At 36.1% G+C, this 108762-nt stretch overlaps 8 protein-coding genes, 1 long non-coding RNA gene and 1 pseudogene across 22 annotated transcripts; 5 read left to right on the forward strand and 5 right to left on the reverse strand.

The window, feature by feature from the left end:
- Positions 1-4133: 4133 nt before the first annotated feature.
- Positions 4134-5501, reverse strand: LOC103497011 (uncharacterized). Its single transcript, XR_539316.3, has 2 exons — positions 4732-5501; positions 4134-4633 (listed from the first exon to the last, which is right to left on the reverse strand). It is a non-coding gene; the product is annotated as an uncharacterized LOC103497011 (long non-coding RNA).
- Positions 5502-7898: 2397 nt separating this feature from the next.
- LOC103497012 (protein NETWORKED 4A) lies at positions 7899-13189 on the forward strand. The gene is made up of 4 exons (XM_008459064.3): positions 7899-8060; positions 8815-8926; positions 9074-9185; positions 11067-13189. The coding sequence occupies exons 2-4, from the start codon at positions 8912-8914 to the stop codon at positions 12800-12802; spliced, it is 1863 nt and encodes a 620-aa protein (XP_008457286.2). The 5' UTR covers positions 7899-8060; positions 8815-8911; the 3' UTR covers positions 12803-13189.
- Positions 13190-20946: 7757 nt separating this feature from the next.
- On the forward strand, positions 20947-22864 carry LOC103497013 (trans-cinnamate 4-monooxygenase-like). 2 transcript variants are annotated; one of them, XM_008459065.3, is made up of 3 exons: positions 20947-21836; positions 21928-22067; positions 22162-22864. In XM_008459065.3, the coding sequence occupies exons 1-3, from the start codon at positions 21052-21054 to the stop codon at positions 22758-22760; spliced, it is 1524 nt and encodes a 507-aa protein (XP_008457287.2). In that variant the 5' UTR covers positions 20947-21051; the 3' UTR covers positions 22761-22864. The 2 variants fall into 2 exon arrangements, with proteins under 2 accessions (XP_008457287.2, XP_050936306.1); XM_051080349.1 differs by having other exon boundaries at positions 20992-21836; positions 21931-22067.
- Positions 22865-27964: 5100 nt separating this feature from the next.
- LOC103497016 (B3 domain-containing transcription repressor VAL1-like) lies at positions 27965-67174 on the forward strand. 7 transcript variants are annotated; one of them, XM_051080350.1, is made up of 16 exons: positions 28001-28602; positions 29846-29927; positions 30071-30172; positions 44842-44946; positions 50262-50941; positions 51065-51161; positions 51285-51459; positions 62225-62301; positions 62394-62478; positions 62724-62983; positions 63156-63205; positions 63495-63608; positions 63711-63778; positions 64350-66466; positions 66574-66677; positions 66753-67174. In XM_051080350.1, the coding sequence occupies exons 1-14, from the start codon at positions 28490-28492 to the stop codon at positions 65051-65053; spliced, it is 2712 nt and encodes a 903-aa protein (XP_050936307.1). In that variant the 5' UTR covers positions 28001-28489; the 3' UTR covers positions 65054-66466; positions 66574-66677; positions 66753-67174. The 7 variants fall into 7 exon arrangements, with proteins under 7 accessions (XP_008457294.2, XP_050936307.1, XP_008457289.2 ...); XM_008459068.3 differs by having other exon boundaries at positions 28008-28602; positions 44842-44907; XM_008459071.2 differs by having other exon boundaries at positions 28585-28602; positions 29846-29943.
- On the reverse strand, positions 42135-42939 carry LOC127144239 (60S ribosomal protein L36-3-like; annotated as a pseudogene).
- Positions 67175-70916: 3742 nt separating the features above from the next.
- On the forward strand, positions 70917-82214 carry LOC103497019 (UDP-xylose transporter 3). 2 transcript variants are annotated; one of them, XM_008459074.3, is made up of 8 exons: positions 70917-71114; positions 71423-71584; positions 72877-73061; positions 73308-73375; positions 80645-80777; positions 81159-81320; positions 81416-81691; positions 81778-82214. In XM_008459074.3, the coding sequence occupies exons 2-8, from the start codon at positions 71464-71466 to the stop codon at positions 81892-81894; spliced, it is 1062 nt and encodes a 353-aa protein (XP_008457296.2). In that variant the 5' UTR covers positions 70917-71114; positions 71423-71463; the 3' UTR covers positions 81895-82214. The 2 variants fall into 2 exon arrangements, with proteins under 2 accessions (XP_008457296.2, XP_016902116.2); XM_017046627.2 differs by lacking the exon at positions 70917-71114 and adding an exon at positions 71139-71321.
- Positions 82215-82784: 570 nt separating this feature from the next.
- LOC103497020 (superoxide dismutase [Mn], mitochondrial-like) lies at positions 82785-86213 on the forward strand. 6 transcript variants are annotated; one of them, XM_051080355.1, is made up of 7 exons: positions 83079-83480; positions 83669-83715; positions 83790-83915; positions 84013-84069; positions 85581-85658; positions 85742-85797; positions 85916-86000. In XM_051080355.1, exons 1-6 carry the CDS (start codon positions 83189-83191, stop codon positions 85760-85762), a joined length of 621 nt encoding a protein of 206 aa, XP_050936312.1. In that variant the 5' UTR covers positions 83079-83188; the 3' UTR covers positions 85763-85797; positions 85916-86000. The 6 variants fall into 6 exon arrangements, with proteins under 6 accessions (XP_008457297.1, XP_050936311.1, XP_050936313.1 ...); XM_008459075.3 differs by lacking the exon at positions 85742-85797 and having other exon boundaries at positions 82785-83480; positions 85916-86213; XM_051080354.1 differs by lacking the exons at positions 83669-83715; positions 85742-85797 and having other exon boundaries at positions 82791-83480; positions 83758-83915; positions 85916-86213.
- A 3925-nt stretch (positions 86214-90138) lies between these two features.
- LOC103497021 (cation/H(+) antiporter 15-like) lies at positions 90139-93103 on the reverse strand. Its single transcript, XM_008459077.3, has 3 exons — positions 91880-93103; positions 91372-91776; positions 90139-91239 (listed from the first exon to the last, which is right to left on the reverse strand). Exons 1-3 carry the CDS (start codon positions 93089-93091, stop codon positions 90409-90411), a joined length of 2448 nt encoding a protein of 815 aa, XP_008457299.3. The 5' UTR covers positions 93092-93103; the 3' UTR covers positions 90139-90408.
- Positions 93104-99435: 6332 nt separating this feature from the next.
- On the reverse strand, positions 99436-102632 carry LOC103497023 (WRKY transcription factor WRKY24). Its single transcript, XM_008459078.2, has 5 exons — positions 102020-102632; positions 101748-101930; positions 101024-101658; positions 100777-100941; positions 99436-100189 (listed from the first exon to the last, which is right to left on the reverse strand). Exons 1-5 carry the CDS (start codon positions 102317-102319, stop codon positions 99739-99741), a joined length of 1734 nt encoding a protein of 577 aa, XP_008457300.2. The 5' UTR covers positions 102320-102632; the 3' UTR covers positions 99436-99738.
- A 1952-nt stretch (positions 102633-104584) lies between these two features.
- Positions 104585-108040, reverse strand: LOC103497024 (U2 small nuclear ribonucleoprotein B'' 2-like). Its single transcript, XM_008459079.3, has 5 exons — positions 107811-108040; positions 106941-107113; positions 106003-106096; positions 105774-105853; positions 104585-105450 (listed from the first exon to the last, which is right to left on the reverse strand). The coding sequence occupies exons 1-5, from the start codon at positions 107881-107883 to the stop codon at positions 105175-105177; spliced, it is 696 nt and encodes a 231-aa protein (XP_008457301.1). The 5' UTR covers positions 107884-108040; the 3' UTR covers positions 104585-105174.
- Positions 108041-108762: the final 722 nt, after the last annotated feature.

The raw sequence follows: 108762 nt of genomic DNA on the forward strand, positions 1-108762 counted from the left end.
ACATTTATGTTTGTATCACATAAATCTTTCGCATGAACATATAAACATATAATCACACAATAAACTCCAAACAATTTTTAGAAAACACATATATCGACAATTTACTACTCGAGACATTGTTGTTCAAAAACTTTTCTCATCAAACTTTCTGGGACTAGTTTAAGACCATTAAGAAATTTGACTATACCAAGTTCCATTGAGGAATATCATCTTTACGTAGACTTGATGTATTAGAAAACCACATACAACTACAAAAGCTTTTAAGGCTCTATAGTGGCTAATTTAGTCGTACGAGAACAAGAATCAAAACATTCTAAATTCCACGTTTGATTCAAAATATTTTTCATAAGTCTAAAGTTGCACCTATGTACTTATGATCAGTTTCCTTATCTAATGTGGGACTTTGGTCGCATTCCCAACGATCCTCCCCTCAAACAAAGTTCCAACTAAACCTCCCCAAAATAGACATCCATCCATTTAACTTTTATCTAGGCTAACTTCTCTCTAGAGCATACTGCATATTCAATAAAGCTCAACCATAGATAATACTGTGATTACTTTTAAGGTTCCATTACACCTTTGTTCGACATAGGATTATATCAACAAGGCTAAACCAAGAACAACATGACTATGATACCATTTAGTTTAGAGACACCTTAGGGTATAAGTCTCCATGCCTTATAAGATATCACATATTCAATAGTTTTGTAATGACTCAACTCCTTATACTAAGTCGAAGTCATTACTAAATGTAAACAACATAATTAAAGTTATAAAGTTTGCCTAAAACGAACAAAACCTCAAAATTTTATTTATTCAAAAACCAAATCAGGGTAATGTGCGAAATGTAAACAAATATTAAAATCCTACTCGGGCCCTATCTACTTTTAAAGAAACGAAATAGTAAATAAAGAATAATAAAACTCAAGTACTAAAAGTTAAAACGGGGTGTAGAGTGGAAGCAGAAATCCCTATGGCTCGCCACGGTCACTTCTGGTCGCCCGCCAGCTTGCCTTGCCCTTACCCCTGCCTCTACCTGAAAAATGTGACATGGAAAGAGTGAGTATAAAATACTCAATAAGGAACCCACTGCTAGTCTCACTGAGTGCCTGCTAACTTCCTATTAGAGTCCTGAAAAAAGTACCCAATAACTGGCACGTTCCCGAACACGTGCAACATGCGCTCCCGTAGGAACATAATCTGGTCTTCGGTGTCCCGAGGGAGCACCTAGGACATACTGGTCTGTAGCGAACACGGAGGAAACACTAAGACAATTGGGCTGCGAGGACCCCGTCGAATCACTCCAATCATATCTATATCCATGCCAGACTGGTGGTCCCGTCGGACTATGCAGTCCTAAATAGGTGGTGATCCCAAAGGACATCCATGCAGGTACGACTCTAATAGGCTAAGCTAACAGGTACCCTAACCATAGCATACATATAACATAGCATCATCTCGTAATCATATCAGTCTAATCATCATGTCACATCTCATCACAATATCCAAACATAAAATCATAACAAGCCACGTCATCATATCAAGTCACATCATCAGTCACATCATGCCCTCATTAATTAACATATCGTTATACAGTCTAGTCTTCAATGTGCATAACTAGGAATGCATGCGGTCTCATGATTCTAGTCGTAGAGCTAGTAGTAGAAATCTCTTACCTGGAGATTTGCTCAACGAGTTCTAACAGCAAGAAAATGCGTTTTCCAAGCAGCGAGGTCCTAAATGTTTAATAACGCCAATTTTCATAATTAGTTCACCAAACGACCCAAGACCCAAAAATGTAGTCGAGATGACTTACCCTAGGTCGAGGTTGCAATGCTTGAGCCCTTACTGAAGAAATCCAACGCTCCAAAGTCAATTGGTCCAAGATGTTCCTTAAGAGAAATAATTTAATTTAATCCAAATTAAATTATTTAGGTTAAAAATTCAAGTCTTGGCTGGGTATGCTAAAAACCCCATTTGACTTACCAAAATAGGTGTAAAGGACCGGAAAAAGGCTAGGTGGATCAAAAGGGTTTGGTGGCTCGGCTGGAAAAGCAGGGATCGGCTCAGCTTGAAGGCAGGCGTCGGCTTGGCTTGGAATCAGCTCATGAAGAAAGGCGCTGGCGCGGGTGCACGCGGGCGCGACTTGGGGGTGTACGCGGCGCGGCTCACACGCAGACGCAGCTTACACGCGGGTGCGGAGCGGCTGGACGCTCGGGTCGGGTGGCGGCGCGGAGCGGATCGGTCTTCACGCGGCTGTTTGGGTCGGTTACGGTCGCGGATGGCATTCGACTCGCTCGGGACGATCGGCTGGATAGGCGACGGCGACAGCGGCGACCGACGAACTTCACGGTGGTGGCATTTGGCTGGGGCACGACGGACGACGTAAGGAATCGGCTGGGGAGATGCGGGTCGGCTTCCGATCTGCGAGAGTGGCGGTTCGGATGGGTGTCAATCGGCTCGACTACCAGCTCGGGTTGATTTGCGACAGACGCCCAACAGCGACGACTGGTGGAGAAGGGAGAGGCGGTGGCGGCAGCGGTTTAGGGCTAGGGTTTTTTTCTCCTTCTTGGTGAAGATGATGATGGTGCATTAATTGCACATCCCAATGCCCAATTTAAATAAAATAAATCCTTTTATTTTATTTTATTTTATTTTGCTTTATTTTATTACTTTACTCCCTTTCCCCAAAATCTTCACACTCTCTCTTTAATTTCAACCAATCACATCGATCCCTTCTCTTCCTTTTTCTTTTTCCAAATAATATATCACCACTACCTTTAACAAAAATCAATTCTCTCTCTCCTCAACCCAAATATTTTTATTTACCACAATAATTCTACCAATATTTTATCCTCCAAATAAAATGAATATAATCCTCAAAACTTAGTAAATCACAAAATCAAAACATAATTAATCAAGTCACCTCAAGTAAATTCAAATTTTCAATAACCACACTTAAGATAATAAAATGAAAAAAATCTAAATTGTTGGGGCGTTACAAGTTTAGACAATATCTAAGCTTTCATAATATCCTACGAGATTCATAAAGAATGAATTTGCATATTTTCATACTACTAGAAACTTTAGTTGTATGCAAATAATGTTGTACGACCAAACTTGACAATTCAATGCAAGTCATGCAAAAACTTTGTCAAATATAACATACATGAAGTATTATTTCTACCCGTGCTAACATGCTAATTGATATGCTCAAGTTGTAGATCACAATAGCGCATCTCAATAATCAATAGACAAGATATGCTACCTTAGTAATTAGACACCCCATAGTTCTAAATATTTAGGTGCATAACATATCTAAAGTTCTAACAGTACCATTTTGTTGACTACTCAAATTCATTATGATAGCATTCCATTTATGGTATTAACAACAATACAATAATTATGAACCAATATGCTTGTCAGTGAAATATTCAATATATACTTATCAAACGTATATTGAATATATCATGCTCAAATATAGCAATGAAATAAAATTGTCAAATTCTCATGTCATATTAAAATTTGAAATATTGTTGCACCGTAAGCTATAGGAAAACTCAACCCATAGTAAAAATCAATCTAAGAAAGCTCAATAAATTACAAACCAAAATATTTTCACTACATTTGAAAATTAGAAAAAAAAAAGGATTGAGATTTCAAACTAATCAAGAACATCGTCATTATCCAAATTTACATTAACTTGACTCTCTATCAAATGTATCATAAGATAATTTGCTACCCATGAAATATCCAAACATATATTCATCAAGTATATATATCAAATATCAAATATTAAAACCACAACAATTCAAAGGTGAAATATCATCAATAGGCTTGAAATCTAAACTCTGATCTCTATCATATGAACAAATCATCAAAATATCATCACTTAGAAAAAAAATTGCATCTTTGATGATCAACAATCACAAAAACCATTACTCATGCACATTTGACCATCAAAGTATAAAATCTCAAATCAAAGTTCTAACTCAATATGTTAATTTATCTTTCGTCAAGTCGGGCCAATGCGCCATTTTGAAATAAGTGCATAAAATTTGGTTTTCTTAATTTTTTTTTAATTTACAACAAAAAAATTCATCCAAATTATACCTCTTATCATAATCTAAAAATTAGAGATTCAATAATTTCCTTTCAAACTTCTTTCCCACAGCATATTCCACCATCACAAATAGGATGGGCTAACAAGTCTAGAATTGGTTTTAATTTAGTAAATCAACTCGTTCCAATTTTATTAAACTTTACTCCTCAATTTGAAAAAAGAATGACACCTCTATTCGGAGATAGGACTTATCCGGGTATATGACTTCAGCTTAGCTCCTTAGCAAATGTCCTTGTGATGAATTCACTCTTCTCCCTTCTACCGCGTAGTGGGGTCACCGGCGGATGAGAATTGGTCTTCTTACCCCTCATATCATGATCCCTCTTATGCCGGTGCTCATAAAAGCAAGCAAAGGAAGGAAAGCGAGACCAGCAAGACGGACGACTGGCTCTGTTTTGCATATCCGAAAGCGGGGAAGAGAAAAAGGGGGAAAAGTCGTTTTTGGCAAGACGACGATATTGAATCATCTGTAGAATCGTCTTCTTCTTCTCTGACTTGTACGCCTGACTCCTTGTTTTAGATTGAATCATAATAAAATACATATCAAAATCTTTTTCTGATCAGCACAGATATTGAAGCTACTATGATATTAAAATTGAAATTAATACCTTGCAGTCTCAAAGAAATCCGCTTCTTGTTCTCGAACTTGCACAGCAACCAAGCTGCCTCATGAACCGAAACCTTCACCAACATTAAAATCCACCAAACTAGCTCTTTCCTCAACTTGCTAATAGATCATCGGCGTAATCGGTTTCAATTTTCCCATGAGCCATTGCATCCACCACAAAAATCGTTTCTGCGTCCTTGGAAGACGAACATATGGTTTAATTTCAATTAATAAACCTTTCTCAGTTTTCAAATAAACAACTTTCAATCTCCCAGACTTTGCAATTCGGCAATCGAAAATCACCAAAACAGCTTGATGCAAGATATAAGGTCTATAATCCCCAGAATTTCTGTTGTTCCTCCGCAAATAATTGGAGTGGTCATCGGAACTCAACAGCTGATAATTCCTTTTTTTTTTCCTTTTTTTTCAATTTCCGGTCGATCGTTTGTATTTGTTCTTTTTCTTTCCATCGCTCGCCACCGCTGTGAAAATTCCCACGTCAGCACCAATTTCCTTTCCTTTCTCTCAAATTGCATCGACATGAGGCCTTCATCCTACCTGAGCATGGTTTCGAAGGATCATTCCGCGGTCGCTCCATCTTTTGACCCAATTTTTTTCTCATATTCCCCAAATTTTTATGATTGTCAAATTTGAAATTTTTTTAAGATTTGATCAACATTTGAAAATAATTTTACTTTCAAATTGTTGAAAAAATAAATGTTGATCATCGTTGTACAGTGTCGGCCCATTGCATTAAAATTCGACAATGCTCATTTATAGTGCTGCTTCTCAAGGTTAACATAACTTTCCTTAGTCAAAGTGTTGAGAGATTGAGTTTTTTTTCCCAGAGGAAGGACATCTCCTACAAAAATCTTTTCTTTAAAAAAATAATGATTTTTGAATAATAAAATGTATTAAATAATAAAAATTATTATTTTTAATTTAAACTTTAATTATAAAAGAGTACAACGATAGTCATTCCCAACAAATGGCAATAACACATTTTCCTTTATATTGAAGCCCAAAAGTTGAGTAATAAGCTCTTGTTAAAACTTGGTTTACTATCGAATGACCATAAATGAATTTTTTGAAGCGAATGCTACGTCGGAGTTGTGATTCTAGATTTCAAGATAATGATGAGGCTATGAGATGGTGTTCATTCTCGCTCACTATCCACGTGTCTTACAAATTGCTTATATTAAGCCTTCCAAATATCCTTCCTTTCTTTTTTTTTCGTAATTGTCTGTATGTTTGTGACATCTAATTCCCATTTTGGGAAATGATAAGAAATAACACATTTTTAGTTTTATATTTCACAAAATGTATCGTTTTAAAAAAACTTTGTAATTTTGTTTTTTCGAAGTCAATCTCGAACGAAATTGACTTGAGATTGTTCCTAAATTTTAAAAAAATCTTTGAAAGAAATTTCTCGGTCTCTCTCGACCAAGTGTGTCATTGAGATAATACGCTTTTTTTTTAATTTGAAAATAAAGACAAATAAATCAAACAAGGTAACGAGACTTTTGATAATTTTTACTTACAAACTTTTGAAATTAGTTGGAGTGTAGAGGTTGACAAAATCTTATTTATTAAATGTGGATAGAGGGAAATATGGAACGATATAATTAATGAGAAGCATGGGTGTAATTAATGAGTTAAGGAAAACAAGTCACCCACCTAGTAGTAATAATCGAGAAGCTTGTTCAAGAAATTCCACAATATTGTTCCAATAAAACTAAAAATTGAATTTTAAATTAATCTACATTATATTTGTGTTAGCTTTAATGGAGTTGTTATGGTGTGTCTATCATATAAGTCAACCAACAACCTTTGTGATCCAATAGACCAATGTTCAACACACAAAAAAATCTTTCAGACGTTTGTAATCCAATTAAATTCAACTTGCTTAAGAAAAAATTTAATAATTTTCTTCTATATATTAACTAAGAAATGACTAACCACCAAAAAGTGATGGAGGAACTTCCACGTTACTAAAAAGTGTCTGTGTCTTAGTTTTTAGATTGCATTTTAACTTATGTTTTTAACTCGGGGGCTTCTCAGGGCAACTTAGTGATCATATTACATAATGAGCTCTTTAGCTCAGGGCTATCTCGAGGTAACCTTAATCTGGGATCATATTACATAATACTTATGTTCTTTAGTTCAGGGTCATCTCAGGGCCAACTTTAGTTTGGGATCATATTAGGGCCATTTCGAGACAACATTAGCTCGATATCATATTACATAATGCTTATGTTCTTTAGCTTGGGGCATCTTGGGACAACATTAGCCCAAGATCATATTGCATAATGCTTATGTTCTTTAAGTCGGGGTCATCTCGAGGCAACCTTAGCCCAAGATCATATTACATAATACTTGTGTTCCTTAGCTTGGAGACATCCCGAGACAACCTTAGTCCAACATCATATTATATGATGCTTATGTTCTTTAACTCGGGCCATCTCGAGACAATATTGTGAAATTTTTTGAACAAGGGCTTTCCTTCGCGGAACAAAAGTTTGTAAGTAAAAACTAATATATCCAAAGTCTTTTACTATGTTGTTTGACTTATTTGTTTTTACTTTTAATTTTTTTCAAATAAAAACTGCACTATCTAGAAAAAGACAAGAGATCATAAATTTCTTTCCAAGAATTTTTAAATATTGGGAAGAATCTCGATTCACATCTTGCTTATTTTAAGTATAGATGGAATGTATAGTTCCTCGGATTAGGATTAGGATGGAGATGGGTAGGAAGAGATTGCTGAAGGGTTCATTAGTTTACTTCACCATTTGCATCTTTTAAAATAGCATAGTCTCGCGGATGTAACCCAAGTAGAAAGCCTAAGTAAATGTCTACTTTTGATTCTTTTTTTCTTGGGTTGCGTAATTTAAAAAGATGGGATGCCATTTCGTTACCAAAATAGAGTTATGCGTAAACTGTCACAACTCCCATTTGATTAACACGATTTGTTAAATTGACTTGAGCCCTACAAGTATATTCCTAACTTTTTTGTTAGACATACTTATTTAAATAAACACTCGTAATCACGATCTGTGTTTTATTTAAAATATATTAGTTTTGATTTGGACTGGTAGCGTGGAGTCCTGGTTTCGTGGGTATTTAAAGTCAACGAGGAAGGTTAATATGGTCATTTGAGCACTTAATAGGAAGAACGGTTGGAAAAATGGGGAAAAGCAGAGCAGACACTGTCTGTTGATTGTTCGTCAATCTGACATCCACCATTTCCACTCGGTTTTGTGCCTCTTCAATATCACCATTTCCACTCTGATTTGGACTGACATCCACCATTTCCACCATTGAATTACAGTAAGTTTGTCCACTCCTGATCTCTCATTTGTTATCTGTATTTCCGTTTCACTTCACGACTCGGCTTTTAATTTCGACCCACGAAGCTCTAGCGATCCGATTCCCCTTCTACTTCACTAGAGACGGTTGGGATTTCTTGATCTTTGGTCGAATTTTCCTTACATTTAGGATTACCTCGAGACTTCTTTGGTACCGGGGTAAATAGAAATGACCTCATCAATTAGGTTAATTTTTGGAGGTAACTTAAATTGTGTTGGGAAAATTGGGATGTAATTGTGCGTACATATATTTATTAACGGTGAGAAAATTATTAGCGTGTGATTTTGCATATGTATTATATTATTTGTATTAAAGAGGGAGGTGAGGTGGGAGTGTATTAAATTAAAAGCGAACGCGTGGACAACATAGTCTGAACTGGAGGTGTGTTGCGGACAGTTGTTAATTTAATAACCCCCCGAGCGCCTACACTTCTTCTAAATGCTAATGAGATTTATTAATTTGAAACCCTGCGTTTTCCGCGCCTCGTTGATCTCTCGCTCTTTAATAATGAACCATATTTTGTCTTTACTGGGCCTTAAAAAAAGCCCATTTCTGTTCCAATTGTTTGTATTTATCGTTCTACTTGTTCTACCTACCTACCGACCTCCAGTTCAGCCATAGCTGATTTGATTTGATTTGAATTAGTTGAGAAAGTAAATTGGGTTTCTGTTTTCTCTTTCTTCGGATCGCATGTATCTTAACTTTTCATTTACAGTTTCACGTTGCTGAAGCTGCCGGAGGAATCAGGGACGAGGGAGGCCCTCTCTCTCTCTGAGTCAACGTCCAACTTCAGGCTTTCTTTCTACGGCTGAATGGCTAACTCATTGGTATTACTTTCTAATCATGACTTCAAAATCCTTTATGTTCTTTCTCCTTTATTGCACATCTCGGATTACCTGCTTATTTGGTTACACTTACACTTGCAAAAATTAACGAAGATGATGTTGGTTATCTCCTTCCTGCTCCTGTCTCAGGCTCGGAGCGATAGAAAATTCAAGAGGTTGGAATCTCGGAAGTCCCATTCATGGTGGTGGGACAGTCACGTCAGCCCCAAAAATTCTAGATGGCTCACGGAGAATCTCGAGGGTTAGTTATTACTTTTCTTTTACCACTTATTCCTGTTGGGTTTGGGTCGTAGGAGTTTGAGTTATTGCTAGGGGCATCAATGCTTACCTTCCAAATCATATCAATCCACTGCCTTGAGGAATTGCCTAATAAGTTTACGACACTTGTGTCTGTTTTCCATGTGATATCGTAGTAATTTTGTTTAGTATATTTAAATAAATATGTTATTTAAATTTTTATGGTATAAAACCATTAGTGAACTAGATTTTTTTAGTAGCTTTTTGACTTCAAATTCACGTTTCAAACACTTAAAAAAATAACTGGATTTTTAAATGGCTTTTTAGTCTTGTGACTGAAGAAGTTATTTAGAGAATACGTAAATACAGACCTGAAACAAGTGCTTCTTTCATGAAAGTGAATTTCAACAAATATTGAGTAATTTTGAACTCATTTCAGCCTTTTATTTTTAAACCATGCATAGCTCTTACAACACTCTTTTTAAAGTCGCTGGTTAGAAAAAATTTAACCACAAAACTCAACTTGATATGTTTACAATTTCTTGGTAGCTAGCAAAATTTTTATGGAACTGTTAAAAAGATAGAACAACATTTGATTGGTTATATCCTGTATTTTGAGTTAGGAAAGTTGTCCTTCCATTCCGTTCCATTTTTGTCAGGATAAATAATTATGAGAAGGAAAAAAACCTTTGAACAACATATAAATTAAGGACTAAATTATTATATTCTGATGAAATAAAATAAAGGCAAATTGTAAAAAACACACATAGTTAGTAATTATACCTTTAAACTTTCATAATTAAAAATTAAGCCCTCGAACTTATCTAAATTATAAAATTGGACCCTCAAACTTACATAATTATATAAATTGTATTCATTATATAAGTTTGAGGATTCACCTTTTATCATTCGTGGGTCTAATTCTTATAGTTATTGTAATCTTGAGGGTCCAATTTTAACATTTTTAAAAGTTTAGAGTTCCAATTGTTGTTGAAAGTTTGAAGGTGTAAATGTGTAATTACAACTACCATCCTGGTTTTTGCAATTTGCCCTAAAATGAAATAGGTACTTTATTTCGATTTTTTTTTATTAATATTTTTAGTAATTTTAAATATATCAGTATCCTAATTTTCATTTAGGAAAGTTGTCCCCACATTCCGTTTCATTTTTGTAAGGAGTAATAATTAAGAAGGGAAAAAAACCTTTGAACAGCATAATTTTTTCTATCTATATGATCATTATGATTGATGCTGAGTAATAGCTTTAATTCTCAAATTGCTTTGGGATGGTATTGCACAGATAGCAACGACTTCTTTTTAATGTTTGTTTTCAATTTTAGAATATCAGTTCGCTCTTTTGTTTTTGTTTTCGCTGGGACTACTTTAGAAAAATGTAGTTTATTAGGTATATTGGGAATGCTCCAATATATAGCCAATATATAGATAATTTTGTTATATCATACCACCTTTCTTTTACTATATTTGTCTTTGCACATTTTTTTTAACATTTACCGACTCAAATGCCCCCAGCTTGCCAAATAACAACTAGGGAAATTGTTCTCCTCCAATTCTGAATTGACATGACATCTGTTTCCATCATGCTAGAAATTTTCCTTTTATGTAATAGTTCTCCCCATTTTCAATTTATATTCTAAAAGGGGTGGGTTTAAATTTGGGAATATGGGTAGCAGTTGCAAAATTTTAGCTTCTTCCTCCTTTCTGCATGAATCTTATGGTGCATGTGTTTCAACTACCTAAACATTGGCATGGAATTAGTTTTGTCAGCTCCATGTTTTATTTCTGCAATTCGACAATAGGTGAAAGTCAATGTTAATTCTTCATCACAATGCTAAACAAAAAATTGACAAAACGATCCTTGATGTCAGAGATGGACCGCAGCATCAAGCGTATGTTGAAGCTAATTGAAGAAGATGCAGATTCATTTGCAAAGAAGGCTGAAATGTATTATCAGAAGAGGCCAGTGTTGATCTCTCATGTTGAGGAATTCTACCGTATGTATCGTTCCCTTGCTGAGCGTTATGATCATGTGACAGGTGAGCTTCGAAAAAATATTCCTTCAGATCTACAATCTCAGGGCTCTGGTATTTCTGACCTGGGCTCTGAGCTGCCCTCTACATGGCCCTCTCCCGATCAAAGGCTTGGACGTCGAAAATCTGGACCACGAGCTGCTGGCTTTGATTTCTTCCTTGGATCTGGTGGAAGCAACTCTGATACTTGCCAAAAGGAAGGAGATGAGTCATCTTCCTTGACTGAATCTGAACCTGAATCTGACGATTCATCGGTAAACAATTATTCAGGTGGTGATCAAGGTCTGAACAGGAAGATGATTGAATTGGAGATTGAGCTTCGTGAGGCTAAAGAAAAGCTCCGCATGAAAGAGGATAATGCAGAAGGTTCACTTCCATTCAAAGGGGCAGCGGATGAAAATTCTGATTATGTTTTTGCTAGAATTGCTGGGTACGAGGAAGAATTAAGGAATGCAAACGAGAAGCTGCGAATTTCAGACATACAGATCATGAGGTTGAAAAGTGAGCTCCAAAAGTACAGGGAATCAGAAATGACCAAGGGTTTGCAGGCTGAGTCTTTGTCTGCTACAATGGAAGATACCCTGAGGCATGAAGATGGGGTTCCTTTGGTCATTAATCACGAATCAGAGGTTGACGAACATCATAGAGGTTCAGGAGCTGACCATGTCATTACCGTTAAGGAACTGGTGGAAGAGCAAAAAATTACTAAGGAAAGACTTGAGACTTCACAGAAAGAACTTTCTAAATTAAAGCTTGAACTTGAGAACAATAGATCACCTGAGAAAATCTGCCATTTGCAGAATGAGCTTGAAGCAGCCCGAAAAGATACCACTACATGGAAGGCCAAGCTGAGTGCGGAGAGAAGAGAGGTCTCCAAGCTCCAAGAAAGAATTTCAAGGTTGAAAGCTAGTTTATCAGATCGAGATCATGAGATAAGGGATTTAAAACTAGCAGTATCTGATGCTGAGCAGAAAATCTTTCCCGAGAAAGCACAAGTTAAGGCTGACATGTCTAAGCTACTTGAGGAGCAAGCTGTGTTGATGGAACAAGTCAGAGAATGGGAACATCGAGCTCGTCTTTTGGAGGATGAAATCAGAAAAATAAAAGGGGAAAAGGTGGATTTGGAAGAGAGACTTAATGGTGAGATCAAGCGGCTGGAGACGACAATTGTTGAGAAAGTAGAATGCATGGAGTATTTTAAAAATGGGCTCAATGATTTGGAGTCTGAAAGGGATCAACTACAGGCTGAAGTTGTAGCTTTGAAAGAGAAACTGAGGTCCAAAGACAAGCAGGTGGATGATATAAGGAAGCATGTGGGAAAATTGGAAAGGGAACGTGTGGAGCTAGTATCAAGTATTGATAAAGCTGACAAGGTGGCGGAGAAGTTAAGATTAAGAGAGAAGGAGCTGGAGGGTGAGGTGGAGAAGCAAAGAATACTGATAATGGAAGGAGCGGAGGAAAAGAGAGAGGCTATAAGGCAGCTATGTTTTTCGATTGAGCACTACAGGAGTGGATATCATATGCTTAGAGAAGTTTTTATTGGTCAAAAGCGGGTTCCAGTATTGGCTTCTTAAGTACATGTTTAGAATAACATCGAATCTTAAAACAATTGTTGGCTTGTTTCTGGGATGAAACAAACGGTTTTCTGTTTGTTAAATTAAATGATGTAAATGTAGTTCACTTAGAGAAACAATGAGCGGGAGTTTGATAAGAATCGTCCCAGCAGGGTCCTGTTGCCAAATTTTGGCTCTTTAACGTCTGTTGAAGTATGAAACACTTTTAGGACAATTCCTACCTTGGGCAAAACTTGAAATCTAGAAGACCAATGCGAACCAGGCAAGTGAGCTCCAATTGTACGGCTTGTATTTTGTTGTGTATGGGACGCCAGGTTTGAATCATCTTAACAAACATTGACTTGTTGGTAAATAACCTTTGTCCAATGCGGACATGTTGCTCTTTAATCTTTATTCAAGTACAGAAACGTTATAGAGGCGACAACTAAGGGGCTTATTAGGAAAATATTACAGTTCTATTTATTTATTTTAAAAAAGAATAGGTACTACACGCTTTACACAAGTTTTACTTTTGTGCTAACATTGTTGGTATTAAATATCTAATTCACCCAAAAGTTCAAGCTTGTGGTTGAAGGTAAATTAATTGGGAAGGAAATGACAATGGAGGGATTTGAACACATGACTTCTACAACTTCCTTAAACCACTTGCTTTGATATTATATTAAATCGCCAATGATTGAAGGCAAATTTAATTGTATATCATTTACACGCTATGATTTCTTCTATCTAAATCTGTGGTAAGCAAAATGTGGGACTGTTTTTAGAAATATGGAACCTTTTTTGGAACATAATGACAAAAGTAGGGCAATATGTAAAAAAATGATTAAGCATAAGGTAGATCAATATGTAAAAAAATGATAAAACATAAGGTAGATGTCCAAACTAAAAAGTAGGGTAGTTTTTTAAAACGAAAAGAGTGATGTATTGGATACATAATTTCCATTAATCCACGTGAAACATGACTAGATTAAAGGAAGTCAGTCAACTTCCTTCAAAAACAGACAAAATATGGTTTAGTTTGTTAAAAACTTGATTAATCATGCCCTTTTTTTTTGTTCTAGTTCAACCAAAACTATTATGATTATTATGCTCACTTACAACAAACTTCACTTTTTTATGTTCACTTGCATTAATCTCCCTCTAAGACAACATAGTTTATTTTTGTTTTAATCTCTCTCTACGAAACCATTTTCTTGTCGTCCTCTACCTCAAATGTGTTTTCGATTTGTATCGTTAACATTGAGTCGTCTAGTCTGCTGTACAATAGGTTCTATATTTTCTAAGGTTTTGATCATACATTGAGTTAAAATCTTGTAAGTTGTGTTCCATGAGTAAGTATGTATATCTTGGAAAAAAAATTATTTTGAAGGATTACAAATAATATAATTAAATAATGTGTATGTTATAAAATTATAAAACAAATCATATTAAAATTCTTACCATGCAATAATAGTAAGCCCCGTCATGTGTGATAAATCCTCACGTAATTGACCTGGTCAAATAGCCATCTAACACTATTGGCTCATGTGTTGTTACTTATTGTGCACGAAAATCATTTCACGAATGCCACATTGTGACATACTCTGCATGAATCCTACACCAATTTTGATCATGTTTGCCTCTTAAACCAATTTGGTGGAGTGTCAGGTCTGTAAAGCTAAATGTTGGTCACATTTGCTGCATACCAAACTGTTGCAACGCACGATTTTGTAGATGCATTTCAACTATATGAAAGCAAATCATAGGGCCCACATAAGTCCAAACCACTTCACCATTATGACATCGATCAGAAATCAATGTCATAATATTAGACATGTACGGTGTCCAATTAATCTATTAAAAAAACAAACATAAGTAGATGAAAAAAATAAGTAGATAAAATTTGTATAATACTTTACTACCTGAAAGTATATCGGTCGGTCAAATATCTGCTGATACATCAACAACATATTTGTTGATTGTTTTGCTGCAGAAAGAACACCACTTTATCTAATGTGAGAAAAAGAATTTAATAATAAGTTTTAGATAGTGTAAATTTTATTAAAAAAATAATACATAAATAAAATAATACCTGAAACTTAAAGGTGGTTGAGCAACTAGAGCATGTAATGCTACTTGTGGTGCTACAATAGAAAATCTGTCATATGCCCATACTTGCAGTAGCATTAGTGGTTAACTATTTCTAAGGATTGTGCATTACTGGCTCGACACAATTCCCTATAAAGACATGCAGATATATAGCGCCCAAAGTGTACGTACCAGGTTGAAATCGCTTAAAGGTGAAAGAAATGTATAGTGTACCAGGGTATTTAACTTGTCGGCAAACAGAAAGCCTCCTATGAGTTGCATAATGTATGCACAAGCGTATCTTTGGATGCTCACAACGTCGACATCTGGAGGCAATTCTGTGAATTGTTTGGCCAACCATGGAAGACTCAATCGTTGAAAGCGGTAGAACTCCCAAGAAATCTTAGCATACTTGCTTTCAGTTATAGGTTAATGATCATATAATAGGCTTACCATCCATCGGTAACCCCAATTGGATTGCAACGTCTTGCAATGTAATCGTACATTCCTCACAAGGCATATGAAATGTATGGGTCTTTGGTCTTCAACGCTGGACCAATGCAGTAATTAAGTGTCAATTCAATGACAAGAATCCTATCCGGGAAACCCCAAGAAATCCACCAACCTCTAAGTATGGCACAATACGTTGATTGAAGGGGATCGTGCATTGGAATGTTGCCTCTCTCCTCCGACAACTCAATACCATAGTGGAGGAAGTATCCCTTATAAACTGTGAGCAATGGGACGATTGTTGATATAGCTAGTAGGATCAATGAAGACATGTTATACTGTGCAAATTTCCTAAAAAGTATTTCATTAATAACATAGATGTATTATAGTTCAACTACATAAAAGTGATGAATTAAAAATATTATATGTCCAATTTATGAAACAAAAATTCAAAAGCATAAAATTAAATAATTACACAATACAATAATATGAATTTAAGCGGTAAAATTTATTTACATATCAATACACTAAAACTTAAGCCTACAATATACATCAAACCCTAAAACATACATCAAACCATAAAATCAAACAATTACATAAAAGTAGTTCATTAATAATTACAAAAAACCCTAAAATACAACTCATTAGTGTCTTGAAGAAGAAGCATGTTGAGGACTAGTACGTCTGTTATGTCATTTTGCTTTACAGATCGTGCATCTAACTAATTGACCAGACTCTTTCCAATCCATTTCATTATGGATCCTAATAGTTACGAGTCGATTGATTCTCTAAGTAAGTCCACATTTTGGTGAACTTTAGTGAATGATAACTTTGGTCAATAGTCTAGATTTTGTATTGGAAACAACCGTCATAACAATGCTTGAAGTTGGGCAATAAGTAGCATTCATCATTATAAGGTATATACGTTAAGTGCATGTAATTACAAATTGCAATTACATGTGAGCATGGAACCTTAAATGACCGACACTTGTTGCAAGAACAAGTCCCTTCCATCAAACTTTTCTACGGTGTGTGTTGGGCTTTGTATGGAGAAATCATACTCATTCCTGTGTGAACCTCAAGCATCTGGGTTTCTCTATCAATGGCTGTCACTTAATGCATAGAAGCCAGTTTTTTCCACCTCTTAAGCTTTTTTATTGCATAAACTTGCACCTTTGGTGTTGATTAGTTGCCTTAAACACCAAATCTTTTAGTTGCTTCAATTTGTATTTCGTATTAAAGTTGCTTGTAACATGATGAAGACAATATCGATGACATGCTTGAGGTTCACTCCAACCTACCTCTTCATTGTTAATGGTAGAAAGAATGCCTCTATGCCTATCGGAGATCAAGTAAATACCATCTTGATCAGTAACGTATTGACGTAGTGCATGAAGAAACCAAGACCAACTGAAGGTATTTTCCCATTCCACAATAGCAATGCAAAAGGAAATATATGACCATTTGCATCAATAGATAAGGCACCTAACATTTTGCCATTGTACTTTCCATACAAATGGGTTCCGTCGATATGAATTGATGGCCTACAATATTTGAACCCTTCTATTATAGACTAAATGACTAGAAAACTCTTAAAAAAATAGTCGCACTTGGCACATCATATGAAAGAAAAGACCAATCAACTCCGATTGTAGAATTGCAATGTATAACGACACTCAACTAGTGTGGAAGCTCATTATATGATTTCTCCAAATCATTAAAATCAGAAATAAGTGCTTTAATTCTCTTCACTTGTCATATTCGTCTGTACTTGACGCTTTAACCGTACTATTGTTTTATTATTTCCATGAGGAATGACATACTATAAGGATTAGCTCTAACCATGTCTTGAATTTCAATATTCATGAAATTTGAATCAAGTTGTGAGTGATCTTGTATTATGTGTGAGTACAGACATGAGTGTTCTCCTTCGAGCCTAGTAATTTCAAACATTCTGTGGCTCTTACTTCCAAGTTCCACGTAACCTCCAGTCACATCCATCTTTCCATTATTTACACCGAACATACTATTTTGGTTTGATTCAACTACAACAATTTCGTAGTGTTCTCTCACACAATACTTTTTAACGTTCAACTAAAGATCTTCCATACAATCAAATAACATTTCCTTTTGAATTAAACAAGATGTTTCTACAAATCTATACCTATCTCCCAATGTAGACCTTTGTTTACAAACAGAATCTGCAATGTCCCATTTGTGTAAATATCTAAGATGGTATCATTTCATTTTCTTGCTCTATATTTTCTTCATTATCAAATAACATGCCTAAATTACATTTAAACTCTATAATGCCTAATCAATACATGAATTGGATCCCTAAGTTTTACAAAAATGCAATCATTATATGAATTGTATACCTAAAATTGGTTATTCAGATATGAGATTGTAAATTTTCCACTCTCCTTATCCGTGAACCCACCATATTAAACTACATCCTACATATATTACCATTTAAAATATCCCTAGCTAATTCTCAAAATTAAAAGTATCTACAATTAAATTATTTTCTACACATTTAAAATATCTCTAATCCTCAAAATTCAAAGTACCTCAAATCAAATTATTTTCAAAAAGTTGTTTTTCTTTTTAAATTTTGATAAGATACCGAAAATCAAATAATTTTCCCAGAATAAAATAAAGTACCTAAAATCAAATAAATTTCCTAAAACCAAATAATATACCTGAAATAAAATAATTTTTCTAAAATCAAATAACATACCTAAAATCAAATAATTTCCCTAAAATCGAATAACATTTCTAAAATCGAATAATATAACTAAAATCAATTAACAAACATAAATTCAAATAATTTTTACAACAAAATCAAATCACTTTTACATCAAGATCGTAAATTCAAATAACAAACATAAATTAATTTATTTTTACAACAAAACCACGTACTCTACGACTTAGTTAAATAATAAAACCATACAAGCAAATAAACATACCTTGTGACGACGAAATCGGAAGACAAAAAGGGAGGGGAGGACACTTTTCACGTGAAGGTCGACTGTGAGGAAGGCTCTTGATTGCTGATTTTTTGTGAAGGATGAAAGAAAGGATTGCTAAGTTTTTATGAAGGATGGAAGGCAAAATCGCAAAGGAAGGAAGAGTTTTCACGAAGATGCAAGGTGTCACAATCGTAACCCTTCAAACACGATTGTGCGACACTTGTTCTCCTCGATCAACAAGTTAACCGTTCAAAATTCGAAGTTCGCGGACAAACTCGAGATATGATGTAGCCTCCCTTTACGTTCTTGAAAAAAATTGTTTTATAAAACGCGAGAGAGAGGAAATCATTGAAAACATCATAAATGAAAGCATTGAAGACTGTCTTAGTTTGCAAACAACGCCCTGGACAAGCATGGTCGGGGATTCACAACTACTATGCCTCCCCTGTAGTACATTTTTTAGAATTTTAGCCTTGGTAGGTTTGCATATGAAAATGCCGAAATTTCACACTCTAGCTCGATGACATGGAAATGAAAGCAATAGACTAAACAATAAAGAAAACATAAGGACAAGGTAAATTTGGGGTATTTGGACATGTGGCCATAGGCAAAGAACGCCCTGGACAAGCCATGTTCGTAACACAAGGTAGATTCAAAGTGAAGATGGAAGGTAGAAGGCTTGACATCTAGATTATAAAGTGACGAAATCGTGTACCTGGTCCATGACACCTTGCATGCCGAACAAAGTGGTAGTACACAACTCCATCCTCACGTCGTTGTGGATTGAGTCCACAAATTCGGTCCATATACGTGTATCCGGTCCACGATTTAGCGTAGTTGTTGATTGGTTACACGATTTCGCTACTTTGTTTCTGACATTTCTTTTTCGCTACTCTATTTTTGTCATTATTTTTTAAAAAAATATTATTAAAATAAATTTCAAAATGTGTTATGTTTTCTTCCTTTCTTAATATGTTCCCTTTTTTTCTTCCTTTCAAATTATCCTACCGTATTGTTTTTATTCTATATTTGTAAATGAAAAAAACTATTAAAAATTAGGACAGTTTTTAAATAAGGAAAATAAACCGGCTATATTTATATCATCGTAAACTTTTAGATATTTTTAGTAGTTAAAGTTGTTATTTTTATTTAATATTATAATATAACTTTAACCCTTTCTAATATTTTCCTAAAGTTGATTTTTTTTTTTGACGAAACTATAGCAATGTTTCCAGGTTTTAATACAATTTTGGGGTGCATTTTATTTTATTATACAACATTTCGATTGTCTAAATTTAATTACTGTAATATCTATAAGTTTCAGATTTAGTCTCTTATATTTTTAGAAAATCTTACCTTTAATCTTTTAAAATAAAATGTTTGAAGTTAATCTTTTTAATCAGGATACTATGAGAAGTATTATTTAAATTAAATTGGAAAAAGAAAAAAGATGTACTAACGTGCTGAAATCAAGAGTTTGAACCTATAACATTAGGCAGGTAGAAAATTTGTGCAACCACATGTATTTAGAGCAAATATTGATCTTCAGCATAATGTAATTACAATAGGAAGATTTAAATTAGGACAAATATTGCTTTGTCAACATAATATAATTACAGTAGGAGGATCTAAAACACAATCTCGTGCTTATTGAGACGTTATCGTACCAATTGAGCTAGGTTAGTTACGTTTTACACAAATATTGACTATTTAATGTCACCCTTTGATGACATTTTATTTTGAATATTTTGCACGGATTGCAAGTTGAATGCATCTCCTAATAAAGACAAAAATTATTTTATTCTTCTCAATAATTTCAAGTTGGCTTGTTTGACCAATATTTTGCTTTTAAAAAAATCGATTATCGTTTTCATCAATTTACTGGGCAACTAAGGCACAATTGGGGAATAAAATATACCATACACTGAAAGATGAATAAACAATAGAAAGTTGACCTGTTCAATTGTTAATGATTAATTATTCGTTAATCTTTCGGTTGGAAATTATGCAAATTGGTCTGCTCCGCAGTTCATCTCTCTGCCTCGCACGTAAGATGAAATTCAGGAACTGGGTTATTTAGATTTGAAGATGAAGGGTTGTTTGTTTGTTCATATCCTTAATAGTTTAGGTCAATTGCTTGAAGGGTGTATTGGGTGGGAAGAGATGAGAACTTTTTTTGATCTCTCTATATGATCTGTTCTCATATTATAACACACACGTATTCTGTATCCAGTATAAATTGATTATTTCATTGTATCTCCTCTATACTCTTGTATCTAACCTTACTCTTAATTTATCCAAGTTTTATTATGATATTCTATCTCGGTTGACCTTCGTATTTATATATTATACATCTTAATTAGGCTTGTTGCTTCCATGTCATGCCTAGATAGTTTTAATCAATTTTATGTAATGCTCTCTTAGACAAATGTATCTGTATCTTTAGTAATTTTAGAAGTTTTATTTTCTCTAATCATGTTCTCTACTTGTTCAAGCAAACGTATCAAACTTATATTTTTCATATTTTGACGCAGCTTTTGAGATGATGAATAAACAACTCAATAATATATAATATTAATTATCTTCTCTTCAAACTTCACCTACTACCATCCATATATCGATACTTCAAACCCACCACCAGAGAAGTTGACTTTTGAGATTCTATAAATGAGCACTAAATCAAGAGGTTTACTTGTATAAATATCATCTTCTCCATTTTTTTTTTGTACGTAGACTGCAAGAGCAAGAGTTAGCTACACCATGGATCTTCTCCTGTTGGAGAAGGCTTTAGTGGGGATGTTCGTGACCATTGTTGTTGCCATTAGCATATCCAAGATCAAGGGGAAGCGTTTTAACCTCCCACCAGGCCCCATTCCCATCCCCATATTTGGAAATTGGCTACAAGTGGGGGATGACTTGAACCATCACAACTTGAGAGAGTTGGCCAAAAGATTTGGTGACATATTGTTGTTGAGAATGGGACAACGAAACTTGGTGGTTGTTTCCTCGCCAGAGTTGGCCAAAGAAGTGCTCCACACCCAGGGAGTAGAGTTTGGGTCTAGGACTAGGAACGTCGTGTTCGATATATTCACAGATAAGGGTCAAGATATGGTGTTCACAGTGTATGGAGAGCATTGGAGGAAAATGAGGCGAATCATGACTGTCCCTTTTTTCACCAACAAGGTGGTCCAACAAAATAGGTTGGGTTGGGAGGAGGAGGCTGCCATAGTTGTGGAGGATTTAAGAAACAATCTAGAGGCCTCCACCACAGGCGTGGTTCTCAGGAAGCGGTTACAACTTCTAATGTATAACAATATGTATAGGATGATGTTTGACAAGAGATTTGACAACATGGAGGACCCTCTATTCAACAAACTCAAGCTTATTAATGCAGAGAGGAGTCGATTATCTCAGAGCTTTGATTATAACTATGGTGATTTCATCCCTATACTCAGGCCTTTCCTTACAAGGTATTTGAATAACTGTAAGGACGTCAAGGAGAGGAGGCTTAGGCTTTTCAAGGACCATTTTGTCGATGAGAGGAGGTAGGTATATCATATATAATTATTATATCGATTTAACAAAACAATGTAAAACAATACTTTTTCAAACATTATTTTGCATACACATATACAGGAGACTGATTGGCACCATGAGCAAGAAGAAGTTGGTTGGTGGTGTAAAATGTGCTATTGATCATATTGTGGAGGCTCAAGAGAATGGTGAAATCACCGAAGACAATGTTCTCTTTATTGTAGAGAACATAAATGTTGCTGGTAACTATATATGTGTTTGTTGATTAGAGTTAGAGATATTCATGCATATGTTTAGAGGTTTAACTAAACTGCCATGCACGAATTAAACACACAGCTATTGAGACAACATTGTGGTCCATGGAGTGGGCTATAGCTGAGCTAGTTAACCATCCAAACATCCAGAGCAAAGTGAGGGATGAGCTCGATTCGGTACTCAAAGATGGCGTTCAGATTACAGAGCCGGACATTCGAAATTTGCCTTACTTGCAGGCTGTAATCAAGGAGACTTTGCGGTTAAGAATGGCCATTCCTCTATTAGTGCCTCACATGAATCTTCAAGATGCCAAGTTGGGTGGTTATGACATTCCTGCAGAAAGCAAGATTCTAGTGAATGCATGGTGGCTGGCCAACAACCCTGATCATTGGAACAAACCCCAAGAATTTCGACCTGAGAGGTTCTTGGAAGAGGAGGAAAACGTAGAGCCTAGTGGGAATGACTTTAGATACCTTCCCTTCGGTGCTGGGAGGAGGAGCTGTCCTGGCATTATTCTCGCTTTGCCCATCCTTGCTATTACTTTGGGTCGTCTTCTTCAGAATTTTGAGCTCATGCCTCCTCCTGGACAATCCAAGATTGATACCACCGAAAAGCCTGGACAGTTTAGCTTACAAATATTCAATCACTCTACTATTGTGGCAAAACCAAGGTCTTTGTGACTTCTATATTAATCTTCTCTTCGTGCGAGGTGTTTACTTTGTTTCTAAGTCAGTTGAAAAAGTAATTTAGAATTTGATTGATGATTATAAATTTGCTTTGATTAGGAATGCACGTGTTATGTGTGTGATATGCAACAAACGTAATTAAAATTTTTAGGTCAACAACATCTTTTTGAGAGAAAAAACACTTAATCAACTTTGTATGCTAATACTTAATAACTGGAGGAACATCTCACGAGACACATAAAAAGCACAAATAGAACACCAGACATTGGTAAACTAGTTTGATGACACAACATCTACATTTGGGGGTCCTTGAACCCTGGTAAGAGATCATATATTGCTTCGTGTAATATTTCATGATTACAAAGTTATGACTCAAAGTACATACATCATTATATATCTCAACATGCTTTACATAAACTGATATAAACATTAGAACATAGATTACGCATAACCAATGCCATAACATCAAGAGAGTTACTCCCCTTAATCAACAGCCACATGAAATAGAACTATCAAGGTCTTTTGATCTTCACTGATTTCTTATTCAAAGAAGAACACATCATAATCTGCAAATCATTATCTCATGTATGAACTCACCACTTGTTTTTTTCTTGAACTTTTCCAACCACCGTCAGTACACACACTAACTGAGAAAACCCTTCAATAATCGTATCAATCAATACACTCAAAAAACCAAAAATAAAGATCCCAGCAACAAGATATCCAACCAATCACGAGAAAACAGGAACAATCCCAACAACTAGCCGAAAACCAAAACTGTTGAAAAACGAACTAGGGCTGGACGAAGCGGAATTAACATAAAAATTTTATCTAACAACCTTAGAACGTAAACGAATCGTGCATAAACAATTAAATTACGAATAAAAATACATTTATGTCGAACTTATCCAAATTGAATTGTCCCTGTTCTTGATCAGAATGATTCTCCATTTCCTACAATCAAAACACTGTGAAATCAAAAGCATTCTCTTATAGCATCCACACACGAACTGGAAATTTGACTCCTCGAATTTGGGTGATTTGCTAGAACATTACAAAGTGAGAATTTCAACTCTCTCTATTCTCTCTCTCTGTAGAATAAATTTTATGTCTTTGCTTGGATATAAAATAAGACCCATAAGGTCTTATTTATAGGCTTACTAGGGTTTTCTAATAAGCTTCCAATTCTCCAATTAGGCTTATCAATTCCCCAATTGAGCTTATTAATTGCGTCTCCTAATAAGTATCTAATTCTCCAATTGGACATATTAATTACGTTTTCTAATAGGATTTCAATTCTCCAATTGAATTTATTAGTTACTCCGCCTAAAAACAATTTCGATCCAATTCTTTCCTGTGGGACCTGTTAGGTTAATTTAATATAGCAATGGGCCCATAACTCGTCTTAATGACCCATAAGTCGTAAAGGGTCTTTATCAAGACATTATGGCTACCCTTACTAAATTAAGTCGGTGATCCAACATAACTTAATATAATTATTGTTTTAATTCTTTTATCACGCGACATCCATAATTGAATATAAGGGATGAACAAAGTCACCTTATCTAATTCAATTGCTTTCTCGATCAATAAGTATATTGAAATAATAAATGACATTAATACCCTTATTAATTGCACGACCATACATTTTCATAGTCACGCTTAATCAATGGGTCTAGAGATATCTCTCCATATTAAGAGGGATAAATTTCAATTGATTAATCACTGTCAACTACATAATTCATAAAGTATTTGAGTACAACCTTTATAATTATCCAGTTCAAGATAACGTTTGATTGCATCCGAATGGATTAATTCTTATTTTTGACACTATGATAATTTCAGGTCTAAGGATTAAAACAATCAATTATTTGAGATTATTTATGACACAAGTCCATATAATAATCTCAAAAGGGCTTAATCCAATTCTTATTATCTAATAAGAAAATATGATTATAATTTATGTCTCTACATATATAATCCTTCTATGATTGTCAATTATAACTTATACTAATATTAATTTCGATTCGAGACATTTATAATATAATAACATATTCGAGACATTTATAATATAATGGATATTATTATTAATAGAAACCGAGACATGCACAGCGGAATTAAGATCGAAGGAAATACTCTAATTAACATCTAAACTCTTTAGAAATTAACATGCTTATAAATACCCTAATTAAACTAAATTTGGGTCGAAGAAAAACATACCTTCGAAGTCTCCTGATCCTTACAATTTCCTCTGAATTCGAGCCGGGACCACCATTAATGTTGACCCGTTATTCTCTAGACTTAGAATCAGATTGTGAGACCCGTTTAATGAAGAAAATAAAGAGAGATGGATGAAAATTGGAGAAAGAATTTTAGGGTTTTTGAGATTTGGGAGAGAAATTACTTTGGTATATATTTTTGTGAAAATAAAAAATAACCAAACTTTCAAAAAGTCTTGAAACTTTTGAAAGTTTGACTTTAAATAAACTAATTACATGCATTTGCATGTAATTAGTGCACCAAATCTCAATACCTAATATTCCACTAAGCATTAGTAGAACTTAGTGGGCTAGATGTTTATATCTCATGTAGCTACCTATCTCAATAAGTGTTAGTGCAATTATCCAACAAAATGTTGAATTTTCCCACTAACTATTCCAAGGGCAATATGGTTTTTTAACCATTTAAGTCAAAGTCAAAAAGTCAACATTTTGACTTTTTACCATTTTATCCATCTTAGCTAATTTCGACCTCCGAGTATAAATCCACATTCATTTTTTCGAAATTCAAATCACATTTGGATATAAAGTCGATTAAAGTTTGATTTTTCAAAGTTAAAAGTCAACATTTTGACTTTTTACAACTTTGACCATTTCCATCAATTTCGAGCTTCCGAATATTACTCTGTATTCATATTTAATATTTAAATCACATTTAAACATAAAACTCTACCTCAAACTTATAACCGACGATTATGTTAAATATGTTTGTCTGTCTTTCTCTCTTTACCTAATTCAAACAATTCACATTATTCCTATATATTGTTCTAAGTTAATTCCATATGAGCTAGTAGGGAAACCTAATGGACCTATAGATCGTGGGCTCCAACGATATGATCGTGGGCTCCAACGATTTGAGATTAACTGGTTAAATTCTTTTAGACCGAACTAATCAACATTCGTTAACTAACGGATTATTCAACTAAAGTTTTGTAGTTGCACTCACCTCACTATAGATATATTTGTGTCCATTTGATATAACCATGATCAATAAGTTAATTTTTCACAAGTTGTTCGTAACCTCGGCTGAGTCAAAATATCGCTAAAAAACCTATTATTAGAGGATTCTTCTTCATTTAAAATGGAGAAATTATAGATTCCAGAAAGCGTAGAGAGAATTTTCTCAACAATCCAAAAACTCTTTAACTTTTGAAGCTAGGAACACTTGAAGACTGAAGTTTCTTAGAGATTCAATTTTTCTAAGACTTCAACTTTAAGAGTATCCTCTATTATGCTTCTTGGTAAGAGTAGACATCAAACATACATAAGATCAACAAGCTAGAGGCTAAGCTGATTAACAAGGTAGGGACCGATCTAACCTTACTAAAAAGAACCATAAGCCAATCCAAGTCAATCAACAAGTCAAATGTCGATTCATATCAATCAACAATTCAGAAGCCGATCCAATCAAATCAACAAGCCAGTGGTTAATCCAACCCGATCAACTCCAAGTTAATCCCACTGATCAAGAGGCCAAAGACCAATCTAAGCTAATCAACTAGAGTTAGAAGCATATTCAAGTTGATCGAGAAGCCAGAGGGCCAATCCAACTCAATTAAGCCAAAGTTAATCTTATTCGATCAACAATCCAAAGACCCATCTAAACTAATTAACAAGTTAGAAATCGATTCAAGCTGATCAACAAGTCAGAGGTCGATCTAATTGAGTTGATCAACCAGTTTACAAGGTCGATCTCTCTCAATAAGATCGATAAGAGTAAAATGTCAATCATATAGAAAAATCATCAACCTTAAAGAGTAAACATTATTTTTCGAGACAAAGAATAAAATGATCCAACTTTAAAAATTGTATTCACAATACTAAAATGAGTACAAATAAAATATTTGAATTCAACGAATTAAATTTCTTTGAAAATCTTATCAAACAAACATTACTTCTAAAATGAAAAATACAAACTAATTATAGTTACAACCATTATTTTATTAAAAAGACCAACATATTTTAAAAAGAACATTTTCAAATAGAGTAGAATGAACTTACAAAATATATCAAATTCTAAATTTCATTAGCATTATTCATAGAATATAATTCTTTTTTATATATTTTATAAGTATTTTTAGTAGTTTTATCATTTATGATAATTTCTCTTTTAAAAAAAAAGTAAAACTATTATTTGTTTGGTTGAAAAAATCTTAGGGACCGTTTGGCCCATGAGTTATCACTATTAGGTTGGGTTATGGTAACCCAACCCTTGTTTGGGGAAGGGTTATTATAACCCTAGTTTTAAGGTTATCATAACCCATTTTTCCTCTCTCTCTTTCTTTTTAAACCTTTTTCAATTCTCAATAATCCTATCTCTTCAACTTCTCCATAAAACTACATTTTTAAACCATCTCCCTAAACACATCTTATCATAAAGTTACTTTTTTAAATTCTTCACACAAACACATCTTATCATAAAATTAGATTTATCATAACACTAATCTTTCATAACCTAACCCTTTTCCCAAATAATCCCTTAACATTTTGAAAAACTAGAACATTTTGAATTTTCCAGGAAGTAAGAACTAAAAATCAAAAGACTCGAAATTAATTTCATCTCAACACGGGGAAATAATGTTGATGTAGTATTAAATACATAACTTTCAATAAAGTCAACAATAATACAATATTACGGAATTCTAGTCTGTATGATAGCTCCCTTTTCCAGCGTTGAATAAAATGAATATTAGGCTAATTAAAAAAGAAGAAAGAGTTTAGATGCAATTTGATTATTATTTTAGCGAACCATTATTCCAAATATTCATAATTGGCCTCATCTAAAAGAAAAATCGTGTATAATAATTAAAATAGAGAGAGAAATGATAGAAATACAGTGGGCGTGGGGGGTGAGGTATGAGGGATGGTGGACAACTGTTCCAGCCATAATTTTGGATGTTTATTTATTTTTTAAAAAAGAAACTTGGAAAGATTGGGATGGTGTCACAAAATAGTTGTTGATGTGTTACCGTAGACAGTTGATTTAAAAATAACTGCCGTGGATGTACGTGTCGGCAATTTAAGAGACGTAACAGGGAAAGTTTGGTGAGACGGTGTTGTGGGGGGCTGGGGGTACGAGTGTCCGAAAAACACAGAGGCAAATCAAAACAAACCAAAAGAGAAAAGGAAAAGAAAAGAAAAGAAAAGAAAAGAAAAAAAAAGGACTCTTAAGAGAGGTTGTTATGGTGAAGGAGAGGAGAGGAGTTGTTAAGCGGCGTGTGTTCAAGTGTCGTGCATGCATTTTATGCATCTGTTGCTTTGCATGCACTCTCTTCTCTACCTTCTGTTCTCTTCTCTCTCCATTGCACTGCTAACTGCTAAAAAGCCTTCTCCCCTGATCTCCTTCAATGGCCTCATTTCTCTCTCCCCATTCCTTCCCCTCTCTCACGCTCTTCTCTAAACCTCTTTTATTTTAGGGTTTTCTTTTGCTTGATCTCCACTTCTATGGCCTCCAACCGCTGCATGAACACTTCTTGCCCAGCCCCCAGCTCCCAACACTGGACCAAAGGATGGCCTCTGGGATCCGCCGGATTCGCAAATCTCTGCCATAACTGCGGGTATCTTTCCTTCTATTTCTTCGTTTGATTTTCCCACCCCAGTTTCCTTAAATGCATTCCTTTCTTTCCCTTTTCCCTATACCCATCTTATATATCAAAAGTCCTAATATTGCCCTTCCCCCTTTAACTATATTTTCATTTCCCGAAAATTTCCCACATTCTCCTATCCAAAATTTCCAATTAATTAACAAAGTCATTTAGATTTATCAATTGGTGAGTTAGAACATTCGTTATGACTACTTTGAGTTGAGCTTGTACTACTATGTCCGATTTGAATGTGTGAAGCATAAGATGTTCCATCCACATTGACCGATTAGATGAGAGTTTAATTTCAAAGCTTGGATTATGCCTCCACATTCTCTCTGGAAAATGGGTTGCTCAAAGGGCAGGATTGACAAGGACAATTTAAACATGCATACACATAGAATTTAATTTCCTATTTCTGTTTACTAAGTAAAATTAAAGAAAATATTCTCTCTTCTAGTTTCTATTCATTGCCATCGATAATTCTACTAAAGAATATAAGAAACGTCTATCACAGAGTTTCATACGGTGAGAAGGATTTTTCATTTCCTTTTATTGCCACCCATACGGTTTAATCTCTTCGTATGAATCTCGCAATACATATTGAAGCTTAATTTCTCTCAGTTAATACTGATGTTTGTAATTTTGTTAGCTTTAGAGGGCAACATGTTTTTTATTTATTTATTTTTTTTTTTTAATTTTAATTTCTTTTTAAATTACTCTTTGTTTTGGGCTAGTTTTTTACCCAGATTATTTAGTTCCGTAGGCTGTTTAGGCTTTTATTTCATGCTATGAGGGATCTGACATAAACAAACTCAAGAATGCTAATTTTCTTTATCTTTTTAGTGATTTTGAAAGGGAGGTCAAAAGACCTATTTATACAAAGGAAAAGGCTGGACGGTTATAACAAACCTTAACAGAATAAAACTTAACTAATAGCCACATAACGAACTAGAGGTTGGTTGGAAATCAAGAATTTAAACAGAAGATTAAACTAACTAAAGGGTAACTAATCGATGATCAACAATTAGTTATAACTCCTACCTCATCTATCTTTTTACTTCTTTTTTTATTATTATTTTTTTGTTTTGAGTTACTTATCACTCATCGACAAGAAAAGATTTATAAATTGTAATGTTATGCTATATTAAAATTGATGTCACTATCTTCTGTATCTTCTAACCCTCCCTTCACTGTCCCTTGATACTGTGTGATTTAGATCCGCTTATGAAAATTTAGTCTTCTGTGATACATATCACTCGGAGGAAGCTGGTTGGAGGGATTGCAGTTTTTGTGGCAAGGTATGCAAATGTGCTGGTAATGACCTTCAGTTTAAATGCCTTCTCTCAGTCTCAATTTATGTGTGTGCAAGTACGTATGTAGGCATCTGTCCATCTCCCATTCTAATTGTGACCTTATATATGAAACATTTTTTCTATTTCAGAGAATTCACTGTGGGTGTATAGTTTCTAAGTCTATGTTTGAATGTCTGGATTATGGAGGTATTGGGTGCACAAGCTGTGTGAAAAGATCTCGACTTGGTGTGGTAAGCTTGGTTTCTGAATTAGCCAACTTCTGATTACACTTAGATTTGACATCAGTTTCTCTACCCGTTTCAATGCTTCTCTTTGTTGCTTTTAGCATATTCAAATTCACATAAAATAAACTTTGAGTTGGCATGATATGGAAGGCTGCTCGTTTGCAATCAGTTATGCTTTTGATGATAAGTTTATGACTGTTTTGATAAAATGCAAACCCTTGCTCTGAAATTGTATCAGAGCAAGTGGTCTAGGAAGGTCATGTGTTTAAGTCCCTACAATGTTATTTCCTCCCCAACTAAAATTGATTTCCGCTTGTTTAGGTGTTCTTCATATATCAAACCCACAAGTAAGGGGGAGTATTAAATGATAATATTAAATTTGCCTTCACCCATTTGCTTAAACTTTTGAGTCAATTAGTGATTTAAGAAGTTTATTCTTCACACACACACCCAACTTCCGACCTTTGGCTCTAAGAGAAGCTGAAATTAGTAGCAATCAATAGCAAAAAAGCTTGCAAGATACCCAATGTGTCTTTGTTAAAATATATAGCAACATTAGCTAGTCTAGAAGAGTCTTGAAGTATCCATAATACGTTATTAGTGTGTAAATTAGATTTCTCTAGAATTATGTTGAAAGGTGTAAATGAATATCTAAAAGAAAAAATCTAGAAATATCCAAAATTTTGTAGATTAAGGAATTCTAGAATTCTTAAAAATATCTAGAATAGTTAGAATTTTAGAGAAATCCTTGACTTGGGCTGCAAGGATTTCATACCTATAAATAGGAGGTGTAATCCACATTTGTGAACCAAGCAAAGAAAGAAAAGCAAGCAAAGTAAGAAAACATAGGAAGAAAGAAAGTAAGAAAGTTAGTGTCACGCCCCCAACCAGAACGCGCCCTCTACGTACCAAGTGTGGACGTGATTTGGGCGAACTGATGTTTCGAGGTGTAACGCCAAAATGCCTAATACTTCTTTAAACTTAACTTAAAAACCTTAGGCGTGATCATGCTAGTGAAAGCTTCTACCATGCAGTAGGACAATAGGCGATTAAAAAAAATTAGTAATCCTGTTATTAACAATCTTGTTAGAACACAAGTGTACAACTTACAACTTAAAGGATTACAAAACTTAAGCTAACTACTACTACTACGCAACACATCAAGTACTTAGCTGTGTTGTTCTTTTGCCTCTTCCAATGGCACTTCTTTACTTAAGGAGGGAAAACTTAAAACGTAAGCTAATAGCTTAGTGAGTGACATAGATTTAGAAATACGTTTTGGGGAATACAATAGCATACAATAAAAGCTTTCTTAGTTTCAGTAACGTCTTAATGCCTCACTACCCGGTAAATAACACAAATAATCATATTAGCCTTTACTTATTCCTAACGCCTGGATATTGAACTTCCTCAGCGTAAGGACTTTTGTGATGATTACAACTTCAGTAACAACATCCCTACAGACCCTCATGCAACACTAGTTGCTCCAACGATTGATTTGAACACGGACCACTCAATGCATTCAGCCATCCTTCTACTAAGCGGACCACTTAACACATGGCAGCCTCTTCTCTTATGTGCACATAATAGCTGCCTTGATTAGGAATAAGGCTAATGGTTTTGTATACTTACAAGCATCACAACAATACAACCTCAAAACATAGACATATTTCAAATTGGTTATGTTATCTTATATGTATATATGTTACTGTTAGAATTAGTACTTTTGGAAAAAATAAAATATAAGATTTTATTTCCTAAATATTTCCTAAATCTTTTCCTTTCTTATTCCTATTGTACTCTATTTATACTCCCTTTGTACCTATTGTTTTTGTTCATAAGAAAAATAATAAAAACTAAAGTATCGTGGTTTTTCTCCCGGTTCTCGGGTTTCCACGTAAGTCTCGGGTTGTTGTTAATTGCTTTCAATATGGTATCAGAGCAAAGCAATAACGAAACCCTAGAAAATAACCTAGGAGAAACCCAGATCGAAACTGAACCCGTCACCGACGCCGCCGCCGACGCCGCCGGAATCGCCGCCGCCGTGGACGCCGCCGTCGCCGCCGCCATGGAGAAACTGCTCCAGAACCTACAGAAACCGCCGATCTACCCAACGGGAGTGGTTCCGCAGCCGTACGCGCCGCCGTCTGACCAGAAGTTGATTCACGCGCCGCTCGTGTCCGGCGCGTGGGCCCACGCGCCGCCGCCGTTTCACGTCACCGCCCATCCCGTTCCCTTCTACGCACCGTCGGATGTCCAGCCGTCAAACCCTTCCGGCCATCCGCATCCTCATGCGCCGTCTACGAGCTCCGGACAGCATCCCTCAACCGTAAATTTGTCAAATCAGTACAGTAAGCAGCAGCTGTACATTGACCCTTTACAGCAACCGCTGTTTTCTGGTAACGGAATTGATCAACCCCAAAACAGATCGGACATTGAAGCGGGCGAATCTTCAACGCATTCCAAACCAACCGAGTTGCCGATGTATTCCAAGAACCCGGTAACTTTGTTCCCTAATTCACAGTCAAATTATATAACTGGCTCTTTGGGTTCGTCTACAGGGAATTTTTCAGGCGAAAAATTAAATGGTCAAAATTATTTTTCTTGGTCCCAATCAATAAAGATGTTCCTCGAAGGTCGATACCAGTTCGGATTCTTAACTGGAGAGACTGTACGTCCTCCACCGGGAGACGCCTTGGAACGACTCTGGAAAGGAGAGGACTCACTTATTCGGTCCATGCTGATTAATAGTATGGAACCACAGATCGGCAAGCCTTTACTATATGCAGCCACAGCAAAAGATTTGTGGGATACAACTCAGACCCTTTACTCGAAACGACAGAATGCCTCTCGGTTATATACACTGCGAAAACAGGTCCATAATTGCAAACAAGGGACCTTGGACGTAACTACCTATTTTAACAAGCTCTCTCTCCTCTGGCAAGAGATGGATTTGTGCAGAGAGACAGTTTGGGACACACCAAATGACAGTACACAATATGCTAAACTTGAAGAGGCTGACCGTGTTTATGACTTCCTTGCAGGACTTAATCCCAAATTTGATAATGTTTGTGGTCGTATACTCGGACAAAGACCTCTTCCCTCCCTAATGGAAGTTTGTTTTGAAGTCCGCCTGGAAGAGGATCGCACTAATGCCATGGGTGTATTGACTACCCCTACCATTGACTCCGCAGCCTTTAGCGCTCGGTCCTCAAATCATGACAGTGACAAGAATAATGGGAAGTCAATTCCTGTGTGTGAGCACTGCAAGAAACAATGGCACACCAAGGATCAGTGTTGGAAACTCCACGGTTGTCCCCCAGGAGGTAAGAAACGGTCCTCCAACGAGAAACAGAACTCAGGACGTGCCTACATTAGTGAGACTACACCTGCTAGCACTTCTCAATCAACTGATCCTACTGTGAGCCAGACCAAGACTCCGACTCTGGGTGCCATTGCTCAGTCAGGTATGCCTCAGTCCCTTGGGCTTATTAGCGTTGATGGGAAGAATCCCTGGATCTTAGACTCGGGGGCTACAGATCACTTGACAGGTTCTTCAGAACACTTTATCTCATATGCCCCGTGTGCCGGTAATGAAAAAATTCGAATAGCCGATGGCTCTCTAGCTCCGATCGCTGGCAAAGGACAAATAGTTCCCTTTGACGGTTTTGCTCTCCAGAATGTTTTGCATGTCCCTAAACTGTCTTACAATTTGTTATCTATAAGCAAGATCACTCGTGAGTTGCATTGTAAAGCTATCTTCTTACCTGAATCGGTTTATTTTCAGGACATGAGCTCGGGGAGGACGATTGGCACTGCCCGGCATAGCAGGGGACTTTACATCCTTGATGATGATACCTCATGTAGTAGTTTGTCTAGGGTTAGTTTACTGTCATCCTACTTTAGCACTTCTGAACAAGACTGTATGTTGTGGCATTTTCGACTGGGCCACCCAAACTTTACGTATATGCAACATTTATTTCCCCACCTTTTTTCTAAAGTTGATGTCTCTTCTCTATCTTGTGATATGTGTATCCGGGCAAAACAACATCGAGTCTCTTTTCCCTCACAACCATATAAACCTACACAACCGTTTAACCTCATCCATAGTGACGTTTGGGGTCCTTCCAAGGTCACCACCTCCTCGGGAAAGCGGTGGTTTGTAACTTTCATTGATGACCATACCCGTCTCACCTGGGTCTACCTTATCTCAGATAAATCCGAGGTTCCATCCATTTTCCAAAACTTCTATCATACTATCAAAACACAATTTCATACAAAAATTGCAATTCTTCGAAGTGATAATGGTCGGGAATTCCAAAACCATAACCTTAGTGAATTTCTAGCCTCCAAGGGGATTGTTCACCAAACCTCATGTGCCTACACTCCTCAACAAAATGGAGTGGCCGAACGAAAAAACCGACACCTTGTGGAAGTAGCCCGCTCACTTATGCTTTCCACTTCCCTTCCATCATACCTGTGGGGAGATGCTATTCTTACAGCTGCTCACTTAATCAATAGAATGCCTTCTCGTATCCTCCACCTTCAGACTCCCTTAGATTGTCTTAAGGAGTCTTACCCCTCTACTCGTCTTGTTTCTGAGGTTCCTCTTCGTGTGTTTGGGTGCACCGCCTATGTCCATAATTTCGGCCCTAATCAGACCAAATTTACCCCTCGGGCTCAGGCCTGTGTGTTTGTTGGGTATCCCCTTCACCAACACGGTTATAAATGTTTTCACCCGCCGTCTAGGAAATATTTTGTCACTATGGACGTTACTTTCTGTGAAAACCGACCCTACTTTCCTGTTAGCCATCTTCAGGGGGAGAATGTGAGTGAAGAGTCTAACAACACCTTTGAATTTATTGAACCTACTCTTATTACCGTGTCTGACATTGATCCTCATCCCATAATCTTACCCACAAACCAAGTTCCCTGGAAAACATATTACAGGAGGAATCTCAGAAAGGAAGTTGGGTCCCCTACTAGTCAACCGCCGGCTCCAGTCCAAAATTTCGAACCTCCTCGAGACCAAGGTATGGAAAACCCTACAAAACCTTGTACTAATAATACAATGAGTGAGAATGACAAGTCTGATGTTGCTGTTCTTGAAAATATGGAAGAAAAGAACCGTGATGATGAGACTGAGGTTAGAATAGAAACCAGTAACGATGAAGCTGAACAGGGTCATACAAGAAAACTTGATGAGTATGATCCCTCTCTTGACATTCCAATTGCATTGAGAAAAGGTACCAGATCATGCACTAAACATCCCATTTGCAACTATGTTTCCTATGATAATCTCTCTCCACAGTTTAGAGCATTTACAGCAAACCTTGACTCTACCATAATACCGAAAAATATCTACACTGCTCTAGAGTGTCCTGAATGGAAGAATGCTGTTATGGAAGAGATGAAGGCTCTCGAAAAGAATAGAACTTGGGAGATCTGTGCTCTACCCAAGGGACATAAAATTGTAGGATGCAAATGGGTATTCTCTCTCAAATACAAAGCAGATGGTACGCTTGATAGACACAAGGCAAGGTTAGTTGCAAAGGGGTTCACTCAAACCTATGGTATTGACTATTCGGAAACTTTTTCTCCAGTTGCTAAATTGAATACTGTTAGAGTCCTGCTATCTGTTGCTGTGAACAAAGATTGGCCTCTATACCAGCTGGATGTTAAGAATGCTTTTTTGAATGGAGACCTTGTGGAGGAAGTCTACATGAGCCCCCCACCAGGATTTGAAGCCCAATTTGGTCAGGAGGTGTGTAAACTCCAAAAATCTCTATATGGTCTGAAACAGTCTCCGAGAGCATGGTTTGACAGATTCACTACCTTTGTCAAGTCCCAAGGGTACAGTCAAGGGCACTCTGACCATACTTTATTTACAAAGGCTTCCAAAACAGGAAAGATAGCTATTCTAATTGTTTATGTGGATGACATTGTTTTGACTGGAGATGATCAAACAGAAATCAGTCAACTAAAGCAGAGAATGGGTGATGAATTTGAAATCAAAGACTTGGGAAATCTGAAATATTTCCTTGGAATGGAGGTGGCTAGATCAAAAGAAGGTATTTCCGTGTCTCAGAGAAAATACACCCTTGATTTGCTAACCGAGACAGGTATGTTGGGATGTCGTCCTGCTGATACTCCTATTGAATTCAACTGTAAACTAGGAAACTCTGATGATCAAGTTCCAGTTGATAAAGAACAATATCAGCGCCTTGTAGGTAAATTAATTTACTTATCCCATACTCGTCCGGATATTTCCTTTGCTGTGAGTGTTGTCAGCCAGTTTATGCAGGCTCCCTATGAGAAACATATGGAAGCTGTTAACAGAATCCTGAGATACTTGAAAAATACACCTGGTAAAGGGTTGATGTTTAGAAAAACAAATAGAAAGACCATTGAGGCATATACTGACTCAGATTGGGCAGGATCTGTTATTGATAGAAAGTCTACATCCGGTTATTGTACCTTTGTTTGGGGCAATCTTGTAACTTGGAGGAGTAAGAAGCAAAGTGTTGTGGCCAGGAGCAGTGCTGAGGCTGAATACAGAGCTATGAGTCTGGGAATATGTGAGGAAATTTGGCTCCAGAAAGTCTTGTCAGATCTTCATCAGGAATGTGAGACACCATTGAAGCTTTTTTGTGATAATAAAGCCGCTATTAGTATTGCTAACAACCCAGTGCAACATGATAGAACTAAACATGTTGAGATTGATCGGCATTTCATCAAAGAAAGACTTGACAGTGGAAGCATATGCATTCCGTACATTCCTTCAAGCCAACAGATTGCTGATGTTCTTACCAAGGGGCTTCTCCGACCACACTTCGACCTTTGCGTTAGCAAGTTGGGACTCATTGATATTTACCTCCCAACTTGAGGGGGAGTGTTAGAATTAGTACTTTTGGAAAAAATAAAATATAAGATTTTATTTCCTAAATATTTCCTAAATCTTTTCCTTTCTTATTCCTATTGTACTCTATTTATACTCCCTTTGTACCTATTGTTTTTGTTCATAAGAAAAATAATAAAAACTAAAGTATCGTGGTTTTTCTCCCGGTTCTCGGGTTTCCACGTAAGTCTCGGGTTGTTGTTAATTGCTTTCAATAGTTACAACATATCTAACGACTTGACTTTGGTGGTAAAAATATATTTCAAATGCTTGCTTTTCTTTTGAGGGGTCACTCGCTCAACTAATCTTTTCTTTTCCCTTTCCCTCCTTATCGCCTAACTCTTCTTCCCTCTTGTCGCTTGGTCATATAATGAAACTTCACCTTTACACTTCTGATAAAACTTCCTCTCATCTAAAACATTTGAATTAATCCATTTCAAATCTATTTATACTTCTCTCAAATCAGGTTAGTAAGCTTTACACTTCTCCTAATCTCAATAGCTCCTACTTAGTGTGTTACACTTATTAGTTTAATATCCTTCTTGAGCCATGCTTAACTTAAACTTAACCTGTGTTTAGCTGACTAATTAAACTCTGCCTCACCTAGCTCGTCACCTGATAATTGGTTAAGTGCTCGTTGCTGCCTTCCCTTCTCACATTATCTTATTCCCTTCTCGCATTGTCTTATTATACCGTGTTGCCTTTCCTCACAATGCATTGTCGGATTCCTTCGCCTTTACCCCTTACCTCGCTTTATCTCAAAACGTCTACTCAAGCTTATTATGCTAACTTAAAAAGTTAATTTACAAGAAACCCCTTTGTTAGGATGCGGGTTTCTCCGTTAGAGAGCAACTTTGCGTGAAAGTGAGTGAGTCTTTTGGGAGTAAAAGAGTGTTCTCTCCAAAAGTGTCCGTTGTTTTTAAATTTTTTTTAAAAGTTTCTTTCTTCCAAGTGAATGTATTTCTTTTGGGCCTTCTTCCAACCAGCATTCATCATTTTTATTTTAATAGAAGTCTTTCTTGTTCTTCAGAAATTATATGTTTCAGAATAAAATATGGAAAATCTTGCAAAATTTTAAACATTTTGCCCATATAGCAAAATCGGTTTGCAAAAATCCTAGCATTACTAAATGCTCTCACTCTAACTTCACACATAGTTTACACCCTAAGCAATGCACGATTTCCCATTTCTTTCTTCCTCCTAATCATTTATCTTCTTCTTCTCGAATATCTCCTCTTCTTGAAGTCTCCCAAATTTTCTCTCGGTTTCTTTCTCTTGACTTCAAGCCTTATTTAAACCTCTTCACAATTTTCCTAATCACGCTGTTCTTTCAAAGTATCATAATTGTTGCTAATTAGGAACTTTTTCTTTAAAAACAATGACATGACTGATGGGAGTGAATGTTTACCTGCATTTAGTCTTCTGTTTTCTGATGTTTCTGCATCCAATGATATTGAGGTCTACCTTACTAGCCTATATTTATTGGATTGTTGGTTACTTCCAAGACAAATACATAATAAATTAAGTTCGAGACACCTTAAAATGTTGGATGATGAATACAAGTTTAGATCACATCGAGTTTGTTATGACCTTATAGTAAATTACATTAGGAAGGTCGTTAAGAATAAAGCTCTGATATGATCATGTACATGGGAAGAATTTAGATCATATCAATGTTAATCAATGATAGACGCTTCTATTAGTTACTAGTAATGAACACGTGCAATGCACATAAAAATGCCAAAATTTTATTTTGAAGTTTTGAAATTCATGATATGACATAAAAAGAAGTTTTCTTTTCTTAAATTACAATGAATAAATAATATTTGATGTCATAAGAAAAAAAACTTGTACAATATGAAAACAACTTATTTTTATTTATCCCTCCAAGCCAATTCTTTCTCTCGTTCTCTTCTCCACCTTTCTAATAATCTGTCAAATTTTTTTTGTTTAATTATATATATTTTTCTTTCTCAACCATTCATCAATTCGATATCTAGAAATTAGAAAATGCATGTCTTTTTGTTCTACATGCATCTCACTCATTAGTCAAAGAATACAATAAATTCAATTTGTAATAATTTCTTTCTAAAATAATCACAACCTATTGATATTAGGTCGTGTTTGTTGGACTCAACAAATGCATACATTTGAAGAATCATGTCCCACCTTGAAAAGTTGCATCTTATCGATATTAATTGTACCTATTAGACTCAATAGACGCCTATATTTGAAGAGACTTGACTCATCTACAAAGGGTAAGATAGAGCTTTGTTAGAAAGATAAGGGCAAAAGAGGAAATAAAAGATTCTCCCACATTGCCTCATTTGTAGATATTATAGATTATAGATATAGATAGACACCTATCACTAATATGCTTCATACGTGCAGCCATGGGAGTCCATCACAAAGCTTCCTATTAATCATAAGTTTCGATCATGAAGAATTTTTACATGAAGATGTTAGGAACCAAATTAGTACGAGATGCCTTCATCCCACATTAGTTAGAATAGGATGACCAATGTGGTACTTAAGTGGCTTGGTTCTCCCAACCCAATAGTTGGCTTTTGGGGTGTGGTTCTCCAAGGTGTTTAAGTACCTAACAATGGTATTAGAGTTGGTTGTTGACGTTTCAGAGTGGAATCGGCAAAGGGTTATGATCCAGGTGTGGTCAAGTGAAGTACTGTACTGTTGGAGAAAACGCTTTTTGACCGTGTTGATTGGAATTTCTTCCTCAAGATAACTTTTACTTTGATGGGATTTCACCCAAAATGGGTAGAGTGGATCATGGATCATGGGCTGCGTGGGAAATCTGAAATTTTCTATTTTTTATCAATGGAAGATCTAAAGGACGAATTCAAGCTACCCTGAGAAAGTGAAGTTCTTAGTACTTCCGTTGATAGAATACATGCAAGTGGAGTATTGGAAGGCTTCTTGGTGGGTAAGGATAAAGTTAACTTGTCAATTTTACAATTCTCATACAACACCCCTATTATTTTGCACATATGATAGAAAATCATCAATACAACCAAGCTTTTGGTGGTTGAAGGCAAATTTAATTATATATCACTAATACTTTCCTTCACTTGTGAACTTGAAATATTTGAAAGACCCAATAAGTGGAAATCAATTTTGATTGAGAGGAAACAACATAGCTTGCAATGAACACAAGACCTACTTGGACCACCTACTTTGGTATCAACTTAAATCACCAATTCAACCAAAAGCTTAAGCTGGTAGTTGAAAGCAAATATAATTATATATCACTAACAATTCTATGTTGAATAATCTCGTCCAATGGACAATTAATTTCTTCACATGGTGCTTGGGCCAAAAGGTGAATTGGGATAAATCTGCTTTATACAGAGTTAACATTGATGAAGATACCTTGATTTCAGCCTCCACAAGGTTTAATTGTTGGAAAATTACCTTTTGTCTGTTTAGATTTGTCCCTTGGAGGTTTCCAAAGCAAAAATTGGCAGCCAATTGTTGATAAAATACACTTGAAGCTTGATAGTTGGAAGAGATAATCTCTCTAGAGGGGAAAGATGAACCTTGTGCAATGATGTTTTGGCAAACTTGCCAACCTACTTTTATGTTCATCTTCTAAATGCCAGCGTCTAACAATTTCAGAAATAGAGAGAATACCGAACAATTTATTTTGGGAAGGTCAGAAGGGCAGTAGGCTAAACCACTTGGTTAAATGGGAGAAAGTTTCAAAAGCTCTGAATGATGGAGGCCTCGGCATTGGTAATCTGCAAACAGAAACTTGGCATTATTGTTTTAAGTGAATTGGAGGTTTTTAAAAGAAAAAGACTCCTTCTTGTGCAAGATAGTAAAAGCATACATGGATCATATCCTCACCTTTGGCATACCTCAGGGAAGTTTGGCTTAAGCCTAAGACGCTCGTGAATCAGCGTTTCAAAGACTTGGATGAAATTTGGCTCACTTGCTACCTTCAAACTAGGTAATGGATGCAACATATTCTTCTGGCTTGATTTATGGTGTTCTGATCATTTATTCAAGGAAAGTTTTTCCCTTCTTTACCGCATGGCTGCACTACCTAAGGGCAGTATCAATGAACATTGGGACCCAAATATTCGTTCATGGAATCTTTTGTTCCGGAGGCCTTTAAAGGAAGATGAACTTGCAGAATTCCAGCTCCTTTTGGGCTGTCTTGAAGGGAAAAAGCCTTCCCAAACATCTGACTTAGGACTCTGGTCATTAGACTCTTCTGGTAAATTTACAGTTAAATCCTTGTCAAAGAACTTAAATTTCTCTCTCCTGTTAGACAAAGAGCTTTTCCAAGCCGTTTCGAAGACTTCCCAAAGAGATTAACAATTCTGGTTCGAATAATTATTTTTGGGTCACTTAATTGCTTTGAGACTTTACAACATAAACTCCAGTCTCATTACCTATCCCCTTCTATTTGTTATTTATGTCTAGTACGTGGTGAAGGCCATGTGTTTTTTGATTGCATATTCCAGCAATTGTTGGAGGAAGTTACTCATATTTCAATCTACAATGGGTTTTCGGTCAGAACATTAGTAGCAACATTTCGCACATTCTAATTGGGCCATCTTTGTCTCCCAAAGCATGAATCCTTTGGGCCAATGCACTTAAAGCCTTAAATTTGATTTGATCGTAACCAAAGAGTCTTCCACAATAAGGCATTAGATTGGTCACTGGTTTGGGTCAGCTCATCTGCTAGCATCCTCCTCGTGCACTCTATCAAAGTTGTTTGATGGCTATTCTATTCGTTATATTTGCCTCAATTGGAGTGTTTATTTCTTCATTGTAACCAAGATAGTTTGCCTCTTGCCTTTTGTTTATTGTTATACCTAATTCGTCTTATACACGGATATGATGAAGGCACTTTAGGGGACGAAAGACCCAGATGCTCCTTCTGACCTCTTAATCTTTATTTCTAACTGTTCACTTTGTATCTTTGCATCATTAGCTTGTATATAGTTTAATTATCTCTTTCAATGAAAAATTAGTTTTTCGTCTACTTTTTGAGAATGGGGTATTGTTAGGAACCAAGGTAGTATGGGATACCTTTCTCCCGCATTATTTTTATCGAAACAACTACTTTCATTGAGAGAAAAATGAAAGAATACAAGGGTATACAAAAAATAGCCCATCCAACAAAACACGATGACTAAAGGAAGGGGTCCAACCAATGAAAATGTTTTCCTATAGAATAATTACAAAAAGCTTCGAAACTGAAGCCTAAAGAGACATGGAATCTCGTCGAAGACCAAACCTCTTGTTGCTTATTTCCTTTATTACTAAGATACAAACGACCCACAAGGTTCTATTAAAGAAAAAATACTTGTTGAAATTTAAATTTAAGTTCTAATAGCATCACAATTCATCTAATGTAATGTTAAAAAATCCATTGAATATCATTCTGGATAACAAAAAAATAACAAAATCTAGAACACGTCCCTAACATTATGGGAATTAGAAGCTCCACAATAACCATGCTAGTTTCATTTCTTCTTTTCCGCGCCTGCACCAGCTCTCACGTTGCGGAGTACGCTGGACATTTCTTCTCTCTTCTTCTTGGCTCTCTCGTGAATTCCCAACTTTCTCTTAGCCACTTTAAGTGCTCTTTTGTCCTTTCCAACTTTAAGAAGCTCAGTTATTCTCTTCTTGTGTGGGCAAAGCCAACAACTTCACAAATCAAACTCCTCACAAAGAGAACTATTTTGCTACTTTTTCCTCTAGGATGTGTGGGGAGGGGAGCCAACTCTTTCTTTGTAACTATGTGTCCTTTGTTAAGTCCCACAAAGAGACCAGTATTCGGCTGCTTCGAGCCATTGCCTTCTTGTCTGGAGCTTAACCAAGTGATTGAAGGCGAGGAAAACATTCATTTATTGTTAATATCTGTATATTTATATTTTTCTTATTTGTATTGGGTATTTCTTCTATTTAAGAAAACCATTTTCTTTCTAAGAGATAAGAGAAAAATACATTTTACACATGGTATCAAAGAGGAAATGAGCTTGCAAACCCTAAAAATCCTAATTTTCTTAAAAACGAAGAAAACCCTAGTTCGTTTTTAAGCCGTCGGCGCTATTGAACCCCTCTGATTTGCCGCCACCTCCAGTCACTTTGAGCTCGTTAGACGTCACGTCTAGAATCTTCAACCGTCGTAGTAATCATCCTTCTTCGCTCGGCTTTTTACCCATAGGTGGCCTCATTTTTTTTGTTCATTTTTTGCCTTTGCCTGTTGGGTGGTCATATTTGAGCTGTCGCGTTTCTTCGTTCTCTAATCAATATTAGCCACATTTTGGTGTTTCATGTTTCGCCGGGTTTTGATTCTCTGATCTGAGCAATCATGTTTCGTCTTTAGCCACGTTTCGTTGCCACTGGTATTTCATCTGTTCATTAGGTATTTTGCCACCAGCCATGTTCCGCTATCGATCGACATTCTTCGATCGTTGTCGTTGAATTTCACCTTTTTTTGGTTTTTCTTTCTACATCTACTTTTCTCTTGGGTTTGTGCTTCTTTTGCAATATGGCAGACACTAAGTCCACTACTACCAGGTTGTCTACAACCTCTACTAAAAGTCCCACTGTCCAAATCACTGCCATTTGGCTTAATGGGTATAACTTTCTTCATTGGTCCTATCTGGACATATATTTGTGGACAAGGAGTAATTGGTTATACTACCGGAGAAAAAATTGCCCTAGCTCAACTGACCCTTCATTTGTTGTGTGGGACGATGAAAACCCCATGGTTATGACCTGACTTGTAAATTCCATGGTTGAAGATATCAACCGTAACTACATGTGCTACTCTACAGCTAGGGAATTGGGAAACTAGTCACAAGTATTCGAGTTGAATCTTAAACTAGGTGAAATTTGACAAGATGGTAGCACCGTTACACAATACTTTCACTCCCTTAAAAGGATTTTGGCAAGACCTTGATCTCTTTGATACGTATGACTGGAAGTCTACAAAAGACCAAAAACATTACAGAAAGATTGTAGAGGACATCGTATTTACAAATTCCTTGTTGGTCTCAATGTTGAGTTCGATGAGTTTGGAGGTAGGATACTTGGGAAAACTACCCTTTTAAATATTAATGATGTCTCCTCTGAAGTTCACGGGGAAGAAAGTTTCAGGAATGTTATGTTGTTTGATTCAATTGAAAGTTCTGCATTGGTGACTGAATATATGGCTTTTGAAGGCATTTGACCAATCTAACAAGACATAAGAAATTTTGTGTTTGGTGTGACTTGCAATAAACCTCTACATGCTCGTGAAATTTTTTAGAAGCTCCATGGAAAACCTGTAAATTGGAGAAGTTCTAAGCAAGGTGTGAGAAATTCTCATCAACATGCCTCTAATGCTACTGTTGTGGATTCCAGCCTCTTTAATAAAGAGAAAATTGATCAAATTCTGAAGCTGTTAAAACCAATTCATCATTTGGCAATCCTAATGTTTCCTTGGCACAATCAAGTAATTGTTCTCAAGCCCTCTCTTGCCTTAACTCCTCTATGTGGATTATAGATTCTGAAGCATCAAATCATATCACTAGTCTCTCTTGTCTTTTTGAATCATACTTTCCTGTATATTGCTATGAAAAAATTTGAATTGTCAATGGTAGTTTTACCTCTATTGTAGGAAAAGGAACTATTCCCTTGTCTGTAATATTTTGTTCTCCATGTTCCAAAATTAGGCTACAATTTGTTATCTATTAGTAAAATTTTTAAGAATGCTAACTGTCATGTTGTCTTTTGTGAATCTCATTGTACTTTTCAGGATCAAAACTCGGGGGAGACAATTGGATGTGCTAAGATGATTGATGGTCTCTATTACTTTGATGAGGTTTCAGTTAGTCATAAAATACCTAAGGGCTTGATAAGTGTCTGTTCTCCTTTTGTTAAAGAAACTATAATGCTTTATTATCGTAGATTAGGATATCTAAATTTCTTTTACTTGAAGTATTTGTTTTCAAATTTATTTAAAGATCTTGATTGTTCAATTTTTTTTATGTGAAAGTTATATTTGCTTTGCCCAAACCTTGTCAGGCTTCCTCACCTTTTTACTTGATTCATATTGATGTTTAGGATCTGTCTAGAGTTTTGACTTGTGGTGGTAATCGTTGTTTTTGTTACCTTCATAGATGATCACATCTGTTTAACTTGGCTTTATCTTTTAACATAAAGTCGGAAGTAAAAGAGATTCTTGTTCGGTTTTATAATATGATTCAGATCTAGTTTCAAACTAAAATCCACATTCTTCACTCTGATAATGACACTGAACATTTTAACAAACAATTGAACAATTTTTTGCAAGATAAAGGTATTTTTCATCAAGCTACAATAGAGGTAAAACTCCTTAGCAAAATGGCATTGCTGAGTGAAAAAATAGACCATTACTTGAAGTTGCTTGTGCCCTTATGTTTTTTATGCATGTATCGAAAATTTATGGGGTGATGGAGTCCTTACCGTTGCATACCTCATCAATCAAATGCCAACTAAGGTTTTGAATTTTAAAACTCCTCTAAATCACTTCAAAAGAGTTTTTTTCCTTCCATTAGATTGTTTTCTGATTTACCAATAAAAGTATTTGGGTGTATTGTTTATGTTCATTCTCCTACCCCTGCTCTAACTAAACTTGATCCTCGTGCCGTTAAATGCATTGTTGTAGGCTGTCTCCCATAAGAAGGCTTACAAATGTTTTGACCTTTTGACCAAAAAGCTTTTGAGAGTGTGGACGTGCCCTTCTTAGAAAGTCATCCTTTTTTAGCCCAAATTCTCTTCATGGGGAGACATCTAACCTTGAACAAAATTTCTTGAGCATTTCATTCACCCCAAACATCATTAGTTTTGAAAATATTGGTTCTAATCCTTTGTTGCCAAGTGTGTAAAGTTCTTTTTTAGGGGAGAAACGCTATAGATTGATTTGACAAGTCAAAAACCTAAACTGGGAGTTTATACTAGTAGAAACTTCAACTTATAAATTAATCGAGAATAAACCGTTGTTCTATCACAGAACCAATCTAATTCTTCAATGAATGATTCTACAGATCTAGGTAACATTGATTCTCCTTCTCATAATTACCCCAGTACTTCTCATAATTTTTCAAGTTCTCCTTCTCAGTTTTCCTTATCCGATGTCTCTGATTTAGACATTCCAATTGCCCATAGGAAAGGTGTCCCATTATGAACTTTCTTTATTATTACAAATTGTCTGGCAGTCGTAAAGCCTTCGCTTTCAAGATAATCAACCTGTTTATTCCTAGGAATATACATGAGGCTCTAAATGATTTGAGCTGGAATTGACAATGATGGAATAGATCAATGTGCTAAAACAAAATTGCAAATGGAACATAGTTGAACTACCTAAAGATAAGAAGATAGATGCAAGTGGGTGTCCACTGTAAAATGTAAAGCTGGTGGTAGTATTGAAAGGTGCAAGGTCAGATTGGTTGCTAAGGGTTTTACTCAGACCTATGGAGTTGATGACCAAGAGACATCGGCTCTAGTTGCTAAAATTAATTTTATTAGAATTTTGCTATCTATTGTAGTTAAGTTTGATTGGCCCCTTTATCAACTGGATGTTAAGAATGTCTTTCTCAATGGGGATCTTGAAGAAAGGTATTTATGGACTTGCCATCTGGTTTTGAGGTAGATCTCGCGATTAACAAACTGTGCAAGTTAAAGAAATCATTATAGGGTTTAAAACAATCTCTTAGAGACTAGTTTGAACGTTTTGAAAAAACAGTCACAAGCATGAATTTAGTCTTCTATAAACACACAGGAAATGATATGATAGTTTATGTTGATGATGTCATTCTTATAGGCAATGGTGAGACAAGATCGACTTTTGTGAAGAAAAAGGTAGTCGATGATTTCCAAATCAAAGACCTAGGAACTTTAAAATATTTCCTATGCATGGAATTTGATTTGCCAGGTCTAAAAATGGCATTCTTGGCAACCAAAGAAAGTATGTACTTGATCTATTCACAGAAGTAGGTTTTACTTGGTTGCAAGGTAGCAGAAGCTCCTATTGTGAAGAACCTAAGATTGGAAGCTGCTATTGAAAAAGAGATAAAAGAAACGTAACAAAAACTTGTTTGGATATTTTTACCTCACACACGTCTTGACATTACTTTTGCAATTAGTATGGTAAGGCAGTTCATGCATACTCTTAGACCAGCTCACTTTGATGCAATTTATAGAATCCTAAGATATTTGAGAGGTACTTTAGGAAAAGGTATATTGTTTAAAAAAACATGACCATCTAAATGTCGAAGTGTACACTGATGTTGATTGGCCAGGTAGCACAACTGATAGAAGATCCACTTCTGGTTATGGCTCCTTTGTTGGAGGAAATTTAGTTACTTCACTTTAGGAAAAGGTATATTGTTTAAAAAAAATAACCACCTAAATGTCGAAGTGTACGCTGATGTTAATTGGGCAAGTAGCACAACTAATAGAAGATCCACTCCTGATTATTGCTCCTTTGTTGGAGGAAATTTAGTTACTTGGCGAAGTAAAGAATAGAGCGTGCTTGCAAGAAGTAGTGCAGAAGTAGAACTTAGGGCTTTAGCCCATGGTATTTGTGAGGGCATATGGATAAGAAGATATTTGAAGAATTCCCCCTGCCTAATCATTCAATTGAGACTTCCGAGTCAGTCTTACCCCCGACGATTTCAGTGACTGACGAACTTGTCCAAGAAGGGACGAACCGCGACGTGGGGGAGAGAGACTGATTTTCTTTATACCGAGTTTGAATACCCAAAATAGGTTGTGATTTGACATGATTTCGGGGGATAAGTCACTCATCTTCTTTATGTATTATTTTTTATATATAGTATTGTATAAGTACTAAAAAGATTGAATTGTGTCGGTACGAATACAACCTACAGAAAGAGAAAGAAAGCCACTTGACCGAGAGGGAGAGGAGCGCTCCCAAGGGTTCCTTTCCCTCTCTCTAAACACTTTTAACACTTCTTTCCCCCAAATATCTTGAACCACCGAGCACAACCCTGCAAGAAGCAACCTTTCTCTCTGAAAGGCGGATGGAGGATAAACTCCTCGATCATTGCACGAACATCTCTCTACCCAACGAAGCGAATGTTGAACTTTGTAGCAAAAGACTCCACACCATTCTCACATATTGACAACCCGAAAAGAGATGATCCAGGTCTCCCTCCACCTTCGACAAAGGATACAACTGAAAAACCCAACTAGTGAAGTTTTCTTAACAAGCCTACCAAAAGTGTTTACATAATCCAGCAAGACTTTTCAATAAAGGAACTTGACTTTCTTAGGGATCTTAATCCTCCAAATGATATCGACATTGAACACAGGCTCCCCACTGAGAGAGGGATCCAACAATAATCTATAGAAAGATTTATGAGAAAACCTCTTCACTAGGATTCAGATTCCAAATGCGAACATTCCTTCTCCCCTCCCTAAAAGTACACATGTTCAGTAAAAAAAGAAAAAAGAAGAGAGGCAACATCCATCGTTTTCCTATTGGACAAGTGACGACGAAATTCAAAGGAAAAAAACACAAAGTACTTGGACCAAATCAAGAAGTTCGAGATCAAACAATGTTTCAAGCAAGAAAGATGACATAGATGCGGAAAGATAGAAGAAAGACTCTATCCTTAACCTACTTATACTCCAGAAAAAAGAAAGAAAAAAAAACATGTCCTTACCACTCCCCACAATGCACTTAACAAAATGAGAGAAAGTAGGAAGGTCAAATGAAATGTCCTTCAACATATTACGGTGTGTGTTCTTTAACCCCTTTCACCACCTATTCAAAAGGATGGTTAACATGCTTGCTCACAATAACCCTACACCACAAAGCTTTAGGCTTAATGCCAAAAGCCAACAAAGCTCTATTACGAGTCTTTAAGATACCGACCTCCAACCCCCTGCACAGTCCACCCAACCACCTTCCAACTTATCAAACGAGAGCCCTTCATCTCATCCACACCTCTCTCAGAGGAAATCCCTCATAAATTTTTTAAAACCTTTACAAACAAAACTAGGGGCTCAAAAGAGGAAAAATATAATAGACAGGAACACCGTTGAACACTAGAGGCTTTGGAAAAGAGACTTTTTTTCCACTAGGCAAGCCTTTTCTGGATCTTCTTGAAATCCACTTTTTCTCATTTCGTTTGTTGAATTGTGGGGGATGGCAGGGGCACTTATTTTTCGGAAGATCATCGGGTGAGACAATTTTCTTTCTTCTACTTTTCCGCATCTTTATCATTTGTCTTCCTTCAAAAACCGTTTGATCTCGAATTTTTTGAGTTGGTCTAGGAGTTTTGTTTCTTTTTCTTTCGATTTTTATCGTCATTGGACCAATAGGGAGACGGCGGAGGTTGCTACTCTCCTTTCTCTTTTGGAGGAGTGCACGTTTAGGTTGGGTGGAGGGATGTCCGTATTTGGAGTCCAAACCACAATGAAGACTTTTTTTTGTAAATCCTATTTCAGATGTTGTTGGTTCCCACCCTCTCTAAGGAGTCGATTTTTTATGTGGTTTAGAGGATTAAGATTCCTAAGAAAATTAGGTTCTTTACCTGGCAAGCCTTTCTAGGTCGGGTGAACACCTTAGAAAGGCTCATTAGGAGGACCTGCGTGTTGGGTCTCCTTGTTGTATTCTTATCAGAGGTGGAGGAATACCTTGATCATCTCCTATAGGGTTGTCAGTATGTCCAATAGTGTGGAGTTATTTTTTTGCAAAAGTTCGAGGTCCTGTTAGTCGGCCATCATGACGTTTGTGTTGTGATTGCAGAGTTCCTCCTCCATCCGTCTTTCAGAGACAAAGGTCGTTTTTTGTGGTTTGCGGGGGTGTGGTGTGCTATGGGTTATTTGGGGGAGAGGAACCATTGCAGAGTTATATTTCATGTATCCCTTTGGGCTTCGGTTTTGAAGCTTTTTTTTGTTATTATTCACTCAATAGCATTTTTATTTACTTGCACCCCTTTCCTTTAGTTCAGGTGTTTTAATGGGCTTTTTTTTGTATGCCCTCATATTGAAATGAAAGTGTTTTTTTTTTTTTCTCATTAAAAAAAGAATGTTTATGTCCATTTAAATGGGTTCAACAAGTGCTCATTCATGCTACAGTCAGGCTTGCACATATTATTTCATTACTGTTTTCCTATAATAAGTTCAAGATGGATTCATATGGAGCTCTATTTCTTTTTATTGCAGATCCGGAGAGATGAAATCTCTAATGGCTTTGATGCAGTGACAGGTGGAAATGTTGGCCTTTTGCGACCTGCTTCTGTTAAGGATCAAGTGGTTGGAAATGGAACTAATGAGGAAAAGCTTTTACAGTTGTGTAACATCATGGAGGCAAATGAACCTGACCACTTTCAGAAATCTCAAAGAGTTGACAGAAGTGCATCTCCTGCACAAAACAGAGGAGAAAATCTCAGGAACCCATTTGGGGAAGTTGGATCGAGCTTTTTTAATATGAATAAAATACCTGTTAATTGCCAACCATCTGTTGGGTCATTTACGTACTCCAAACTAGATACTAGCAGACCGCACTTAGAACTAAAAGATATGAAAGAACCCTTAACTCAGCCATCACTAAATATAACTTTGGGAGTTCCATTAGGTACGCCGAACTTTGTGGTACCCTGTTCAGGAAGTGCTGCTCAAGAGGATGAAAAGAGCATTCTGCCATATCAACAGGGCCAAAGATCTCGTCCAATATTTCCCAAGCTCATAAAAACTGGGACCACGGTTAATTCTGAAGCAAGAAAGGGAATGGCTCCTCTGGTGCGTATAGCACGACCACCTGCTGAAGGTCGGGGTAAGAACCAACTTCTTCCAAGGTACTGGCCAAGGATTACGGACCAAGAGCTAGAACAATTATCTGGAGAGTATCCTTTTTATTTTCAGTTTTGTTGTTGTTCATTAGTTGTCTTGATGGCATCTGCTTGTGTAAATACTCCTTGCTTTCACTTATCTTCTCAAATTTATAATGTACCTTAACTTGTTTTAAGTTTGAACTCTACTATTGTTCCACTCTTTGAAAAGGTGCTGAGTGCTAGTGATGCTGGTCGGATTGGTCGTTTGGTTCTGCCAAAAGCGTGCGCTGAAGTAAGAATTGCTTCTTCTCCTTCTTTGATCACCTCTTTATGTTTTCCGTTTTCACTTTTCACATTGCATTTATTTTATTGGGGTATTCCCTGGTCTTATATAGCTCCTTGAATTGCACTGCAGGCATACTTCCCCCCCATCTCTCAATCAGAAGGTCTTCCTGTTAGGGTTCAAGATGTGAAGGGGAATGAATGGACGTTTCAGTTCAGATTTTGGCCTAACAATAACAGCAGAATGTATGTTCTGGAGGGCGTTACCCCTTGCATACAATCCATGCAATTAAGAGCTGGCGATACTGGTAATCTTTCAATTATATCTCAAGGTGTACGATGATGTTGGGACCTTCTTAAGAGAGATGCTTTTGAAAGAACTTTGGAGGGAAACACTCATCTCATGCTCTTGAAGTTTTGAGAAGTGTTTTTCTCAAGATTTTTGTTTTTGTTCAATAACCAAATACGAGGGAAAATGTGGTTAGCTTGTTAAAGTGTTGTCAAAAAGGGTCCCAAAGCATTCCCAAATGTTCTAGTATCCTACCTACTCTACTCTATATATGTAAAAGAAAAGAAAAACTTGCACGTGCTTAAACCTCATTCGTTAGCCTGAGACTCTTTCTCAACAAGTTCTCTTCCTATACCCATAGGTTTGAATAAGGTATCTGCTCTTTAAGGAGGTTTTCCATTCATTGACTTATACCTATTGTCGAACCCGACTTAGTGTAATAATATGATGGTACTAGTAATTTTGAGTGTAAACCCCATAGCATAATCATTGTTTTTAAAGGCTCAAGGCGCATTAAGGCGCAATGGTCCTCTGGAGCCTAGGCGCAAGGCGCATAAAAAGGCATGGGCTTTTTTTCATGAGGCGTACTATATATATATATATACAAAATTGAAAGGAACAACAACGTATAAAATATAAGTAAATAACCAATGTGGAAATGAGAATTAACTCTAATGTACAAAATATTATAATATTAGTTTTCTACCCAAAAAAACAAAACACAATAGAAAACTAGTTAGAATTCAACAACAATCAAAATAAAAGTTCATTCCTAAAGATCAAACTCATCATCATTAAATTGATCTTCATCTTCATTCACTCCTTTGTTGGACTTATAGCCATCGGTATCTTCTTCTTCCTGATCAGAGTCATCCAAATTTATTTGTTTGGGTATGGGTTGTGTGGTAGGCGAGGATGAACATGAAACATTAGTCTTTGCTCCTGAGGCCTTGGCTCTAGAATAGAAGGTTGGTTCTTTTGCTCCGACAGCTCTTGAAACATCACCCCACGTTAAAGTATCATTGTCAAATACCAGCTCATCCTCCTCCTCAGAATCATCATCCAATCTTCCAATCAACTATTCGTTACTATCATCAACGAAGTTTGTTTTCCTTTGTCGTTCTTTCTATTTTGAACAACAGTTTCTGGAGTGGGAGAAAAATGCATCCATTGGACCCTTTTGTCTTGGCTTCTTCAAGCTTAAGCCACTTGATGTTGCTCTATTGTTTACACTAACACTCCCTTCATCTTCATCCTCGATACCGTAATCTTCTACATCAACGTCCACAATCAAATTTCTTTGTTCTTTGATCTCCTTTTTCTTGGACATGTAATCTTTAATTTCTTCCTTCATATGATCCGGACATTTTCTACAAGCTGTGTCATTTCTATAACCGCCAATGAGGTGATGTTTCAATCGATACACTCGTCCTTTTGTTACTTTCGAACAAAATTCACAAGAAGAAGGTGGCTGGTGGCCCTTGCTAGCGCCGGTGACAAAATTTTCGCAGAAAGGGGTGGAAAAGTGACGGAACGGAATGGAAGGCAGAAGCGAAAAGGGACGCGGAACGAAAGAGTTGAAACTTGAAGTCGAAGAAGTCGAGCCATGGACGAAGAAGCGTAAGAGTCGTTTCGCTTCTTTACACCCAAGTTACACGTAACAGGTAAAAAACAATAGGTAAAACACGTAATAGGTATAATAATTTTTTTTTTAAATTAAGCCGAGCCCAAATGTAAAAGCTTGCGCCTTTTGGGCCTTTTGCGCCTATTGTGCCTGGAGGAAGGCGCGCGCCTCAGCAGCGCTTCATCATCCGCGCCTCGCCTCTCCATAAATAAGCGCAAGATGTGCACCTTGCGCCTAGGCACGCGCCTCATAGTGCCTTTTACAACACTGACATAAATGATTACAATTATGTAAATATAATTGAGTATTTATCCATCTAAGATTCCAGAGTCATGCAGAATAGACATTAACTGTCCAATCTTTACTTTACTATTTATTAATTGGACCTTCAAGGAACGAATGGAGTACACAAATGAAAGACTCAAGTAACCCCTCGAGCGCCAAGGATATCTATAGAATGAAAAATCGTTTTCCTACTTTATTACTATTGAAAGCAATAAACACGAAACCAAGTCTTACATGGAAGTCCGAGTACTGGGAGAAAAACTACGATATTGATGTTTTTATTATTTTCTAATGAATAAATACAATAGGTACAAAGAGAATAAAAAGAATACACTAAGGAATAAAAAAGGAAAAGATTTCTGAATTAAGGAAGATTTTTCCATAATCTTTCCATAATTACCCTAAGGACTAAGCCCACTGAATCTAATACTCCCCTCAATTTGGGACGTAAATAGCAATGAGACCCAACTTGCTAACAAAAAAGTTGAAGTTTGGTCTGAGAATCCCCTTTTTTGAGAACATCGGCAACTTGTTTTCTTGAAGGAATGTACAAAATGCATATGCTCCCATTGTCAAGACTATCTTTAATGAAATGCCGATCAATATCAACATGTTTTGTTCTATCATGTTGAACTGGGTTATTAGCAATACTATTAGCAGCTTTATTATTACAAAAAAAAAAAAACTTCAATGGTGGCTCACACTCCTGATGAAGATCATTTAGGACTTTCTGGAGTCAAATTTCCTCACATATTATTCCTAAACTCATAACTCGGTATTTGGACTCAGCACTGTTCCTGGCCACAACACTTTGCTTCTTACTCCTCCAAGTTTCAAGATTATCCCAAATGAAAGTACAATAGCTGGAGGTAGACTTTCCGTCAACAACAGATCCTGCCCAGTTCGAGTCAGTGTATGCCTCAATGGTCTTTCTGTCTGTCTTTCTAAACATCACTCTTTTACCCGGTGTCGTTTTCAAGTATCTCAAAATTCTGTTGATAGCTTCCATGTGTTCCTCGTAGAGAGCTAGCATAAACTAGCTAACAATACTCACAGCAAAGGAAATATCAGGACGAGTATGGGATAAGTAAATTATTTTACCTACAAGCCACTGATATTGTTCTTTATCAATTGGAACTTGATCATCAGAGTTTCCTAGTTTACAGTTGAATTCAATAGGAGTATCATGGTAAAGTCAAGGCTTCTGTAAATGCTCTGAATTGTGGAGAGAGATTATTATAGGAAACATAGTTACAAACGGGATGTTTAGTACAGGACCTGGTACCTTTTCTCAGAGCAATAGGAATGTTAAGAGAGGGATCATGCTCATCAAGTTTTCCTGTATGGCCCTATTCAACTTCATTGCTCTGGTTCTTGCTTTGGCCTCAGTCTCATCACCACAGTTCTTTTCTTCCATATTTTCAAGATGACATCAGACTAGTCATTCTCATTCATCTTGTTATCAATATAAGGTTCTGTAAGGTTTACCATATCTTGATCTTGAGGAGGTTTAGAGTCTTAAACGATCGCTTGGCCCTGATAGCTTACCTTTTAACACGATCGCTTAGCTATCTAAACGGTCGCTTATTTTTCAACCCGATCACTTGCCTTTCTAAGCGATCGTTTAGCTTCTTACAACCTGGGGAGGGAAACTTAAAATGTAAATCAAAAGACTTTACGAGTGATTTTTGAAAATCTTTTGGGAATGCAATTCATACAAAATTTCATTTCATAATACAGGCTCAAAATTTCATTTTCATAAATCACAGTCAATTAAACGCACATTAGTCATCCACATTCCTTTCCACCAAGAACATGAACCATTCCCTAACCAAGACTCAACATCTCACATTTAGACTATTGTGATGCCCTTTCCATCAACAACATCTGGGAATAACGTTGGTTCACTTCTGGTTGCTCAACTTCCTAGCGCAATACACATCTTTTATGCATTGTCCCACCTTAAACCATGCATGCCTTTTCTACATGGCTGTCTTTACTCCTTATGTGCACATGATAGTTAGTTAATTGATAGGAATAGAATATGACTAATGGTTTACTCTCAACCAAGCATACAATACAATATCAGTAAACATGAAACTATAATTTGAAAACATAACATTAAAGCAAAAGCTTTCTCCCAAATCATGTTTTTCTGTAAACATAAACATGCATTACATGACACATGAAACATGAGACTTAGAAAGAAAAGCTTTAGAAATATGAGTTTCTTTTGAAAATTACTCACTATACTAAGTTCCCCTTTTTGCTCATAACTCTTAACAGTCTTCGGTTTTCTTCTCACTTAACGAACTCTAGCCTTTCTCTTTGTAAAATCTCCAAATAATAATCTTTTTCTTTTGTCCTCTTGTCTTATTTATATTAATCCTAAGTTGGATTAGTCACTCCTTAAATTCTTATAATCTTGTCAGCTCCTACTTAGCAGCAAAATGCGTGCAATATGCTTAAGACATCTGGAATCCACTCTACTAATCTGATAATTATAATGCTTATAACCCCGAGGATTTCTTTAAACCTCCTACACGATCGTTTAGCATTCTACACGATCGTTTAGCCTCTTATACGATCATTACATCCTCTTACATGATCGTTTATCCTTTTGAATGATCGTTTTCTTTTTATATGATGTCTAACATTCTTACACGATCGTTTAACCCCATAAGTTTGAGTGAACCCTTTTACAACTAATATGACCTTGTGTCTGTCTAGAGCTCCATTTGCTTTGTACTTTAGTGTAAACACCCATTTACATCCACAGTTCTATGTCTCTTGGGAAGAGCAAAGAGCTCAAAAGTCTTGTTCTTTTCAAGGGCTCTCATCTCTTCCATGACTGCAGTTTTCCACTCAAGACACTCTAAGGCAATATGGATATTCTAAGGTATCGTGGTGGAGTCAAGACTGGCGGTAAAAGCTCTTAACTAGGGTGATAGGTTCTCGTAAGAGACATAGTTACAGATGGAGTGCTTCATTGGACGAGGTACCTTTCCTCAGCGCAATAGGTATGTCAAGAACTGGATCATACTCATCAAGATTACCTAAATGATCTTGTTCAGCCTTATCACCTGCAGTTCCTGCCATGACCTCAATCTCATCAACACGGCTCTTTTCACCCATATCTGCAGGAACAGCTATATCGAACCTGTCCTCATTTTATTGTCAACATATGAGTCAATAGAATTAGTCATACCTTGATCTCGTGATGGTTCAAAATCTTGGACCGGAGTCGGTTGAGCCATAAGGGACCCAGCTTCCTTTTTGAGATTCCTTCTATAGTAGGTTATCTAGGGAACTTTGTTTGTAGGTAATGTACTCAAGAAGTTAGAGAAAAGTATCTTTCCTATTATCCTTTAGAGTCAAAATAAAGTTACATATATAGAGAGTACAAAGAAACCCTAGACTGTATGTACAATTACAATAATGGACATATAATATAAATATATATATATCATAACACTCCCCCTCAAGCTGGAGCAAATATGTTAATCATGTCCAGCTTGTTACACAAATAGCTTATCCTTGCTTCATTTACAGCTTTGGTCAAAATATCTCCCAATTGTTCTCCGATCTTCACATATCCTGTGGACACCAACCCATCTTGGATTTTCTCACGAATGAAATGACAATCCACCTCAATATGTTTAGTTCGTTTATGAAATACTGGATTAGATCCAATGCGAAGTGCAACTTGATTATCATACCATAATTTAGTTGGCACTGTAATATTAAAGCCTATCTCAGATAATAGTTGGTGAATCCATACTATTTCTCGCACATAGATTGTGCCATAGCTCTATATTCTAACTCAGCACTCGAACGAGAAACAACATTTTGTTTCTTACCCTTTCATGATACCAAGTTTCTGCCTACAAAGACACAATATCCAGAGGTTGATCTCCTATCCTCTCGAGATCCCATCCAATCAGCATCAGAAAAACATTCAACTCTCGTATGTCCATGATCTTTGTATAAGATCCCACGTCCAGGAGCAACTTTCAAATAACATAGAATCTGCTCTACTGTAGCCCAATGATCCACTGTAGGGGAAGACATGAACTGACTTACCACACTTACAGAATAAGCAATGTCTGGTCGAGTCACTGTTAAGTAGTTCAACTTCCCAACTAATCTCCTATATCTCTCAGGATATTTACATAATTTTCCTTCTTTAACAAGTTGCTGATTCGGCATCATCGGAGTACCACTTGGTTTGGCTCCTAGTTTTCCTGTCTCAGACAACAAATCAAGTACATATTTTCGTTGAGACAAATAAATATCTTTTTTACTTCTCATCACTTCAATGCCCAACAAATATTTCAATTGACTCAAATCTTTCATGTGAAACTGACCCTGAAGGAAAGTTTTGAGAGATGAAATACCCGATGCATCATTTCCAGTAATAACAATATCATCAACATATACAACCAGTAAAACTATACCATTATCAGATCGGAGATAAAAAAACAGAATGATCATATGTACTCTTTTGCCTACCAAAATGTATAAGAGCTTGACTAAACTTACCAAACCACGCATGTGAATTATGTTTCAAACCATACAAAGATTTTCGAAGGCGACATACTTTATCTCTCCCCCTGAGCGACAAACCCAGGTGGTTGCTCCATATAAACTTCCTCTTGAAGATCACCGTGCAGAAAAGCATTCTTAATGTCAAGTTGATGTAAAGACCAGTTATGGGTACCAGCTATGGAAAGAAATAGGCAGATGAAAGTTAATTTGGCAACTAGAGAAAATGTATCTGAATAATCAATACCATAGGTTTGAGCATAACCTTTGGCAACAAGACGAGCTTTCAATCGAGCTACTGTTCTATCAGGATTCACCTTAACAGAAAACACCCATTTACAACCAATAGCCTTCTCTCCTGCAGGACAAGATACCAAATCCCAAGTACCATTATCATCTATAGCAGTCATCTCCTATATCATTGCATTTCGCCAGGTAGGATGAGATAAAGCTTCATGAATAGTGTTAGGAATAGATGTGGAGTCAAGAGATGTAATAAAAGCATTGTGGAGGAGACAATAAGTGATAGGAAACAAAAGAAGAAACAGGGTAAGTACACTTGCGTTTACCTTTGCGAAGAGCAATGGGAAGATCATCACTTGGTCCCGGATCGCATGATGACGGAGGCATTGATGTAGGATATGAGTCTGAAGGTTGTGATGGAGGTCATCGGGAGTAGACTTGAGAAGGCAAGGGGTGGGAAGGAGGCGCATCAGTGGGAGAGGTAATCTCATATATAAAAAGATTGTCATCCTTCCCCTGACACGAACTCGATGGTGATGAAGTAAAAGGTGTATCCTAGAAAAAACATCAGGCGAAACAAGATACCTTTTAAGAGTAGGACAATAACAACGATACCCCTTTTGAACACGTGAATAACCCAAGAAAATACATTTCAAGGATTTGGAATCTAGCTTAGTATGATGAGGACGAATGTCGCGAACAAAACAAACACAACCAAATATCTTAGGAGCAATAGGAAACAAAGACTTGGTAGGAAAAAGAACACGATAAGGAATCTCACCATTAAGAAGAGATGAAGGCATTCTATTAATTAAAAAACAAGCCGTAGACACGGCATCAGCCCAGAAAGTTTTCAAAACATGCATTTGAAACGACAAAGCACGGGCAATTTCAAGTAAATGCCTATTTTTGCGTTCTGCGACACCATTTTGAGATGGAGTGTCAGCACACGAAGACTAATGAATAATGCCATGTTCACACAAGTAAGAGCCAAGAGTATGAGAAAAATATTCACCCGCATTATCAGTGCACAAAGTTTTGATAGAGACATTAAACTAATTTTTTATTTCAGCATGAAAGACACAAAAATGAGATAATAACTCAGAACGATTTTTCATTAAATATAACCAAGTTAGACAAGAATGATCGTCAACAAATGTAACAAAATAATGAAAGCCTGTTTGAGATACAACTGGACAAGGACCCTAAATATCAGAATGAACTAACTCAAATGGAGCACTTGCTCGTTTATTGACTCGAGCACTCGAACTAAGACGATGAGATTTAGCAAATTGACACGAATCACAATTTAAAGAGGACAAAGACCTAAATTCAGGATAGAGTTTCTTCAACACAAACAAAGATGGATGACCTAAACGACAATGAACTTCAAAGGGAGAAGGAACGACAGGACACGCCACAACTTGCAATACTTGGTGATCAAAGAGATAAAGGTCTTCCGACTCATATCCTCTACCAATAATCTTCTTCGTCACATGATCCTGAAACAAGCAATAACCAAGAAAGAACAAGACAACGCAATTTAGGTCATGAGTTAGTTGACTAATAGAAATTAAGTTAAAGGATAAGTTAGGCAAATGTAACAAAGAAGATAGAGAAAATGATGGGGTAAGATGAATAGTGCCAGATCCAAGAACAAAAGATGTGGAGCCATCTGCCAATGTGGCAGATAGAAAAGGAGCAGGGGACAACGGTCTAGAAAATAGGCGAGAATTACCTGTCATGTGGGCTGTGGCACCAGAGTCTATGATCCATTTTGTAGATGATGTAAGAAGACACTTGGTATTACCTGGGGCAATCGTGGATGCAACAGGAGTAGAGGAAGATGACGCTTGTAATGAATCGTGGTAGTTCTGAAACTTAGCATACTCATCTGCAGAAATCGTAACTGACGCCTCTGGTATATCACATGTGGAAGCTATCTAAGCATGTTGAGATTGTTGACTATTCTTATATAACAATTTTCGACAATCACGTTATATATGGCCTGGCTTACGACAATAGTTACAAACAATCTCTGTAGAATCTGGTTTTCAATGATCATAACTCTTCCTCTGAACATTACCATCCATCGCTTGAGGTGCTCAAGGGTTATTGTTCTTGCTAATGAGAGCACTACTTGATTGAGGAATAGATACACCATTCAGAGAGCTTTCAATGCGAAGGACATGAGTGAAAGCATCGTCTAATGATGGAATCTTAGAGTCAGAGAGAATCTGTGCCTTTGTCATTCCAAATTCAGGTAAAAATCCATTTAAAAAGATCATAACAGCCATCTTCTTTCGTTGAGCTTGTTGAACTTTAACATCAGGACTAAATGGTAACAACAAAGCAAGCTCAGCAGTTATCTTCTTAAGGCGCATAAAGTAGTTGGTAACAGACCCCGCTTTTTGTTCAGCACGGGAAAACTGGATACAGACCTCAAACATTCTCTGTACTTGCTCTTTACCTGAATATAGGAAATCTAAAAATTCCAAAAGTTCTTTAATAGACTCACAGTGGTCAACCAATCCAATTATCTCACTCTCAATGGAGTTTTTGATCTGAAGATATAGACGGGCATCATCACAAAGCCAATCCTTCTTCTTTGCATCTTCTGGGGCAACTTCAGTCGTATGATCATCCATATTAGTACTTCTCAAATAGAATAAGATTATTCGATGCCAATCATAATAATTAGATCCATTTAACTTATGTTCGGTGATCTTAGAGGCTAGGGAATAACATTAGAAACTACCATATTCTTTATATCGGCCATATTGGAGACACAAACTGATTGTAGTGTACACAAACAAAACAAATCAATCCAAACAGCTGCAAGATTTGAACAAAACCAGCCACAACCCTAGAACGAGGTAATCCTCAATTTCCGTCAAAATTGAATGATCTTCGATGGACCCAACTACATAGAATGACTGGAAAACAGGATTCGAGGCAAGCCCAGAAGACGGAAGTCAAAACGGACGGCCCACGCACTCCCACGTGCCGGCGCGTGTCTGCTGTACAGGAATCTTTCGGCGGTGCGTGAAGCTCACACGCGGCGTTTCTCGGTGATCGGAAACGACAGAATGCGGCGAACGGCGACGATCCTTCTTCTGAGCTTGGCGGTGTCGACAAACAACCACTCAAAGATGACCTAAACTTAATCCCTAATGGAGAAGGAAACCACCAACTACGAAATTCGAAATCCTAAAAGCTCTGATACCATGTATTCAAGAAGTCAGAGAAAAGTATCTTTCTTATTATCCGTTAAAGTCAAAATAAAGTTACATATATATATAGAGAACAAAGAAACCCTAGACTATATGTACAATTAGGTAATGGACGTATAATATATATATATATATATATATATATATATATATATATATATATATATATAAAAAGACCGTGTTATGGGAATCAATGTCAAATGATTAGGTTCAAGGTTGAGAATCTAAGAAGCCCGGATAGGAGACATGGTCACGGTAACACAGTTCTTTAAAATTTAAGACATTGACATGGTAAAGATACATTCATTAAAATGTCTTTTTCTACAATGTTTGAAAAATTAGTTTTATTTATTTTGTTCTCTAGATTTCTCAAATTTTATTAGTTTTTTTTATGTATTTGTTGATTTAGTATACCTAACAAGTGATTTATGCATGATCTAACAAAATGTTGGACCTACTTTGACTCAACTAGTGTCTAACATATTTATTACACTAACAAGTGATAATACGTGTCCAATAAGTGTCAAGTGTCAATGTATCCAACTGACATGTGTCAGTCATGGCCACGTTAGTCAAACTATAGTGTTTTTGCTAATTCGAGAGAGGAAATAAAATTTCTTTATGCCATCCACTTTGAAACTTGGACTTTGTCCTGCGAAAAAATTTACACCCTTATTTACAACTTATTCTTTGTAATAAAAGTGTAAAACCATTTTCTTAGAAACTTTTGTTTTGCATTTTTTATTGGTTTTTAACTATGGATTCAAATTTGAATGTGACTTGGAGCTGTAAATATCTAATGTTTTTAGGAGAGCCAATTTTGATTCTTATCAAATTTCATTTTTGCTATGCAGTCACTTTTAGTCGGATAGACCCTGGAGGCCAATTAGTCATGGGATTTCGAAAAGCAACGAATTCTACTGATGTACAGGTTAAGTTTTTCACTCATTATCGATAATATTTGCATCTCCTTGTCATCGCACTATTTTGTTTTAGTGGATTGATGAAAGGTGAAGTAAACAGGATGCCAAGATTCCTACACTTTCTAATGGCTCTCATCCGGGTGACGCCTCATTCTCTAGGGTCTTTCAGAATTTGCCTTCAAGAGGTTTGTTCATGGCCCCTTGTTCTTATTCAGGAAAAAAATCATTTATTATCTCTATAAATTGTTGAGTGGATCAACTAAAAGACAGTATCGAACCCAGCGCTAACAATTTAATCGACTAAAAGGAAAATCATCACATAAACCACCAACTCTTACACTAATGCATTTACGAAGACCGGGGGAACAAATCCCTTGTATTTTTCATGCAATGCAACCTCCAGTATTCATTCTGTGACTCTTTTTTGTAGCTGGAGGAGATGCTAGTTTGCACAAAAGTGAAAATTTTGGGGGGAGGTCAAATGATGCTTCAGGACAACAACCAATGTTAACCATGGAAAAGAAAGGGGCTCGAAACATTGGGTCTAAAAGTAAAAGGTTGCTCATGCATAGTGAAGATGCTCTGGAGCTGAGACTCACTTGGGAAGAAGCTCAAGATCTACTCCGTCCACCACCAAGTGCAAATCCCACCATTGTCACTATTGATGACCATGAATTCGAAGAGTATGATGTAGGTTTTCTGTTCTTTTTTGAAACTAAGGCGTCATTGTGCTTATTTGATCATTACGCAGCTGATTTTATTATCTTTTGAAACCCGAGGCTTCTTCGTGTTTTTTTATTTATTTATAAACAATTTACGATCATTGTGCCACTGATTTTATTATAAATGTAAAATCATTCAGGAACCTCCAGTTTTTGGCAAGAGGACTATATTCACTGCCCGACCAACTGGGTAATGTTTATGTTCAAGATTTTATATTTATGAGTGATGGAAGTGTTGACCCTCGTACGTATTCAAATTTTGGCTTATAAACTTTTCATTAGGCCTATTCAAGTCATCAAGTGTTACTGTCATAGTATTGAAATTTTGTTATTCTCATGAAGTCTATAGCTCAAAGTTGAGTCTCAATCTAGCTTCGATGAACTCTGGCCATTCATGAATGTCATTTGAAAATTGAATTATGTTGCTCACTTGGGTTTCTTTTTATGCGTTGAGTTCTTATTCTACTGGAATAATCCAGGGAACAGAAACAATGGGCTCAGTGTGATGATTGCTCAAAATGGCGGAGGTTGCCTGTGGACGTTCTTCTCCCTCCAAAGTGGAGTTGTTCAGATAATGTTTGGGATTTGAGCAGGTGCGATATTTGTTTCATTGTTCTGTTTCCCACGGTTTATAGGCTTTGTAATCACCATGACTTAGAAGGAGATAATATGACTCTTTGAACCTTGTATTCAAGATGTACATGTTCTGCACCAGAAGAGATCAGCACAAAGGAACAGGAGAATCTCCTAAGAGCGAGTAAAGGTACCAATCAAGCCTTGTAGTCATCCATACAACCTTTTAGCGCGTTATAATTAGAGGACATTCCTAAATAATTGATCAGGAACGTATTTTGTAATGCTAACATGCCTAGATGGGTGGTGAAATATGGCATCTAGATGATCTCATATAAATTTGGGCAAGGAATATGAAGAAGATTTTATATTCATACATTTCAATACAATAAAATGCTGCAGTGCATTTTTATATTAGCCATACTGGCGCATGAATCTAGACATTGCATAAAGGCTAGATGAAATTTCTGTCCTGTGTATTTCCTGTAGCTGAAGTTTGTCAAGAACGAACGCCTCAGATGACTGACTTGATAATAAAAGTTCAGATGCAAGACATCGAGAGCCTGATAGTCTTAACACTGATAATCCTCGACATCCGATTCTTTGGAAATCAGTAGAATGGTTGTGATATCTATATCAACCATGACGCTACTTTTGTAATTTGACATTGCACTTCATTGGGATGTCTTTTGAAAATAAAATGTCTATTGGATAAATGTATTATGTTGAGCCTGATCCTTTATATGCTTTTTATATTCCAGATTTTAAGAAACGGAAAATTGGGAAGAGCCAGAAGTCTATTCAGGAACTCGAGCCTTCTGGTTTGGATGCACTGGCTAGTGCTGCTGTTCTGGGTGATAGTATAGCTGACTTGCAGGAATCAGGTACAACGACCAGGCATCCCCGGCACCGACCAGGATGCACTTGCATCGTGTGCATTCAACCTCCAAGTGGGAAGGGAAAGCATAAATCTACATGCACATGCAATGTCTGCTTGACTGTAAAACGCCGTTTTAAAACACTTATGCTACGGAAGAAGAAACGCCAATCAGAACGTGAAGTGGAACCTTTGCTCCAGGATAGGAATCCACAACTCGATGAAACAGAAATGAGTGGGACACTGAAGGGTATGTCTCTGCAAACAAACTATTCAGAGAATGAAGGAAGCCAGAGCAGGATGAAAGATGAGGAGGCTGCGAGTAGCAGTGGTCAAATTGACTTGAACTGCCACCCAGACCGTGAGGACATGGAACTAGAGGGAGCAGGATTAAGCACAATTAGCCTTGTCGAGGCTGCTAGCCAACCTGTAGATAGCTATTCAAAGCAAATTGGCGTCTCCAGCGTCACGAGTGAGCAGCAGTCCAGTCAACCAAGTAGCATGGAAAGTGAGAGACGCCTTTCTGGGGAAGTGTATCATGGATCAGGTCACGAGAGCACAAGTGATGGACGCAGAGAGCACCATTGAGATTTTTTGCTTTGTTTTGTTTTGTTTTTTCATTTTCTTTTTTTCTTTTTTTGTTTCTTTTTTTGTTTTTTTTTTTTTTTTTTTTTTTTTGCCTTTTCAGTTTCTTTTTTACTCACCTGGTATATAAATAATATAAACTGAAACACACGTTCTTAGTTTATCCAGCCTTGGCTTCTCGCTCTTCGTTTTCCAAAGAGGTCATTAATATATGACACAGCTTGTGAAGTCTACCAGTGATATTAAGGACTTGTTTTTGGATACTTTCAATTGCAAAAGTTGTTTGAAAGAGAGACATGATCTATTGTAAGCTACAGCTCCTGAGTGAATGACATAAGGCATCATTAAAATTGCAGTTCCTCTTATTGTAATTGGAAAGAAAGCATGGGCTTCACCCTCCTAGGGCCAGATTAGTTGACCAACTTTTAAAGAAATGCAGGTTGGTTTTCAAACATCAGGTAAACGACAGAGACAAGTGGATTTTGAGATTTTTTTAGAAGTCCGGCCGAGGATCTCTTTCTTTCTTGGCCGAGTTTTCTGAGAAGATTCCTAAGTTCAAGCATTGTTTATTTTATTTTATTTTATTTTATTTATTATGATTCTTTTAAGAAGCTCAAGTATTGTTTATTGACCTTGTCCATCGTTAGCTTTCATTATGAGTTATAACCAAATGAAGTACCATTAGTTTCTTTATTCATTATCTTCATCTATCGATAAGATCGAGATTATTGATATATTTTATGTTGTTGGAGTACAAGAAAAAGGCAAATACCGGCCAGTTTTTTTGGCTTTAATCCAAAGAGCCAATCGTTATGATTTATAAAACAGCCCTTTGAAGTATTTGGAATCTAACATGCCATGGATGATGGTGGGTTTAGAAAGGCAAGACTGGAGCTTGAAGCACTGTACGAGGGGGTGCCAGATGATTCGGTTAATCTCACTTTTCGACATCTCACCGATGTGAATCTTCAACCCAACTCCTCTTTCGAAAAGAGAAGAGCCAACCCATCAATTCCAATCCCAATCCCGATCCCAGGGGATAATGAGACCACACCATTAAACAAACTCCCCAGCCTAGACTTCAACAGAGCTCTGCAAGCGGCCAACCAACACTCACGCCCCGATGCCAAAATCAGCCTTCATCCGAGTGCGCAGGTGGGTGGAAGTGGTGGCCCACTGCATGCCACTGCCGGCGACATTCAAAGCCATCCGAAGTCGGAGCATGAGCATGTGGGTGGGTTGAGGCCAGCTTTGGAGTACAGTGCGGCTTACGAGGAGGCAAGCCGTATCAGCGGTATTGGTTCCATGTATGGTCATCATAGAGCTACCGCGCGTAGCCGCCGCCCTGGGATTCCTCACTCCAATATCTGCACCAACTGCACCACATACATCTATATCTTCCGACACCGTTGCCTGGTATGCATAAGTCTTGATTTCAACAATTTTTACAGAGCAAAGACCAGAAGGCTTCCACTTAAAACACGTTATATATTGGCTATTGCTATTTGTATTTAATTTGGCAGGTCTGTGGAAGAGTTTACTGTCGTCAATGCGTAAGAATAGGGATGGGGGAAATGACGGAGGGAAGAAAGTGTATCGAGTGTTTGGGAAGAAAATTCAGCCACAGGTAACTCAACCCTCGACCTCGAGTAGCAGTAGTCGTAGTACTGAAGGAATGTGTGTTAATTCGGATATTTGACAGATACATAGGGAAAGCAGGAGATGTGGGTTGCTTCGGTTGGCGGTACTCAAGTGCGGTGAAGCAGGCAGAGCTCAAGTGGGCGGAGAAAGGGCCTCGCCGAAAAGGGGAGAGAGCCCTGCACAGTAGAGGGTACGGCGGTGGCGTAACCAACTCCATAAGCATGACCTCGCCAAGTCAGAGCCCATGGGCACCCACCACCAGCAGCGTCGATGTTTCCACTATTTACAGCTCTCGTTTCGCCGTCATGTCCTCCTCGTCCCCTCACTCTCCGGCTCATCGCCATCATTTACCCTTTTAGCCTTCACCTTTTTCTTCCTTGTCATCCTCTTTTTCCTTTCCCATTTTCTCTCTCATCTGCCAGTTTCGTCTTCTTCAGCTAATTTCATAATTTCTTATTATATCCTATTTGTTTTAATCTCAAATACTTTCTTTACGGATTAAGTATTCTCAACCACGCAAAATGTTTAAACATATTCTTTTTGAGCTCGGATATAATTAAGATTATTGAGAAACTATTAGGAATTTGTTTTAAATCAGGAGTGAAACAAAAATAAAATTGTAAATATAAAAATGATGGAAATAGGGTATAGTTAAAAGCAAAATGAGTTTAGTATTACAATTTGTGATAGAACGTTCTATCTAAACATGAATTTTGGATTATACTATTATGTATTTCAATCCCATCAAGAGTATCTAAATACCCTTAATAAGCCACTCTTACAAACAAATGAAACTTATTTTAAGTAACGTTTATAATGACCACATCAATTATATCCCGAAGACCACGTCTACTGCAATATTCATTTTCCATATTTTGTTTGTATTTTTAATGAATATCGCAGCAGAGTGGAGAAAATTAAAGATCGTGATAGACATGATATTGCATTAGGTTACAATATATTTGGTCGTAAGTAGGTTAGATTTTATTGATTTGTAAGAATTGGGTTAATTCGTCATTTGTATGCAAAGAAAAAGAAAATGCTCATCAATCTTTGTACTAAAAGTTACCTTTTATTCAATCTTATTCTTAATTTTCAAAATTCTCATGGTAATATTAATCTAAGATATAACAATAATGGTAAGAAAGCTATCTAATACTACTACTATTAATAATAATAGTAGTAATAATAAGGGCAGATTGGAAACTACTAGGGTAGTAATTGTAATTACACTTTTAAACTTTTAATTGTAAGCTTTCAATTGTAAAAAAAAGTTTTCAATTAGTGTATTTTTCTTTTAATTGAGAACTCAATTATTATAATTGGACCTTTAAATTATATAGCTACATAGATTACTACTCATCTTGGTCACTAATTTAAGTACATTTATGCATGCGCCTAAATTTAATACTACATTCTGAATTCTTTTATTCTCAATCACAAAGGCAACTGAAGATATTCTTGGATTTTTGCATTTCATAGGCATGTTTGTCTCCGACATAGCAAATTGATAGGCTCGGGAACAAACATCTCTAGGTGTAAGTATATATCGTCATCAAATCAAAATAAAATGGACAAGTCTAATTATCAAATCCCAAGGGACGAAGTACAATTGATCAGTTTTGACAATAAGAAGACCTCAAAAACCAGTGGTAACAAAGAAAAATGATTTGATTTGTGGTGTACTTTGAAAATAAAGAAATCAAGCACCCAAAAATAGTAAGTAAAAAACAATTAAGGCAATACTTGTGGTAAAGGGTTATTCCTAGAGAGAGGAAGATAACCGTAAGGAAACTCTGTCTTGATATCATGCTAAAGTCAATTTGAATTCTTTTGCCCATTGTCACATATTATGACTATGAGATATTTCTAATGGATATCAAGATCACTTTTTCAAATGACTATGAGACAAATTGATAGGATCGGGAGCAAACATCTCTTAGAAATTTTCTAATGGATATTTCTAAGAGTATTATTTATGAGTCAACGTGTAACACCTCAGGCCTAGGTTTCAAAATTTCAATTCAACAACTAATGACTTTGACATTCACTTACGTCGCCTATTACCCAATTACGTCATTATTGCTTATCTCTAAGGCTTCTAGGAGTGAGAGTTATCCTTACAAACCAACATGTGTTCTTTCAGTATGTTTTATCCTCATTCACAAACATCCTATAAAATTTTGAGAATGTCACTTAACATAGAATTGCTCTAAGCTAAGCAGCTTAACTTTGAAGTATTAAGCCAAAAAAATGCACTTTTTGGTATATGCTGAAAGGACATGTGTTGATTTGTGAGGACCAACTTTCACTTTTAAAAGCCTTCAAAACAAGCAAGGATGATGTAGCCACATTGCAGAGGAAGCAAAAGAATGTAGGGGTCATCATTTGTTGAATCTGAATTTTTGTTAGGACGTTACACAACTCGAGGGGTTCATTAAACAAGGTCAAAAGTAAAAAGTTTGTTAGCTTAAAAGGTCCATTTATGGATTAAGAAAAAACTTCTAGATCTTGGAATATGAGGTTTGACATTGTAGTCAAATCTTGTGGTTGTAATCAAAATGTTGATGAACCTTTTGTTTACATGCAAATAATCAAAGACACATTGTAGTTTTTCTTGTAATTATATATGAATGATATACTACTAAGTGAGAATAATGTAATTTTTTAATTGACATTAAGAATTGGTTATCTACTCAATTCCAAATGAAAGATCTAGGAGAAACATAGTTTGTTCCAAGGATTCAAATTACAAGGAATCACAAGAATAAAACATTAGCCTTGTCATAGACATCTTATATTGACAAAGTTTTTGTCGGATACTCGATGAAGAATTCCAAAAAAGGCAATTTTCCTTCTAGGCTTTGTATTACTTTATCTAAGAAACAATGTCCTAAGACATCTAAAAAAGTTGAGGTTATAAAAACAAAGTTCTTTTGCTTTAACTACGGGTAATCGTATGTATGTCATGTTGTGTTCAAGGTCTGTCACTACTAGGTATCGATCCAATCCATGATTTGACCACTAGACAACAGTTAAAACAATCCTCAAGTATCTAAGAAGAATGAGAGACTATATGCTTGTGTATGGAAATAAAGATTTGATCACGAGATAAACTCTAAATGGAGGAGCTATAGTGTGGCAAAACATCAACCAAAAGATCACTATAGACTCTTCCGTGAGAGTAGGGATATCTAGCTGCTTGTGGAAGTTGCTTGACTTAGGAAGTTCTTAACAGATTTGAAGTAGTTCCAATAACACTTTATTGCGATAACGATGGTGTTGTGGCACACTATAAAAAAGCTCGAAGCCATAAAAGAGGAAAGCACATATAAAGTTTGATTAGAGAGATTGTTCAGAAAATAACATTAAAGCACAACATTGATGTTCTGTATATAAAGACTTTCACGATTAAAATGTTTGAGAGTCTTTTATAGGGTCTAAAACTGTAAGGCCCGTGTTCTGAATAGAAGTATTTTTTTTAAGAAGCTGTTCTAGACGAGTATGCATTTTTTAAGGTTAGATCGTGTTAGGGTTAGGTGACGTGATGAGGAAAGTATGCGTTCAAGCTTTCTAACGCGAGGAAGTGGGCATTTTGGTCCAGCAATGCGAGAAAAGCGGGCGAAGGGAGTTAGGAAAATTTGAGAAAATTTTCAAATCATGATTAGCTAGTAGACTACGTTTTGGAATTAAGTTAAACATGGTCTGGAAAGATATTAAACCTACATGTGTAAAGTACCAAGTAAGAGCTGGCAAGGTAAGAAGAATTTAAGAAGTGACTAATTCGATTTATAGTATATAATAATACTTTATTGTAATTTGATTTAAGTATTTTTGGTACTTGACAAACCAAACAAAATTATATATATAAACACTTGTTAAAAATTTTAACCAAACAAAATTATATATATTATCACTTATTAAATTTTTTTTGTCAAATTGACGTGAGTGATTAAATTTTAAATTTATTTTTTTAAAAATATTTAAAAGAAAATATATTCTTAAATTTTTTATTTTTATATAGATAATGCTCAACTATTATGTATGCATATATCCGATAACTATAATAACCAAATTCTATCTTTTAGAATCAAATGTAATTAAACTATATTTCATAAATATCTATACAAAACATTATTATTTTAACTTTCGTTTGGTGGGCAACCTCAATCTCCATTTTTTTTTTGTTTGAAACTCTCCGGAGCACTAATTAATTAAATTAATAATTAATAAAATTCTATGGTGTTGGTATTATGATTCACAAACGCTCTTCTTCGTTCCATTTCTCTTTTGTCATAACTGTTAGCGTTCTTCCTTCTCCATTAAAGCCCACGCAGACTGTTCCAATCAATCTCCTTTGCATAATATTATGTTACAGATACTCTCCTAGCGCACCGCACAAACCTACGCCTCTCTCTTCGCGGTACGTCCCTTTCTTTTTCTTCACTTTTCTGTCCACCTGGTAGATCTGCGTTTTTCAACTCCATTTTTCTGCAGATCTTGTTCCCTGCATTCTTCAATTACTTGTGCTTCTTCTTTTTTTCTTTCTGCTAATTTTTCAGTTCTGCTGCTTCATGCTTTCGTATTTCTAATTCATTATAATGAATGAATTACGCCACGCCCGAATTTGGTGATGCTTGATGAATTTCTATTTGTTCTGCTAGCACCGTCATGTTTCTACGTAGTTTATGCCCCTACTTTTTTTTTTGACGGTGGTGAGTGGAATTGCAGAATCCAGATCGTGGTAGGACTCGACACTGAGCAGCCTGAAAATGAGTGACGGCCAGAAGTTCCAGCTCGGGACTATCGGGGCATTGAGTTTGTCGGTGGTTTCGTCTGTCTCGATTGTCATATGCAACAAGGCACTTATTAGTACACTCGGTTTCACATTCGGTGAGTTTCTTTGCTAAATATATATTCAATTTAGTCTCCAAACCCTTAATTTCTTGCATATATTTCGACTAGTATCCATGAGCAATATTGATGTATCTATTCCCGCCCAACTGAGGCACGAACATTTAACTTTTCTAAGAATTGGTTTCTGGATCTATACAAGAATTATAGGCTTGGATATCTCACGTCAAATTTTCATTGATCGCAAGATTTGCCACCAGAGCTTGGATTTGGTAGGCTTAGATCTATTCTTGACTGAACATTTCAAGCACAGAGAAGTTTTATTTGCGCTTTCATTTTTCCTGCCACTGCAATCCATTACGAAACTTTAATGAACTTCTATTCTATGTAATCCATGTAGTATTCACTTTTATCCTCTGTTAAAAAGATGATTTTAAAAGATCAAATTTATCCATAACCAATTTAAGCTTTTAGGTCATTAGATAATTTAACATCATATCTGAAACGGCGGATACTATAATAGTGTATTCCATTGCGCTCCTTTCCCATAAAGTAGTCACAACTTGAGCCACAGGAGATGCTTTTTGACCAATAGCTACATAAACACATATTACATTTTGCCCTTGTTGATTGAGAATCGTATCCGTGACTACTGCAGTTTTACTGGTTTGCCTGTCCCCAATAATTAATTCTCGCTGACCACGTCCGATATAGAAGATCAAATAGTAAACTGAAACTCTTTATTAAAAATTTAATAAGACATTGAAACGATGACATTAGTTGATTAAGTTAAAACCTTCTTTTTGAATTCTATGAACACTTACCTTATTTCTTTTCTCACGAGGCCTTGTTTTAAATCCTAATGTCCTTTGCTTTCAGTTTCCTATTAATTATTGATTTGTAAGAACAAGTGTATCAGAGTTTATATATGAAACTACATGTGAGGAGTGTAAAAGATTGAGTTGAGAAGGTGAAAATTTTCCATACCTATATCTTGTTAATAAAATAAACTTAGTGCAGGCCTTTCAGCCTATGAGCTACTCTCTTAGATGTTTTGTCTGATTATAACATTATTAATTTCAGTTCAAAAGGATCTAGCATTCATATTATCTACTTGTCACATTATCAACTTATAACATGCCTCCAGAAAAATTGCAACCTTTTGAAACTAGATCAGTTGACAGGTCTTGTAATTTTATCAAGAGAAGAGTGACTTTCCCTTTCCATCTAATTATTTACGCCAAACTATGAGCATAAGCTACCCGTTGATACATGGCTCTTTATCCTTTGTATGTGAACTCTTTCATTAATGGAACTTGGATGATGCACAGCCACTACATTGACAAGCTGGCATCTGCTTGTTACATTTTGTTCCCTTCATGTGGCACTATTGATGAAACTGTTTGAACATAAGCCTTTTGATGCGAGAGCTGTAATGGGATTTGGAATACTAAATGGAATCTCAATTGGGCTTCTAAATCTTAGCTTGGGCTTCAACTCTGTTGGCTTCTACCAGGTAAAATCACATTTATGAGCATAATGTCTAATCCGTATCGTGGTTTATCCTCTTTTTCTAAGATGCAATGTGAAGTCTAAAATTTCAAACCTTGAGCAATAAATGTGTTCTCTTTGAGCTTGCTCTTACTCATATAACATTAGTGATTTTATTTTCTCATGAATTATTTTTAATTATAAAATCAAGTGTTGGTTTATTTTTATCTCCCAAATCTTTGAATAAAGAGTATATTAACTGATATACCAGATGACGAAACTGGCAATCATCCCCTGTACCGTTCTTTTGGAGACCCTTTTCTTCAGGAAAAAGTTCAGGTGAGTCTAATAACTGTTGGAACTTTTATGTACAAAGTGACTTTTTTCCAATTTTTAAGCAAGAGGCTTTTGCTTCCATTCAGTTTTGTTCTTATGATTTTGTATCAAGATCTTTACATGAATATCTACAGTGTGTTATGAGAAATGGGTTAGTGGTAATTTGTCATCATCAGATGTGTTTTCTCACACCTTTCTTGTTACTATTTTAGATAAAATTAGAACTTAGTTTTTAAAGATTTTGTTGAGATTTTTGTATGACCTGTACTGAGGCACAAAATAGCTCATTCCAAAATGCTGTTGATTTGGATATCTTAATTCAGCGAAAGCTTGATTCCTAACTCAAATGGAACCCTCAACATCGAAATAAATATAGAAATCTTCCTTGGTAACTGTTAGGCGTCCGTCTACTCAGAAATACCCAACAAGATATGAGAACAGGGGAAATATACTCTCTGATCGCCATATATATTGCAAAGAACTATTACAATACAGCCTCAAGTCTCTGAACAAGATTACAATTTAAGTTATATAACTTCCAGCAAGTTCAAGAGTGCTGATTCCTCTCCTGGAGCTCCAAGTTTCACCCTAGATATCCAAACCAACCAAGAGGCTCCAAAACCCCTACACAAACCTCTCCAGCACAATGGTCCTCTCCTGCCAAAATAATAAACTCCATGATCCCACGTTCCCCTTTACTTAAAGGAATTACCCTTTTTGCCCTTCCTCTCATAAGTATGGATGATAGGGGGCCTCGAGTAACCTGCTCGGTTTGACTACCCAGAAAAATTTCCATAAACTAACTTAAATACTATAAAACTGCAATTATACTCATTAGTCATTGGTTACCAAGCACTCCACCTCGCAGGCTATAGTAGCCTTGGACTTTGGAAGCACAAGCATTTTACTCATATTACTCAAATTGAGGCACAGAATATTTCTAAATCTTAAGCTGGAAGGACGTTGATTTAAATATCCTACTTAGATATGCCTAATTCCTAACTCAACTTTAACTTTTAGTATCACTTTAAATATGAAACTCTTTCCTAGTAACTTGCTCCATTTACCCCTGGTCAAAGGTGATTCTGATTACCCTGGAAATATGGCCTTGGGGGAACTACAGGACTACTCACACTTGAAAGAGAACTCTCGTGGTCTTTATACCAACCAATCTCAATGAAAAAAGAAAAAACGTGGCCTAGGGAAACTACATCTAAAACTTCTATCTCTTTATATTAGAACCTATAAATAGGTCTGGGAACTGCTGAATCTGGGTTTAGCACCAAGTCAGACTCTTACCCGGGGGTTCCTCTCTTTCTTCTTCCACTCTGACTTCCAGTTGCAACAAGCGTTTTACTCATACTGATGTCTGTTTAACAAATGTTTCCTAGTTGGCCTTTTAATGCTTCACAGTCGTATGAGTGTTCTAGGTGCCCCTCTTGTTCTTTTGCAGCATTCTCAATATTTTGGATTTGTTTGTTTGTGTTGTAACTTTTAAGATTATTTAGATAGATTCCTCTGTTGTATGCACTATCCAACTTCTATTATATCCACTTTCTTTGTATTAAAGCTCTTGTTTCCTATAATATACAAGAAACAATGACAGCTTGAAATGTAGGAACTAGAGATTTGCTTGCGTGTCTTCTACGCCTTTTCTTGATATTTTGATAATAAATAAGCCATTTTGACAATATAAGCCCTTAAATAGGCATGATAGTTAATTTTTGTTGTTAATGTAGCCAATGGCATTGTCAGGGACCTAAATGATCTTTTCTTCAAAAGGATATATGAGAATATGAAAAGCTCGGTAACTTTTTCTTGGCTTAGAAATAATAGACTTACACAATCATTTTCTAATCAATGGCCATAACAAAGTCTTGATTCTACCTTGAACACTTTAATCTTACAGTTGTTCAGAAAACTTGAAAGCCCAACGCAATCTGTCAACTTAGTTAGGAGCTTGGGTAAAATTGGACTGATATGAATTCATAAGTAAAAACATACATTTTACTAAAGAGTAAACTATTTGTCTATATTTCTTTTCATGCGGGGCATATTTTATTCCTTCTTTTTCTCTTTGCTTAATTTCCAAACTAGTGAATTAGATAGCAAATCTTGAATTGGGACAGTTGCAGATTTGACGACCTAACACAAAATAATAGCAAATCTTGCACAATCTTAAGTCTTTGTAAATATGGCATAATTTTAAGCCTTATTAGTCTTAGCGATAGACCCATCACTAACTAAGGTCTAGGAGTGACATCTATCAAGGACTGAGGTCTATCACTAATAGACTTATCTGATAGGCCTATCAATAATCATGGTCTATCACGAATGGATCTATCACTAAAAGGGTGTTTGGGGCATTGAGTTGGTTATTATAGTTGGATTAACTTCTGGCTCGCACAACACTCGATAGGCCCACTATAATACTTCTTGATTTGAAGGTGTCTTTTTGGCTCACCTGAGGTAAAGGAAATCCATAAGCTAAGATTGTTTATGTTTCCACTCAAAGATGAATATTTTTTAGACCCTCTTAATGATCGAATAAGATGGTTGCCATCCTTTTGATTATCTCACGTTTTAGTGAACCTACTTTAAATAAGGTTGTTGCACTTTCTTTGCTTACACTTGAATAAGGTTGTTGTACGTTCTAGTGGACGTAAACCTGCTCTCCTCCTTTTTTAGAACCGTTGAAGGCCTTGAATGCACAATAACAATTATGTTATGGAACTAGTTTGTCAAGAATTTTGTAGATCTCATTAGATACAAATTGTTGAGTCTAACATGGCTATTTCTCCTCATTGTTGTCACATTTGCATAATGGACTTGACTCCGCTGAGCACATTTTCCTCCATTGTCACTTTGCCGAGAGATTTTGGAAAAAATCATACATAATTTTGAATAGAATGTCACCTTTCCACAAGAATCCATTGTCGCATGGACATACACTCCACTGGTCACCCATTCACTAAACAGAAGAAAATCACGTGGATGCATCTGATCTGAGCTTTTCTATGGATCATTTGGATGGAACAAAACAAACGTCTATTCACAGAGAAGAAAAGCTCCTATGACTATTTTTTTGAACTTGTTATTTATCATGTCATGAGCTGGTGTAAATGCAACCTCTTTTTCCATTCTTATGATCTTTCCTCCCTCTTAACCAACTGGAAAAATCTTTTGTAACTCCATTGGTCTTGGGTCTCTGCCCCTCTTTTTATTTCATATATGAATGAAATAATTTCCTATAAAAAACAATGTAGAGCCTAACCAAAAAAGATAGAGCTCGGTATAGCCACAATTTGATCCCTAGGTTTAGAGTGTTCCCTATGAAAGAAAATTAGAATTAAACTAGTAGATTCTTTATCGACCGATCGACTTTCTTTGTTGCAACCTTCACATTTCTTGCTGAGATCCCAAGTCTCCAATTGGGCCCTCTTGGCCACCCATGAACTTGGCTTTTCAGAGAATCCAAACAAAAAATATTATAATTGGAGCTCCAAACTTATCTTATGTTTGAAGATAAGTATATGCCTTTTGATTCTTTTTGGGCTTTTGTTCAGAACACCTCTTGGTGGTGCACAAATTACACCCAATTCTTTTGTTATTATGTTTATGATATACCATATCAATAGAATATAAAATGGTATACGTATATAAATGACATTTTACCTCAGTTACTATTTATTATTATGTTTACCATTCGTTAGTTGCTTGCAGATTCGTTTTCTTTTAGGTTTATTATGGATATTCATTATCAATAACATAAAAGTATTATATCAATGATATTCAACTTTTGTTTTCTATCTATGATTGTTTGCATGCTCATTTGGTATAGATTTATCGTTGATATACCATATCAATAGAATTAAAAATGGCGTATTGGTGATATAAAGTTGTTTTCGATTCATGAGATATAAAGTTGTTTTCGGTTCATGATTATTTGCATGCTCATTTATTATAGGGTCTATGATTGATTTATCATATCAATACATATTAAAAATATAAATTTGTGGTATTTAACTTTTGTTTTCTGGCGATAATTGTTTATGTACTCAATTATTAGGTCTATCCTAGATATTATCATATCAATAAATTCAAAAAATGTATATTAGTAATAAATTCAATAATTATTTGGTTGTTTCCCACAAAAAAAAAAAAAAAAAAACAGGCCTAATCTCTATTGGGTATACCGTTAATAACTATATCAATTAAATTAGGAATGTATATACAGTAAAATTTCACTTAGTTTTATACAAATTATTTTTAGCATGCTTATTTGATATCAGGTCTAACATACCTTATCAATAGTAAACAAATTAGTATATATAAGTGACATTTAACTTTCATGTGATAGCTAACATGCTTATTTGTAATTAATTCTTTAATATATCATATCAATAGTATTAAAAGGGTATCTTGATGATATTTGACTATTTAGTGATTATTTGCATGTTCATTCCATTCATTATTTATGTACCATATCAATAGGTTAAAATTAGTAAATTAGTAATAACTTAATCTTAATAACAAAAATACTGATAACAAAATAATGGTGAATTATTTATAGCAATGTATCACTAATATACCATTTTTATGTTTATTGATAATAGATTTGTATCACACATTTATGACAGACATTTACCACTAATAGATGTGGAAATGGTCTATATTAAACAAGAAAATACCAAAATGAGCATAGTTCTACCGGCATAGTGCTTGCACTATAAAGGATATTTTATAGTTTTACGTATAAAAATAGGCAAAATAAGTTTCTGAATGTACTTATTTTGCATATTCTTTTGATTTCGGCATGTTTTCTGAACTAAACAACTCGAACAGCTTGTCTAAGCTGATCCAATTATTACAAGGGGAAGTTGGATTAAGTCTAGAAGTTAACTGGAATTATTTGATGTAACTAAAGTACTTACAAGTCTGGTCTATTATAAAGTTAAGTTAGCTTGATTTTTTTTCAAAAGTTAGTCTTAGTTGACCAGCTATTGGTTAGTGCTTGCAAGTGTTTTGACCGTTGGGTTGAGCCTACATAAGGCTCCCCTTCTTCAATTTAATATAATAATTGAAAAGTATTCTTTCAAGATTGTCTTCAAGAATCGATTACACCAAATTTTGGTATTAGAGCAAACCTTGACGAAGGGACTCATGGCTGGAAGAAACACCACCAACTCGAACAAAATGAAGAATGCAGAAATTCAACTTGAGGACCCGGAAATTCTCTCGCCAAGAACTTCAACCATAAAAGAAATTGTGGAGGAGATCAACATCCGAGTAGCGGATCGACAACTCACAGTAGATCGTATTGCTCTCCAATTGGAAGCTTTCTGGCAAGAAGAAGCCGCCGGCAACAAAGAGGAAGAAGACTCATGTGAAATGCCGGACAAAGAAATCAGAGGGTTGTCGATGATTCAGAATCGGATGGAGAAGGGGAGACTTATAGAGGCTCAACCCAACCGTTAAAACACTTACAAGCTAGTAGCTGGTCAACTAAGGCTAAGTTTTTTTTTTTTTTAAAAAAAGTAAAGCTAACTTTACTTTATAATAGACCAGACTTGTAACTACTGTAGTTACATCATTATTTAAGTCGAACGAACTTGTAACTTGAATTATTCAAGTACTTCTTAGACAGATCTCCAATTATTGGTTATAGGTTCAATACGGCTTGTGTTGGTTTGTAATCCCTTCAGTACTCTCCTTTGGATTGGAGTTTCTTTTTTTCCTCTCACAATTTCATATTGCCAATGAAATTGCTTCTTATCTAAAAAAAACAATTAAATAAAAAAAAAAAGAGAGAGAGAAAAGAAAGAGGAACCTCAAGTTGTAACATATCAGTGATGTGCTTTGGTTTTTCAGCATATTCACATTCGCATCAATAATGTAATGTAATTGGATCACTCCTCTTGAGGACTGAAGGTATTTATTCAGGATTTAAGGTTGGGATTTGGTATTCCCCAATGTCTTTGCCTTGTTTCTTGATGTGTATTCTATCTTTATCCTCTGAAGCATCACCTTTTTCTGTAATGATTAAGCTGAGAATGGAAAATGTGTACAAATGAGATTGTGTTGCTTCAAGAAATTGTCAGGATTCAAGAATTGAATGAGGGTTTCCACCCCCTTCCCAGACAGAAGAAGACTAAGACAGAACTACTGTGATGCTGCTCCAGTAGAAATTGTATTCAATCCTATGTATAATGGGGAAGCTCTAGCCTCTAACATGTGCTACCAACTCGCTCTACCGTCATATTTTGTGAAATCACGAGAACCCATTATATTTCTTTCCACTCTTTTGGAACCATTTTATGCGATTAATTTGTAAAGTACACGATTATTTTTTAAAAAATTCTTTAGCTTTCAGTAAAAGTTTAGAGGCTAGAGCTTATCATACTGGCTTCCTGATGAAAAATATGAAAGCAGGATAAAATTGGAAATGTAGGTTGACTTGATTCTAGAAACAACCCAAAGTGATTGGAGGGAGTGAGGATGTAGAGTTTGGGGAGTTGTGAAGTCCCTGATCCAAAGTGTAAGATAAAGCATAAAATTGATGTTTTTTAAACGTGAGCCCACAAACTCCTTGAACCAAACAAGAAAGTGGAGTTCAACTTCACTCCAACTCCTTGGGCCAAATGCCTCAAAAAGTCTTTATCATCCAGAAACTTTTGGTAACTTCACCATACCTCAAGGTAGGACATCTGTTATTTATTCCTCCAATTTACCTCTTTCTAATGGTTTCTCCCTGAAATAAGCAAAGAAAGCTTATAATGAAAGGAACAAGAGTACAGAGAAGGGTACTTCAAGGGCACTTCTGACAAAAGGAAAAATGTTGAATGAAGAAAAAAGACTGATGGATTCAATTAAAATATCCATTTTGTTTACTTAAAAGAAGGATTCACATTCAGCTTCGAAGGGTTCATATGTAAAAGTTTCTCCAAACTATTCGTCCTAGTTTTCTTGAACTACTGAGGAGACACTAGACAGATTTAATGGGACCAGGAAATAAACCATGTTTATGCCAAGATAACCCACTTAGACGGATCCTCAAGTATTGATGTACTGTGTGACCTCTACAATAATTTCAGCTATATTCTATAGGTTGGTCAAACTGTGAGTGCTTTAAATGATGATGTTTTTAGTTTTCAATTATATTTTATCAGATGGGTGGTTTAGCTGCGAATGTATACGTATTTAGTTTTTATTAACCTGTCCTGTCTAAATATACTACCTGTCAGTAGATTCACATTTATACTACTGTTGCAGTAAAAGTATCCAGTTTTCACTCATGATCCTCCTCCTGGGTGTTGGGATTGCAACTGTGACGGATCTACAACTAAATGCCCTGGGGTCTTTCTTGTCTCTGCTTGCAGTTCTTACCACATGTGTTGCACAGATTGTATCCTAAGCTGAGTTACTTTTACTCTTGGTGTTTACTTTGCATGCCTTTTGATGAGTGGCTTTCATGTTTGGGCTCAAGCATGTCTTGTAGGAAGCATTGATTTAATTTGCATTCTTTCTGGTCTAAGCGATCGATTATATAGTTGCAGAGTGGAGAGAGCGTCTTTCACAAGTCCACCAGTCCCACTATTTGTTTAACCAGTTATTTGTTGATTGATTTATTGTTTATTGTTATTAGCAAGCATATGATTTAGTTGCTAGCATGTTTCTCCTTTGCTAGTTAACGTGAAAGTGAAGATTTATCTTTTTAGATCTCGCCGAGCTTAAATTTTTCTGCACTATGCCCTTTTTGTTTAAGACCTTGACCAGTTAAACGTAGATGACAAACACCATTCAGAAGAAGTTCAAAGTTTCTTCAACACAACTTCTATACCAGTCTTGTCCTTATCAGGCATTAACTCTGTTCATCGCAGGCCCATTTCTGGATTGGTGTCTAACTGATCTAAATGTTTTTGCTTTCAATTACACTCCTCAAGTGCTGGTGAGATTTTAATAACTGGGCTCACTATCCTCTTCTCACTTGCTAACTATATATATTACTTCTGACGTAATCTGTTTTTGTGCTTCTGTGTACAGTTCTTTATTGTACTATCCTGCCTTATTTCTGTCTCAGTCAACTTCAGTACGTTTCTAGTTATTGGAAAGACTTCTGCAGTTACATATCAGGTCCTAGGACATCTAAAAACATGTTTAGTATTAGCCTTTGGGTATGTTTTGCTTCACGATCCATTTAGCTGGCGGAACATTTTGGGAATCTTGGTTGCCATAGTTGGAATGGTTCTCTATTCCTATTATTGCACCCTTGAGAGCCAACAGAAATCTAATGAAGTATCCTCAGCACAGCTATCCCAGGTACCATTTAGTCGTCTGCAATTGACCGATACGTGATCTCTTGCTGTATCGCCATGAAACTGAAACAGTCTACATGTTATTTGTAGGCGAAGGAAAATGAATCCGATCCCCTAATAAGTGTTGAAAATGGAGCGGCAATCTTAGGGGACGGTGTGGGGCCTAAAGCTCCAGCGTGGAGTTCAAACAAGGACCTGCATGCATAAGAGGTTCGCCGTCTTTGCTAACGAATTTTGTTGTTAGCCCAAATCGGTGGGTCAAGTTATCCCCCAGCAATGAAGAGATTGCTGGCAAGACCACCTTCTTATGCTGATTGCTGTGTATCAAGGGTGCGACACCTGTTGAAGTATAAAATTAGAGAGGTAGAGGAAACTCTTTCTTCTTTAGCAGATGAGTATTGTTAAAGTAATGATTCTGTCTGATTATTTGACGCATATCAAATATTTGAACATCCGAGAACATAAACTGTTTTACAACATCTTGGAAACAATATTTCGTAAATTTCAAATTTTGGTAATTATAGCTATATTAGTGTATTTCGTCAAGGTCGATCCGGATGCCCCCACCAAATGAGGCAAGGCATGCAGGAGAATAAAGGTGAATTGTCGTTAATTTGCAAAAATCACTCCTAAACTATGGTTGGCAGCTGCAATCGAGTCTAGTCGTAAAAATTGGACTTTAAAACATTATGGATAAAAATTAGAAATTTGAACTTTTTAAAAGTAAGCTTTCAAACTTAAATTAGAACTTTGAGCATGTAATTTTGAAAATTAAATAAAAAATAAATTTCACAATTTTGTTTAACTGATTGAAGATGTGAAAATAAATTTCACAATTTTGTTTAACTGATTGAAGATGATATGAATTGGAAGCAGAGTTACGAAGAAGCAAATTTCGCATTTCTATAATGACATTATCCCCCAATTTAAGAACGATCCAACACATTCTCATTTCTCAGTTCAAAAAACAGAAGAATCTAATACATTCTCATTTCTCAGTTCAAAAAACAGAAGAATCTAACATATTCTCATTTCTCAGTGCAAAAAACAGAAGAACTAACACATTCTCATTTCTCAGTGCAAAAGACAGATTCTCATTTCAATCTCTCAGGGCAAAAAACAGAGGCAATGTTGAGAGAGAGAATTCTTATATTCAACAATAGTTCAAAAATATAATTTACATGTTCGTTATTTTAAAAACAAAATAATTGTTCATCAATTTAAAACTAGAGTCCAAAAAGTCGTTTGTGAACAGTAATTATGTTATAGAATGACCATTTTATTGAAAGTAAACTTGGTGCTAGTGGTCTCACGTGCTCCCCAAAGCTTCCATCTCGAGGCCTAACATTTAGATGAAAGTTCGTTTTCATTTATTTTTCTTGGCTGTTCTCTATTTTGATCAAGGGTAACTTTGGAATCAGGGCAATTTTAATTGAAATCTTGCAAAATCCGACCTATTTTAGTTGGAAATTTTTCTTGCGTGTGTGAGAGATTATCCACAATGGCGCTTCGAATTCTAGGCAGGAAAAACCTAATTCCTACATTTTCTGGAGGGTTAGGGTCTGGACATCTCCGCGGCCTGCAGACCTTCTCCTTGCCCGACCTCGCTTATGACTATGGCGCTCTTGAGCCCGTCATCAATGCGGAAATTATGCAGCTTCATCATCAGAAGCATCATCAAGCCTACATCACCAACTACAACAAGGCTCTTGAGCAACTTCACGAGGCCATCAACAAAGGCCACACCTCCACCGTAGTCAAATTGCAGAGTGCCATCAAATTCAATGGCGGAGGTTTTCTTTTATTTCTGGACGTCTTTTGATTTTCAGACTTTGATATAAGTTATACTTTCTCATTTGTATGGTACATTAAATCAGATCGAGTCAATCAATTGGGAAATCGTTCGACGCTCACTGAGTAGATTAAGATATGTATATATATATCATTTCTCAACTTGTTAACTGATCCTTTTCTTTTTAAGGTCACATTAATCATTCGATTTTTTGGAATAATCTGGCCCCAATTCATGTAAGTTTCAATCCTTACGACTCTGATTCGATGATGTTTCAGTCTATCTATTCTCTTCTTTAATATATTTGCAGGAAGGGGGTGGTGAGCCTCCAAAGGGATCTCTAGGATGGGCAATCGACTCCCAGTTCGGTTCTCTTGAAGCCTTGATTCAGAGAGTCAATGCAGAAGGTGCTGCTTTACAGGGCTCTGGATGGGTGGTATGTTTTCCTCCTATTTATTTGCTTTTTTTTTTCTTTTGTCTGCCACGTAATACACTACAGACGTTTAACTGAAGCTTTTTCGAGTTCTTTCTAGTGGCTTGCTCTGGATAAAGAACTAAAGAAGCTATCTGTTGAAACCACGGCCAATCAGGTATATCTCCAAGTTTATTTGCTTAGAAGCCATATCCATGTTCCTGAAGTTGTATTTAGTTGCCCAATTATTTCGCCTTACTCAAGCTTCTTATTATTGTCATGGGTGTTGTGGGGTAAGAGGAATAGTAGGGTATTTATGGGGGTTGAGAGGAATGTTAGAGAAATTTGGTCTCTGGTTCGTTTTCATGTTTCTCATTGAGTTTCAATTTCAAAAATCTTTTGTGATTATTCAATTGGCATGTTTTGCACAGATGGAGTTCTCTTTTTTTGTAGAGAGAGTCCTTTTTTAGGGCTTGGTTTTTGTATGCTCGTGTATTCTTTCATTTCTGTTCAATGAAAGTTTTTTCGTATCATATGTATACATATCACTGGCTTGTAAAATTTTGGGCAAAATGCACTTTTGGTCTCTAGAATTTGAGGATAGTGTTTATTTGGTTCTTAAAGTTTAAAATGAACACTTTTCCCCAAGGTTTAGAAGTGAAAAAGTGACATGGCATATTGAATTGACAATGTCAAATAAGGTGACATTATTTACTAATTTGTTGTTATTATTTTTAGTTAGACACTTGAATTTTCTACTTTCTATTTTTTGCCTTCTCTCTCTGTTTGAGAAATTTCCTTCTCTGTTTCTATTTCTCTCCTCCATTCTCCTTTTCTCACTCCCCACTATCTCCTAAAACCAAAACCATGGTTTTTGTAGAAACTTTCACAAAAAACAAAACTCAGTTTCAATTTGTAAAATGTTGAACCCTATATATATATTTTTTTTCAGATTTGAAATTCTTGAAACAACAATTGTAGCTTCATATTTTGATTGAGCTTGTGCTTCTCCCTCAAATTCAAATGTCATGTTCATGGAGCATAAATTACTAATTTATTTTATTATAGAGCTTGTGCTTGTCACTAACCTCCTAAACATGCCCACTTGTATGAATGACCTAACTTGAACAATATTCAAGAAGATATAGGCAACTGGGTGATTCTGCATTGGGCGGAAGAAATCTAAGAAGATGTGAGCAAAATGGGCGACGAAATCGTTGAAGAAGATGTGGGGAACTTAGGGTCCTGAAATAAAAATAGAAAAAAGGAAGAAAAAAAAGTTAGAAATGAGCTTTGCTTTCTATGAAGGTTTCTGCAAAAAAAAAAAAGAAAAAATCCCCGTGGTTTTAGAGAGATGGTTGGGAGTGAGGAAGAGAAGGGATGAGAAAGCAAAATATATATATAGATATAGAAAGTAGAAAATTCCACTGCCTAGTTCAATAATAATAAAACAAAAAATAGTAAATAATGTCACCACAATAAAAATTTACCAATTCAATATGTCATGTCTATTTTTCATTAGTCAGCTCATGGTAAAATTAATTTAGGGACCATTTAGAAGTATTTAGGGACCAAATAGATACTAACCTCAAATCTAGGAGACCATAAGTGCATTTTGTCCTAAATGGTTGATTGTATTTATAAGAGATTGAAATTTGGAAGTCATGTGGGTGATGCAACTCTTTGCAGGATCCACTTGTGACAAAAGGATCTTCTTTAGTGCCTCTGCTTGGGATTGATGTTTGGGAGCATGCATATTATTTGCAGGTAAATGTTTTCCATTTTCAACCCATTGGTAGTATGATTTGCTCTTGCTTTTTCCTAGTGTCTATCTGGATAAGATCATGTAGGGCGGTTGGGTTGCCTGGTAATGACCCATGACGTGGGTGGGAGCTTGGTGATAATGGTAAAGATGCATGCACATATTGATAAGCTATAGTGTAATATACTTTCTTATTTGGCCTGCAGCCATTAGATGGCTATTTTGCTGTTTGCTTAGTGTTTTGAACATTTTCATGGTGTAGTACAAAAATGTCAGACCAGACTATCTGAAGAACATTTGGAAGGTTATAAATTGGAAATATGCTGGTGAGATTTTTGCAAAAGAAGCTCCCCTGGTTGAGAGTCGTTAAGAGTTCCTTGGGGCTCTTTGTTGAGTCTTCTGTAAACCTTAGTTTGTTCTGGTGAACGTTGAATAATAAACATCCTTGTACGCATGGATGTTCAAGCCTTGTAATGAGATGAAATGTATATTTGTTCCAAGTACTCTGTTTGGGAAGATGATGAATGCATGAGGCCACGAGAGTTACCTTTTTCCAGTTATATCGTTTTCAGTTCATGTTTCTTTTATATTGATTTACCACCAGTGGAGGGTATGATAGTATGCAACTTTATGGGTTGATGCTCAAATCTCTGTTATCATTCTCATTTGGCTAATGCCTTGTATATTGGACCCTTGAATAGGAGAGGGAAGACAGCCTCTAGGTAATACACCCTCACTATAGCTTGAGTTCCTATGAACGATGAAACCAACTTAATTAAAGTCTAGAGAATTGGCTGTCTAATGTTCCTCCGTTTGGCATTCATAATATGATACATGAAATGTGTAGACTTTTTGAACGCAATACCCAGGGATGAAGCGTCCTTTTCTTTTTCTGACTGCGTGTACAAAGTTCAGAAGATAAGTATGAAAGTGAAACTATAATTGGCCATTCATCTCAATAGATGGGAGAGATAAGGGAAGGAAAGTCATGCGGCGACAGAATCCTTTGGGGAGTATGACTCGGTCGTTTTGTTAAGTCTCACTATGGCCATCAGGCCCTAAGGAGGTTTGAGAAAAGGGAGGAGAAAGAGGAGTTCGGTGCCTGCTGTTCGTAAAGATAAAAATGTGTATTGGCTCTTCCCTTCTTCCAACAGTTTACACCATCAATCAAGATAATGTGTTTATTCCATTATTGTTGCATCCCAACTTCCATCTCGCTCCTGCACTAGAACGCAACCGCATATGCCTATCGATACTAATCTGTCAATGCTAACCCCTTTACATTGCCTTTTTCATCAAACCAACTTCTTTCCTCTTCCACTTCATTCTTCATTCTTCTTTCTTTTTCATCTGGGCCCAATCTCGAATTCTCATCTTCATCATTTCTTGCTCCTCATTATTATACACAATAGTATTCACTTTACCTGGGCACCTTAGAAAAGGGCTTTTTTTTCTCCTATTTAACCGAATCTTCAAATTTCTTTCTGCTACAATTTAGGTAGAAAATGGGATCGTTTTGAGGAATGTTGAAGCATTTTTAAAAATAACCTATTTGTTTGTGAGGTAGAATTTGTTGTTGCAGCTTCATGTGTTTGACATGCGATTTGGCTAAAGGATTCGTTTGAGAGAATTAGAACGTTGCTAGAGGATGCAAGTGTGCTCCAAGTAGATAATAAGTAAACAATTCTCTAGCAAAGAATCCACGGTTCCATATCGTAGCAAGACATTGATACAAGATTTTACTTTGTTAAATATTGTATTATATTGTAGCAAGACATTGATACAAGATTTTACTTTGTTAAATATTGTATTTCAAGGAGTTTCCAGTTGACTGGGAAAACAAAAGGTCAAATTGCATATATTTTCATTAGGTCACTCAAAGTTGATGTTATTAACAAGTTGAAAATTTTGCTGAAGTTTTCAAAAAACATATTTAAGGGAATGTTGAAAGTTAAACATGTTTTACATTTCTAGATAAGTTCTAGATGAATTAAAGGTCGAGAGTTAATTATGTTAATGTAAGAGATAATTTTAGTAGAGTTTCATGGATTGATAAAGTATGCGGGTTAATATGTATGGGTTTCATTGTTTAAGTATGAGAGTTATATGAACCCACTACGATCCGATAAATAGGATTAGTTTTGAATTTGTTTTGAATTTTTTTTTAATCAAGCAGGTTTATGGAGAAGAATACACCACGAGAGTTCAATTAAAAGTTTGAACCAAAGTTTGAAGAGTCTTTCAAATATAGTTATTTGTTTTCTCTCAATTATTCTTTTGTTGATTACTTATTTGTGTGTGTGTCCATCTTACACACCTCCAAGCCTCTCTCAACTACAAAATTTCTTTACCGCTATTACCACTGAATACTGGGTTTTATCACTTTTTAACAATTGTTTATTTATTTTCACATAACTTGCCCTTTATAGAAGACATTGTACTTGGTCACTTAATTAACAAGATTGATAATTACCATTTTATGATCATTTATGTGTCATTCGTACTTCTATTATGAAAACTTTTTCTTAGTTGTATTTATGATTATTAATTTGTAAAAGTCGGTGGTCTCTCCACATTTGATGATGGAAACGATAAACATGCACAACGGAATTGGATCAATTTTACTTTAATTGCACTAAATTAAAATGATAGAACAATAGACACGCGCAATGGAAATTGGATTAATTTTCCTCTAATTGCACTAAATTAACATGAATTAAATTAAAATTTGGGTTAAGTAAAACTCACCTTTGTAGCTTTAATAGTCGCTTGAATCTCCACCAGAACACGAACTAGACCACCACTAGAGTTGACCTACTATTATCCGAACATAGAACCAAGTTGTGGAACCCGATGAATGAAGGATTTGAGAGAGTGATGGAAATTGGATTAAGGTTTGGAGTATTTTGGTGAGTTAAACTAAAATGTCAAAAGTTTTAACACATTCAAAAAGATCTCTTTAAATAGATAAAATACATGGCAACTTTTGCATGTCTAAATTCGCCAAAGTTCAACATCTCACATTTCATTAACTCTTGGTGAGCTTGGTGTCATCACCAAAGCTTCCATTATTAATGAGTTTATCCAAAAAGATGTTAGATTTTTCCACTAACTTTAATCAAATGGTGAACGTGAAATAATCATTTCACAATTCAAGTTAAAGTCAAAAATCAACATTTTGATTTTTAACATTTTGTCCGTTTTGACTAATTCCGACCTTCCGAGCATCAATTCACATTTATTTTTTCGAAATTCAAATTACTTTTGAATATATTGCTGATCAAAGTTTGACTTTTTCAAATCAAAGTTTAGAATCAATCCTTTGACTTTTTACAACTTTAACCATTTCCATCATTTGTGAGCTTTCAAATATGAATTAACATTCATATTTTTTATATTTAACGTCATATTTAAATATAAAGCTCTATAACTAACCGTTATATCACATATACTTGTTGGTTTCTCTCTCCTAACCTAATTCGAACTATTCGAACTAATCCAACATATTGTTCTAAGTCAATTCCATATAATTAGTTAGTAGGGAACCTAATGTACCTATAGATCATCAGCTCTAACGATCCGAGATCAACTAGCTAAACCCTTTTAGACCGAGCTAATCAACATTCATTAACTAACGAGTCATTCTACTAAAGTCTAGTAGTTGCACCCCCTTCGCTATAGAATATTTGTGTCCATCTCGTATAACCATGGGTAGTAAGTTAATCATTGATAGTTTGTTTGTAACCTCAGTTAGGTCAAAATACTATTTTACTCCCAAGATTACATCTTACTTCTTATGTCCCACTAATCCACTATTGAACAATTGATTTAAGGTCCAACCTATAAATTGAATCTCTCAAGCCAATAGAGTGTGGGTTCTTGTTTGTTCAAGACTTAGATTCAGTTTTTAAGGGAACAACCTATCTACTAACTCTAAAATATAGGTAGAAGTGAATTTTGTCTTGCATCCTATATCCCTAGCTATCCATTTAGTCTTATTAGGTCTTACCCTCACCTATGCAAATCTAAGAATAAACTCATGTGAATAGAAGTTCATATAATTAGCTTAGAATTAAGAATAAGTTACCTAGGTCATCAACAATTGAAATAGTAAGTTTTATACAGTTAACGGTGTTATTGAAATAGTAAGTTTTATATAGTTAACGGTGTTATAACGTACAAGTGACTATATCATGGTTCCAGCCTTATGTAAACTCTTTATATTGATGCCCCCACTTTATGTCTTCACACGAACGATTAATGATCATATCGTCTGTACTAACTACAAAATGAGTCGCATTCATAGTGTTCCACAAATAAAGTGACCAACCTTATTCATATATTATAAACTGTTTAGACTATATACTTGAACTTGATTCATGTTTATATCTTTTTATAAAGTTCGAGTTTACTCAATATAGAATCGAGACCTTAGTTTATTAGATTTAATATTATAGTATTCAATTTCGCTGATAATTCTTCAATAATAACTTTATTGAATAAAATATGATTTTAAATTATAAACTACGAGTTTTATGATGGTCCCAATTCTAACACGGGAGTATTTATTTATATATATCGTTAAAAGTTGAAGATATATAAAGAAATATAATACAAAAAGAATGAAAAGCGAAATAATATGCATGACATGGAAAACAGTAGATTTGAGAAATCTATAATGTAATTAACTAACTTTAGAAATTCTGTCTAAAAGACTAGACATTAATTAAAAGGAAAGAAAAAGGATAAAATGGATCAGGTAAGTGAAGGTTTTTGGGGCCATGCACCTGGAATGTTGAGGGGATTTATCTCAACAGAAAACGACTCCTCCATGAGGCATCGAAAATCGTCGAGAAACTCTTGATCCCCGCCAATGGTTTGCTGCTGAATCACTAAGACTGCGACAGCTCCAGACGAATCTGAGGATGCCAACATGTCTCCAATAAATCCGAGCTCAGGATACTCGTTCCACTCATTCAACCCCACAAACAGTGCTGAGTCACCGTCGTGGCGACGCCCAACCAAGATTAGATCATAATCATGCTCCATTGTTCTTATCACATTTATGAGGCCCACACAATCGTTCGCTATTTCCTCTTCGTAACTGCAATGCTTAATCCCAGACGTCGCCATGATTAACTTGAACTCCTTTATCATCTCCGCGTCTAGGTCTTGGTCTGCTGGGTGCCTGATTTGCTTCGGCTCGATCACTCGAACCACAGTGAGCGCTACCTTCGGATGCTCTGCCATGCGAGTGGCATACGCCAGTGCCTCCCGATCATCGGGACCTTCCACAAAGATCATTCCCACCTTATACAAATCCACCCTATTCGTCAACGAAATTGATGCCACTGCACTCGGCAACATCACACGGTCTATCAAGATCCCAACCGAACAAGGAGCCTTTGACAAAATGTTCTTGTTCACTCCCCTTATCTGATTTATCGACTCTACTATGCCGTTGAACGTTCTTCGGTTGTGGAACGGCACAATCACCATCGCCACCCGCTTCTCTAACGCCAACATGCACACATCGTCGTGCATGGTGGCATACGGAGACACTGATGTGAACGCATTCATTATAACCTAAATTAACACATATATAAATTCATTTTTTGGATTTAAAGTAAAAAAGGAAAAGGAAAAGAAAAAGAAAGTTTAGACATTGTTGGCGTGATAACTTCTGATGATCAAGTTTAATCAACGAAATTGAAAAACCTTGTCATAGTTGAATTGTTGATATATTTGGAAGGCGTTGATGATTTGATCAGAGAGGTTGCAACGTTTAGAGCCACGACGACCAGGAAGGTGGTGGTTAATGAGGAGCGGGGAGGCTCGGCCGGTGAGTTGGAGGAGGTGGATGAGGTAGAAGCAAATGGGGCTTTTAATTGTAGGATTAGAGAGCTCAAGCATATTGATTATGGAGGGAGTGTTGTCTTGGTCGTGAATGCAAAGCAACAAACGTAGCTCTCCTGTGGCACTCGTATGCTCGATTGTCCTTCTCCTCATAATACATTTGTATTTCTTTGATGGATTATATATCATTTTCACTATTGGGCATATTGTCCCTGTCATCACCATCATCGCCACCACCATCATGCTGTATGATGTTTGATCTATCATCTATATATATATATACAAAAATGAAATTAATAAATAATCATAATCATGTTATTAAATAATATTGGAAAGAGATGTAGATGATTGAAAAATGGAGTTTAATTACAAAGAGGAGCAGTCCATGTTGGAGACTCAGAATATCAGCAATCCCTTGAGTGCTCATGATGAGTCCCAACGACAAAGAATCAACCAACGACATTTTACAGTACAAAGAAGGCAACATAGTCCCAATGACCTTGCCTATAAAGGCAGTAAAGGCCAAAAGATTAATAATCACAGCACTCCTGACGTTAATTGTGGAGAGATTGATTCTAGCCCCACTTATGACAAAGTAGCATGGAAGCATAATAGAGGAAACAAATGAGTCAAGTTTATCAACCAAGGCAGACCCAAGAGGCGGCCCATCAGGTACAGCAAGGCCCAGTATCATTGGGCCGAGCAAGAAATGTTGGCCCACGAACTCACTGAAGAGAGCACAAAACAACAACATTAAGAACAAGCAAAAAACGTAGACCTCCTTAATGGGTCTGCCAGAGAGATTGGTTTGCTCAACGATCCAAAACATGATGGGACGGAGAATGTAAATGACGAGAATCATCATGCAAACGAGGCAAAGGGCCATCCATGGGAGAGCGTCTTGCTGCTGCATGGAAGTTTGGCGGAGGGTGAAGCCAATGACAAGGCCCGCCCAAGAAAGGGCGCCACTGATCATGGAGGAGGAGAGGGCGAGGCGGCCAATGTCGGAGTTGAGAAGCTTAAGGTCGGTTAAAAGACAGGCAATGACATGGAAAGAACTAGAGGCTTGAAAAGCGCCAATGGCGTTGAGGGTGTTTTTTAAGTGAGCATCCATCTCCACACTGCTCTTCAAATACGTAGATAAGAAGAAGTTGAATAACATTGGGGTTAAGAATGCCATGAATCCGATCACCATGGCCTTTTTCCCTGATTTTTTGATTAAGCTCAGATCCATTTTAATCCCAACAAGAAACATGAAGACCATGCAACCAAAATAGGCAAAGGTTTCGCTGACGTAAAAGCTTTTGAATGGGAAAATGGCTTCCAGAATTGGGTTGTCTCCACCGTAGAAGGATGGGCCAAGAGCAAGACCCACCAACATTTGAGAGATGAAGGAGCTTTCCCCAAGAGGAGTGAGAAGGCATTGTAAAAGAGAGGTGAGGAAAGAGGAGAGAGAGAGCTGAGCCAAGAGAACGGTATTTGCAAAAGAGAAAGGGCTGTCTCCGAAGAAAATGCCTCTGGATCTATAATGCCTGTTTGGCTGGCACACCCAGCTTCCATTATGTGCTGCTTGAGTACTCATTCTTTTCAACACCCTTCATCTTCTTTAATTAAAAAAAAATACTAAAAGTATCAATTCTAATTATTTTCTTTTCCAATATTCATTATTTCTCATGATTTTTTGTGGTCATTTTCCTTGCTAATTCTTAACCACACTTAAAAACTTTTGGTTTTCTAATTCAAACACCACCACCCTTTGTTTCTTTTTCTCTCACTACTCCATCTCTTTCGTTGGTTCCTATTTAATTAATTAAACTCATTTTATCACTTTATTATTTACACACTATTTCATTTTCCTACAATTAGCCATCCACCTCCTATAAATACGGCCTTTCATCCCTTCACTTTTCTCCATTCACATTCTATACATATATCTCCCCTTCCTTCTACTCTCATAATCTACTTTCAAATTATCAAATCAGAATTTACTTAAATTTTATCCAAGTTTTCAAATCTTCTCCTTTTTTTTTTTTTTTTTTTAATTTGTCTTCTCCAAATCCATTTTTGTTTAATTCGGATTTTTTGAATGATAGTATTGAAATCTTTGTTTTAAGAAATAGTAAAATGTTTATGAGGTATTTTATAATCGAAAAATTTTAGTAAATATAAGTAAAACATTTAAGATTCGTGTAACAAAATGAAAAAACTCATGAAGGTGGTCATTTTTTTAAATATTCCAGATTTTTCGTTCCTTTTTATCGTCTTTCTTCTCTTTTTCCTCTACGATTTTTTTTTCTTTCCATCGTTTTTCTTCTCTTCCTTGTTTTATAGTTTTCAAAACAGTTATTTAGTTCAAGATTTATCAAATATAAATATCTATTTTTTATTTTTTTAAAATTGTTATTTGGTTGTTTAGGATCGTGTACTAAGTATAAAAGATTGTGTAGCAAAGAATTTTAAAAAAAAATCTTGAAAAAACCGTTTAACCAAATCTAATCTAGCCAATTCTACAAAAGAAATCTAAATGATCGCAAATAATCTTGAAAAAAATCGTTGGTTATCCAAATTTAAACGACCAAATCTTAACGATTGTACACATTGCTGATACCGTGTTGATGGAACATTTTTGTATTTTTCGTTACGTACTTTTTTCGTTTTTGAAATTGTTCATAAATGTTTTATAGTTATGTTATATTTTATAAAAGTCCCTTAATAATTTATAAATATGGAATTAAGATTAAGATCAGAGTGTTTTTAATAAATAAAAATTAATAGCTATTGAATTAAGATGCTATCAAATGTCTAGATAAACTTTTATTATAAACTTTTTTAATATTTTATAAGTATTTTGTTATATTTTACTATACATGAAAATGTACCTAAAATAAATATATCATACATTATTTTCTTTAGAATAAATAATAAGTTGGAGCTTGTTTAAGTGATGGAAGCTAAACAGTGGCGTATCCAGAAATTTTGTAATGGGGCACTATATAATAAACACACTACAAAATGTAAACATTACAAGAGATCAAGATTTTCTTGACACATCAAAAAACGTCGGTATAAAAAACGTCAGGGAATAAGGGCTATCCCGACGCACAAATTAAGACGTCGGGAATAAGGGGCTATTCCTGATGCCGGCCCTACGCGTTGGGAAATATAAGGTTTACCGACGCATTAATTGCCCGTCAAGAAACTAATGCCGAGAAATATGAGGTTTTTCATCGCACAATGCATGGCGTCGGGAAAGGCGTCAAGAATAAGGGGTATTCTCGACGCTTATTAAAAGCATCGGAAAAAATGGTTTTTTCCCGACGCCAGATGTGGGATCTCCCGACGTTTTCGGGCGACGTCGGGAGATCCTCTATATATTTCATTTCGATTTTGTTTTAAACAAAATCAGAACGAAGAAAAAAGAAAAAGTTGGAGAGGTGCCGCCGTCCGCCCGTTCTTACCGTCGTCCGTCTGCCACCATATAGGTAAGTTTAAAATAAGTTTACTTTAGGTTTAGGATTTAGTTTAGGGTTTTTTTAAAATAAATTTTTTTAAAAATTTTTTGTTGGATTATATTTTTTAATTTTAATGTTGTTAGTGTGTAATATTGTTATTGTTGAATTGAAATTTGAATGAAGGGGGGTTATGGTCGAATTCAAATTTGGGGGGAGGGGGGTTATGGTTGAATTTGAATTTGAATTAGAGAGGGGTTTATGATTGAATTCAAATTTTAATGAAGGGGGAGGGTTATGGTTGCATTGAAATTTTAGGGGGGGGGGGGGGGAGGGTGGGTTTACGGTTGAATTCAAATTTTAATGAAGGGGGGTTATGGTTGCATATAAATTTGAAGGGGGGTTTTATGGTATCCTATTTGTGTTGAATAACTTGGTTATTGATTCTATGTGTTCATATTTGCCGATTCAATGTTTGTTTTCTATGTCCATAGGCATTATGTCATCGTCATACTCACGTCATAATTTTCTGGAGACGGACACTATGTTCCTCGAGTTTGAGATGAGTTAGATAACTTTGCGGGAGGATTGTCGTCAGTGGGCGACAATGCGGGTGAGTATAAGAATTTCTTTCATTTTAACTTACAATTATTTCATGTTTTTTTCTCTAACATTATATTGAGCAAGGTCGTCTTCTCAACAACCTAGGACTTCGACTCCTAGGAGACGTGCGCAGTCTCGACTCTTAGAGTTGGAGCGCCACGTTGCAGAACATAGGCGCATTCCGATGACGATTGCTCTTAGTGCGGAGAAATCTATTTTCCCACACGCCGTTCACTTCAGCCATGCGATAGGCGTGTGCATGTGAAAGATATTTTTCGTCCGCTGCCTTAAGTGGGCGAACGTTGGCAGAGAATACATTGAGGTCGTTAAAGACGACCTCCAAATAATTAAGTCCACTACAAATTTATGATTTTATTTGAAACATATCTAAGTTAACCAATTTAATATGTTATTTTTATAATGTGTAGCCATTTTTTGTGCTTGATTTTAATAATCAAGCAATGAATAGGTTTGTTGAGCATCAGATGCTCGCCACCTTTAAAGAGTTCCGGACCGACTGTTACAGACACTTCAAAAAGTACAGCGACCCCGAGGAAGCTCGTGCCAACCCACCAAACATATTGGTTGGATGTCATGAGGATTGACACTTCCTCTGCGATCACTACATCAGCCGTGCATTCTAGGTATTTATCATGCTTAATTATGATTTCAATCTTTAATATGTATAAGGAATAAACAATATAATTGATTTCATGCAGGAGCAATCACGGACGAACAAGGCTGCTAGACAAAAGTAACCTTACAGTTATAGCAGTGGGTCAAAGTCGTTTCTACAACGACAGCACGAGCTCGCTGAGAAGAAAGGGGAGTTGGTCGACCGTATGGAGTTGTTTTGGAAAATACATGTTCGAGTTGGGACGTTCATTTCACAGGCCGCAAAGGATGCGCATGTAAGTTATTGAACCAACACTTATGTCCTTATTAATTATATCCTCTTTCGTTATATATTTTTGCATTACCTAACTTAGCTTTTAAAATTGTTACAGAATCAAATGTTGGAACTCCAGTCTCAACCTACTCCAGAGGTAGTCAGCCACTCTCTGGGATGAGATATGCGATCAGGTGTTAGGTAGACGACCAGATTACTCAAAAGGCCTTGGTTGGGGACCCAAGCCGAAGGCCCGCAAGACAACGAGTGTAAGCAGTTTCACGACATCTTGTTCATCGTCCACACAAAAATAGATTGAATTACAATCTAAACTTAATGAAGCTTTGGAACGGATTGAAGTGCAAGATAGAAATCACGCAGCGTTAGCTTCACAAGTAGAACAAATGCAAAAGTTGATAGAAGACTTGACTCGGGCACAATAAGGACCACCCCATGATCCCTAACTTTGCAGTACGTATGTATGTCTCCATTATTCTTAAGTTTTTGCAATGATAGTATACAGAGAACATATGGATATATGTATTAAACTTACTTGCTTTTGTATCATTGTAGGACCTAAGGTGTAGAATGGCGCGTACGAGCCTCGTTAGAAGACGTATGACTTTGTTTGCAGTTTTTTGTATTATAACTACATTTTTTGTATTATGAACACTATTAATTATGTTTTTTTAACTTATTAATTATCTTTTTTTTAGTTTGTGTTTTTATTTCTTAATTTATTAATTTATATTGAATTTGTTTTAATTTAATCCAAAACGTCGGAAAAATATTTGAGCAATCCGAATGTCATTATTTCACAAAAATAAAGAATTTGTTGCACAAAATATTTAAGGGAAAAAAATTAAAAATTACATATATATAAAAAATACATATAAAAAAGAATTCCCGATGCAACAAAACGTCGTGAATAGGATGCACAAAAACGTCGAAAGAAATTATTCCCGACGCTACGAAATGAGTCGACAAAAACGACGTCGGGAAAGGACTTCCCAACGTCGGTGGTTTCGTCGCCAAAAACGGTGTCGAGAGAGGTATTTCCCACGCCGTTGACGGCATCGACAAACACGACGTCAAGAGAGGCATTCTCGACGTTGTGTTGGTCACTCGTCGGGAATGCCTCTCCTGACTCACTTTTCCCGACGTGCGGTTCGACGCCGTGAAAAACGTCGACATATCCTTTTCCGACGATTTTTTCACTTTCTCCGATGTTTTTGTACGTCAGGAGTACCACCCTCTCTTGTAGTGAAAAAGAAATATTAATAGTTTCAAAGATTAATTAATTTAATACGTATTACAATTGTCCTTTACGAGTTTTCATGTTTCCAATCTCTCTTTTTTCTTCCAATTGGAAAATCCTTCACTAACAAAACATTCCCCTCGTGATTCTTCACTTACTTCTGGTTTGAACAAGTAACAATATAAACAAAATGCAGCATCCTTAGACATACTATATTCTAACCAATTGGGATATTCTTTAAACCAAGGTGGATTAAATCGTCTTAACTTTGCCCCAAACTTGTTGAATGGAAAAGTATGATTTCGAGGTTGACAAGGACCTTTTTGTAGATATGCTTTACGAACTTGATCTTGAATATTATAATTATATTTAGGAATTCTAGTTCTTAGACCAGGATCTGCAGGTAGTTTTCCTAAATTGATTTTTTTATAAGATATCTCTCCATGATATGTTAACTCTACAAAATTAGTATTAAACAATATAAGTATTATGATTTATCATATAGATTGAAAAAGTATTAAAACTAAAAATAGTAAGAAGAATTTAAACTTACTAGCGAATTGATTGGTACGTATATTCTAACGATGAACGAAAAAAATTATCTTTTAGCCTTTAATTCTGAAATTAAATAAAATAAATATATACGTAAATAATATAAATATGAATTTAAAAATTACAAAAAAAAAATAAAGAATAATACCTTTTTCATGGAATATTGTTGAAAGAGTGAAAATTTAGATCACCGATTTTGTTGTATTTTTTTTAAATATTTGTTAGATAACAAATGACGACGGCTGGAAAATAAGTTATGGTTTTATCTTAGGTTTTTTTTCCTCTTATTAATATTGACATTTGGAGAAATAAAATTATTGAGAATTGGAAAGATATTTGATATTTAGGGAAAGAAAATTAATGATATTTGGAATAAAATATATTTTGTGACAATTTAGGAAAAATTTTGATATTTGGGAAATAAAATTATTAAACTTTGGAAAGATATTTGATATTTGGAAAAAGAAAATTAATGATGTTTGGAACAAAATATATTTGTACAATTTAGGAACAAATTTGATATTTGGAATAAAAATGATTGTAATAGGTAGAATTTGAACCTCTAACTTAGAGGTTACAAAATAAGGACATAGGACCCATGTCCCCGTTGGTCCTAAATAAATCTGTCCTTGAAGCTAAACAAAATTAGGCGAATCCATAGACAAATACAACTCTAGAAGTTTTTAATTTATTTGAATCTAGTTCAACCAAAATAAATTTATAATCGAAACTCAAACCTTACAAAGTTTAATCAAACCCTTCAAATCATTAATTAATTCAATAACCCCAACTCTAATGTAACTAGAAAAATTTCCAATGTCATTCACGTAGGCAATCTTATCACTCCATTTTACCGAAATAGCCTACATGTGAACGTGGGTTAAAATAGTCATTTCTTCTCTCCCTAAAAGTTGACTTTTGGCCTTCAACTTCTCCGCCAAGCAATCGCACACCACACCTCCCCTACCCTCCACCGCTTTCTTTGACTCGTTCAAACTTCCATGCTGATGTCATCAATGACGTCATTTCTTCTCTCTTCTGTAGGCCCCACTGATCCCATACAATTCATATCTATCTATCCATCCATCTATCTAACCTAATCTAACTGTATATCTTCTCTCCTCCTCTCTCCAATTAATTAATTAATTAATTTAGATAAATCGAGAATATTGAAATTCAATACAAAAAATATTAATCACTAAAAATAATAATAATGAAGGTATGATCGGTATATATGACTTTAAATTACAGGTGTATTAAACATAACTAGTACCCACAAAAAAGAAAAAAGAAAAAAAAAACCCCAACCAGCTCCTACGAAAAAATATACAACCAAAAAAAGAATTAAATGAACCTTATTTGATGTCTGCTTTTGTGTATGTTTTCCACTCTTTTTGGATTTGAAGTTTTGGGTGATTTGAAGAAACCCCAAAAGAGGGAGAAATTTTGAAAAACCCCTTTGTTTCAGCTAAACTCTCTTAACATAGGAGAGATTGGATGAACATATCATGATCTCTTGGCTCTTCTTTGGCTCTTGTGAACAAATTGTCATTGGGCTGTGTTTGGTTCATGTAGGATCCCATTCCCATTGAGTTTCCAAATTCTGGGAATGAAAATCCATTCCCATTTTGTACCATTTCCACTGTGAACGCTGATTGGGAATCCGAAGATCGCTGCTGCAGCCGCAGACCCTGCGGATGCCCCCCGTTGTTTGACTGATGGGTCACTACCGATAATGGGCGAATCGCGGCCGGAGGATCGTTGTTGGGGAATGGACGGCTGAGGGAATGGCTTCCACTGCCACGTGCCGGTGGAACATCGTGGTTGTGCTTCCCTTCGTAAGTTGTTATCACTGCCCTTAGATCATGTGAAGCTCTCTCTACATGCTTTCTTACTGGACATCCTGGATTTGTGCATTTGTAGTAACTCCTGCAAATGCCCCCATCATTTTATTTTTAAATAATTTATAATACTAAATCACCCATATATCATTCAAAAGCCTAAATCCATTTTCGTATTTGTATGGGTGACTCGATTATCAACTCCAAAAACAAATGGAAGCTATAATCTTCTCTTAAAATATAGTGTTAGGATATATCTAGAGTAACCTTACCCCGATGGTCATGTATAATGCAATTCATTTTTTTTCAGACTTCGTTGTACTTTCACCATGAATATTAGATACAAATGAAATTGTAATAGTTACGGTCATTGCAATAGTAGTAGTGCATGTGCATTTGATGTAAGGTTTCATTTATTTTTGGCCAAGCCATTATTAATCATTTTAGGGAATAGGTGATCCACATATAATCTCATTAATCTACATGTTATTTACACCAATAAATAACCTATTTATAACCTCTTCGACAAAGTGAAGTATATGTTTAAACCAATTTAAATCAGTGCAATATTTTACTTATCCGATACTATGTTAACATTAATGCTCATGTATTTAATCATGATTCGATTAGAAATTAGGATTTCGAAAGGAAATGAAAATGAGAGAATTATTTCACCTTGGATTTGGGTTTCCCTTCACAACTTTCTGGCCGTACTTCCTCCACCGGTAACCGTCGTCGAGAATGTCGATGTCGCTGGTAGTTTGGACGACGACTCTCGGCTCTCTCACCGTTCGGCTGCCGGCAGCCGAAATACATTCATTGTTGTCACCGTCCCTTCGCCTGAAAATCAATTCCCCAAATCCATAATTTACAAAACAGAGTCAATTTGCAAAAGCAGAGCATTGGATTAGGCCCAACTCACCATCTCTTAGCCTCTGGTTCTTCCTCATCAAAATCGTCCCCTCCGGATTTGCTCTTTTGAGAGCTCCGATCGAAGTCGTCGTCGCCGATTGAAATCGAGGAATTCTCCGGTGTTGCAACGCCGTCAAATTGGCCACTGCCTTGGGTTGTAAATGACTGGTCCGCCATCTCGTTAGCGGCCTGATTCAAAGCCACTATCGCTTGAGAAGAACCGACCGACGACAGCGACGACCTCCTCGTGGATTGGGGCTTGGGATGGTTATGGCTGCCTTTGTAAACGATCTCCGTGATCTGTCCATCTAAGGATCTTTCAACTTTTTTCTTTGTTGGGCAATTGGGGAAAGTGCACTTGTAATAGCTTCTCGGATTTTCACTTCCTTTAACCTGTTTTTGGCCGTATTTTCTCCAGTTGTAGCCGTCGTCAGACCTTCGATTCACCGTCTGAGATTGTTGAGGGTAATTGTTGCCATAATCAGACTGCAACTCCCCGCTGCTGTTGTTTTGGCTCTGGTTTTGAACAACCCCATATTCCGGTGAGAAGCTCCGCATCGATCCAAACTCCGGCTTCACCATATTCTTCTCGGACGAAAAACCATCCTCCTTCTTGCGCTGTTCTTGAAAACTCCATCCCTGAGTCTGAACAACAAAAAGAAAATGAACCAGATATGTAATGAAATGAAGAAGGAGATCAAAAAAACGGAGTCCACCGTTTCGATCTAACGTACCGTGGGAGCTGTGGTGGATAAAGGCTGAAAAGACGTCGGCGGGAGCTTTGAAGATTGAGTTTGAAATGAGAAATTAGACGAATATTTGTTTTCTTCCTTAATGTTCTGCTGATTATATCCAAAATTGCTCTTCCAATTCAACGAGTGAGACGGGAAAGTCCCAGTGGTCGGCGACGGCAGAACCTGAACACAAAAGTAAAAGACCTATTAAACGAACATAAATTGAATGAAAACAAAACAAATCCATTGAGATGAAAATGAAAAGGGCGTACATGAGAAGCATTGAGAAGAACAGGGGAATCAAGAAGCTCGGCGGGACTCAAGCCAGGAGGAATGGCGAAAAAGGAAGAAGGAGACATGGGGGGAGGAGAGAGAGGGAGAGAAGGGGGAGGGAGGGATTTGAATTTAGGAACTCCGGTACCGGAACCGCGGAGAGGAGCGGAGGAAGGAGGATCGTTGTTGGCAGAGGCAAGAAGGTCAGAGTAAGAAGAAGTCATAAAAGGATGAGTAGAGAAAGTAAAGGAGGGATGAGAATTAGCAGAGGTGTCTAAGCTCCCGGAAGAGGAGGCCATGAGAGAAGAAGAAGAGAGATTTGTGAAGAGAAATGGTGAAAAGAGAAAGTTAAAGAAGGAAAGGGAGGAGGGTATTGAAGAAAGAAAGAACGAAGAAGAGGATGGTTCCTGGAAGGGGAGTCTCTTCGGAGATTGTTGACTGTGTTTTGGTCAAAACTCGTGGGTTTGACTGAATGGCGGCTGACTTGTTTTTCTTTTTCTAATTATAAAATAAAATTATTATTACGCTGTTTTTCATTTCTTTCTTTCTTGGTTGCTGTTAATAAATAAATAAGAAGAAGAAAGAAGAGAGATAGAGTTCGGTTGTTTTGTCTTTTTATTACCTCTTTCTTTCTTTCTTTCTTTCTTTTTTCTCATGCTTTTAAGCCACTCGTGTGTCGTGTTCTACCCGGCAGTTCTCTATGAATTCCATTTTTGATCTCCACATCTTAGCTTCTATTTTTCTCATTTAGTATTTCCCCCACAAAGTGGGCACAGAAATTATCATAACATTAAATAATTGTTCCATTACAACATTCATTTATCAACTTTTTATTACATTCACCGTAGCACAAAGACCAATTATCAATTACACAATTTTTAAAGTTGAAACTACATATTTGACACAAAATTTGAAAATTAATGTACTAAATTGATGATTTGACAAAAGATCTGATAGCCTTTTAATCTTTCAATCATGTATTCAGGAATGTTAGTAAGATGGGGTATATTGCATATCTTTCCAAATTATCATTGTAAACTTTATTATAAGCCTCGAAAAAAACAACTACTCATACTCCTTATATAAATACTAATTGTAAGAATTTATAGCAATAGTTGAGAAATACAAATTATTGAATTCTACAGTTTGTTTTGAATAGATCTGTCGACAATAATATGGTCTTTTTAGAATTATAAGACAGGTATTTTCTTATCAACTTTTAACATTATAAAGAATTCTTTAAATAATAAATTCTAAAATAGGCATACATTTGATAAAATTGCGTGACACATTTTGCGTATTTGGGCAGAAAGTGTGGATGGGATTTATGACGACATACTTTCTAGAACTCAACGTCAACGAGAGGAGAGAGGCAACGAGGAAAAGGGAAAGCAGCCTAACTTCCACGTGGCCAGGAAAAAGAAAATGCTTAGATTTCTTATTATTATTTTCTTAAAATTAATAAATACTAAAATACGCTATGTATGTTGGATCATTCAATACATTAACGAGGATTTTGATCATGATCATTCCAAGCAAAAGATTGGACCAGTTGAATTTTGCAATATTATCCATATTTGCCCTTCTTTTACACGACACATAGCTTTTTTGTTTTCTATCTATAAACAAATTATTGAATAAAATCCTATTGGACTTGTCAGTTAGGTTTGTATAATAATTACAATTTATCCAACAACTACATCTCTTTTAAAAATTCATGTCACAACTCTACATTTCAAATACGAATTTGTTAAATCCCAACATATTAAGTTCACACTTCATATCTCAAGTCAGTGCCTTAATCCTCCCACGGAAAATAAGCTTAAACTAGACGAGTCATTGAGTTTCCACCCTATAGATACTGTGACAGAACAGAATTGGCTATCAAATATAAAGTTTTAGACAGCTCAATTCATTATAATTGATCCTCTTACCATTCAAACTTAGAAACAGTGTCAAATATATTTTTTGTCAGACCACATAAACTCAGCCACAAGTCAAAGATTCCCTAAGATCTAATCCATTTTAACAATTGTCAAAAAAGTATGTTAGAAATACCATTAAAAAAGTTAAATTGAGTAGAGATAAAGCTGGAGAAGCATTCCTTCCAAACCCCCAAAGTTAAGAGACAATTATTCTGGTTTATCCATTCATATTCACATTCGCCTGGTAAGAACTACTTTTGTCATTTCAGAATTCCTTCAATTTTAAAAAAAAAACAACAAAACAAAAAAAGAACATTGCAACAGAAAGAAAATTACAAAACAATACAGTTGGAAACCAACATAATTTTGATTATTGTCATGAGCTTGCAACAAAATAATAAGACACAAGAAAACAAACATAATTTTTTCACCTAATTAATATATATATTCATATCCTAGATATCTTTCAATATTTCATGAAAATAGGCAGGAAGAAGAAGAAGACAAGGGAACTTCCGGGCGACGTGGTCGATGTATGTGAATGAAGATACCCAAAGAGAGACGCAATGTCAGTTTTAGCACTGAAGTTCTGTGAAGGTCAGCAGTCAGAAGTTGATGGAATCACTGATCCCTATGAAATAAAATATAAAATGGCCCCACATTGAATAATAATAAGAAAAAACAAGCAATAGCTACACAGTTGATCCAGTAAAAGACACAACTTTGAAACTAAGTTTGGGTCAAATTTTGCTTATAATCGACCAATGGAAGAAAACACACGCACCAAGCAGCACTGTCCCTGGGACTGACAGAAATGAACACTTGATTGTCGAGGACGAAATATTTATGCAAAAGTCAATCAAAATCGTCTCCTAAATTTCAGCTCCCCGTTCTCTTTTCAAAAGCTAGTTTTCCACTACTACAAATACATGAACACATTTAAAGAAAAAAGGTCTTTGATTAGTTCTTTCTGTTTCCTTTTTGACGACCTAACATAAATCTATTTTCTTGCTACCCCTGGAAACTGGAATTAGCATAGCCCGCAAAACTCATTAAGTCCCTTTTTTTCCAGTGGGCTACCTCCCAATGTTTTCCTTCTTTCTTTCTCTTTGAAGGAGGGGAAGGATATCTGAACTTTACGTAAAAACCCACGACTCATGTTATGTGCGGTGACATTAACATAAACCTGCTACACATTCCAAACTAGTAACAGTAGAACAAAGGTTGAGTTACTTCTTTGCGAAAGAGATAGCCATGGGATGTTGGGGGTCAATTTTAAAGCCTTGAAGAGCCTGCATCGCCATAGAGGATTGAACATCATCTTCAAACTCAACGAAAGCAATACCCGGCTTTGCTTCAATCATCCGGACTTCCCTGAATCCAGGATATTGTTGGAAGAGAACTTGCAACATCATACTAGAGGTTTCATGGGGCAAATTCTCAATAAATAGTATGTTGTTTGGAGTAGCTTCTGTAGCACTCGGATTTGCATGACGGAATGTGGCCTGCAGAAATGACACACAACAAAGAGGATTTCTTAGTAAAAATAGTTATGGAAAAATGTTGATTGACATTACCTGATCTCAGAGGCACTAAGGGGAAATCTAATTGGAATGGACATCAATGAATTTCTAACAAATGTGAAGAAAAACACAATTAACCAGAGAACAATTAACCAGAGAACCACGTTGTCCGAAAAAGACTCACAATTCATGTTTGGGACCACTTCTGGTGAAAACAATTAATACCATACAACTCATATGAAGAAGGAAAATAAAAATGAAGTTTTTATAAAAATAAAACAAAATAAGAATGAAAAGAAACTTACATTTGAACCTCCATTCTCAGTAGTTGTTCCATTGGGCATCGCAGATTGGTGTGCTTCTTCAGCACGCCGCTTTTTTTCAGCTGGATAAGCAAATTAAAAGATAGTCAGGAGCATAAACCAGTTTAAAACCCTTGAGATGTTTCAAAAGCAATGCAATAAGAAAATGAGACGTTATGACAAAAATTCAAGACACCAAAGTGAAAATATATTGTCTATCTGTTACGATCACCTTTTTCCTCTTGCTTCTTTTTCTTCTCCCTTGGCACAAAGGTTCCATCAGCTTTAGCAACACAATCTGATTTGGTTTTGGCATATTGAATTCGCTGGAAAAGAAACAAAAGTCATATTTATATTTTTGAGATGATCAACAGAAGTCATCTTCTTTTTAAACATCAGAATAACCGGTACAAATGAATATGGTACACAAACATCGAGATGAAACAAAAAGATAACTGAAATTAAGAGCAAAAAAGTAATACTAATACTTGTTTGTTCCAAAAACAATCATAGATATGTCTCCAAGTCATGCTTGTTTTTTTTTTTTTTCCTTCTTTCTTTTATAGGCGTAAGTGTTTCGAGTCAGCTTGCTATATCTCAACTTAATCTCATAGGATAACCCATTGGATCCTACAAAATTTGGGTGTCCCAAAAGACTTGAAGGGTACTATCCCAAGTAGATGTCCCACTATGAATTGATATAATTATCACTAAGCCCTTTATTATAACCACATTAGAACAAGGAGAAATGATCTCCTTGTGTCCAAGTTACAACATTCTAAGCCGCACATAAGCTTGTAATTCGTGATAAATGGATTCATTGAAGAAAGATTTGTCCAATGTATAGAAGTTGCAAAGAAAGATCTCAAAACGTTCGAAACCAGCACATGGCCAATATAAAAACCCACATATCCAATAAAATTAGGTCGTTATTTCGGGCATGCAAAGCAGCTAAACTGGCACAACATTGGTCGTGATTGTTTATAGACTTTCACTTGACCATCTCGACATAAGACTCATTGAAGCACAATTAGAATCCAATCCCGTCTACAAGAAACCTACCCACAGTTACTCGGAAAAAATCAAAGTGCACTAGAACAGTCCATAGATGAAAGGCACAAAATGACTATGAAAAGCAGTTTCAGAAAATGTGATCAGCTAAAGACCAACCATAGGTTTTTCATAGAATGGGAAATTTTGCATCTGCCGCACAGCATTGCTAGCTGCAGTCACTTCACTAAAGGCAACCCATGCTTGCCCTCGAAGCCTCGGTGTCTTCAAGGCAACGACATCAAGGATTCTTCCATATTGAGAAAACAAAGCATACAGGGATCTCTTCAATTCTGTCCAAGGGGGAGAAAATTAGTATACCATCAAAATCTGAACACTATGAGGACTTGGATTCAAACCACCCCCTCCACATGTGGTGTAATATTGTCAAAACTGAACATTATGGTCAGCTTGGTAACTAATCTGTTTTGGCTTTTGGTTTCTGAAAATTAAAATTATTTTCTCTTAATTTCTCGTATCGGTTAACATAGTTAAATACAATAGTTGAATTCTTAGCCAATTCCAAAAACAAAAACATTTTTAAAAACTAAACATTGGTAAATGGTAGATTACAAATTAAAAAAATTAGCAATTGAACATGTTTATAAGCTTCATTTTCAAAAACAACGAAATAAAAAACCAAAATGGTTATCAAATAGGCACTAAGCAAACCAAAATCCCAAGTTTTAACTAACCTTTCAAGCTACCAGCTCTATCACCCTAAAACCCAAATTTCAACTAAAATAGTTTAATCTTCTCGAGTCATTACTGAAGGCGTCGTAAGAAATGTTAAATACTGTCAAAAAAAACAAGCCCAACTTTGCCAAATACCCCTTCCCCCCTTCCCGGGGAAACCAAATGCGAAATGGTAAAGATAAAATGTGCCGAAGATCGCTTCAATTATACTAAGTTGTCTACTTAACGAACAGAAGAAAACACATTTACGGAAGAAATAGATTAAGGTTAAGCGAAAAGCTAAGAGTGAATCACCTTCTTTCTTGACCTTCTCGTTGAGATTCTTGATGTATATGGTCTGGTTAGGCGGTATATCCCCCGACAACATGGTTGTTAGGGTTCAGGGCCTTCGGATTACAGAGAATCAGGGAGTAATGGACAGAAATGTGGTTTTCCGAATGTGAAGAAGGAAGGTAGCTTGGAGCCCTAGAAGCAAATGTCTTCAGAGCGCCAAGATCGTACTCCCAGTTTTGGTGTCCAGGAGCTTGCTAATGGGCCTTCTCGTAATACTGAACCAAGCCCAAACTAGTTAAGGTATCATAACTTAAGCCTTGTTGATGGGCATCAATTCCAAACTGGTCCACTAAAGATGTTTTTGAATTTAAGAAATAAGCTCTTTTAGAAAAAAAAAATGTAGAATGTTTGACCATAGATTTTGAAATTGAAGAAGTGTATAGGTAATTCATCCCACTCTCACGAATGTCACTCAGAAAGTGCAGACAACAACTAAAGCACCAACCAGCAAGTAAAAGTAAAAGTAAAAGTGACACATAAGTTGATAACGTAGTTCGTTAAAATATCACCTATACATGGGAAAGTGTGTCTAGAAAAGATGACTCACTAATATTCAAAGTTAAGCAGTTTACAATATAATACTTGTCCATAATATACCTACTACAATGACTCACATAAAGCTTAACTATACGATCGCCTAGCTCTTGATAGATGTGAGACTCCCTATCAAATATACTTAGACTTCTTTTAAGTGTAGCAATATTGTCTTTACTTCAATTTCTGATAGTGAAGGTGAGACTCCCTCTCACGTGATTAACAACTCCCTTACTTGAAAGTTCTCTCTAAGATAGAGAGTTTCTTCTCATGCCGAAATCTTAGGCTTCTCCCAAGACTGACAATCAATTCTCTATGACAAAGATTTTGGTTCCCCATAAACAAGAATGATATTTATGAATTTTGTGAACAATATTGA

The sequence above is a fragment of the Cucumis melo genome, chromosome 12 (assembly GCF_025177605.1).
Source record: "Cucumis melo cultivar AY chromosome 12, USDA_Cmelo_AY_1.0, whole genome shotgun sequence".
In the NCBI taxonomy this organism is placed as follows: Eukaryota; Viridiplantae; Streptophyta; class Magnoliopsida; order Cucurbitales; family Cucurbitaceae; genus Cucumis; species Cucumis melo.

What these genes read in the sequence shown, in the direction of transcription:
- LOC103497024 (XM_008459079.3), bottom strand. Translation starts at nt 107,883, where the DNA reads ATGTTGTCGGGGGATATACCGCCTAACCAGACCATATACATCAAGAAT. An exon ending in CGAGAAGGTCAAGAAAGAAG is followed by an intron (nt 107,114 to 107,810) that starts GTGATTCACTCT and finishes CCCCTTGGACAG; the next exon opens with AATTGAAGAGATCCCTGTAT. An exon ending in CTGAGAATGGAGGTTCAAAT is followed by an intron (nt 105,451 to 105,773) that starts GTAAGTTTCTTT and finishes TCATTTCTGCAG; the next exon opens with GCCACATTCCGTCATGCAAA.
- LOC103497013 (XM_008459065.3), top strand. Translation starts at nt 21,052, where the DNA reads ATGGATCTTCTCCTGTTGGAGAAGGCTTTAGTGGGGATGTTCGTGACC. An exon ending in CATTTTGTCGATGAGAGGAG is followed by an intron (nt 21,837 to 21,927) that starts GTAGGTATATCA and finishes ACACATATACAG; the next exon opens with GAGACTGATTGGCACCATGA. An exon ending in AGAGAACATAAATGTTGCTG is followed by an intron (nt 22,068 to 22,161) that starts GTAACTATATAT and finishes TTAAACACACAG; the next exon opens with CTATTGAGACAACATTGTGG.
- LOC103497020 (XM_051080353.1), top strand. Translation starts at nt 83,189, where the DNA reads ATGGCGCTTCGAATTCTAGGCAGGAAAAACCTAATTCCTACATTTTCT. An exon ending in TACAGGGCTCTGGATGGGTG is followed by an intron (nt 83,916 to 84,012) that starts GTATGTTTTCCT and finishes AGTTCTTTCTAG; the next exon opens with TGGCTTGCTCTGGATAAAGA. An exon ending in TTGAAACCACGGCCAATCAG is followed by an intron (nt 84,070 to 85,580) that starts GTATATCTCCAA and finishes AACTCTTTGCAG; the next exon opens with GATCCACTTGTGACAAAAGG.
- LOC103497012 (XM_008459064.3), top strand. An exon ending in GCTCACGGAGAATCTCGAGG is followed by an intron (nt 9,186 to 11,066) that starts GTTAGTTATTAC and finishes CCTTGATGTCAG; the next exon opens with AGATGGACCGCAGCATCAAG.
- LOC103497016 (XM_008459067.3), top strand. Translation starts at nt 28,490, where the DNA reads ATGGCCTCCAACCGCTGCATGAACACTTCTTGCCCAGCCCCCAGCTCC. An exon ending in AATCTCTGCCATAACTGCGG is followed by an intron (nt 28,603 to 29,845) that starts GTATCTTTCCTT and finishes TGTGTGATTTAG; the next exon opens with ATCCGCTTATGAAAATTTAG. An exon ending in AAAGATCTCGACTTGGTGTG is followed by an intron (nt 30,173 to 44,841) that starts GTAAGCTTGGTT and finishes TGTACTTTTCAG; the next exon opens with GATCAAAACTCGGGGGAGAC.
- LOC103497023 (XM_008459078.2), bottom strand. Translation starts at nt 102,319, where the DNA reads ATGGCCTCCTCTTCCGGGAGCTTAGACACCTCTGCTAATTCTCATCCC. An exon ending in TTCTTCTCAATGCTTCTCAT is followed by an intron (nt 101,931 to 102,019) that starts GTACGCCCTTTT and finishes TTTTGTGTTCAG; the next exon opens with GTTCTGCCGTCGCCGACCAC. An exon ending in AAGGGAAACCCAAATCCAAG is followed by an intron (nt 100,190 to 100,776) that starts GTGAAATAATTC and finishes GGGCATTTGCAG; the next exon opens with GAGTTACTACAAATGCACAA.
- LOC103497019 (XM_008459074.3), top strand. Translation starts at nt 71,464, where the DNA reads ATGAGTGACGGCCAGAAGTTCCAGCTCGGGACTATCGGGGCATTGAGT. An exon ending in ACTCTGTTGGCTTCTACCAG is followed by an intron (nt 73,062 to 73,307) that starts GTAAAATCACAT and finishes CTGATATACCAG; the next exon opens with ATGACGAAACTGGCAATCAT. An exon ending in TTCTTCAGGAAAAAGTTCAG is followed by an intron (nt 73,376 to 80,644) that starts GTGAGTCTAATA and finishes CTACTGTTGCAG; the next exon opens with TAAAAGTATCCAGTTTTCAC.
- LOC103497021 (XM_008459077.3), bottom strand. Translation starts at nt 93,091, where the DNA reads ATGAGTACTCAAGCAGCACATAATGGAAGCTGGGTGTGCCAGCCAAAC. An exon ending in AACATGGACTGCTCCTCTTT is followed by an intron (nt 91,777 to 91,879) that starts GTAATTAAACTC and finishes ATATATATATAG; the next exon opens with ATGATAGATCAAACATCATA. An exon ending in AACAATTCAACTATGACAAG is followed by an intron (nt 91,240 to 91,371) that starts GTTTTTCAATTT and finishes GTGTTAATTTAG; the next exon opens with GTTATAATGAATGCGTTCAC.